This window comes from Pelodiscus sinensis, unplaced genomic scaffold, assembly GCF_049634645.1.
Source record: "Pelodiscus sinensis isolate JC-2024 unplaced genomic scaffold, ASM4963464v1 ctg205, whole genome shotgun sequence".
Taxonomy (NCBI): Eukaryota; Metazoa; Chordata; order Testudines; family Trionychidae; genus Pelodiscus; species Pelodiscus sinensis.
The window spans coordinates 1-115,968 of record NW_027465833.1 but is presented as its reverse complement, the minus strand read 5'-3'; the positions used below and the strand labels follow the sequence as shown (position 1 = coordinate 115,968).

Below are 115,968 nucleotides of genomic sequence, written 5' to 3'. Positions count from 1 at the left end.
CTGCAAGGTTGGGGGAGCTGCAGGGCCAGGGGAGCCGCGGGGAAGCTGCAAGGTTGGGGGAGCTGCGGGGAGCTGCAAGGTTGGGGGAGCTGCGGGGGAGCTGCAAGGTTGGGGGAGCTGCAGGGCCAGGGGAGCCGCGGGGAAGCTGCAAGGTTGGGGGCCGGGGAGCTGCAGGGCCAGGGGAGCCGCGGGGAAGCTGCAAGGTTGGGGAGCTGCGGGGGAGCTGCAGGGCCAGGGGAGCCACGGGGAAGCTGCAAGGTTGGGGGAGCTGCGGGGGAGCTGCAAGGTTGGGGGAGCTGCGGGGGAGCTGCAAGGTTGGGGGAGCTGCAGGGCCAGGGGAGCCGCGGGGAAGCTGCAAGGTTGGGGGCCGGGGGAGCTGCAGGGCCAGGGGAGCCGCGGGGAAGCTGCAAGGTTGGGGGAGCTGCGGGGGAGCTGCAGGGCCAGGGGAGCTGCGGGGAAGCTGCAAGGTTGGGGGAGCTGCGGGGGAGCTGCAATGTTGGGGGAGCTGCGGGGGAGCTGCAAGGTTGGGGGAGCTGCAGGGCCAGGGGAGCCGCGGGGAAGCTGCAAGGTTGGGGGCCGGGGGAGCCGCTGCCCCCGGAGCGCAGAGCAGGGCAGAGGGGCCAAGCGGGCTGTGCTCACCTGGAACTGGACGGTCTCCTGCATGGCTCCCAGGTGCACGGGGATGTGGGGCGCGTTGGACACCAGCCCCCCGTCCGGCCCAAAGAGGGCGCAGGAGAAGTCCAGCCGCTCCTTGATGTTGGTGGAGATGGCCGTTCTCTGCAGGATCCGGCCCATCTGCTCTGCGGGGCGAGGACGCAACTGGTCCTGAGCCCAACTGCTCCCCAGGGCCCCAGCCCCACAACCAGCTCCCCAGAGCGCCTCCCCCCCAGCTGGCTTCAGGCCCATCTCTCCCCCAGGGCCCCAGCCCAGCCTGTCTGCACACGCCCGTTGAGCAAGAGCCTCCGTCCCTGCAGCTCCCGCCCGTGCATCTCGGGCCAGGCAGCTCTCCCCGAACCCGTCAGCACCCCCTGCCGCTGAGCCAGGGGCGGTACAAAATGCAGCTGCCTCTGGGGTCGGGCCCCGAGCCGCTGGTAGGAGCCACGGCCAGGCGGACCGGCAGCCAGGGGCGTCTGTCACGGTCACGGGGGGTGGGGACTAAGGCGTTCGCTGCTCCGAGCCAGGGAGCAGTCAGCCAATAGCAAGGCAGGTGGGGTAGCAAGGCTAGTCCGAACTAGGGGGGTTAATGTAGGCAATCGAAGTTGCAAATGAAGCCCGGGATTTAAATATCCCAGGCTTCATTTGCATGTTGCCGGGCGGCGCCATTTTTAAATCCCCGCTAGTGCGGACTCCGTGCCCGCGGCTCCACGCGGCCGGACTAGGTAGTTCGGACTAGGCTTCCTGTTCCGAACGACCGGTACTGCTCGCTCCACGAGGACAAAGGAATTCGGGGTTTTCCCTCCTTTGTCTCTGGCCAGTTTTGCTCTAGGTAGGGAGGAGACTGAAGACACGTCTGCCCCGAGACAGAGACGTGTCAGGAAAGCCTAGACCCAGCCGTCAGCTTTGGCCGGTTTGCGGGGGGCCGTGGGATCGGACGCCTGCGCGGCCACAAGTGGGTTTTCCTCCCTTCCCTGGGAGCGCCCGCGAGCACAGGCAGCGGCGACTCTCCCCGTCTCACGTGCGACAGGACGACGGTTTGATCCTAAACGTTCCTTTTCTCTTAACCTGGGAGGGTTCCGGTCTGCGCCTGGGGCAGCCTGGCAGGATCTGCAGCCTCGGCCCAGGGCAGAGACGCCGGCTTGGATCTTCTCTTTCGGCTTTAAGCTCTTTGGGGAAAGGAGCTCGGGGTGCCCTGGGCTTGGGTTCAAGTGTCCACCCCGTTGGGGCTCAAAGCACTTGGTGGTGGCGGCGGCTTTTTAGCCCCAAAATCGAGGTTTTTAGGGTTTGGGGGGAGCTTTCTACCAAAGCTGGTAGAGAAGGTTTTGGGGCCCTTTCGCGGGCCCCACTTCTGCATTTATCGTACCAGAGTGGGGAATGGGCCTTGAGAGCATGGGGCCAGGGCAGCGGGGTTCACAGCCCGGCTCCGGGGAACGCGCCACCCGACAGGCACACGCAGTGCAGGCCGGCGTCAGCGCCCGGGGAACGTCGTTCAACCGGCCTCTCCGGCCTGCGCGAGAGCCGGAACCTGGCTCTGGGCTCCCCCGTGGAGCCAGGGACCCAGGGCAGAAAGGCCTGTGGCACCAGGGGGCTTCCGACAAAGCCGGCAACACAGGCTCAGCCCACGCAAACACGAGCCAGAGCCACGGCTCCGCCAGCCTAAGGGGCTGAGACAGACGCCCCTGCCGCTGGAAGCCAAGTGCTCCTGCCGGCGCGGACAGTCGGGCACAGGAGCCCAGGCCAAACCGGAATCTGCAGGCACAGCCGCATGCAGCACGTGCGTGGGTGGGGACTGGTGATACGCCTGGACGTGCGATGCACGAGGACGTGCTGCAGTGATTTGCTTGCACGTTCTGTGGTTTGTTTCCCCGTCTCACGCTGGGACAGCGGTGCCTATGGAGGGGGGTAGGGTCTGGGAGGGAGGTGTGACCTGGGGGCGTGGGATGCAGAGGGCTTGGGTGGTGACTTGGGCAGGGAGTTGGGCTGTGGGAGGCGCTTACCCAGGTGGCTGCTGGCCAACAGCCCTGCAGGACCCCAGGCAGGCTCCCTGCCTGCCAGCAGCCCAGGCTGCTCAAAGCGGCTGGCTGCTCCCTGTGCTCTCTGCTCTGGGGGGAAGGGGGCTTCACACCCACTGTCCTGACCCCTCCGCCATTTCTCTGCTCCTATTGGCTGGAACCCATGCGGGGGCGGGGGCAGCACGTAAGCCCCCTTCCCTGGTGCCCAGAGCAGAGCATCCCCAGCAGCAGCCCACTGCATAAAGCGCCGTGGGGCTGCTCCCTGCCCAAGGGCCCCGGCGGGGCAGCATGCCCCCCTGCGGCAGCAATGGGCCTGGCTCAGGGCAGCAGCCTCACCTGCAATGCTCATGAAGCGGTGGGAGAAGATGGAGAGCTGGATGGCGTCGCGCTGGGTGCTGGGGGGTCGCGGCCGCTCGGAGCCCACAGCAATGCTGACGTCCCCGTGGGGCGTGATGGAGGCCGTGCAGCCCGGCTCGATGAGGATGGTGCTGGGGGACGGGGATGCGTTACTGCCAGCCCCCAGGGAGGGCCCCCACGGCACCCCCCCGCACCCATCATTGCTCGCCCCAGCCTGCCCTGCCGTGCCCCCCGCCCATCCCCCAGCGCCGGTGCGGGACCGGGCGGCTGAGCCCCACCTGTTCTGATCGATGATGATGCTGGGGCCGGGGACGCAGTGGTCGGAGCGCAGGTCCTCCAGCAGGTACACGCGGGTGTCCAGGTAGCCGTCCGTGAAATAGCAGCGGGTTACCTGCCCCGGAGAAGAGGAGATACCCTGAGAACACCAGGGCCCAGCCCCCCCCAGTCCCCGATACTGGTCCTGCCCTAGAGCAGCCGTCCCGACCCACAGGGCAGGATCAGCAGAGTCAGACCACGCCTGGCCCCAGCCTGCCCTGCACACGGCACCCGCGGCCGAGGAGAGGAGACCGGCAGGCCCCTGCGTGCCCTGGGCAGCCCCGTCAGGGCAGAGCCGAGCCACCAGGTGGGGCCTGGGAGTGAAGCACGGTCTCTGGCTGGGGGGCCAGGCACCAGGCTCTGGGAACAGCCCTGGGGAGGGGGGGGGACGAGCTCAGCTGCCTGGCTCTCACCGTCTCCACGCGCGGGGGCCTCCCGCTGGCTGCGACCGGCTCGTCCCGGCCAATCCCGGTGCTGCCTGTGGCTCGCACCCGCACGTCGTCCACCAGCACCGGACGCCCCGGGATGGTGAAGCCAAACTCCTTCAGGTACCTGCAGGGCCAGGGAGCCGTGAGCCCAGACGCTGCGCTGGAGACGCCGCCAGGCAGGGCAGGGCAGGGCCAGGCAGCCGTTAGCCTGGAGACGCTGTGCCGGAGACACAGGCAGGGCAGGGCAGGACAGGGCCAGGCAGCCGTTAGCCCAGAGACGCGGCGCCGGAGACATGGGCAGGGCAGGGCAGGGCAGGGCCAGGCAGCCGTTAGCCTGGAGACACTGTGCCGGAGACACAGGCAGGGCAGGGCAGGGCCAGGCAGCCGTTAGCCCAGAGACGCGGCGCCGGAGACACGGGCAGGGCAGGGCGGGGCAGGGCCAGGCAGCCGTTAGCCCAGAGACGCGGCGCCGGAGACATGGGCAGGGCAGGGCAGGGCAGGGCCAGGCAGCTGTTAGCCTGGAGACACTGTGCCGGAGACACAGGCAGGGCAGGGCAGGGCCAGGCAGCCGTTAGCCCAGAGACGCGGCGCCGGAGACACGGGCAGGGCAGGGCGGGGCGGGGCAGGGCCAGGCAGCCGTTAGCCCAGAGACGCGGCGCCGGAGACACGGGCAGGGCAGGGCGGGGCGGGGCAGGGCCAGGCAGCCGTTAGCCCAGAGACGCGGCGCCGGAGACACGGGCAGGGCAGGGCGGGGCGGGGCCAGGCAGCCGTTAGCGCGGAGACGCTGCGCTGGAGACGCCGCCGGGCAGGGCAGGGCGGGACAGGCGGGGCGGGGCGGGGCGGGGCGGGGCAGGGCAGCCGTTAGCCCGGAGACGCTGCGCTGGAGACGCCGCCGGGCAGGGCAGGGCGGGGCAGGCGGGGCAGGCGGGGCGGGGCAGGGCATGTCATGTCTCCAGCGGGCCTACGGCGGTTGCTTCCCACTAAGCCTGGGCCCTCGGGACCGTCCCACAGTGCACGTCAGTCATTCTGGGAGCAGCCCTGGGCACAGCACCCCCAGGCCAGCCCCTGATTGGGGGGGGCAGCCCCAGCCCCAGGGAGCGAGCCCCACCTCCTGGAGAAGGCAGAGCCGAAGTCCCCGGCTCGGCAGGAGTCGGGAGTGGCCGGGTGCCCCTTGGCGGAGCACATGAGGGCACAGTCCGTGTGGTCATAGCGCAGGTGCAGGAAGGGCTCTGTGCTGATCTGAGACCTGCGCGGGAAGGGCGGCTTAGCCGGGGGCTACGCAACGAGCCTGCCGGCCACCAAGGGCCCCACGAACCTGCCCGCCCCCCCGAACCCCCCACGACCGCCCGCACGCCGGCCCCCAGCTTCCCCCCGAACCCCCCACGACCGCCCGCACGCCGGCCCCCAGCTTCCCCCCGAACCCCCCACGACCGGCCGCACGCCGGCCCCCAGCTTCCCCCCGAACCCCCCACGACCGCCCGCACGCCGGCCCCCAGCTTCCCCCCGAACCCCCCACGACCGCCCGCACGCCGGCCCCCAGCTTCCCCCCGAACCCCCCACGACCGCCCGCACGCCGGCCCCCAGCTTCCCCCCGAACCCCCCCACGACCGCCCGCACGCCGGCCCCCAGCTTCCCCCCGAACCCCCCCACGACCGCCCGCACGCCGGCCCCCAGCTTCCCCCCGAACCCCCCCACGACCGCCCGCACGCCAGCCCCCAGCTTCCCCCCGAACCCCCCCACGACCGCCCGCACGCCGGCCCCCAGCTTCCCCCCGAACCCCCCACGACCGCCCGCACGCCGGCCCCCAGCTTCCCCCCGAACCCCCCACGACCGCCCGCACGCCGGCCCCCAGCTTCCCCCCGAACCCCCCACGACCGCCCGCACGCCGGCCCCCAGCTTCCCCCCGAACCCCCCCACGACCGCCCGCACGCCGGCCCCCAGCTTCCCCCCGAACCCCCCCACGACCGCCCGCACGCCGGCCCCCAGCTTCCCCCCGAACCCCCCCACGACCGCCCGCACGCCGGCCCCCAGCTTCCCCCCGAACCCCCCCACGACCGCCCGCACGCCGGCCCCCAGCTTCCCCCCGAACCCCCCCACGACCGCCCGCACGCCGGCCCCCAGCTTCCCCCCGAACCCCCCCACGACCGCCCGCACGCCGGCCCCCAGCTTCCCCCCGAACCCCCCACGACCGCCCGCACGCCGGCCCCCAGCTTCCCCCCGAACCCCCCACGACCGCCCGCACGCCGGCCCCCAGCTTCCCCCCGAACCCCCCACGACCGCCCGCACGCCGGCCCCCAGCTTCCCCCCGAACCCCCCACGACCGCCCGCACGCCGGCCCCCAGCTTCCCCCCAAACAAACACCCCACGACCGCCCGCACGCCGGCCCCCAGCTTCCCCCCAAACAAACACCCCACGACCGCCCACACGCCGGCCCCCAGCTTCCCCCCAAACAAACACCCCACGACCGCCCACACGCCGGCCCCCAGCTTCCCCCCAAACACCCCACGACCGCCCGCATGCCAGCCCCTGAAAACCCCCACACGCCGGCCCCCAGCTTCCCCCCAAACAAACACCCCACGACCGCCCGCACGCCGGCCCCCAGCTTCCTCCCAAACACCCCACGACCGCCCGCACGCCGGCCCCCAGCTTCCCCCCAAACACCCCACGACCGCCCGCATGCCAGCCCCCGTGAATCCCCCCAAGCTCACCCCCCAGCTTCCCCCAAACACCCCACAACCACCTGCATGCCAGCCCCCGAGAACCCCCCCAAGATCACCCCCCAGCTTCCCCCAAACACCCCACGACCGCCTGCATGCCAGCCCCCGAGAACCCCCCCAAGCTCACCCCCCAGCTTCCCCCCAAACACCCCATGACAGCCTGCCAGAGCGCCCCCCCACCGCTCCCGAGCCTGCCCCCCCAAACACTCCATGACCACCAGCGTGCTGGCAGTGTGCCAGAACCGCCCCCCCCAAACACCCGCCAACCGCCCGCATGCCGGCTGTGTGCCACGAGGCCCCCCAGCCGCCCGGTGGGGCGAGGAGCCCATCCGCCCACAGCCCGCCCACGCCCCGCTGTTTCCAACAGGACAAAACCTCCTTTTCTCCCATTCAGACCCCCGGGCGGTCCCTGCGGGCCCAGCGGTACCCGCGGCTCCGGGCACGCGGCGCCGTACCTGGCAAAGCCCTGGGCCTGCAGGGCCCGCACGCACTCGGCCTCCAGCGCCGCGATGCGCTGGTCCAGCTGGCCGAAGGCCCCGGGCTCGTAGCGCAGGGAGCAGGGCTCCTGGGCCTCGTGCACCACGTCCGCCAGGGCCAGCCCGTAGGCCGACAGGATCCCGCTGTGCCTGCAAGGGCCCCGCGTCAGCAGCTCCCGCCGGCCCCGGCTCCGCCCCAGGGTCTGCCCGCCCGCGCCGGAGCATAGCAGCCACCCGTCTCCTGCCTCCCGCGGTGCCCCGTCCCGGGGCCCGGCCCTGCTCCCCACGGCCCCCTGCGCCCCGTCCTGGGCCCCCCCCGTTCCCCACGGCCCCCTGCCCCCCGCGGTGCCCCGTCCTGGGGCCCAGCCCTGCTCCCCACGGCCCCCTGCGCCCCGTCCTGGGCCCCCCCATTCTCCACGGCCCCCCCACTCTCCATGGGCCCCTGCCCCCAGTGGTGCCCCGTCCTGGGGCCCAGCCCTGCTCCCCACGGCCCCCCACTCTCCATGGCCCCCTACGTCCCGTCCTGGGCCCCCCCGTTCCCCACGGCCCCCTGCCCCCCGCGGTGCCCTGTCCTGGGGCCCAACCCTGCTCCCCAAGGCCCCCCACTCTCCATGGGCCCCTGCCCCCCGTGGTGCCCCGTCCTGGGGCCCAGCCCTGCTCCCCAAGGCCCCCCACTCTCCATGGCCCCATGCGCCCCGTCCTGGGCCCCCCCATTCCCCAAGGCCCCCCCATTCCTCACGGCCCCCTGCCCCCCGCGGTGCCCCTTCCTGGGGCCCGGCCCCGCTCCCCACGGCCCCTGACCCCGCGGTGCCCCGTGCTGGGGCCCGGCCCCGCTCCCCACGGCCCCTGACCCCGCGGTGCCCCGTGCTGGGGCCCGGCCCCACTCCCCACGGCCCCTGACCCCGCAGTGCCCCGTGCTGGGGCCCGGCCCTGCTCCCCACGGCCCCTGACCCCGCGGTGCCCCGTGCTGGGGCCCGGCCCTGCTCCCCACGGCCCCTGACCCCGCGGTGCCCCGTGCTGGGGCCCGGCCCTGCTCCCCGCGGCCCCTGACCCCGCGGTGCCCCGTGCTGGGGCCCGGCCCCGCTCCCCACGGCCCCTGACCCCGCGGTGCCCCGTGCTGGGGCCCGGCCCCGCTCCCCACGGCCCCTGACCCCGCGGTGCCCCGTGCTGGGGCCCGGCCCCGCTCCCCACGGCCCCTGACCCCGCGGTGCCCCGTGCTGGGGCCCGGCCCCGCTCCCCACGGCCCCTGACCCCGCGGTGCCCCGTGCTGGGGCCCGGCCCCGCTCCCCACGGCCCCTGACCCCGCGGTGCCCCATGCTGGGGCCCGGCCCCGCTCCCCACGGCCCCTGACCCCGCGGTGCCCCGTGCTGGGGCCCGGCCCTGCTCCCCACGGCCCCTGACCCCGCGGTGCCCCGTGCTGGGGCCCGGCCCTGCTCCCCACGGCCCCTGACCCCGCGGTGCCCCATGCTGGGGCCCGGCCCTGCTCCCCACGGCCCCTGACCCCGCGGTGCCCCGTGCTGGGGCCCGGCCCTGCTCCCCACGGCCCCTGACCCCGCGGTGCCCCGTGCTGGGGCCCGGCCCTGCTCCCCACGGCCCCTGACCCCGCGGTGCCCCATGCTGGGGCCCGGCCCTGCTCCCCGCGGCTCCTGACCCCGCGGTGCCCCGTGCTGGGGCCCGGCCCTGCTCCCCACGGCCCCTGACCCCGCGGTGCCCCATGCTGGGGCCCGGCCCTGCTCCCCGCGGCTCCTGACCCCGCGGTGCCCCGTGCTGGGGCCCGGCCCTGCTCCCCACGGCCCCTGACCCCGCGGTGCCCCGTGCTGGGGCCCGGCCCTGCTCCCCGCGGCTCCTGACCCCGCGGTGCCCCGTGCTGGGGCCCGGCCCTGCTCCCCACCGCCCCTGACCCCGCGGTGCCCCGTGCTGGGGCCCGGCCCTGCTCCCCACGGCCCCTGACCCCGCGGTGCCCCGTGCTGGGGCCCGGCCCTGCTCCCCACGGCCTCTGACCCCGCGGTGCCCCGTGCTGGGGCCCGGCCCCGCTCCCCGCGGCTCCTGACCCCGCGGTGCCCCGTGCTGGGGCCCGGCCCCGCTCCCCACGGCTCCTGACCCCGCGGTGCCCCGTGCTGGGGCCCGGCCCCGCTCCCCACGGCTCCTGACCCCGCGGTGCCCCGTGCTGGGGCCCGGCCCCGCTCCCCACGGCCCCTGACCCCGCGGTGCCCCATGCTGGGGCCCGGCCCCGCTCCCCACGGCCCCTGACCCCGCGGTGCCCCGTGCTGGGGCCCGGCCCCGCTCCCCACGGCCCCTGACCCCGCGGTGCCCCGTGCTGGGGCCCGGCCCTGCTCCCCACGGCCCCTGACCCCGCGGTGCCCCGTGCTGGGGCCCGGCCCTGCTCCCCGCGGCTCCTGACCCCGCGGTGCCCCGTGCTGGGGCCCGGCCCTGCTCCCCACGGCCCCTGACCCCGCGGTGCCCCGTGCTGGGGCCCGGCCCTGCTCCCCACGGCCCCTGACCCCGCGGTGCCCCGTGCTGGGGCCCGGCCCTGCTCCCCACGGCTCCTGACCCCGCGGTGCCCCGTGCTGGGGCCCGGCCCTGCTCCCCGCGGCTCCTGACCCCGCGGTGCCCCGTGCTGGGGCCCGGCCCTGCTCCCCACGGCCCCTGACCCCGCGGTGCCCCATGCTGGGGCCCGGCCCTGCTCCCCACGGCCCCTGACCCCGCGGTGCCCCTTCCTGGGGCCCGGCCCTGCTCCCCACGGCCCCTGACCCCGCGGTGCCCCGTCCCGGCACCTGGCTCTGCTCCCTCTTAGCCTCTAACACCTGCACTGCTGCAGCAGGGACCCTAAAATCAGCCCCCTACCAAAAGGAGCCTGGCCCCTGCGCAGCCAGTGGGCTCCCCAGAGAACCACCGGGCTGGTATTCCCAGCCCTGCCCAGCCCTGGGGGGCCTCGTACCTGCCCCGACAGGCCCCTGGGGGAGCAGTGATCTCTGCTTCCCCCTCCCCCCCACTGCCCGGTACCTACTTGTGGATGAACACCCGCCTCATGCCCAGCGCCCGGGCGATGGCACAGGCATGCTGCCCCCCGGCGCCCCCGAAACAGGCCAGCACATGGTGCGAGGTGTCGTGGCCCCTGGCCTGCCGGAACCAAAGCGAGCATCACCCACGGGGCCAGCACGCCCCGCCCCCACCCCACCGGGGAGACCCAGGGACCCCCACCCCCTGCAGTGAGCCGAGCCCCGACTTGTCCCCCCTCCCCTGGGGTAGAGTCCCTGGCGTGGCCTGCGCAGAACTGGGGGCGCTCGGGCCCAGGCCTGGCCCTGCCCCCGTGCAGGCAGGGCAGCGGGGGCGGGGGGGGCCAGCCCTACCTGGGTCAGGGAGCGGATGGGCCGGCACATGCTCTCGTTGGCCACGCGGATGAAGCCCATGGCCACCTGCTCCACGGTGAGCGGGGAGGGGGGGCCCGGGGCCTGGCCGGCCAGGGAGGCGTTCACGCGGGCCGTCAGCGCCTGGAAGGCCTCCCAGCTGGCCTCCCGCGCCAGCGGCTGGTCCTCGCCCGGCCCGAAGATGCGGGGGAAGTAGTGGGGCAGCAGGCGGCCCAGGCACAGGTTGGCGTCAGTCACCGTCAGGGGTCCCCCTGCAAGGACCCGGGGTCAGTCGCTACCTCGCCCCCTCCCTGCCCCCCCCCCACGCCGCGCCACGCCACGGCCTCACCCTTCCTGTAGCAGGCCGGGCCGGGATGGGCCCCTGCGGACTCAGGACCAACCACAAACAGCCTGGACCTGGGAAAGACGGGGGGACATGTTACTGCAGCACGCGCCAGCCCCAGACACGCCGTCACCCCCTTCCGGGCAGGACGAGGTACGGCCCCATGCCCAGGACATACCGTCACCCCCTTCCGGGCAGGAAGAGGTACGGCCCCGTGACTGGGATGCGGCGTCACCCCCGTGGCCGGGCAGGACGTGGTACGGCCCCGTGGCCGGGCAGGACGTGGTACGGCCCCGTGGCCGGGCAGGACGTGGTACGGCCCCGTGGCCGGGCAGGACGTGGTACGGCCCCGTGGCCGGGCAGGACGTGGTACGGCCCCGTGCCTGGCCAGTGAGCCAAACCGGGCAGGGGCACGCGCCAGCCCCAGGAGATCAATGAACTCAAAGGGCCAGGAGCCCCGTGACCAGCTCCTAGGGCCAGGCTGGGGTTTGGGGCACAGAGCCCCCAAAGGCCAGGCCGGGACACTCCACCCGACTGCCAGGAAAGGGCGGCACAGCCGAGGGCCCAGGGCGGCCGGGGATGGGGCTGGTGTGACGCAGAGGGGACTGTATTCGCTCGGTTTCCTATTCACTCTCGTGGTGCTGTGTGTGACTCCACTGTGCTGCAGTAACTCTGTGTGTGCCTCAGTTTCCCGGGCACTGCAGCACTATCTGCAGGAGGGGGAGGCCAGGCGGGACAGCAGATCGCACAAAGGCGGGGGTGGGGCAGCCTGGGGGCTGGGACCAGTTGCTGGGGGGTGAGTTTAGTTTTCTGCTGGCTCAGGGAGAGGGGAGCTGGGCTTCCTGGGGAGCTCGGCGGGGGCCCAGAGACCTGATTCTGGCCCCCTTCCCCCTGGGCTGGGCTGGGCTGGGGGCTCCTGTACCAACAAGTCTGAGCCACGCCGTGTCCTTGGGACCCACAGACCTTCTCTTCTACCTGCCGCCTGAGAGTCCCGCCTGGCTGTGGGTGGGGTGCCGGCCCGGTGACCCCCCCACTCCGTGACACCCGGCGACCCGGGCAGACACCCACCGGAAGAAGAGCATGGAGCCGCCGCCGGCCGCCACAGTGTTGATGTCCAGCTGCGGGGCCTGGATGCTGACCCCAGCCATGGTGGCCTCGAAGACGTGCTCGTACTCGCCGGCGTAGCGGCTGACGTCCGTCGAGGTGCCTGCGGGGGACCCAGTCAGCACCTTCCCCACAGCCCGGCCAGGCCGGGAGCCCCGGCTCCATCCCCAGGCAGACCCTGGGGGCAGCACCCACCTCCCATGTCGAAGCCGATCACAGGCTGCCCCTCCTCCCGGCTGTAGGTGGTGAGCGCGTAGCCCACGACGCCGCCGGCGGGCCCCGACAGGACGGCCCGGGAGCCACAGAACTGCTCCATGGGGGTCAGGCCCCCGTCAGAGCGCATGAAGAGCACCTGGCTGTCCTGCAGGGGGAGCCAGAGGGAGCAGGTGAGCCTGGCGCCAGGTGGGACCTGGCATGGACTGGGGGGGCAGATGAGTCCATGTGGGGGGGCGAGAAGGCCCAGGTCTGTCTGGCTCAGGGGGGCAGTTTGGGGCGCTGCCCCCCAGCCGCTGGGGCACCGGGCTCACCTGCAGCTGCTGGGCGAAGCTGGCGCGGAAGCTGTCCAGGTAGCGCCGGATGCAGGGGGTGAGGTAGGCGTCGGCGCAGGCGGTGAAACCACGCGGCACCACCCGCACCATGGGCATCACGGCCGAGGAGAGCGACACCTGCTGGAAGCCCAGCTCGCGGGCCAGCGCCTCCACCTGCCGCTCGTGGGCCGGCCAGCTGCCAGGGAGAGAGTCAGGCTGCCCAGCACGGCCCAGGCACCCAGCTGAAGTGCCCGGGGGTGGCACTGACTTCGGAGCGACAGGCTCCAGCCCCGACTGGCTGCGACCACAGCGCGGGGGGGGGCGGCCCCCACGGGGCTCAGCTCAGCCCCCACCTGCAGGGCGAAGGGCTCCCGCCCGCACCCAGGGCCCCCAGGGACTCACGTGTAGGAATGCAGCAGCACCACAGCCAGGCTCTGGATCCCCCGCGCCAGCAGCCGCTGCAGGTCCCTGCGCAGCAAGGCCAGGTCCACGGGGCGCTGCACCACCAGCGAGTCCCCCGTCACGCCTGGGGAGGGACGGAGCTGAGGGCCCCGGCGCAGGGCAGACACCAATGCTACTGCCAGCTCTGGGCCCCAGCCGGAAGGGTTACAGGCACGGGGGCCGAGGAAGGCCCAGACAAGGGAAGCCCCCGGCCGCACCCCAAGCCCAGATGGGCAGGGAGCCCGAATGGAGACCAGCGAGTCCACGGCAGGAGCAGCCTGACAGGGGGCACAGGAAGCGCCACTCCCCGTGCCAAGGGCCAAGCCACCCACCCCCGGCTCAGCCATCACCAGGCCAATAAACCCAGCGCCGGTCCCCAAAGTACTGAGGCCTCCAAACCACGCTGGGAGCTGCCGGGAAGGGGCCCAGGTCTGAGCCAGGGATGAGCAGCCACCCGCCCCCGTCCACCTTGAGCACTTGAGGGTGCACCCAGGAGCCAGCCATCTACCCATAAACAAACTTAGCACCCCCCAACCTCTGCTGTCCCTACAAACGCGCCCAGGCAAAGCCCTCTGGCGCTGCGCTCTAACTTCCCCAGAATTCATTTAACTTGTTTGAATGCTGTCAAAGTCCTGGTCTTCACAACATCCTGCAGCAAGGAGTTCCACAGGTCGACTGCGCACTGGGGCTACCTCTACACTGCAGGCTTTTTGCGCAAGAAGGCAGCGTGCACGGGCAACAGAATGGCCCTCCGAGCGTCCTTGCGCAAGACAGCGTCCATGCTGCCGTGGATGCTCGTGCGCAAAGCGCATGGCAGCGTGGCCGTGCTCTCGCACAAAGCCTGCAGCGTAGACGCAGCCTGAGTGAAGGAAACTTCCTTTTGTTTGCTTTAAACCTGCCACCCGTTCACTTCATTTCGTGCTCTGGGAACAAGTCGATCACTTTCCCTTAGTCACCCCACACCCGCCATTATTTTATAGACCTGTCTCCTAGCCCCCCCAGGCTATGTCTACACTGCAAATGCGGTGAAGTGTGGACTATCGCCATCTCATTTGCATAATTCATGTGTCGACATGGCCTTAGCCGCCTCGCTTGGAAGCGGAGAGGTCCCCGTCTTTTTAATCTCTTCACATGGCACCTGTTCCTGTGACTAAGTGGGGTGTGTATTTGTTCTGTTCACTTTGTTATGTGGCATGAGTTCTGCTGTCTTGTAGTAACCCCCGGTGTGTGCCTCAGTTTCCCTGAGCACGGCATCGCTGCCCGGCTGGGGATGGGTGCGTTGGGTGTGACTCAGCGAGGGAGGCTGCCCCAGTCCAGCACGTACACAATGGCCCCGACTTTCTGTAATCTGAGCCTCGGTGGGGGGGTGCAACCAGGTGACCGCTTTTTGCTGGGAAGGGACAAGGGCAGGGCTGGGACCAGGTGCTGAGGGTGAGAATGCAGGAGGGGCCCAGGGCCTGGGTCCCCCTCCCCAAGACGGGCCGGGCTGGCGGCTTCTGGTCCCTGTGCTGACAGGTCTGAGCTACGCCGTGTCCCTGGGAGCCAACAGACCTTCTGTTCTCCCTGGCGCCTGAGTGTCCTGCCTGGCTGAGGACGGGGCTGCAGGGCCCAGGGGCTCCCACCCCGGTCACAGCTCCAACCTCCCCCCCCATCGTGTCTGTGGCCCGTTTTGAACCTTCTCCAATGCTGAGATCCCTCAGGGGAGGGGCGAGCCCCGGGCGCAGGATTGCAGCTGTGAGCGTGCCAGGGTTTAGGAGAGGCAACGAGGGATCGTCTCACCCGCTAGCCCCTCTCGCAGGATTCCCGACACGCTGCAGAGAACCGCCCACAGCGACCCCAGGGGCTCCGGCGCAGCCCAGCCAAAGGAGTCCCCATCACTTTGCACGTGTAGCTGGGATCACGTTTCCCAACGTGCACGACTCAGCAACGGGACGTTTCATCTCCCGCTCGCTCAGGGTGGTGGGACCCTTCGGACGCTCTGCCCAGTCTGCTGTGGCCCCAGCTACCTTGAGCTGTTAGTGTCATCTGCAAGCGTTGCCACCTCCCTGCCCCCCCCAGATCACGGCCTAGGGTGAGCCCCAGGTGTGGCCTATGGGGGTGATGTAACCCCGGCTTCGTTCTGCGCCGTGGGGGTTCCTGAGGTCTCCCTCCGGATGTGCACTGGGCCCAGAAACAGATCACAACTCCGGCCCAGGAAGGGAGACAAAGGAGAGGCGGGCTGGGGCCTGAGGAGGAGGAGAGATGAGGCTTGGAGCAGGGAAGGGGCCTGGAAGACCTGGGAGCCCTTCCCCCGAGAGGAATCAGGCTGCGGCTCTCGGAGCCTGCGGAACATGGATCCTGTCCCTGGGAACCAATAAAACCTTCCACTCGACTGGCCGCCCGAGAGTCACGTCTGGCTGCAGAGGGGGTGCAGGGTCGGGGACCCCCCAACACACCAGGACAGACCCTTGGGGGACCCCACTAGTTACCCCTCCATTCCGAAAACTGACCTTTCATTCCTACCCCCGGCTTCCTGGCTTTTAACCAGCTCTCAGTCCATGAAGGGGCCTTCCCTCTCACCCACGGCAGCGTAAGAGCCTGTGGGGAGGCACCTTGCCTCTCTGACAATCTAAGTGCACGACAGCCACCGGATCCCCCTGGTGCACGTTTACTGACCCCCCCAAGGAATTCTAGCAGAGTGAACTTAAAACAACAAACTAGCCGGCTAGCACCGCACAGACTAACAGAGCACCCTGAGCTTTCCTGGGCACGGCCCCTTCTGCAGATTAGCGAGGCAGCATTTCCCTGGACACAAACCATGCCGACTTCCCCCAACAAACTATGTTCATCCAGGTGTCTGATTTGATTCTTACTATCGTTTCAACTAATTGCCAGGTACTGACGTTCGCCTTACCGGCCTGGAATCGCCAGGATCGCCTCTAGAGCCCTTCTTAAAGACTGGGGTCACGTTAGCTCTCTTCCCGTCATTGCTACAGTGGCTGGTTTAAAGGAGGTTCCACACCACCGCTGAGCGCCGGCTGGGCCCGGTGGCTTGTTACTGGGAAGTTTCTCAGTTTGTTCCAAAACCTCCTCTAATGACCCCGTGTGACGTAGTGGGGGGACCTGGCTGGTTTCTATGCTGCTGGCTCTGGGGGAACCCCCACTGGCTGCCGTGGGTACCAGGACCCAGCAGAACAGGATGAGTCACTATGCAAACCAGTGGCCAGACACCCCCCATGGAGAGGAACAAAGGAAGGGGGATGCTGCCCTGGCTGGGGGGCAGGGCTGGAAGAGGGTTAGTTAGTTGTTGTCTGGGAGCATGGAGGGGACAGCCTAGGGACAGGGGCTGGAGTTTAGGGGCCCAGTCTCCCCCATCTCAAGGGGGCCTGAGGCATCCTAGCCCAGCTCTGTGACCAGACTACATCTGTGCTGTGCTGTATCCTGGAGAGGCAATAAACTTCCTCTATTCCCCCGGCTGGTGCAGCCTGTTTGTGCCATTTCGGGGTGCAGGAGACGGGGGACCCCAACGCGCCGTCTCACCCTCAATCAGAGTTCCTGAGATGTCAGTACAAAGGACGGCTCGGGTGCGGGGGTCTCCCCGAATCCTCGGCCGTGAAGGCTGAAGCAAAGAATCATTTGGTGTCTCTGACTGAATATTGGGGTGGTTGGCCCCCCTTGCCTGGGCACTGCCTAGGAGTAAATACCTGGGCTGGTGGCTTCTCTCCCGCCCCCTTGGGGTTTGCTGGCCTTGGCTTCCATGCTCCTCGCACCCAAGCTACAGACCCTGGGGGGCCCAAGGCCCCGTGAGGTTCCCTCACCACGTGGGTTCCCAGCAGGGCGGCCGTGGCGTGACAGCGGGGCTGGGGGGCGCAGGAGCTTGAAGTGCTGTAACCCGCCCCCGGGTCCAAGGGCACCAGCCCGCAGAGGCCATGGCCACCTAGGGGTCAGCGTCAGGGTGCCCTCGGACGAGCTCGGGGGGAGCAGGGAGGACCCACCCCCTATGGGAACACAAGCAGCCACTGAGAATTACTCCCCCCCCCCCCGGAGAGTAACCCTAGCTCCCCAAGGACCAGGCAAAGCTGGGAGCCCCGAAGGGTCAGGGTGGGACCCTCCATGGCACTGCCCGGGGCCGCCCCAGGAGCGGGCCAGCCGGCCCCCCGCCCTGACAGCCCCCACTCTGCCCCGGCTCCGAACACCAACCTGTGACCACCGGGCCGAGCTCGGCCCCGGGGAGCTGGCAGCCGGCTTGGTGCAGGATCAGCCGCTCGTCCACCTCCACCACCTCCTCGTAGAGCATGTCGGGCACCGCCACCGCCTGGCGACCCCGGGGAGAGCGGCCCGTCACTCCAGCGGCAGCCCCCGGCCCGCCCAGGGATCCCCCCCCCGCCGGTCAGGCACCAGCGTGAAGATGCTGGGGCCCCTCCTGGACCATCACTGTCTTTGGCTGCCCCCCCCGGCGCATTCCTCGGGGGCTGGGGCGTGTGCCCTGGGGCCCCGTGCTCCGGGTGTGAGCCCCCCAGGCCTTGCCTCACCCCCTCCCTACAGGGTGAGTCCCAGGCTCCCACCTGCTCCCCAGCTCCGCACGCAAGGGCCCCGGGGCCCTCTTTCTACCCCCGCCCACATCGCCCTGGAGGCAGCTCCTGCCCCCCAGAAATGGCTGCCCAGGGCTCCGACCTCCCTCTGCCCCTCCCCCAGCATCCCACCCCGCTCGCCCCAGGCCACAGGCCCGGGATCAAAGGGCTTTGCAAGAGGCAGATGCTGGGAAGGGGGTGGGGTCCAGGAGCAACCGGGAGGATTAAAGGCTCAGCCCAGGCCACGTGCAAACAGGCAGGGCAGCCCCAGGGCTGGGGGGCCTGTGCCTGGCAGGGCCCAGCACCAGCCAAGGGCAGATAAAGGGAGGCCCCGGCAGCGGGGAGATTAGCTGGGGAACGTGGTCCAGGCTCCTTGCACCGAGCTCCCCAGCCATTGGCTCTGGGTCGGTGGACAGGGGCTGCCTGGGCAGGGGTCCAGAGAGCGCCCCGCCCGGCGCCCCAGCCAATCCCCAGCCACCGGCCTGCCCCGCCTCGGAGCTCCTTGGCCCGGGCAGCTGAGGCCCCGCCAAGCCGGAGCCGGCGTCGCAGCCTGGCTGGCCGGGAGGCGCGGGGCCGGGGACTCACCAGGTCAAAGAGCTGGGGCCGGGCCTGGTTGCCGATGTACAGAAGGTCCCGGAAGCCCTTGGTGACGAGCAGGGCGATGCGCTCGCCCTTGCGCTCCAGCAGGGCGTTGGTGGCCACCGTCGTCCCCATGCGGATCCACTCGATCTGGGACGCGTCCAGGGGCCGGTCGCCGGGCAGGGGGCTGCCACATTCCTGGGGGGGGCTGTGGGTCACGGCGAGCAACCCCCTCCGGGCAGCTCCCAGCACCTCATGCCCATGGATGGGGGAGTGCTGGCCCTGGTGTGCCAATGGGGAAACCGAGGCACAGAGCGGCAGGGAGTGGGCCAATGCGAACCAGTGAAGTGTGGGTCCCAGCCCAGGGCTCTGACCTGGGGGCCCCTCATACACCAGGACCCAGCATGACCACGGCCATGGGAACAGCAGGGGGTGCTGCACCCCGGCCCGGCACCTAGCGCCCCGGGGGAGGGGCAAAGCCTGAGGCTGCGGCAACCCGGGACTGGGGCCTGCCCGGGGCTGCCAGGCTGCGGTGCTGGGGCCAGCTTGGTGCAGCCCAGGAAGGACCCAGGGCAACCTGCAGAGCCATGTGCCTGGGCTGTGGGGCAAACGGGGAGCCAAGCCCAGGAAGTGAGGGTGGCCCAGCGCAGTACGCGCCCTCCACGCCCCAGGCACGCCCCCCCCCGGACCCCTTACCCCCCGCGCCGGGAACGCCCCCCCCAGGGGCCCCTTACCCCCCCCGGGCCCCTTACCCCCCGCGCCGGGAACGCCCCCCCCAGGGGCCCCTTACCCCCCCCGGGCACACCCCCCCCGAGGGGCCCCTTACTCCCCCCCGGGCACCCCCCCAGGGGCCCCTTACCCCCCGCGCCGGGAACGCCCCCCCCAGGGGCCCCTTACCCCCCCCCGGGCACACCCCCCCCGAGGGGCCCCTTACTCCCCCCCGGGCACCCCCCCAGGGGCCCCTTACCCCCCGCGCCGGGAACGCCCCCCCCCCGGGCCCCTTACCCCCCGGGCACACACCCCCCGGGCCCCTTACCCCCCGCGCCGGGAACGCCCCCCCCCCAGGGGTCCCTTACCCCCCCGGCACACCCCCCCCGGGCCCCTCACCCCCCCGGCAGGCGGCCCGGCGCGCACCTCCCGCAGCACGCGGCGGATGCCCTCGGTGGGCGCGTCGCGGTACCGCGCCGGGTCCTCCGAGAGCAGCTTGAGGACGCGGACGCGGCCGCCGGGGCAGCGCGCGAAGATGTCGGTGAAGGTGCCGCCGCGGTCGATGGCGAACTGGAAGCGGCCGGGGCCGGGCGGGGCCATGGCGGGGCCGGGCGGGACGGGAGCCGCCGCCAGCGCGCACCGCTCCGCGCCCTGCTCCGGGGAGGGGAGGGGCGGGGCGGGGCGGATTGGGGCGGGGGCAGCCTGGCGGAGCCGCCCCCGCCCCGCCCTTGGGACCCACCTGGGCCCGGGGGGGGGGGGGCTGCGTTGATCTCGGGGTGTCACGTAGCGATTCGTTTGCTAGTCGGGGCCTCCACCCGCTGGGGACTCCAGCCTGGCACCAGCGTCCGCCCCCACCGCAGGGTCCCCGGCTGAGCCGGCTCCGAGCACCAATGCCTCCCAAAAGCAGGGGGTGAAGGGGTTAACGGGAGTGACAGGGTCGGCGATCGGGGCGGGGGTTGGCAGGAGTGAAGGAGGGGGGCCATCGGGGCAGGGGGATGGCGGGAGTGAAGGGGTTAACAGGAGTGACGGGGTCGGCGATTGGGGCAGGGGGATGGTGGGAGTGAAGGGGTTAACAGGAGTGACGGGGTCGGCGATCGGGGTGGGGGGTTAACGGGAGTGAAGGGGTTAACAGGAGTGACGGGGTCGGCGATCGGGGCAGGGGGATGGTGGGAGTGAAGGGGTTAACAGGAGTGACTGGGTCGGCGATCGGGGCGGGGGGATGGTGGGAATGAAGGGGTTAACAGGAGTGACGGGGTCGGCGATCGGGGTGGGGGGTTAACGGGAGTGAAGGGGTTAACAGGAGTGACGGGGTCGGCGATCGGGGCAGGGGGATGGTGGGAGTGAAGGGGTTAACAGGAGTGACTGGGTCGGCGATCGGGGCGGGGGGATGGTGGGAATGAAGGGGTTAACAGGAGTGACTGGGTCGGCGATCGGGGCGGAGGGATGGTGGGAATGAAGGGGTTAACAGGAGTGACTGGGTCGGCGATCGGGGCAGGGGGTTAATGGGAGTGACGGGGTCGGCGATCGGGTCGGGGGGTTAATGGGAGTGACGGGGTCGGCGATCGGGCGGGGGGTTAATGGGAGTGACGGGGTTGGCGATCAGGGCAGGAGGATGGCGGGAGTGACGGGGTTAACGGGAGTGACGGGGTCAGCAATCGGGGCGGGGGGTTAACAGGAGTGACGGGGTCAGCGATCAGGGCAGAGGGATGGCGGGAGTGAAGGGGTTAACAGAAGTGAAGGGGTCAGCGATCGGGGCGGAGGGATGGTGGGAATGAAGGGGTTAACAGGAGTGACTGGGTCGGCGATCGGGGCGGGGGTTAATGGGAGTGACGGGGTCGGCGATCGGGGCGGGGGGTTAATGGGAGTGACGGGGTCGGCGATCGGGGCAGGGGGATGGCGGGAGTGAAGGGGTTAACAGGAGTGACTGGGTCGGCGATCGGGGCGGGGGGTTAACGGGAGTGACGGGGTTAACGGGAGTGACGGGGTCGGCGATCGGGGCGGGGGGTTGACAAATCGGGGCAGGAGGCAGGGAGACGGGCACATGCCAGGAAGCTCCCGCAGCCCAGGACCCCGCGCAGCCAGAGTGGGACGATCGCTCCAGAGGCAGGTTCCTGGCCAGCGCTGGGCAGCCCCGGCTGTGGTGACGAGGACGTCGTCCCAGGCTCCGGGCTGTGGCGACTGACCCGGCGCGGTGCTGGGCTTGGCCGTGGAGGGTGCGCCTGGCTCCCCCTCGCCAGTCCGCTCGCACCCGCCCCGGTCCCATGTCACTTCAGCAAGAGCGACGGAGAAGCGACCTGGACGGGACGCAGCGGCATCCAGCAGCCCAGGAACCGAACTTCTCGCAGGCTGCTCCCCCGCACCAGGGCCACGCTGGGCCCCACTGGCGGCTGAGCACCGAGGCAGCGGGGGCCTGGCTCCCCGACCATGCGTTGGAAGCTCAGAGCTGGAGGCGAGAGGGACAGAGCAGCAGGGGCTGGATGCCCCCCAAGGGAGCAAGCTGACCGGGAGAAGCAGCAAGGGCTGACCTGGTGATGAAGTAGCAGAGGAGTCCAAGTGGGAGGGGCCTGGGCCCCACTTGTACAGGAGCGGGAGGTCCTAACCCTGCTGCCTTTGAGAAGACCTAGCTTGCTGCCCTGCTCAGCCCTGGAGGCGGCTCCGACAAGCTGACTACTCGGGGGGGGGGGGGGGGCAACAGGAAGAGGGCTCAGGGGCCTGCGTGGAAGCCAGCTGAGCAAATCTCCCCACCACTGGGATGGGGCGCTGGGGCGATGGTGCTGGAGGGTTTCTGTCACCTGGTGGGGGTGGTGGGTCTCTGAGACCCCCCCCCCCCCACAAGCTGAGAACCCGCTCGGTGGCCAGGAAAGCAAGAGGCTGCCTGGTGCAGCCGGGTGGCTGATGAACTGTGACGGACCGGACCATGTCTGGGCACCGCTGAGGGCGTCCGCTCAGGGCGAATTGCTCAAATCCGGGGCTCCTTACAGCCCCCAGACTGGTGACCTCTCCCAACAGGCCACAAACCAGTCCCACAGAGCGCTTCAGCAGCCTGCCTGAAGCCTCCCGAGCAAAACCCCTCTGACGCCCCAGCAATATCCGTGCCCCAGATGGCCCCGGGCCTCATACACCGGTGGGGGGTCCTAGCACCCAATCCCACCTACCCCGAACAAGTTCTGTCCGGTTCCAAGAAACCAGCCACAGATCCCTGGTCAATTTACCCTCTGGACCTTACCCACAATCACGCTGGGCCAATCCTTTAGCATCTAACATCTAAAGGTTTATTACCACGAGAAAGAAAAGCCTGAGAGTGAGGTTGTTAAAGTATCATATGTTACATGCACCGAATCTCCCAGTTCTCGATGCAGGCTCTAGCAGAGATGTTGCAGCTGCTGGTTTAAAAGTTCTTGTTGCACATCCTACGATCAGGATGGGTTCACAGGTCTTCCAGGCTCTTCGATCCCTGCAGTGCTGCCTCTGGGATGAAGTGCTGAGCTGAAGACAAAATGGCATCGACCACATGGCCTCTTTATACTCCTTCCTGGCCTCTTCTAGTATGCAGCAAGTCACCTGGTCAGAGGCCAATCTCTGTGTTTCCTGCTGGCAGCTCTCAGGTGACAGCCCCCATTCTTTGGGTGTGTCCATAGCCCATTGAGAGCCATTGTTCCACAGGGCCTCGGTAATTAGCATGTCCACAGGCCCGGCCCTGCCCAATGCTCAGCCACATGCAGGGAAATCTTCAGTGTCCATACAAGTACATGCTCATAACTGCACACACAGACTTTCTACAAACACATGAACAGCGTACACAGGATCAGCAGACAGTGAGCTCCTATTCAACACCCCACATGGCCCCCTCCTATACCATTTTTGGGGCCAACACCCCCACCTATGGGTGCATCAGTGATCTGGCTGCTCCCCTCAAGATCCAGCAACGTGACATGAACTAAGGATGGAAAGTCCGGGTATGAGCCGGTGTAGGGGGAGAGGGGCCCGGGCTGGCGTAGGGGAAAGGGGCCCGGGCCGGCGTAGGGGAAAGGGGCCCGGGCCGGCGTAGGGGGAAAGGGGCCCGGGCCGGTGTAGGGGGAAAGGGGCCCGGGCCGGCGCAGGGGGAAAGGGGCCCGGGCCGGCGTAGGGGAAAGGGGCCCGGGCCGGCGTAGGGGGAAAGGGGCCGGGCCGGCGTAAGGGGAAAGGGGCCGGGCCGGCGTAGGGGAAAGGGGCCCGGGCCGGCGTGAGGGGAAAGGGGCCCGGGCCGGCGTGAGGGGAAAGGGGCCCGGGCCGGCGTAGGGGGAAAGGGGCCAGGCCGGCGCAGGGGAAAGGGGCCAGGCCGGCGTAGGGGGAAAGGTGCCAGGCCGGCGTAGGGGGAGAGGGGCCCGGGCCGGCGTAGGGGGAAAGGGGCCCGGGCCGCCGTAGGGGGAAAGGGGCCCGGGCCGCCGTAGGGGGAAAGGGGCCCGGGCCGCCGTAGGGGGAAAGGGGCCCGGGCCGCCGTAGGGGGAAAGGGGCCCGGGCCGGCGTGAGGGGGAAAGGGGCCAGGCCGGCGTGAGGGGGAAAGGGGCCAGGCCGGCGCAGGGGGAAAGGGGCCCGGGCCGGCGTAGGGGAAAGGGGCCAGGCCGGCGTAGGGGGAAAGGGGCCCTGGCCGGCGTAGGGGGAAAGGGGCCCGGGCCGGCGTAGGGGGAAAGGGGCCCGGGCCGGCGTAGGGGGAGAGGGGCCCGGGCCGGCGTAGGGGGAAAGGGGCCCGGGCCGGCGTAGGGGGAAAGGGGCCCGGGCCGGCGTAGGGGGAGAGGGGCCTGGGCCGGCGTAGGGAGAAAGGGGCCCGGGCCGGCGTGAGGGGAAAGGGGCCCGGGCCGGCGTAGGGGGAAAGGGGCCAGGCCGGCGTAGGGGGAAAGGGGCCAGGCCGGCGTAGGGGGAAAGGGGCCAGGCCGGCGTAGGGGGAGAGGGGCCCGGGCCGGCGTAGGGGGAAAGGGGCCCGGGCCGGCGTAGGGGAAAGGGGCCCGGGCCGGCGTGAGGGGAAAGGGGCCAGGCCGGCGTAGGGAGAAAGGGGCCCGGGCCGGCGTGAGGGGAAAGGGGCCCGGGCCGGCGTAGGGGGAAAGGGGCCGGGCCGGCGTAGGGGAAAGGGGCCCGGGCTGGCGTAAGGGGAAAGGGGCCAGGCCGGCGTAGGGAGAAAGGAGCCCGGGCCGGCGTGAGGGGAAAGGGGCCCGGGCTGGCGTAAGGGGAAAGGGGCCAGGCCGGCGTAGGGGAAAGGGGCCCGGGCCGGCGTAGGGAGAAAGGGGCCAGGCCGGCGTAGGGGAAAGGGGCCCGGGCCGGCGTAGGGGGAAAGGGGCCGGGCCGGCGTAGGGGAAAGGGGCCCGGGCTGGCGTAGGGAGAAAGGGGCCAGGCCGGCGTAGGGGAAAGGGGCCCGGGCCGGCGTAGGGAGAAAGGGGCCAGGCCGGCGTAGGGGAAAGGGGCCCGGGCTGGCGTAAGGGGAAAGGGGCCAGGCCGGCGTAGGGGGAAAGGGGCCAGGCCGGCGTAGGGGAAAGGGGCCCGGGCTGGCGTAAGGGGAAAGGGGCCAGGCCGGCGCAGGGGGAAAGGGGCCCGGGCTGGCGTAAGGGGAAAGGGGCCAGGCCGGCGTAGGGGGAAAGGGGCCAGGCCGGCGTAGGGGAAAGGGGCCCGGGCCGGCGTAGGGGGAAAGGGGCCGGGCCGGCGTAGGGGAAAGGGGCCCGGGCCGGCGTAGGGAGAAAGGGGCCCGGGCCGGCGTAGGGGGAAAGGGGCCCGGGCCGGCGTAGGGGGAAAGGGGCCCGGGCCGGCGTAGGGGAAAGGGGCCCGGGCTGGCGTAAGGGGAAAGGGGCCAGGCCGGCGTAGGGGAAAGGGGCCCGGGCCGGCGTAGGGGAAAGGGGCCCGGGCCGGCGTGAGGGGAAAGGGGCCCGGGCCGGCGTGAGGGGAAAGGGGCCCGGGCCGGCGTGAGGGGAAAGGGGCCCGGGCCGGCGCAGGGGGAAAGGGGCCCGGGCCGGCGTAGGGGGAAAGGGGCCCGGGCCGGCGTAGGGGGAAAGGGGCCCGGGCCGGCGCAGGGGGAAAGGGGCCCGGGCCGGCGTAGGGGAAAGGGGCCCGGGCCGGCGTAGGGGGAAAGGGGCCGGGCCGGCGTAAGGGGAAAGGGGCCGGGCCGGCGTAGGGGAAAGGGGCCCGGGCCGGCGTGAGGGGAAAGGGGCCCGGGCCAGCGTAGGGGGAAAGGGGCCCGGGCCGGCGTAGGGGGAAAGGGGCCCGGGCCGGCGTGAGGGGAAAGGGGCCCGGGCCAGCGTAGGGGGAAAGGGGCCCGGGCCGGCGTAGGGGAAAGGGGCCCGGGCCGGCGTAGGGGAAAGGGGCCCGGGCCGGCGTGAGGGGAAAGGGGCCCGGGCCGGCGTAGGGGGAAAGGGGCCCGGGCCGGCGCAGGGGGAAAGGGGCCCGGGCCGGCGTGAGGGGAAAGGGGCCCGGGCCGGCGCAGGGGGAAAGGGGCCCGGGCCGGCGCAGGGGGAAAGGGGCCCGGGCCGGTGTAGGGGGAAAGGGGCCCGGGCCGGCGTAGGGGAAAGGGGCCCGGGCTGGCGTAGGGGGAAAGGGGCCGGGCCGGCGTGAGGGGAAAGGGGCCCGGGCCGGCGTAGGGGGAAAGGGGCCAGTCCGGCGTAGGGGGAAAGGGGCCAGTCCGGCGTAGGGGGAAAGGGGCCAGTCCGGCGTAGGGGGAAAGGGGCCAGTCCGGCGTGAGGGGAAAGGGGCCAGGCCAGCGTAGGGGGAAAGGGGCCAGTCCGGCGTAGGGGGAAAGGGGCCAGTCCGGCGTAGGGGGAAAGGGGCCAGTCCGGCGTAGGGGGAAAGGGGCCAGTCCGGCGTGAGGGGAAAGGGGCCAGGCCGGCGTAGGGGGAAAGGGGCCAGTCCGGCGTAGGGGGAAAGGGGCCAGTCCGGCGTAGGGGGAAAGGGGCCCGGGCCGGCGTAGGGGGAAAGGGGCCCGGGCCGGCGTAGGGGGAAAGGGGCCCGGGCCGGCGTGAGGGGAAAGGGGCCCGGGCCGGCGTAGGGGGAAAGGGGCCAGTCCGGCGTAGGGGGAGAGGGGCCCGGGCCGGCGTAGGGGGAAAGGGGCCCGGGCTGGCGTAGGGGGAGAGGGGCCCGGGCCGGCGTAAGGGGAAAGGGGCCCGGGCCGGCGTAGGGGGAAAGGGGCCAGGCCGGCGTAGGGGAAAGGGGCCCGGGCCGGCGTAGGGAGAAAGGGGCCCGGGCCGGCGTGAGGGGAAAGGGGCCCGGGCCGGCGTAGGGGGAAAGGGGCCGGGCCGGCGTAGGGGAAAGGGGCCCGGGCTGGCGTAAGGGGAAAGGGGCCAGGCCGGCGTAGGGAGAAAGGAGCCCGGGCCGGCGTGAGGGGAAAGGGGCCCGGGCTGGCGTAAGGGGAAAGGGGCCAGGCCAGCGTAGGGGAAAGGGGCCCGGGCCGGCGTAGGGAGAAATGGGCCAGGCCGGCGTAGGGGAAAGGGGCCCGGGCCGGCGTAGGGGGAAAGGGGCCGGGCCGGCGTAGGGGAAAGGGGCCCGGGCTGGCGTAAGGGGAAAGGGGCCAGGCCGGCGTAGGGGAAAGGGGCCCGGGCCGGCGTAGGGAGAAAGGGGCCAGGCCGGCGTAGGGGAAAGGGGCCCGGGCCGGCGTAGGGGGAAAGGGGCCGGGCCGGCGTAGGGGAAAGGGGCCCGGGCTGGCGTAAGGGGAAAGGGGCCAGGCCGGCGTAGGGGAAAGGGGCCCGGGCCGGCGTAGGGGAAAGGGGCCCGGGCCGGCGTGAGGGGAAAGGGGCCAGGCCGGCGCAGGGGGAAAGGGGCCCGGGCCGGCGTAGGGGGAAAGGGGCCCGGGCCGGCGTAGGGGAAAGGGGCCCGGGCCGGCGTAGGGGGAAAGGGGCCCGGGCCGGCGTAGGGGGAAAGGGGCCCGGGCTGGCGTAAGGGGAAAGGGGCCCGGGCCGGCGTAGGGGGAAAGGGGCCCGGGCCGGCGTAGGGGGAAAGGGGCCAGGCCGGCGTAGGGGAAAGGGGCCCGGGCTGGCGTAAGGGGAAAGGGGCCCGGGCCGGCGTAGGGGAAAGGGGCCAGGCCGGCGTAGGGGGAAAGGGGCCAGGCCGGCGTAGGGGAAAGGGGCCCGGGCCGGCGTAGGGAGAAAGGGGCCAGGCCGGCGTAGGGGAAAGTGGCCCGGGCCGGCGTAGGGGGAAAGGGGCCGGGCCGGCGTAGGGGAAAGGGGCCCGGGCTGGCGTAAGGGGAAAGGGGCCAGGCCGGCGTAGGGGAAAGGGGCCCGGGCCGGCGTAGGGAGAAAGGGGCCCGGGCCGGCGTAAGGGGAAAGGGGCCCGGGCCGGCGTAGGGGGAAAGGGGCCCGGGCCGGCGTGAGGGGAAAGGGGCCCGGGCCGGCGTAGGGGGAAAGGGGCCCGGGCCGGCGTAGGGAAAAGGGGCCCGGGCCGGCGTAGGGGAAAGGGGCCCGGGCCGGCGCAGGGGGAAAGGGGCCCGGGCCGGCGTAGGGGAAAGGGGCCCGGGCCGGCGTAGGGGGAAAGGGGCCGGGCCGGCGTAAGGGGAAAGGGGCCGGGCCGGCGTAGGGGAAAGGGGCCCGGGCCGGCGTGAGGGGAAAGGGGCCCGGGCCGGCGTGAGGGGAAAGGGGCCCGGGCCGGCGTAGGGGGAAAGGGGCCAGGCCGGCCCAGGGGGAAAGGGGCCCGGGCCGGCGCAGGGGGAAAGGGGCCCGGGCCGGTGTAGGGGGAAAGGGGCCCGGGCCGGCGTAGGGGAAAGGGGCCCGGGCTGGCGTAGGGGGAAAGGGGCCGGGCCGGCGTGAGGGGAAAGGGGCCCGGGCCGGCGTAGGGGAAAGGGGCCCGGGCAGGCGTGAGGGGAAAGGGGCCAGGCCAGCGTAGGGGGAAAGGGGCCAGTCCGGCGTAGGGGCAAAGGGGCCAGTCCGGCGTAGGGGGAAAGGGGCCCGGGCCGGCGTAGGGGGAAAGGGGCCCGGGCCGGCGTAGGGGAAAGGGGCCCGGGCCGGCGTAGGGGGAAAGGGGCCGGGCCGGCGTAGGGGAAAGGGGCCCGGGCCGGCGTAGGGGGAAAGGGGCCCGGGCCGGCGTAGGGGAAAGGGGCCCGGGCTGGCGTAAGGGGAAAGGGGCCAGGCCGGCGTAGGGGAAAGGGGCCCGGGCCGGCGAAGGGAGAAAGGAGCCCGGGCCGGCGTGAGGGGAAAGGGGCCCGGGCCGGCGTAGGGGAAAGGGGGCAGGCCGGCGTAGGGGAAAGGGGCCCGGGCCGGCGTAGGGAGAAAGGGGCCCGGGCTGGCGTAAGGGGAAAGGGGCCAGGCCGGCGTAGGGGAAAGGGGCCAGGCCGGCGTAGGGGAAAGGGGCCCGGGCCGGCGTTGGGAGAAAGGGGCCAGGCCGGCGTAGGGGAAAGGGGCCCGGGCCGGCGTAGGGGGAAAGGGGCCGGGCTGGCGTAGGGGAAAGGGGCCCGGGCTGGCGTAAGGGGAAAGGGGCCAGGCCGGCGTAGGGGAAAGGGGCCCGGGCCGGCGTAGGGGAAAGGGGCCCGGGCCGGCGTGAGGGGAAAGGGGCCAGGCCGGCGCAGGGGGAAAGGGGCCCGGGCCGGCGTAGGGGGAAAGGGGCCCGGGCCGGCGTAGGGGGAAAGGGGCCCGTGCCGGCGCAGGGGGAAAGGGGCCCGGGCCGGCGTAGGGGAAAGGGGCCCGGGCCGGCGTAGGGGGAAAGGGGCCGGGCCGGCGTAGGGGAAAGGGGCCGGGCCGGCGTAGGGGAAAGGGGCCCGGGCCGGCGTGAGGGGAAAGGGGCCAGGCCGGCGCAGGGGGAAAGGGGCCCGGGCCGGCGTAGGGGGAAAGGGGCCCGGGCCGGCGTGAGGGGAAAGGGGCCCGGGCCGGCGTAGGGGGAAAGGGGCCAGTCCGGCGTAGGGGAAAGGGGCCCGGGCCGGCGTAAGGGGAAAGGGGCCAGGCCGGCGTAGGGGAAAGGGGCCCGGGCCGGCGTAGGGAGAAAGGGGCCAGGCCGGCGTAGGGGAAAGGGGCCCGGGCCGGCGTAGGGGGAAAGGGGCCGGGCCGGCGTGAGGGGAAAGGGGCCCGGGCCGGCGTAGGGGGAAAGGGGCCAGGCCGGCGTAGGGGAAAGGGGCCCGGGCCGGCGTAGGGAGAAAGGGGCCCGGGCCGGCGTGAGGGGAAAGGGGCCCGGGCCGGCGTAGGGGGAAAGGGGCCAGTCCGGCGTAGGGGGAGAGGGGCCCGGGCCGGCGTAGGGGGAAAGGGGCCCGGGCCGGCGTAGGGGGAAAGGGGCCCGGGCCGCCGTAGGGGGAAAGGGGCCCGGGCCGGCGTAGGGGGAAAGGGGCCCGGGCCGCCGTAGGGGGAGAGGGGCCCGGGCCGGCGTAGGGGGAGAGGGGCCTGGGCCGGCGTAGGGGGAGAGGGGCCTGGGCCGGCGTAGGGGGAAAGGGGCCCGGGCCGGCGTAGGGGGAAAGGGGCCCGGGCCGCCGTAGGGGGAAAGGGGCCCGGGCCGCCGTAGGGGGAAAGGGGCCCGGGCCGGCTGTGACGTAGTGGGGGTACCTGGCTGGTTTCTATGCTGCTGGCTCTGGGGGATCCCCCACTGGCTGCCGTGGGTACCACGACCCAGCAAAACAGGATGAGTCACTATGCAAACCACTGGCCAGACACCCCCCATGGAGAGGAACTAAGGAAGATGGAATGCTGCCTTGGCTTGGGGGCAGGGCTGGAAGTTAGTGAGTTGGTTGCTGGCTGTCGGAGGGCATGGAGGAGAGCCTAGGGGAAGGGGCTGGAGTTTAGGGGCCCAGTCTCCCCCATCTCAAGGGGGCCTGAGGCATCCTAGCCCAGTTCCTGTAACCAGATTACATCTGTGCTGCGCTGTGCTGGAGGAGCAATAAACCACCCTCAATTCCACTGGCTGGTGCAGTCTGTTTGTGCCATTTCGGGGTGCAGGAGACGGGGAACCCCCAACGCGCCGTCACACGAAAGGGGCCAGGCCGGCGCAGGGGGAAAGGGGCCAGGCCGGCGCAGGGGGAAAGGGGCCCGGGCCGGCGTAGGGGAAAGGGGCCAGGCCGGCGTAGGGGGAAAGGGGCCCGGGCCGGCGTGAGGGGAAAGGGGCCCGGGCCGGCGTAGGGGGAAAGGGGCCAGTCCGGCGTAGGGGGAGAGGGGCCCGGGCCGGCGTAGGGGGAAAGGGGCCCGGGCCGGCGTAGGGGGAAAGGGGCCCGGGCCGGCGTAGGGGGAAAGGGGCCCGGGCCGCCGTAGGGGGAGAGGGGCCCGGGCCGGCGTAGGGGGAGAGGGGCCTGGGCCGGCGTAGGGGGAGAGGGGCCTGGGACGGCGTAGGGGGAAAGGGGCCCGGGCCGGCGTAGGGGGAAAGGGGCCCGGGCCGCCGTAGGGGGAAAGGGGCCCGGGCCGCCGTAGGGGGAAAGGGGCCCGGGCCGGCGTGAGGGGGAAAGGGGCCAGGCCGGCGCAGGGGGAAAGGGGCCAGGCCGGCGCAGGGGGAAAGGGGCCCGGGCCGGCGTAGGGGAAAGGGGCCAGGCCGGCGTAGGGGGAAAGGGGCCCTGGCCGGCGTAGGGGGAAAGGGGCCCGGGCCGGCGTAGGGGAAAGGGGCCCTGGCCGGCGTAGGGGGAAAGGGGCCCGGGCCGGCGTAGGGGGAAAGGGGCCCGGGCCAGTGTAGGGGGAGAGGGGCCTGGGCTGGCGTAGGGGGAAAGGGGCCCGGGCCGGCGTAGGGGGAAAGGGGCCCGGGCCGGCGTAGGGGGAGAGGGGCCTGGGCCGGCGTAGGGGGAAAGGGGCCCGGGCCGGCGTAGGGGGAAAGGGGCCCGAGCCGGCGTAGGGGGAGAGGGGCCCGGGCCGGCGTAGGGGGAAAGGGGCCCGGGCTGGCGTAGGTGGAGAGGGGCCTGGGCCGGCGTAAGGGGAAAGGGGCCCGGGCCGGCGTAGGGGGAAAGGGGCCAGGCCGGCGTAGGGGAAAGGGGCCCGGGCCGGCGTAGGGAGAAAGGGGCCCGGGCCGGCGTGAGGGGAAAGGGGCCCGGGCCGGCGTAGGGGGAAAGGGGCCAGGCCGGCGTAGGGGAAAGGGGCCCGGGCTGGCGTAGGGGAAAGGGGCCAGGCCGGCGTAGGGGAAAGGGGCCCGGGCCGGCGTGAGGGGAAAGGGGCCCGGGCCGGCGTAGGGGGAAAGGGGCCGGGCCGGCGTAGGGGAAAGGGGCCCGGGCTGGCGTAGGGGAAAGGGGCCAGGCCGGCGTAGGGGAAAGGGGCCCGGGCCGGCGTGAGGGGAAAGGGGCCGGGCCGGCGTAGGGGAAAGGGGCCCGGGCTGGCGTAAGGGGAAAGGGGCCAGGCCGGCGTAGGGAGAAAGGAGCCCGGGCCGGCGTGAGGGGAAAGGGGCCCGGGCTGGCGTAAGGGGAAAGGGGCCCGGGCTGGCGTAAGGGGAAAGGGGCCCGGGCCGGCGTAGGGGGAAAGGGGCCAGGCCGGCGTAGGGGAAAGGGGCCCGGGCCGGCGTAGGGAGAAAGGGGCCCGGGCCGGCGTGAGGGGAAAGGGGCCCGGGCCGGCGTAGGGGGAAAGGGGCCGGGCCGGCGTAGGGGAAAGGGGCCCGGGCTGGCGTAAGGGGAAAGGGGCCAGGCCGGCGTAGGGGAAAGGGGCCCGGGCCGGCGTAGGGAGAAAGGAGCCCGGGCCGGCGTGAGGGGAAAGGGGCCCGGGCTGGCGTAAGGGGAAAGGGGCCAGGCCGGCGTAGGGGAAAGGGGCCAGGCCGGCGTAGGGGAAAGGGGCCCGGGCCGGCGTAGGGAGAAAGGGGCCAGGCCGGCGTAGGGGAAAGGGGCCCGGGCCGGCGTAGGGGGAAAGGGGCCGGGCCGGCGTAGGGGAAAGGGGCCCGGGCTGGCGTAAGGGGAAAGGGGCCAGGCCGGCGTAGGGGAAAGGGGCCCGGGCCGGCGTGAGGGGAAAGGGGCCCGGGCCGGCGTGAGGGGAAAGGGGCCAGGCCGGCGCAGGGGGAAAGGGGCCCGGGCCGGTGTAGGGGGAAAGGGGCCCGGGCCGGCGCAGGGGGAAAGGGGCCCGGGCCGGCGTAGGGGAAAGGGGCCCGGGCCGGCGTAGGGGGAAAGGGGCCGGGCCGGCGTAAGGGGAAAGGGGCCGGGCCGGCGTAGGGGAAAGGGGCCCGGGCCGGCGTGAGGGGAAAGGGGCCCGGGCCGGCGTGAGGGGAAAGGGGCCCGGGCCGGCGCAGGGGGAAAGGGGCCCGGGCCGGCGTAGGGGGAAAGGGGCCCGGGCCGGCGTGAGGGGAAAGGGGCCTGGGCCGGCGTAGGGGGAACGGGGCCAGTCCGGCGTAGGGGAAAGGGGCCCGGGCCGGCGTAAGGGGAAAGGGGCCAGGCCGGCGTAGGGGAAAGGGGCCCGGGCCGGCGTAGGGAGAAAGGGGCCAGGCCGGCGTAGGGGAAAGGGGCCCGGGCCGGCGTAGGGGGAAAGGGGCCGGGCCGGCGTGAGGGGAAAGGGGCCCGGGCCGGCGTAGGGGGAAAGGGGCCAGGCCGGCGTAGGGGATAGGGGCCCGGGCCGGCGTAGGGAGAAAGGGGCCCGGGCCGGCGTGAGGGGAAAGGGGCCCGGGCCGGCGTAGGGGGAAAGGGGCCAGTCCGGCGTAGGGGGAGAGGGGCCCGGGCCGGCGTAGGGGGAAAGGGGCCCGGGCCGGCGTAGGGGGAAAGGGGCCCGGGCCGGCGTAGGGGAAAGGGGCCCGGGCCGGCGTAGGGGGAAAGGGGCCCGGGCCGGCGTAGGGGGAAAGGGGCCCGGGCCGGCGTAGGGGGAAAGGGGCCCGGGCCGCCGTAGGGGAAAGGGGCCCGGGCCGGCGTAGGGGGAGAGGGGCCCGGGCCGGCGTAGGGGGAAAGGGGCCCGGGCCGGCGTAGGGGAAAGGGGCCCGGGCCGGCGTAGGGGTAGAGGGGCCTGGGCCGGCGTAGGGGGAGAGGGGCCTGGGCCGGCGTAGGGGGAAAGGGGCCCGGGCCGGCGTAGGGGGAAAGGGGCCCGGGCCGCCGTAGGGGGAAAGGGGCCCGGGCCGCCGTAGGGGGAAAGGGGCCCGGGCCGGCGTGAGGGGGAAAGGGGCTGTTGCATAAATTGCAAGGTTTCGTCCCCTTGGAGGCTAGTCTGATTTACCCCAAGAAGAGAGTCACACTTTCAGGCTGGGTCCAACTCAAGTTTATTGGTTGCAACCACGGTACGGCTAAGGAACTCAATGTTCAAATCAGAGCCGACCCCCAACATCTCATATGCAGGGGTTTTTATAGGGTTCACATCCTTCCTGGTTTAGGTGCCTTAACATGATAGGTTACTTCATTTTTGACGTTTAGCATTCCTATAGGTCAGGTTAATTTTCCCAATGAGGTTAAATACAATGCCTACTTGCTGACTTTGTGGTTACAGCTGTGTTACATTCATTCATTTTTGCTGAACAATGGGCAAGCCATACTTCCCTTTTTCCTTTCCTGCTTGAGCCGGTCACAAGTTTAAAGGATGTGGAATCTATCCATATCTCTACTTAACAGAAGACTGGTTTCACCTCCCCTCGTCTCCTTATTATAAGTTATTACCTGTGACAGGCCTTGACCTTTGTCATGTCTTACTCCTATACAAATAGCAAATATATCTAAGCATTAGCAATGTATGTATATTGTACGTGCCCCTCATAGGGGAATCAATGGCTCCGGGGGATTTGACTTCCCTTTTACACATCAATTCCCCCCTCAAGAGGCTTTCTCTTTCTTATACCTCATCAGTTTCTTCTTTGGCTAATCTTTGGTAATGTACAAGCATTTCACGGTTGACAGTAGTCAATACAGTGCGACATATAGAGGCAATTATACAAGGTATAAAACAGGGCATTAAGCATAATATAATCACAACAAAACAAAACTAAACAGGAATGTGTACCAACATAGCACAACAAGAGTTTTCCTCTTTTTCTTTGAAACAGTCGTGGTTCAGCATCATGCAGGGGAGAGGTTACTAGCACATCACCCTGTAATATTTCGATTCTTCTGGTGTCCAACAGGTGGGAAAGCAGGACCAGAAGGGAGAGAGGCTTATCAGCAGTCGGGGTAGGATCATTTTGCAATGGGAAGCATTGGCTAACAGTCAGTTCTTGGCACTTCACAGCGCTGATGGACATAAGAGTCTTTATTCTCTGAGCCAAAAGCCAGCTAGCTCTTTTGGAACCAAGGTTATTTCCTAGGAATAAAGCAAACCATAAAAACAATCCCACGCGGTTGCTTGATACCGGCCTTATCAAAGTGAGGCCTTTTTGGCATGTGGTTGCCAGGGGAACCAGGGTCGCAGTTACTGCTGTAGCATACGCTTCTCAGGCTGACTTAATTATTTGAGTTTGTCAGTCCTTAGCAAGATACCATGGACTGCCTCAGTTTACTCCTATAGTTCTTTTCTCTTGACTTTGGGGTTCTTCTTAATCTACTAGGTTAAATACAACAATTTAAGGGATTTTAATTTACTCTGGAAGTGCTGGTACAGCACTATCATTATTATAAATGTTAAAATCAAAACTCTCTACATAATTTGGCAAACACTATTCAAATCTATCCCCAAGATATTTCGTCGCCTTACTGGCACTGCCCATGATTATAGGTTTGACCTCTACTGCCTGGTTGAGTGCTGCAGAGATAGGTGTTTGGCATGGTCCACGGTGTTTCCCTATCTGTGTGTACCTCAGACGGCCAGCCCCGATATATCTTTGGGCATTGGCCACCAACTTCTTGATCTTTGCCTGCAGGGCCAGTAAACCCTCCTCTTGGTACTTACTTCCGCCATGCCACTCAGCATCTCATGTGTAGTTATCTCCACTACCAAAGTGCGATATGTCCACATTCTATTGACGGTTAGGCCGCTTGATGAGGGACTGTTATGCACACAGACGGATATACAGAGGGGCAGGATGGAGTGATCTGTCTGGGTAGTCAAACACCAGTAGGTACCGTTCATTTGGACCAGCTCGATGTTCATTTGTTTTTCTATGACAACCACATCAAGCCTAGGCAGATTCGTCATGATGTTAAATGGGCAGGTACATAAAATTTCCTTATCAAAGTGGGTGCAACAATCCCTGGGTATAGGGAGGCTCCCACACCTTCAGAATAAGCAATGCCTTCTATTCTATCTATATGCCCTTGCTTTGGTACAAGCAGGGAGGTTACCATTCTGATCTGATCTGAGTGAGGAATCCTCAGAGGGACCAAAAACAAATGGTTGTACTATGCCCTGTCCAGGTGGGCCTTTGGGTCCTCATGGATTCTCTCTTTCCCTACTCCCATGGGTAGGCACAGGGGAGATTGGGGACTCACCACCTTAAGAACTAAGTGGTAGTGGCTAAAGCTTACCTTATTCTTCAATACTGGCCTTCTAATTTCTTTATTTTACTTCCAATCCAATTAGCTTCTGGTCCAAACATCAGGTTAGGTCTAGTGAAGTAGACACAGAGCTGGACAGATCCTTCAAACTATTTAGGATCAATTGATTAGCTTGGCTGGTGTGTAGGCCTTTACGGGCACTGGATATTACTGCATTTACAAGTCTGGATTCTCATACAATTTCTGGGCTATGACATAAGTGTTGCTGATAGGGTTACCAGGCTCAAACCAATCTGCGATGGTATCTGCTAAGCCTTGTCATTGCCTAATCAGGCATTTGCCAATTTGATTAACCAGTCTAGCACACAACTGGTCTGTACCAGTGTGGAACATCATCAAGGTAAGGACCAGTGACAGTTGTCCTTGTTCTGGAACAGGGGCCTGTTCAGGGCATGGTGCACAACTGGGAGGCTCCATTTTGTCCTTAAAGTCCTGGTTGATGATATCCAAATGAGGGCAAGTTAGCAATGGCCATTAAAGCAAAACTAGTCTGGTGGGAAGGAGCTAGTCCTGTCTCCCATCCTTCTGTTCACGTGATGTACTCCTTGCTTCCTTCCAGTTCTTTTTGTTCACCTGTGGAGACATTGTTAACATTCTCCTAGCCTAAACAATTTTCTATTCACAACATTTGCAATACGTATTACAATTAAGACACACAAGACAAACTTGGACAGAACACAAACACATGTCATGACACAGAACCATGGCATTTTGTTGTTGTTTTTCTTCAACTGGCGCCAGCGCTTTCTGATGATCTGAAAGACAAGAAAACATTTCTCCCCCCCCATCGGGGTGGCCTATTATAACTTAAAATACTGCCTAAGATCTGCTAGGGGAACAGGTTACAGCTAGATCCTTACCATTTTCATGTGCGAGTGAGCTGCAACTTTCTGAGAACAAGAGCGCTTCATCGGTACTCGTGACCTTCCACTCCCTTGAATTACCTTAGAGTTGCTAGCCCTCCCCAACAGTGGCATGGTTCAGTTTCCCTCTCGTATTGCAGACCGGGCTCCTTTTTTTTCCTCTTATGATCTGTCTTGATCCTGCTAAATTACTTTTCTTAATTACACAGATTTGTCTAGCATTAATTTGGTAAGGAGAGTGGGCTTTCTAATTAGCCCCCACACTTCCTAATTCTTTTCAGTATATGATTTTCATAACATCCAGGCTGCAGCAGTTGAGTTATGCTGCTGGCTCTGGGGTGAATCACTTGCTCATGTTCTGTAAGGAGATTTATGTTGCAGAATGTGTCTCCTTGTTAAGGCAGATTTAGTTTTTAGTGATTACATCTTCACATTCAATTTCTACTGGTTGACATCTGGGTGGCTTTTAAGTTACCTTCCCCCACGCCCTCAAGCCAATTATAACAGCGTGTGAGGGAAAGGTTTTAACTGTTTGTTATGTTTTTTTCCTCTGGATGGCCCCCACTCATATGTTGTGAAACATCTTTGGGTTGCCTGCGTTTCTAGCCGTAGAGGCTGTCGTTATCTATTTGCTAAGAAGGGCTTGAGAATTTCCTGAAGTTGCTTGGATTCGATCCTTGCTCAAAGCCCGCATTCCCTTTTCAATCTCATAGCTTAGGAAGGTGCATATTTGGGCCTTCTCTTGTGAAACTTTATATCCCTTCTTCCCTAGGGCATTCAACAGGGGTTCCGTTGCCCTTTTTCCCTTTTGCATATCAGGACTGGTAATCAACAAATCATCAATATACTGGAGGAGAGCTACCTCAGGGTGCTGCCCCCTCCAGTCTTCTAAGTCTTTTTGCAATGTCGTCCCAAAAATATGGGGGGATGACACAAAACCCTGGGGCAACACAGTCCACAACAGCTGGGTTTTGTGATGGGTGTCTGGGTCTTCCCATTCAAAAGCAAATAATTTCCAACTACTTTTGTGTAAAGGTATAGAAAAGAAAGCATCTTTCAAGTCTAATACCGTAAACACTGTTGTGTCTGCTGGAATTTGTGTTAAGATAGTGTGTGGGTTGGGGACCATAGGATGGTCTACAAGAACTTTCTTATTTATTGCCCGTAAGTCTTGCACGAGTCTATAAGAGATGCTATCCGGTTTTGGCATCCCTAAAATAGGGGTGTTGAAGGGAGAGGAACTTTCTACTACCTAGCCATATCTTTTGAATTGTTCGATTAATGGCTTTAAGCCTATCCAGGTGGCTCTTTTTTCTCTCAGGGGATATGGCTTTACACCCACAGAGCCTTCTCCTTCAATGAGAGGAATTCTTACTGGAGTCACAAACTTTGCTCGGGCAGGGGTCTCATCTGCCCATACACATGGATTGACTCCTTCTAAGACCTCAGTCCCTTTTGTCTCTAACAGCATTTCAGCTGCACAGAGGGCCATCTGGTAATTTGAGCCCTGTTTCACCGGCAGCTGCACTACATTCTGATCACTACGGAAGAAAATTTTAGCTTGCAGCTTAATTAGCATATCTCACCCTAGCAGGGCAACTGGGCATGCAGATGAAACAACAAAGGCATGCTCTAGCATAATTTTTTTTTTTTCTAATCTTCGTGAGGAGGGGTCTACATACGGGTAGCCTGCCTGCTTCTCTTTCCCTCAATTCCTTCCACTATCACATGCTTTCCACTTTCCTTAGCTGAGGGGGGTTTTACGGGAATCATAGAAAATGTGGCTCCAGTATCCACCAAAGCCTCATAGTCCCTGCCACCCACCCTTATTTTTACCATGGGATCCTTTCGAGCTTTAGCTCGTAGGGTAGTGGCCTTAGATTCCCGTCCCCTTCAACTAGATTCTTCTCCGGAGGATTCTGCCCGCATCTGGCGGTTCTCCGGTTGTCTTTTCTTCCCCTTTGCCTTCAATTTTTGGGCAGTCTCTCTTCCAATGTCCTTTTTCCCCATCAGTGCACACATCCATCAACTGCTACCCATCCCTTTCCTTTCTGAGGGGGCCCCTTATGGTCCGGCCTCTGGTTGCTGGAGAGTGCTGCAGCCAGCACTGCCATCTGCTTCTGCGCTCTCTTATCTTCCCTCCTCTATTACTTCTCTAAGGGGGTACTGATGGTATGATGATCCCGGATCTGATGGGCCTTTTCGCAAGAAGTATTTTTTTTGCCTGAATTGAGTAGTCCACCCTGTTGGCTCAGCCCCCCTCACTTCAGCCTCTGCAGGGGGGGCTGAAGTGAATCCAGGACCAGCAGGAGTCTGATAAGGGGGGGGTAACTTTTCAGATGTAAGTTCACTTATGATTTCAGAGTTACTGTTTCCTCCTGAAGTGGCAGGAGAGGAACAATTCTCATTCTCTCTAATAGGGCCAGACCCTCCTGAAGAAGAAGGGGGTTTCCTCTTTTTTCCATAGGACTCAAATTCCTCATCACTAGAGGGAGCCAGTATTTCAGGGCTTTTACCTCCCAAGGTCTTTGCCTTTGCAGCCATGACCTTACACACACCCATACTACATTTTAATATCCATTTTGGTCGATCTGGACGTGGAATAACCAACAATCAATATATGGAAGTGATCCCACTGTCCGTCCCGCGTCACAACGCTATGTGTTAGGGATACCAGGTTTACATCAAAGGAGCCCGTATCTGGCCATCCGACACCAAAAGTAGGCCACTCAAGTTGACAAAATTTAATTAACTCATCTTTTGCCATTTTTACTCTATAGTCACTTTTAAAATTACTAAAATTCTGTAACATGCATCCCAATGGGGTTGCGGAGTTTTCTATCCGGGAACTTCCCGAACCCATATCTATCTATTTATATATATTGCGCGCACACACACATACACAGTCAACAAGCTTTTATCGCGGCTCCGTGTGTCGATGGAATGACACCACACCAGCTTTTAGCGTCCGAACTCAGAGAGGGTCCAGCGCTTGGCTGCCTCACTAGAGACACCGGTGTGCCCTTGTGGAGCCGTGACACTTAAGACGGGCCTATTAGACAGCAACAAATATAGACAAACAGGGGGCTTGGAGACTCGCTGGGTCACGAGGTTCGGCTGACCCCCCTTGCAATCAAGAAATCCTGGTCATCGGGTTTCCCCTTGCAGGATTCTTGGGGCGGCTGGAGTCAGCTTAAGTCTCAGACCTGGTCAGCGACAGTTATGCTTACACACAAACCTGTGGTTTCACAATTTAGGTTTCCAACAAATCATTTAAAACAAAGAACAAGAGTACTCCTACTAAAAACAAAAGCAATCCACTGGAGTTTTCCTAACTCCTCATAACTTCCCCACGCAACCCACGGGTTCATGGTGTTCCTTCTGGGGCTTACAGAGGCTTTTACCATTCGGGTGCGACCCGCCTACCCTATACGTGTTTTCCTACCGGATACACCGTGTTTATTCGAAGTTCCTACTGTCCTCGAAGGACAGTTCTCGAATTACCAACACTACCCAAAACACAGGGAATTATCGGTATACTCACTCTGTCTCTGCCCCGGCGCCTTCTCTTCGGACCTTACAGCCTAGTTGACTCATTCAATAGAGACTCCTTTAACTTTCCGGATGTCCCGACTCACGCTTTCGGTGCCGTGACGGACTCAAACAGTCCGGTGCGCACTTCACGGTCACCTGCAGCGAATCTTGTCGTCCGACTCCGGAGTAGTCCAAGGGAGGTCCCATCTGGGTCGCCAATTTGTTGCATAAATTGCAAGGTTTCGTCCCCTTGGAGGCTAGTCTGATTTACCCCAAGAAGAGAGTCACACTTTCAGGCTGGGTCCAACTCAAGTTTATTGGTTGCAACCACGGTACGGCTAAGGAACTCAATGTTCAAATCAGAGCCGACCCCCAACATCTCATATGCAGGGGTTTTTATAGGGTTCACATCCTTCCTGGTTTAGGTGCCTTAACATGATAGGTTACTTCATTTTTGACGTTTAGCATTCCTATAGGTCAGGTTAATTTTCCCAATGAGGTTAAATACAATGCCTACTTGCTGACTTTGTGGTTACAGCTGTGTTACATTCATTCATTTTTGCTGAACAATGGGCAAGCCATACTTCCCTTTTTCCTTTCCTGCTTGAGCCGGTCACAAGTTTAAAGGATGTGGAATCTATCCATATCTCTACTTAACAGAAGACTGGTTTCACCTCCCCTCGTCTCCTTATTATAAGTTATTACCTGTGACAGGCCTTGACCTTTGTCATGTCTTACTCCTATACAAATAGCAAATATATCTAAGCATTAGCAATGTATGTATATTGTACGTGCCCCTCATAGGGGAATCAATGGCTCCGGGGGATTTGACTTCCCTTTTACACATCAGGGCCAGGCCGGCGCAGGGGGAAAGGGGCCAGGCCGGCGCAGGGGGAAAGGGGCCCGGGCCGGCGTAGGGGAAAGGGGCCAGGCCGGCGTAGGGGAAAGGGGCCCGGGCCGGCGTAGGGAGAAAGGGGCCCGGGCCGGCGTGAGGGGAAAGGGGCCCGGGCCGGCGTAGGGGGAAAGGGGCCGGGCCGGCGTAGGGGAAAGGGGCCCGGGCTGGCGTAAGGGGAAAGGGGCCAGGCCGGCGTAGGGAGAAAGGAGCCCGGGCCGGCGTGAGGGGAAAGGGGCCCGGGCTGGCGTAAGGGGAAAGGGGCCAGGCCGGCGTAGGGGAAAGGGGCCCGGGCCGGCGTAGGGAGAAATGGGCCAGGCCGGCGTAGGGGAAAGGGGCCCGGGCCGGCGTAGGGGGAAAGGGGCCGGGCCGGCGTAGGGGAAAGGGGCCCGGGCTGGCGTAAGGGGAAAGGGGCCAGGCCGGCGTAGGGGAAAGGGGCCCGGGCCGGCGTAGGGAGAAAGGAGCCCGGGCCGGCGTGAGGGGAAAGGGGCCCGGGCTGGCGTAAGGGGAAAGGGGCCAGGCCGGCGTAGGGGAAAGGGGCCAGGCCGGCGTAGGGGAAAGGGGCCCGGGCCGGCGTAGGGAGAAAGGGGCCAGGCCGGCGTAGGGGAAAGGGGCCCGGGCCGGCGTAGGGGGAAAGGGGCCGGGCCGGCGTAGGGGAAAGGGGCCCGGGCTGGCGTAAGGGGAAAGGGGCCAGGCCGGCGTAGGGGAAAGGGGCCCGGGCCGGCGTAGGGGAAAGGGGCCCGGGCCGGCGTGAGGGGAAAGGGGCCAGGCCGGCGCAGGGGGAAAGGGGCCCGGGCCGGCGTAGGGGGAAAGGGGCCCGGGCCGGCGTAGGGAGAAATGGGCCAGGCCGGCGTAGGGGAAAGGGGCCCGGGCCGGCGTAGGGAGAAATGGGCCAGGCCGGCGTAGGGGAAAGGGGCCCGGGCCGGCGTAGGGAGAAATGGGCCAGGCCGGCGTAGGGGAAAGGGGCCCGGGCCGGCGTAGGGGGAAAGGGGCCGGGCCGGCGTAGGGGAAAGGGGCCCGGGCTGGCGTAAGGGGAAAGGGGCCAGGCCGGCGTAGGGGAAAGGGGCCCGGGCCGGCGTAGGGAGAAAGGAGCCCGGGCCGGCGTGAGGGGAAAGGGGCCCGGGCTGGCGTAAGGGGAAAGGGGCCAGGCCGGCGTAGGGGAAAGGGGCCCAGGCCGGCGTAGGGGAAAGGGGCCCGGGCCGGCGTAGGGGGAAAGGGGCCCGGGCCGGCGTGAGGGGAAAGGGGCCAGGCCGGCGCAGGGGGAAAGGGGCCGGGCCGGCGTAGGGGAAAGGGGCCCGGGCTGGCGTAAGGGGAAAGGGGCCAGGCCGGCGTAGGGGAAAGGGGCCCGGGCCGGCGTAGGGGAAAGGGGCCCGGGCCGGCGTGAGGGGAAAGGGGCCCGGGCCGGCGTGAGGGGAAAGGGGCCCGGGCCGGCGCAGGGGGAAAGGGGCCCGGGCCGGCGTAGGGGGAAAGGGGCCCGGGCCGGTGTAGGGGGAAAGGGGCCCGGGCCGGCGCAGGGGGAAAGGGGCCCGGGCCGGCGTAGGGGAAAGGGGCCCGGGCCGGCGTAGGGGGAAAGGGGCCGGGCCGGCGTAGGGGAAAGGGGCCCGGGCCGGCGTGAGGGGAAAGGGGCCCGGGCCGGCGTGAGGGGAAAGGGGCCCGGGCCGGCGTAGGGGGAAAGGGGCCAGGCCGGCGTAGGGGGAAAGGGGCCCGGGCCGGTGTAGGGGGAAAGGGGCCCGGGCCGGTGTAGGGGGAAAGGGGCCCGGGCCGGCGTAGGGGAAAGGGGCCCGGGCCGGCGTAGGGAGAAAGGGGCCCGGGCCGGCGTGAGGGGAAAGGGGCCCGGGCCGGCGTAGGGGGAAAGGGGCCAGTCCGGCGTAGGGGGAGAGGGGCCCGGGCCGGCGTAGGGGGAAAGGGGCCCGGGCCGGCGTAGGGGGAAAGGGGCCCGGGCCGGCGTAGGGGGAAAGGGGCCCGGGCCGCCGTAGGGGGAGAGGGGCCCGGGCCGGCGTAGGGGGAGAGGGGCCTGGGCCGGCGTAGGGGGAGAGGGGCCTGGGCCGGCGTAGGGGGAAAGGGGCCCGGGACGGCGTAGGGGGAAAGGGGCCCGGGCCGCCGTAGGGGGAAAGGGGCCCGGGCCGCCGTAGGGGGAAAGGGGCCCGGGCCGGCGTGAGGGGGAAAGGGGCCAGGCCGGCGCAGGGGGAAAGGGGCCAGGCCGGCGCAGGGGGAAAGGGGCCCGGGCCGGCGTAGGGGAAAGGGGCCAGGCCGGCGTAGGGGGAAAGGGGCCCTGGCCGGCGTAGGGGGAAAGGGGCCCGGGCCGGCGTAGGGGAAAGGGGCCCTGGCCGGCGTAGGGGGAAAGGGGCCCGGGCCGGCGTAGGGGGAAAGGGGCCCGGGCCGGCGTAGGGGGAGAGGGGCCTGGGCTGGCGTAGGGGGAAAGGGGCCCGGGCCGGCGTAGGGGGAAAGGGGCCCGGGCCGGCGTAGGGGGAGAGGGGCCTGGGCCGGCGTAGGGGGAAAGGGGCCCGGGCCGGCGTAGGGGGAAAGGGGCCCGAGCCGGCGTAGGGGGAGAGGGGCCCGGGCCGGCGTAGGGGGAAAGGGGCCCGGGCTGGCGTAGGGGGAGAGGGGCCTGGGCCGGCGTAAGGGGAAAGGGGCCCGGGCCGGCGTAGGGGGAAAGGGGCCAGGCCGGCGTAGGGGAAAGGGGCCCGGGCCGGCGTAGGGAGAAAGGGGCCCGGGCCGGCGTGAGGGGAAAGGGGCCGGGCCGGCGTAGGGGAAAGGGGCCCGGGCTGGCGTAAGGGGAAAGGGGCCAGGCCGGCGTAGGGGAAAGGGGCCCGGGCCGGCGTAGGGAGAAAGGAGCCCGGGCCGGCGTGAGGGGAAAGGGGCCCGGGCTGGCGTAAGGGGAAAGGGGCCCGGGCCGGCGTAGGGGGAAAGGGGCCAGGCCGGCGTAGGGGAAAGGGGCCCGGGCCGGCGTAGGGAGAAAGGGGCCCGGGCCGGCGTGAGGGGAAAGGGGCCCGGGCCGGCGTAGGGGGAAAGGGGCCGGGCCGGCGTAGGGGAAAGGGGCCCGGGCTGGCGTAAGGGGAAAGGGGCCCGGGCCGGCGTAGGGGGAAAGGGGCCCGGGCCGGCGTAGGGGAAAGGGGCCCGGGCCGGCGTAGGGGGAAAGGGGCCAGGCCGGCGTAGGGGAAAGGGGCCCGGGCCGGCGTGAGGGGAAAGGGGCCAGGCCGGCGCAGGGGGAAAGGGGCCCGGGCCGGTGTAGGGGGAAAGGGGCCCGGGCCGGCGCAGGGGGAAAGGGGCCCGGGCCGGCGTAGGGGAAAGGGGCCCGGGCCGGCGTAGGGGGAAAGGGGCCGGGCCGGCGTAAGGGGAAAGGGGCCGGGCCGGCGTAGGGGAAAGGGGCCCGGGCCGGCGTGAGGGGAAAGGGGCCCGGGCCGGCGTGAGGGGAAAGGGGCCCGGGCCGGCGCAGGGGGAAAGGGGCCCGGGCCGGCGTAGGGGGGAAAGGGGCCCGGGCCGGCGTGAGGGGAAAGGGGCCCGGGCCGGCGTAGGGGGAAAGGGGCCAGTCCGGCGTAGGGGAAAGGGGCCCGGGCCGGCGTAAGGGGAAAGGGGCCAGGCCGGCGTAGGGGAAAGGGGCCCGGGCCGGCGTAGGGAGAAAGGGGCCAGGCCGGCGTAGGGGAAAGGGGCCCGGGCCGGCGTAGGGGGAAAGGGGCCGGGCGGCGTGAGGGGAAAGGGGCCCGGGCCGGCGTAGGGGGAAAGGGGCCAGTCCGGCGTAGGGGGGAGAGGGGCCCGGGCCGGCGTAGGGGAAAGGGGCCCGGGCCGGCGTAGGGGGAAAGGGGCCCGGGCCGGCGTAGGGGGAAAGGGGCCCGGCCGCCGTAGGGGGAGAGGGGCCCGGGCCGGCGTAGGGGGAGAGGGGCCTGGGCCGGCGTAGGGGGAGAGGGGCCTGGGCCGGCGTAGGGGGAAAGGGGCCCGGGCGGCGTAGGGGGAAAGGGGCCCGGGCCGCCGTAGGGGGAAAGGGGCCCGGGCGGCGTGAGGGGGAAAGGGGCCAGGCCGGCGCAGGGGGAAAGGGGCCAGGCCGGCGCAGGGGGAAAGGGGCCCGGGCCGGCGTAGGGGAAGGGGCCAGGCCGGCGTAGGGGGAAAGGGGCCCTGGCCGGCGTAGGGGGAAAGGGGCCCGGGCCGGCGTAGGGGAAAGGGGCCCTGGCCGGCGTAGGGGGAAAGGGGCCCGGGCCGGCGTAGGGGGAAAGGGGCCCGGGCCGGCGTAGGGGGAGAGGGGCCTGGGCTGGCGTAGGGGAAAGGGGCCCGGGCCGGCGTAGGGGGAAAGGGGCCCGGGCCGGCGTAGGGGGAGAGGGGCCTGGGCCGGCGTAGGGGGAAAGGGGCCCGGGCCGGCGTAGGGGGAAAGGGGCCCGAGCCGGCGTAGGGGGAGAGGGGCCCGGGCGGCGTAGGGGGAAAGGGGCCCGGGCTGGCGTAGGGGGAGAGGGGCCTGGGCCGGCGTAAGGGGAAAGGGGCCCGGCCGGCGTAGGGGGAAAGGGGCCAGGCCGGCGTAGGGAAAGGGGCCCGGGCCGGCGTAGGGAGAAAGGGGCCCGGGCCGGCGTGAGGGGAAAGGGGCCCGGGCGGCGTAGGGGGAAAGGGGCCGGGCCGGCGTAGGGGAAAGGGGCCCGGGCTGGCGTAAGGGGAAAGGGGCCAGGCCGGCGTAGGGAGAAAGGAGCCCGGGCCGGCGTGAGGGGAAAGGGGCCCGGGCTGGCGTAAGGGGAAAGGGGCCAGGCGGCGTAGGGGAAAGGGGCCCGGGCCGGCGTAGGGAGAAATGGGCCAGGCCGGCGTAGGGGAAAGGGGCCCGGGCCGGCGTAGGGGGAAAGGGGCCGGGCCGGCGTAGGGGAAAGGGGCCCGGGCTGGCGTAAGGGGAAAGGGGCCAGGCCGGCGTAGGGGAAAGGGGCCCGGGCCGGCGTAGGGAGAAAGGAGCCCGGGCCGGCGTGTGGGGAAAGGGGCCCGGGCTGGCGTAAGGGGAAAGGGGCCAGGCCGGCGTAGGGGAAAGGGGCCAGGCCGGCGTAGGGGAAAGGGGCCCGGGCCGGCGTAGGGGGAAAGGGGCCAGGCGGCGTAGGGGAAAGGGGCCCGGGCCGGCGTAGGGGGAAAGGGGCCGGGCCGGCGTAGGGGAAAGGGGCCCGGGCTGGCGTAAGGGGAAAGGGGCCAGGCCGGCGTAGGGGAAAGGGGCCCGGGCCGGCGTGAGGGGAAAGGGGCCAGGCCGGCGCAGGGGGAAAGGGGCCCGGGCCGGCGTAGGGGGAAAGGGGCCCGGGCCGGCGTAGGGGGGAAAGGGGCCCGGGCCGGCGTAGGGGGAAAGGGGCCCGGGCCGGCGTAGGGGAAAGGGGCCCGGGCCGACGTAGGGGGAAAGGGGCCCGGGCCGGCGTAGGGGGAAAGGGGCCCGGGCCGGCGTAGGGGGAAAGGGGCCCGGGCCGGCGTAGGGAGAAAGGGGCCCGGGCCGGCGTAGGGAGAAAGGGGCCCGGGCCGGCGTGAGGGGAAAGGGGCCCGGGCCGGCGTAGGGGGAAAGGGGCCGGGCCGGCGTAGGGGAAAGGGGCCAGGCCGGCGTAGGGGAAAGGGGCCCGGGCCGGCGTAGGGAGAAAGGAGCCCGGGCCGGCGTGAGGGGAAAGGGGCCCGGGCTGGCGTAGGGGAAAGGGGCCTGGGCCGGCGTAGGGGGAAAGGGGCCCGGGCCGGCGTAGGGGGAAAGGGGCCCGGGCCGGCGTAGGGGAAAGGGGCCCGGGCCGGCGTAGGGGGAAAGGGGCCCGGGCCGGCGTAGGGGGAAAGGGGCCCGGGCCGGCGTAGGGGAAAGGGGCCCGGGCCGACGTAGGGGGAAAGGGGCCCGGGCCGGCGTAGGGGGAAAGGGGCCCGGGCCGGCGTAGGGGGAAAGGGGCCCGGGCCGGCGTAGGGAAAGGGGCCCGGGCCGGCGTAGGGAGAAAGGGGCCCGGGCCGGCGTGAGGGGAAAGGGGCCCGGGCCGGCGTAGGGGGAAAGGGGCCGGGCCGGCGTAGGGGAAAGGGGCCAGGCCGGCGTAGGGGAAAGGGGCCCGGGCCGGCGTAGGGAGAAAGGAGCCCGGGCCGGCGTGAGGGGAAAGGGGCCCGGGCTGGCGTAAGGGGAAAGGGGCCAGGCCGGCGTAGGGGAAAGGGGCCCGGGCCGGCGTAGGGAGAAAGGGGCCAGGCCGGCGTAGGGGAAAGTGGCCCGGGCCGGCGTAGGGGGAAAGGGGCCGGGCCGGCGTAGGGGGAAAGGGGCCTGGGCTGGCGTAAGGGGAAAGGGGCCAGGCCGGCGTAGGGGAAAGGGGCCCGGGCCGGCGTAGGGGAAAGGGGCCCGGGCCGGCGTGAGGGGAAAGGGGCCAGGCCGGCGCAGGGGGAAAGGGGCCCGGGCCGGCGTAGGGGGAAAGGGGCCCGGGCCGGTGTAGGGGGAAAGGGGCCCGGGCCGGCGTAGGGGGAAAGGGGCCCGGGCCGGCGTAGGGGGAAAGGGGCCAGGCCGGCGTAGGGGGAAAGGGGCCCGGGCCGGCGTAGGGGGAAAGGGGCCAGGCCGGCGTAGGGGAAAGGGGCCCGGGCCGGCGTAGGGAGAAAGGGGCCCGGGCCGGCGTGAGGGGAAAGGGGCCCGGGCCGGCGTGAGGGGAAAGGGGCCCGGGCCGGCGTAAGGGAAAGGGGCCCGGCCGGCGTAGGGGGAAAGGGGCCCGGGCCGGCGTAGGGGGAAAGGGGCCGGGGCCGGCGTAGGGGAAAGGGGCCCGGGCTGGCGTAAGGGGAAAGGGGCCAGGCCGGCGTAGGGGAAAGGGGCCCGGGCCGGCGTAGGGGAAAGGGGCCAGGCCGGCGTAGGGGAAAGGGGCCCGGGCCGGCGTAGGGAGAAAGGGGCCAGGCCGGCGTAGGGGAAAGGGGCCCGGGCCGGCGTAGGGGGAAAGGGGCCGGGCCGGCGTAGGGGGAAAGGGGCCCGGGCCGGCGTAGGGGGAAAGGGGCCGGGCCGGCGTAGGGGGAAAGGGGCCGGGCCGGCGTAGGGGAAAGGGGCCCGGCCGGCGTAGGGGGAAAGGGGCCCGGGCAGGCGTAGGGGGAAAGGGGCCCGGGCCGGCGTAGGGGAAAGGGGCCCGGGCCGGCGTGAGGGGAAAGGGGCCAGGCCGGCGCAGGGGGAAAGGGGCCCGGGCCGGCGTAGGGGGAAAGGGGCCCGGGCCGGTGTAGGGGGAAAGGGGCCCGGGCCGGCGCAGGGGGAAAGGGGCCCGGGCCGGCGTAGGGGAAAGGGGCCCGGGCCGGCGTAGGGGGGAAAGGGGCCGGGCCGGCGTAAGGGGAAAGGGGCCGGGCCGGTGTAGGGGAAAGGGGCCCGGGCCGGCGTGAGGGGAAAGGGGCCCGGGCCGGCGTGAGGGGAAAGGGGCCAGGCCGGCGCAGGGGGAAAGGGGCCCGGGCCGGTGTAGGGGGAAAGGGGCCCGGGCCGGCGCAGGGGGAAAGGGGCCCGGGCCGGCGTAGGGGAAAGGGGCCCGGGCCGGCGTAGGGGGAAAGGGGCCCGGGCCGGTGTAGGGGGAAAGGGGCCCGGGCCGGCGCAGGGGGAAAGGGGCCCGGCCGGCGTAGGGGAAAGGGGCCCGGGCTGGCGTAGGGGGAAAGGGGCCGGGCCGGCGTGAGGGGAAAGGGGCCCGGCCGGCGTAGGGGGAGAGGGGCCCGGGCCGGCGTAGGGGAAAGGGGCCCGGGCCGGCGTAGGGGGAAAGGGGCCCGGGCCGGCGTAGGGGAAAGGGGCCCGGGCCGGCGTAGGGGGAAAGGGGCCCGGGCAGGCGTAGGGGGAAAGGGGCCCGGGCCGGCGTGAGGGGAAAGGGGCCAGGCCAGCGTAGGGGGAAAGGGGCCAGGCCGGCGTAGGGGGAAAGGGGCCCGGGCCGGCGTAGGGGGAAAGGGGCCCGGGCCGGCGTAGGGGAAAGGGGCCCGGGCCGGCGTAGGGGGAAAGGGGCCCGGGCCGGCGTAGGGGGAAAGGGGCCCGGGCCGGCGTAGGGGGAAAGGGGCCCGGGCCGGCGTAGGGGGAGAGGGGCCTGGGCCGGCGTAGGGGGAAAGGGGCCCGGGCCAGCGTAGGGGGAAAGGGGCCCGGGCCGGCGTAGGGGGAGAGGGGTCTGGGCCGGCGTAGGGGGAAAGGGGCCGGGCCGGCGTAGGGGGAAAGGGGCCCGGGCCAGCGTAGGGGGAAAGGGGCCCAGGCCGGCGTAGGGGGAAGGGCGGGGGGGGTAGAGGTCGGGGCTGGCTGCGGGTGGGGAAGGGGGATGACAGGCCGGGACTGGCTGTGGATGGGGAACGAGAGGCTGGGACTTGCTGCGGGGGGGCGGGTAGGGGCCGGGTGCGGGTGGCGGGGGGGGTAGAGGTCGGGGCTGGCTGTGGTGCTGGGGGGGCGGGTAGGGGCTCATAGACTCATAGACTCATAGACTCTAAGGTCAGAAGGGACCATTATGATCATCTAGTCTGACCCCCTGCACAGCGCAGGCCACAGAATCTCGCCCACCCCTCTTAGAATAACCCTCTCACCTATGTCTCAGATATTGAAGCCTTCAAATACTTTGAAGGCCCCAACATGCAGAAGCAAAATGCAGGACAATGTAGCACTTTAAAGACTAACAAGATGGTTTATTAGATGATGAGCTTTCGTGGGCCAGACTACATTGTCCTGCATTTTGCTTCAACTACCCCAGACTAACACGGCTACATTTCTATCACTATCCAACATGCAGAGAGTCCTCCAGCTGTGATCTGCGCCCATGCTACAGAGGAAGGCGAAAAACCTCCAGGGCCTCTGCCAATCTACCTGGAGGAAAATTCCTTCCCGACCCCAAATATGGCGATCAGCTAAACCCTGAGCATGTGGGCAAGACTCACCAGCCAGACACCCAGACAGTTCCCTATAATGAATGGTCAATTAGTTACCAAGATCATGTTATTTCATCCAACCATCCCCTTTTCATAGAACCATAGAACTGGAAGAGACCTCAGGAGTCGTCAGGTCCAGCCCCCTGCTCTAGGCAGGACCAATCCCAACTAAATCAACCCGGCCAGGGCTTTGTCAAGCCAGGACTTAAACACCCCTAGGGATGGAGACTCCACTACTTCCCTAGGGAACCCATTCCAATGCTTCACTACCCTCCTAGGGAAATAGTTTTTTCCTAATATCCAACCTGGACCTCTCCCACCACAACTTGAGACCATTGCTCCTTGTTCTGCCATCTGTCACTACTGAGAACAGCCTCTCGCCAGCCTCTTTGGAACCTCCCTTCAGGAAGTTGAAGGCTGCATCAAATCCCCCCTCACTCTTCTCTTCTGCAGACTAAACAGACCCAAGTCCCTCAGCCTCTCCTCACAGGTCATGTGCTCCAGCCCCCTAATCATTTTGGTTGCCCTCCGCTGGACCCTCTCCAATGCGTCCGCATCCTTTTTGTAGTGGGGGGCCCAGAACTGGACACAATACTCCAGATGTGGCCTCACCAAAGCTGAATAAAGGGGAATAATCACTTCTCTGGATCTGCTGGCAATGCTCCTCTGAATGCATCCCAATATGCCATTAGCCTTCTTGGCTACAGGGGCACACGGTTGACTCATATCTAGCTTCTCATCCACTGTAACCCCCAGGTCCTTTTCTGCAGAACTACTACTTAACTGGTTGGTCCCCAGCCTGTAACTATGCTTGGGATTCTTCCGTCCCAAGTGCAGGACTCTGCACTTGTCTTTGTTGAATCTCATGAGATTTCTAGTGGCCCAATCCTCCAATTTGTCTAAGTCACTCTGGACCCTATCTCTGCCCTTAAGCGTATCTACCTCTCCCCCCAGCTTAGTGTCATCTGCAAACTTGCTGAGGGTGCAATCCATCCCCTCAGCCAGGTCATTAATAAAGATATTGAACAAAACCGGTCCTAGAACCGAACCTTGGGGCACTCCACTAGAAACCGACCACCATCCTGACATCGAGCCATTGATCACTACCCGCTGGGCCCGGCCTTCTAGCCTCTTTCTATCCATCTTACCATCCATTTATCCAGTCCACATTCCCTTAACTTGCTGGCAAGAATATTGTGGGAGACCGTATCAAAAGCCTTGCTAAAGTCAAGGTCTATCACATCCACTGACTTCCCCATGTCCACTGAGCCAGTTACCTCATCATAGAAGCTAATCAGATTGGTCAGGTACGACTTGCTCTTTGTGAATCCATGCTGACTATTCCTGATCACTTTCCTCTCATTCAAGTGTCTCAAAATGGATTCCTTTAGGATCCCTTCCATGATTTTTCCAGGAACTGAGGTAAGACTGACCGGCCTATAGTTCCCTGGATCGTCCTTCTTCCCTTTTTTGAAGATGGGCACTACATTTGCCTTTTTCCAGTCATCCGGGATTTCTCCCTATCTCCACGACTTTTCAAAGATAATGGCCAAAGGCTCCTCAATGACATTTGCCAACTCCTTCAGTACCCTTGGGTGCATTAAGTCTGGACCCATGGATTTGTGTACGTTTAGTTTTTCTAAATAGTTCCTAACCTGTTCTTTACCCACCAAGGGCTGTCCATCTTCTTCCCATCTTGCGTCGCTTAGCACAGAAGTCCAGGAGCCGACCTTGTCCGTGAATACAGAGGCAAAGAAAGCATTGAGTACTTCAGCTTTCCCCACATCATCTGTCACTAGGTTACCTCCTTCATCCATTAGGGGCCGCACACCCTCTCTGATCACCTTCTTCTTGTTGACATGCCTGTGTGACGTAGTGGGGGTACCTGGCTGGTTTCTATGCTGCTGGCTCTGGGGGAACCCCCACTGGCTGCCGTGGGTACCACGACCCAGCAAAACAGGATGAGTCACTATGCAAACCAGTGGCCAGACACCCCCCATGGAGAGGAACAAAGGAAGGTGGAATGCTGCCTTGGCTGGGGGGCAGGGCTGGAAGTGAGGGAGTTGGTTGCTGGCTGTCGGAGGGCATGGAGGAGAGCCTAGGGGAAGGGGCTGGAGTTTAGGGGCCCAGTCTCCCCCATCTCAAGGGGGCCTGAGGCATCCTAGCCCAGTTCCTGTAACCAGATTACATCTGTGCTGCGCTGTGCTGGAGGAGCAATAAACCACCCTCAATTCCACTGGCTGGTGCAGTCTGTTTGTGCCATTTCGGGGTGCAGGAGACGGGGAACCCCCAACGCGCCGTCACACTGGTGTCAGGGGTGGGATGCACTGCACCCCGTGGATGAAGCTCCCAGCGGCAAGCGACAAGGCGCAGTAGAAGCAAGAGCCCTGGAGCCAGGCGTGCTGGAGACAGAGCGAAGCGGTTCCTGGGAATCGTGGGGCGCTGCAGCACTAGACTGGTGAGTCTGCACCGAGGGGCCCAGCGGGCAGATGGCCTACGCCCGACTCTTGAAGGCAGAGCTGGTGGGGCTGTGCAGAGAGAGGGGCTTGCCTGTGCAGAAAGCAACCAAGGCCCAGCTGATTGCCCAGCTGGAAGAGAATGACCAGCCACAGGGCCAGGATCTTGTCCCCAGGGGAAGCAGCCAGACCCCCCCTGAGAGTGTGTCAGGCTCAGAGAGGGGGAGGAGCGCTGGAACCCAACGGAGAGATGAGACAGCGTCTCCCGGGAGGCCTGCAAGCCGTAGCCCATCTAGGGCAGGGGACAGCCCAGCGGAGCTGCGGCGCCTGGAGATCCAGCTGCGGATCAGGGAATTGGAAGTAGAGGACCGAGAGAAGGACCGCCAGGATCGAGAGAGGCAGCGGCAGCATGAGCTGGCCATGGCAGAGCGGAGAACCGGCGGGGCACCGGCTGCGCCAAGTGCAGATGGGCCCCAGGGTCCCAGGACTGCCAGACGCTTGGAGAGGCTCGTGGTGGCCCAATTGAAGGACGTGGGCGACATAGACGGGTTCCTCAGCTCCTTTGAGAGGGCCTGTGGACTGCAACGGGTTCCCCCAGCTGACTGGCTGCAGGAGCTCATCCCCGCACTGAACCAGGAGGCGGCCGGAGTGCTCAGTCAGCTGGAGGACCTACAGCCAGGGGATTACAACCGAGTCAAGGAGGCCCTGCTGCACAAGTTCGGGCTGACCCCCGAGATGTACAGGAAGAAGTTCCGGGGGGTACAGAAAGGGCCACGGGAGACCTATGTGGATCTGGCCTCCCGCCTGGCGCAATACTGCCGCAAGTGGGTGTCTGGAGTCGGAGCCCAGACCGCAGAGGAGCTGCTCAAGCTGGTCATGATGGAGCAGTTCTATGAAGCGTGCCCACCCAAACTGAGGCTGTGGCTCAAGGACCGGAGACCAGAGAACCCCCAGGAGGCCGGGAGACTGGCGGATGAGTTCACGGAGAGCCGGTCCGGGTGTGAACGGGAGTCCCGGAGAGAGAGGGAACCGCGCAGAGATCGGATCTCGGCTGAGCGACGGAGGGAGTCAACTACGGGGCGAGACCAAGGAACAGGTCGTCTGCGCCCCAGAGAACCAGCCAGGGCCTGGACAGAGACAGCCCAAAGCCTAACTTGCCATCGCTGTGGGCAAAAAGGCCACAAGAGGGCTCAGTGCACCAGGTCCCAGGACCGGGGACTTTCCAGGGTTAACTGGCTGGGGCGGGAGGAAGGGCAGGCTGCCCCAGAGGCAGGGGCTGGCAGGCAAACCTCAGCTCAGAGAGAGGGGAAGGATGCTCAGTGCACCTCCCCTGGGAGGTCTGATTCTCAGGAGGCGGATTTCTCCGTGTACCGGGTGGGGGCAGGACGGCCCCTGCGGAGCGAGTGCCTCATACCCCTGGAGGTGGATGGTAGGAAGGTGACGGGCTTCTGGGACACGGGGGCGGAGGTGACTCTGGCCCGATCCGACATAGTGGCCCCGGAGCGGATACTACCCCACGCGCAGCTGACCCTGAAGGGCATAGATGGGTCCCCGTTTAAGGTGCCTGTAGCCCGGGTGCATCTGAAATGGGGGGCGAAGGAAGGCCTCAAGGAAGTGGGGGTGCACCCGCACTTGCCCACCGAGGTGCTGATGGGGAATGACCTAGAGGAGTGGCCCCATGAATCCCAGCGGGCTCTAGTCACTACCCGGAGCCAGAGCCAGCGGGGGGCTGACAACGTGGGTCCAGGGAAGGACTCCTGGCAGCATCCTCAGGGTCCCATCCCAGTGGACACGGGGTCCAGCCAGGCTGGGACTCCGGACCTAGGCAGAGGTGGGGGACAGGTCCCGATCCCTGCCTCAGCAGCTGAATTCCAGGCTGAGGTGCAGGCAGACCCCTCCTTGCAGAGGCTGAGGGACCAGGCTGGCCTCCGTGCAGCTCAGCCCCGGGGGAGAGGTGGCCAGGAGAGATTCCTGCGGGAGCGTGGGCTCCTGTTCCGTGAGTGGCTCCCCCCCAGGAAGGCGAGGGCATGGAGGGTAGAGCGGCAGCTGGTCGTCCCCCGAAAGTATCGCCTCAAGCTGCTGTATTTGGCCCACGATTCCCCCGTTGGGGGCCACCGGGGGATCCGGAGCACCCGGCTGAAGCTGCTCCAGCACTTCTATTGGCCGGGAATCTTTACAGCCGTGCAGCGGTACTGCCGGTCCTGTGACTCCTGCCAGAGGGGCGGGAAGGCCCAAGACAGGAGGAAAGCGGCTTGGGGGTCTCTACCCCAGATAGACCCTCTGGGCTTGCTGAGAGAGTTATGGGAGGGGAAGTCCTCCCTGGATGGAGCATCGGGGGTGGAAGCCGCCCTGGCTGTCCAGAGAAGGCTCGCTGGGCTCATGGCCCCAGCCCGAGAGACCCTGGCCAGAGATCAAGGCCAGTGGAAGGGTGGGTGTGACCCCCGAGGACAGGCCTGTGCCAGTCGCCCTGGAGCGGGGCGGCGAGTGGACGGAGGAAACCAACTCATGTGGGGCCTTGCCATGGCCGGCCTGAGTCAAGGGGAGCACCCATGTCCCCGGGGCGGGTTCCCACGCAGAGGACCCGAACTTCCCTAGGTCACGAGCGGAGTGACCCTGCTCAGTTCGCTCTCGGAGGGGGGAGAACTGTGACGTAGTGGGGGTACCTGGCTGGTTTCTATGCTGCTGGCTCTGGGGGAACCCCCACTGGCTGCCGTGGGTACCACGACCCAGCAAAACAGGATGAGTCACTATGCAAACCAGTGGCCAGACACCCCCCATGGAGAGGAACAAAGGAAGGTGGAATGCTGCCTTGGCTGGGGGGCAGGGCTGGAAGTGAGGGAGTTGGTTGCTGGCTGTCGGAGGGCATGGAGGAGAGCCTAGGGGAAGGGGCTGGAGTTTAGGGGCCCAGTCTCCCCCATCTCAAGGGGGCCTGAGGCATCCTAGCCCAGTTCCTGTAACCAGATTACATCTGTGCTGCGCTGTGCTGGAGGAGCAATAAACCACCCTCAATTCCACTGGCTGGTGCAGTCTGTTTGTGCCATTTCGGGGTGCAGGAGACGGGGAACCCCCAACGCGCCGTCACAGCCTGTAGAAACCTTTCTTGTTATCCTTTACATCCTTAGCCAGTCGCAATTCCATTTGCGCTTTCGCCTTCCTGATAACCCCCCGGCATTCTCGAGCTAGACCTTTAAACTCCTCCCTGGTCATTTGTCCACGTTTCCACTCTTTGGGTGTGTCTAGACTACATGCCTCCTTCGACGGAGGCATGTAGATTAGCCAGATCGGAAGAGGGAAATGAAGCCGCGATTAAAATAATCGCGGCTTCATTTAAATTTAAATGGCTGCCCCGATCTGCCGATCAGCTGTTTGTCGGCAGATCGGGGGAGTCTGGACGCGATGCCCCGACAAAGAAGCCTTTCTTCATCGACACAGGTAAGCCTCATGAAACCAGGCTTACCTGTGTCGATGAAGAAAGGCTTCTTTGTCGGGGCATCGCGTCCAGACTCCCCCGATCTGCCGACAAACAGCTGATCGGCAGATCGGGGCAGCCATTTAAATTTAAATGAAGCCGCGATTATTTTAATCGCGGCTTCATTTCCCTCTTCCGATCTGGCTAATCTACATGCCTCCGTCGAAGGAGGCATGTAGTCTAGACACACCCTGAGGGAGTCAAAATCTGCTTTTTCGAAGTCCAAGGTGTGTATTTTACTACTCTCTTTCCTTCCTTTGGTCAGGATCCTGAAATCTACCATCTCACGATCACTGCTTCCCAGGTTGTCACTCACCTCCACTTCCCCTATTAGTTCCTCCCTGTTTGTGAGCAGAAGGTCAAGCTGCGCACGTCCCCTGGTCGGATCCTTCAGCACTTGTACCAAGAAGTTATCCCCAACATTCTCCAAAAACTTCCTGGATTGCCTGTGTACTGCCGTATTGGTTTCCCAACAGATGTCAGGGTGATTAAAGTCCCCCATTAGAACCAGGGCCTGTGATCTGGAAGCTTCTCTCAGTTGTCCGAAGAAAGCCTCATCTACCTCATCCACCTGATTCGGTGGCCTGTAGCAGACACCAACCACAACATCACTGCTGTTGTTTGCTCCTTTAAACCTGACCCATAGACTCTCAACAGGTTTTTCTCCCTCTTTATACTGGAGTTCAGAGCAATCGTAGTGCTCTCTTACATACAGTGCAACTCCTCCTCCTTTTCTCCCCTGCCTATTCTTCCTGAACAATCTATACCCTTCCATGACAGCGCTCCAGTCATGCGAGTCATCCCACCAAGTCTCTGTTATCCCAATTAAATCATATTTCTTGGTCTGGGCCAGGGCCTCCAGTTCTTCCTGCTTGTTGCCCAGGCTTCTCGCATTAGTGTACGAGGGTGGGCCCGGGTGGCAGGGGGTAGCTAGGGGCAGGGGCTGGATGCATGTGGCGATGGGTGGCGGGGGGTGGGAGGTGGGGGGGTAGAGGTCGGGGCTGGCTGCAGGTGGCGGGGGGGTAGAGGTCGCGGCTGGCTGCGGGGGGATAGAGGTCGCGGCTGGCTGTGGGGGGGTAGAGGTCGGGGCTGGCTGCGGAGGGGGTAGACGTCGGGGCTGGCTGCAGGTGGCGGGGGGGTAGAGGTCGGGGCTGGCTGCGGGGGGGGTAGAGGTAGGGACTGGCTGCGGGTGGCGGGGGGGTAGAGGTTGGGGCTGGCTGCGGGGGGGTAGAGGTACGGGTTGGCTGCAGGTGGCTGGGGGGTAGAGGTTGGGGCTAGCTGTGGGGGGGGTAGAGGTAGGGGCTGGCTGTGGGGGGGTAGAGGTTGGGGCTGGCTGCGGGGGGGTAGAGGTAGGGGCTGGCTGCGGGTGGCGGGGGGGTAGTGGTCGGGGCTGGCTGCAGGGGGGGTAGAGGTTGGGGCTGGCTGCGGGTGGCGGGGGGGTAGAGGTCGGGGCTGGCTGCGGGGGGGGTAGAGGTCGGGGCTGGCTGCAGGGGGGGGTAGAGGTCGGGGCTGGCTGCGGGGGGGGGTAGAGGTCGGGGCTGGCTGCAGGGGGGGGTAGAGGTCGGGGCTGGCTGCGGGTGGCGGGGGGGTAGAGGTCGGGGCCGGTTGCGGGGGGGTAGAGGTCGGGGCTGGCTGCGGGTGGCGGGGGGGTAGAGGTCGGGGCTGGCTGCGGGTGGCGGGGGGGGTAGAGGTTGGGGCTGGCTGCAGGGGGGTAGAGGTCGGGGCTGGCTGCGGGGGGGTAGAGGTACGGGCTGGCTGCGGGTGGCGGGGGGGTAGAGGTCAGGGCTGGCTGTGGGGGGGTAAAGGTTGGGGCTGGCTGCGGGGGGGTAGAGGTCGGGACTGGCTGCGGGGGGGGTAGAGGTAGGGGCTGGCTGCGGGTGGCGGGGGGGTAGTGGTCGGGGCTGGCTGCGGGGGGGGTAGAGGTCGGGGCTGGCTGCGGGGGGGGGTAGAGGTACGGGCTGGCTGCCGGTGGCGGGGGGGTAGAGGTCGGGGCTGGCTGCGGGTGGCGGGGGGGTAGAGGTCGGGGCTGGCTGCGGGTGGCGGGGGGGGTATAGGTCGGGGCTGGCTGCAGGGGGGTAGCGGTCGGGGCTGGCTGCGGGTGGCGGCGGGTAGAGGTCGGGGCTGGCTGCAGGGGGGGTAGAGGTCGGGGCTGGCTGCGGGGGGGGTAGAGGTACGGGCTGGCTGCGGGTTGCGGGGGGGGTAGAGGTCGGGGCTGGCTGCGGGGGGGTAGAGGTACGGGCTGGCTGCGGGTTGCGGGGGGGGTAGAGGTCGGGGCTGGCTGCGGGTGGCGGGGGGGTAGAAGTCGGGGCTGGCTGCGGGGGGGGTAGAGGTCGGGGCTGGCTGCGGGGGGGTAGAGGTACGGGCTGGCTGCGGGTGGCGGAGGGGTAGAGGTCGGGGCTGGCTGCGGGGGGGTAGAGGTACGGGCTGGCTGTGGGTGGCGGGGGGGTAGAGGTCGGGGCTGGCTGCGGGTAGCGGGGGGGGTAGAGGTCGGGGCTGGCTGCGGGGGGGTAGAGGTCGGGGCTGGCTGCGGGGGGGTAAAGGTACGGGCTGGCTGCAGGTGGCGGGGGGGGTCGAGGTCAGGGCTGGCTGCGGCTGGCTGCGGGGGGGTAGAGGTCGGGGCTGGCTGCGGGGGGGTAGAGGTCGGGGCTGGCTGCGGGGGGGTAGAGGTATGGGCTGGCTGCGGGTGGCGGGGAGGGTAGAGGTTGGGGCTGGCTGTGGGGGGGTAGAGGTCGGGGCTGGCTGCGGGGGGGTAGAGGTACGGGCTGGCTGCAGGTGGCGGGGGGGGTCGAGGTCAGGGCTGGCTGCGGCTGGCTGCGGGGGGGTAGAGGTCGGGGCTGGCTGCGGGGGGGTAGAGGTCGGGACTGGCTGCGGGGGGGTAGAGGTATGGGCTGGCTGCGGGTGGCGGGGAGGGTAGAGGTCGGGGCTGGCTGTGGGGGGGTAGAGGTCGGGGCTGGCTGCGGGGGGGTAGAGGTCGGGGCTGGCTGCGGGGGGGGTAGAGGTACGGGCTGGCTGCGGGTGGCGGGGGGGTAGAGGTCGGGGCTGGCTGCGGGTAGCGGGGGGGGTAGAGGTCGGGGCTGGCTGCGGGTAGCGGGGGGGTAGAGGTCGGGGCTGGCTGCGGGGGGGTAGAGGTCGGGGCTGGCTGCGGGGGGGGTAGAGGTACGGGCTGGCTGCGGGTGGCGGGGGGGTAGAGGTCTGGGCTTGCTGCGGGGGGGTAGAGGTACGGGCTGGCTGCGGGTGGCGGGGGGGGTAGAGGTCGGGGCTGGCTGCAGGGGGGAGGAGGGGGATGACTGGCCGGGACTGGCTGTGGGTGGGGGGAACGAGAGGCTGTACCTGGCAAAGCAGCCCAGCCCGGGAAGAGGTACTTTGTGGCGGGGTGACCCGGGGGGGACTCCGTGCTCCCTCACAGCGGCACCGTGGGCCATTCTCAGGGCAACGGGGTTCCCCAGGAGTCCAGTTTCAGGTCCACCAGCTCTGGGACTTGGGGGGGGTGTGGGGTCTGGCACACCTGAGCGGAGGAGGGAGCCCTCCTGTGCGGTGCTCCCTGGGCAGTCGCCGGGAAAGTCGCCCAGACCCTGGAGAGAGAGGTCAGGGACATGCCACTTTAGGGGTGACCCAGCCACACAGGCCCCTCCCAGGCCTCTCCCGCGGTGCTGATGGATGGGGTGGACTCTTGGAAGCTCACGGCCATCTCCGTGCCTGATGCCCGCCTGTGCCTCGGACTGAGGGGGTTCTAGACCAGTTGGGGGCCCATGGTTTGAGGGTTTCCCCTGTCACCGAAGGGTGGGCGCCACCGGGCCCTGCACCCCCATCCGCCCCTCTCGGCCGGCAGGGAGCACAGACGGGTTCCTGGTTCCTCTAAATTTGAGACAGGCCTGGGAACACACAGCACAGGCAGCTAACATGACTCTGGTTGCCCTGGCAGACACATTCTGAGAGGGCCTCACACCGATAAGCAGTGCTCGCCAAACCACGGCAAGCCCCGCTTGCCAGCCGCGCTGTCCGGCGTTCTGCGCGTGCGCAGATCACCCGAACCCGGCTCTTCCAGGTTGCAATCTACTCGCCATGGGCAAGCAGATTGCATTATTTGTCGAGCCCTGCTTGTTAGGAATCACTGCCTGTATTATTGATAAGCTGTTTAATTGGGGATGGGCGGAGATGCTATGTAACCTTCATAGTTTATTGGCTTACGTCCTTTTCGTCTTGCCGCCAGACCCTATCAAATTGCTTCTCCTCCGTCCATCTGCCGCCTATAAAATCTACTGTAATGTTTTGATTAACTAGTGCTCACCAGGCTAACCCTTGGTTGGTGCTCCACCAGCGCTGGGTGTGTAATAAATCCTCTGACTTGTTTTCACCTGCATCCAGAGTGTCCAGAATTATTCCCTGCGCTGGTCCTGCCCTTCGGCCTCCAGGGGGCGGCGGCCTCCTTCCAGCACCTAGTGGCCCAGCTGCTGCGGGGGATGGGAGCTTCGCCCTGGCGTACATCGATGATATTTGTGTCTTCAGCCAGACCTGGGACGACCAGTGTCCCCGGTCAGCCAAGTGCGTTGCAGTCGTACCAGACCTTCTGCTTTCCCGTGGGCCCTGCCCAGGCTCTCTCTGGCCAGGTCCATGGGCTCAACAAGCCTTTCCCGGAAAGCCAGGGTATCCTCCACCCGGTTCTCCATCCAGGGAGGCCTCCCCCTCCCAGTCATCTCTCAGCAAGCCCGGGGGTCCACCCCCTCCAGCTCCTGGCTCAAATGGGGAGAACCTGGTGGACCTTTGGGGCACCTCCCTGTGTGCAAACAGCCGCTGGGGCAGGTTCTCGTTCTAGTCCTGCGGGTGCTGGTGCATAAAGGTCTTTAGTATCTGCCTTAGTGTCCCATGGAACCTCCCCACCAGCCCATGGGAACAGGCGAGCGGATCCCACACTTGTGCCACAAGCACTGGAGCAGGGCTGCGAAGCAAAAGCCTCACTCAGATTACGCAGCTAAACAGACAGTTTTATTGGCCAATAGAAGCCAAGTGAGCCAAACGTGGCCCCAGCAGAGCCGGGCCCAGTGAGGCTGCTAATACAATCAGTCCTAGTATTTTAACCAAACAAGTCTGACGTCAGGGCAAGAAACCAAAGCAAACTTCAGAGAGGAATTATTATCAGCAGGGAAAGAGACAGGTTAGAGGGAGTTCGAGCTTCAGCCCAAAATAATTCATTAACACATCCCAGCAGCGCCTCCCTCTGGCCTCTCCCACCTCGGCAAAGGCCCGTCCCCTCCCTCTAGCGAACGCGCAGACACAAGAAACTGAAATGGCTTGTTATACAGAACGGCTTCCAGCTAAATCGGAAATGGTTTCTACAGGGCCGACATGAAGTTGGTCCGTGAGGACCTTCTGGGGGAACCCCACCCTGCTGAAAATGGCCAGCAGGGCGCCTGCTACAGTGCTTACCTTGATAGAGGGCAGAGCCAGGAGTGGGACGTCATGGGCCGGGTACAGCAGCCTGTGGCAACACTTTTGGGGAACTGGACCCCCCATGACTCCACTTTCCCTGGGGGGAGCCATTCCCGGTACAGGAATCTGGGAACCTCTCCTGGCAGCCTCCCCCCAGGGACTGAGCTGCACCAAGGCCAGCCTGGTCCCTCAGCTTCTCCAAGGAGGGGTCTGCCTGCACCTTAGCCTGGAATTCAGCCACTGAGGCAGGGACGGGGACCTGTCCCCCCACTGCCTGTGTCTGGGGTCCCAGCCCTGTTGAGCTCGGCCCCCTGAAGCCTCTTGTCTGCTGAGTTAGGGCCTGGTGTCTCCTGCAGGGTGCCCTTGTCACGAATCACGGGCAGTGTGAATGGTCACATGAGTGAAACAACAGTAAGGGTGTATCTAGACTACATGCCTCCGTCGATGGAGGCATGTAGATTAGACAGATCGGCAGAGGGAAATGAAGCCGCGATTAAAATAATCGCGGCTTCATTTAAATTTAAATGGCTGCCCCGCTCTGCCGATCAGCTGTTTGTCGGCAGATCGGGGCAGTCTGGACACGCCGCGTCGACAAAGAAGCCTTTCTTGATCGGCACAGGTATGCCTCGTGAAACCAAACAGCTGATCGGCAGAGCGGGGCAGCCATTTAAATTTAAATGAAGCCGCGATTATTTTAATCGCGGCTTCATTTCCCTCTGCCGATCTGGCTAATCTACATGGCTCCGTCGACGGAGGCATGTAGTCTAGATGTACCCTAAGCGAGCTGAAGGGAGGCCATGCTGAGGTCCAGGCAAGAGCCCCAGAGGATTGTGAACGTGTTTACAACTTGAAGAAAAAGGGCTGTGTGAAATAACCGGTGTGTGCGGCCGAGGCAGCGTTCCCGGCACTGCCAGGTAAGAACAAGTAACAAGGGAGGAATCTAGCCAAGGACAGACTCGTGGTAGGCAAGCAGCATTGGGTGGTGCAAAGACAGGGTGTTTCTGGGTCAGTCGGGGACACGCCAGTAAGAAGAAGGGGGTGTCACTAACGGACATCACCCCACCTGGACTGTGTGCATCCAGTGGATGGCGTCCCACCAGACTGGCCCCTGCCGAGGGGTATATACTACACCATTTTGCCCCACGAGTGGGAGTCCATTGATTCGGAGTATTGGAGTGACGTGCATGTCGGACTTTCGCCTCAACCAAATTAATCAACATTACCTGGGGGCTGGCCAGCCCCAGAGAGTGAGTGAGTGTGTGCATGTGTGTGTGTGCGTGTGTGCGTGTGCGTGTGCGTGTGTGTGTGTGTGTGCGTGTGTGTGTGTGTTAAATTGAATTAAGAATTAGGCTGCTAAATTGGGTTACAGATTAGATGTAGCTGGTTAATTATTCCATTTAAATATTGCTTTTAATGCCTTTTCATACTTATGATGCTTTATAATGCCTTTTAATGCTGTTTTAATTGCTTAGTACTAAATATACATATACATATAGTGCTTTTAAAACTGCTCCTGAATTGCTTGCAATAAAACTTGTTAAAGGTTTGATTGAGATTTGTTTAAGATTCCTGTTCATCCAGAAATATAATTTATGCCATCATGTGCCAACAGTGTCCTTCTGCAATGTACATTGGACAGACTTCTCAGACACTTTGCCAAAGAATTAATGCCCACAGATCAGACATCAAACTTCTTCACAAGGAGAAACCAGTTGGTTTTTATTTCAACCTACCAGGACATAGTCTTAACAACCTTACTTCATGCATCTTACTTCAAAGAGACTTTAACACCAGATTACAGAGGGAAACTTGAGAACTTTCATTCATGCTTAAATTTGACACTTTAGGAATGGGTCTTAACAAAGATGCTAATTACCTTACACATTATAAAGACAGCTTCCCACTTATCACCCCTGATTAGCCATTCATTGACTCCCTCTCCCTCACCCCACCTTCTGTACTAAATCTGATTTGTCAGTTTAATGATGTGTTCACTTTTTTCATTGTATTCCTTTGGTATATATGGTCCTGCCAATTCTCTTCCAGAATATGATCTGAGGTCTGGCCCACAAACTCTCATCACCTATTAAACCATCCCGTTAGTCTTTAAAGTGCTACATAGTTTTTCCTTTTGTTCTGTGAATGCTGAACCAAATGCGTATTGTGATATGGCTTGATCAGCTGGATCATAGCGCCCTCTTGTGATACCCTCCCCAGGGTCAGGGCTGAGGGCCCCTCACTGGCTCTGGCTACGGGAGGGCCCTGTGGGGTCCTTCTGGCCAATCCTCTAGCTCACCCCCCATCAGAACCCCAGTAGGCAAGTGCCGGTGCACCCTCACTTCCTTGGGGCCCTCCTTAGCCCCCCATTTCAGATGCATTCGGGCCACGGGCACCTTGAACGGGCTCCCATCCATGCCCCTCAGGGTCAGCTGGGCGCTGGGCACCATGCGGTCTGGGGTACGACCTCGGGCCGGGCCAGCGTCACCTCCGCCCCCGTGTCCCAGTGGCCCGTCACCGCCCTGCCACCCACCTGCAGGGGCACGAGGCTCTCGCTCTGCCCTGCCCCTCCCCACCCCCCAAAGGAGCTGGCTTGAGGGACTTTCCTCTTCCTGAGCTGAGGGCAGCCTGCCCCACCCAGTTAACCCTGGGAGGCCTGTGCTGAAGTTTGTGACCTGAGCCCTCTTGTGGCCCCTTTGCCCGCAAACGGTGGCCGGGCAGGTCCCCTTCAGCTGGCTGGTCCGCCCAGGTACTGACTGTCCCTTTAAGGGGAGGTTGCTGGATCCTCCCTTCTGGGGACCTACAATGGGCACCTCCCCCCACTGCACAGCCGGATCCGGGATTTCCCTGCACACCTGGACCAGCTGTGTGTGACCTCATCAGGCGGCTGGCCTGCGCTATGCTGGTCCTCTGGCTTCCTGCCCTTTAGCCACATTTCCCAGAGCTGCTCCAGGACCATCAGCTTAACCAGGTCCTCTGTGGCCTGGGCCCCACCCCAAACACCCACGTGCGGACGAATCGCGCCGTCCGGGAGCCTCGCTCCACGCAGGTCTCCTCAGGGCCCCACTGCGCACTCCGGAACGTCTCCGGTACCTCTCGGGTTCAGCCCGAACTTGTGCAGCAGAGCCTGTCTGACCCGTTTTAGTACCCCTGCTGCAGCCCCTCCGGCTGGCTGAGCACCCCTGCAGCCTTCTGATCTAGTAAAGGGGTGAGCTGCCGGAGTCGTCAGCTGGGGGACCTGGTGCAGCTACGTCCCCCCCCCTCCTTACCCTGGGAGAACAGGAACTTCTCAAAGTTCCATGCAGTCCTGGACCCCCTGGGCCCTTCCCCACTCACCGCAGCCAGGGCCTCTCAGCTTCTCAGCTCCGCCTTGGCCTGCTCATGCTGCCCCTGTCTCCCCTGATCCTCCGATTCCTTTAGCCGCAGCTCGATCTCCAGCCATCGCCAATCTGCCAAGGGGGACCCTGGCCAGCATGAACTGCTGCCGGCTGAGTGTGTCCTGCTGGGTGCCGTGTTTGGCAGCCTTCAGCCCTCTCTCCTTCCTCAGGCTCTGAAACGCTGCCAGGGCTATCTGGCTGCTCCCAGCCGGGACAGGATCCAGCTCCCTGGAATGACTGTTCTCTTGCAGCCGGATGAGTAGTTGTGCTTCACTGAACTTCCCAATTTGCAGCCCTCTCTCCTTGCGTAAATCTACAACGTCCTTCTGACGGAGATGGTTACAGGCCATCTTCCTGCTGTTCTCAAGGGGTTGCAGATTCACAGGCTGGTGCTTACAGCTCCCCATGATTCCCAGGGAGAACCCCTTGAGGGTGCCAGCCTCTTGGAGGGTCACAACCCCTGGGGCTAGACGGTAGGCCCCTCCGCCTTCTTGGGCCACTTCCCAGGGTCCGCAGGAGGAGCCCCTCCTTGGGGTGATGCCCCTTCTCAAGGACCACACTTGAGGTAGACTGTAGGCCCCTCCAGCTTCCTGGGATTATTCCTCACTGGCCTTCAGCACACTTGACTCTTGCTAGCCCCCTTCTTTCTCCTGCACCCCAGTGACTTACTGCTGGATGCTTCCTCCACGGGGTGCAGTGTATCCCACCGCTGCCACCAGTGTCACCAAGGAGTGGGGACCCACCAGGCCCTGCACCCCCATCTGCAGCCAGACGGGCCTCTTGGCCGGCAGGGAGAACAGAAGGGATCCTGGTTCCCAGGGACACAGAGTAGAGTAGACACTCGTCGCACACGGACAAGGAGCCGTCAGCACAACCCAGCTTGGGGAGGGGGGGCTGTGGGCCCCGGCCCCCCATCCTGCCCCAAGCCAGCCAGACTCCCCCACCCCCAGCAGCCCAGCTAAGTCCCTCCAGCCCCACCTCTGCCCACTTTCCTGGGCCAAAGGTGTCTCTTGGGCGCACCTCCCTCCCAGGCCCAGGCTAGTGAGCCTGCCTATTATCTGTGTGATGGGCTGCACATCCTGCCTCAGTGGGCCACACCCCAAATCCCCCATCCCCATCTAAATAGTAATGCAGGGCCCAGGGAAACCGAGGCACACACACAGGGTTACTCCGGGACAGCAGAAGTCACATGCAACACAACAAGCAAACAGAGCGAATACAAGCCCCACCCCATGCTGTATGAAACTGTCCTGTGTACACAAATGTGCATAACTCGGGGATGCATTGGACAAAACAGCTCATGTAACCGATCAATGTTAATGTCAGTCTGCTGGCTCTGTGTGTCTTATTCTGGTGTACGTGTGGTTCTCGTACTAACATCACAACTGCGAGGTGTGAAAGCAAGTGGCAACTCAGCTCCAGAAACCTTGGGTCCTTGGAAACAGCCTTGTTTTGTCTCAAGCTAGATCAAGGATGTTAAGTAATAGTTCATTTACTAGTCGAGTAGTGTCATGTTACTGGATTGTGAGGGGAGCGGCCAGGTCACTGGTACACCCATGGGGTGGGGGTGTTTGCCCCAAAAAGTGATACAAAGGGGGCCATGCGAGGCGTCAAATGAAAGCTCATCTTCTACTGATTCCATAGATGCTATTCATGTGATTGTATAATGTCTGTGTGTGATGTTATAAGCATGGACTTTGTGTGGATACCGAACGTTTCTCTGTATGTGGCTGAGCAATGGGCAAAGCAGCTCAGCCTAGGGACCTGCTAATGAGCAAGTCTCCGTGGAACAATAGCCCTCCACAGGCCAAGGACACACCCCAAGAATGCTCAACTCTTCATCCTAGATGCAGCATTGCAGGGATCAACGAGCTGGAAAGAACTGTGGACCCGTCTGCACAGAGGATGTGCACCAAGGACTTTTAAGCCAGCAGTTATAACATCTCTGCTAGAGCCTGCATCGAGAACTGGGAGATTCGATGCATGGAATGTAGGATACTTTAACAACCTCACTCTCGGGCTTTTCTTTCTCTTAGTAATAAACCTTTAGGGTGCATCTAGACTGGCAAGATTTTGCACAAAATCATGCCAGTCTAGACGCAGCCTTAGATTTTAGATTCTAAAGGATTGGCTCAGCTTCTAGACTGGCTGTGTCTAGACTGGCATGAGTTTGCGCAAATACCTTTAATGGAAAAGTTTTTCCATTAAAAGTATTTGCGCAAGAGAGCGTCTACACTGGTATGTGCCTTTGCGCAAAAGATTTGCTTTTGCGCAAAAGCATCCGTGCTAGTGTAGACGCTCTCTTGCGCAAGAAAGTTCTGATGGCCATTTTAGCCATCGGGCTTTCTTGCACAAGAAATTAATGTGGCTGTCTACACTGGCCTCTTACGCAAGAGGGCTTATCCCTGAGCAGGAGCATCGGAGTATTTGCACAAGAACCACTGATTTTATACATTACAAAGTCAGTGTTCTTGCGCAAATACTTGTGGCCAGTGTAGCCGCACCCAGAATGTAAATTGACCAGGGATCTGCGGCTGGTTTCTTGGAACTGGACAGAACTTGTTTGGGGTAGGTGGGATTGGGTCCTAAACCCCCTCACCTGTGAATGAGGGCGGGGCCATCTAGGGCATGGATATTGCTGGGGTATTGGAGGGGTTTTGTTCGTGAGGCTTCTGACTGGCCAGGCAAGCAACTGAAGTGCTCTATGCAACTGGTTTGGGAAGGTCTCCAGGCTGGGGGCAATAGAGGGCCCCAAATTTGAGCAATTCGCCCTGAGCGGATGCCCTCAGCGGTGCCCAGACACGGCCTGGTCCGTCACAAGTAGTCAATGGAATTTCCTTAACTACTTGACTAGTTGATAGGAACTTCCGGATTCCTCCTTTGAAATGTACAGGAGGCTCCACCCCCGGGACCTCTTGTATATGTCAGAGGCCTGTGGAATCCGTGTGCAGCCTATGGCCAGTGGGAGTCCTGTTGACTCTGGGCTGCCCAGGGGTGCCAGCTTTGAAATGTACAAGAGTCCCCAGCAGGGGATGCAGAGTCCTGAGCTGGCCCCGGCTCCATGCGCCACTGCCACTTTGAAATGCTACGGGGAGCGGGGGTCAGCTGACCCCGGGCGCTGCTCTTTGAAGCACCCGCCTCCCACCCTTTGCTGCCAGGCTACGGCTACATTGGCAAGATTTTGCACAAATACTTTTAATGCAAGAGTTCTTGTGCAAGAGCGTGTCTACGCTGGCACGTGCCTTTGCACAAGAGACGTGCTTTTGTGCAAGAGCATCCGTGCCAGTGCCGACGCTCTCGTCCGCAAGAACGCTCCAGGGGCCGTTTCAGCCACCGGGCTTCCTGCCCCAAGGAATTCCTGTTGCCTCCTGCGCCAGAGCAGCGGGGCCGGGGCCGGATCCCTGAGCGGGGCCGGGGCCGGATCCCTGAGCGGGGCAGGGGCCTGATCCCTGAGCGGGGCAGGGGCCTGATCCCTGAGCGGGGCCGGGGCCTGATCCCTGAGCGGGGGCAGGGGCCTGATCCCTGAGCGGGGCCGGGGCCTGATCCCTGAGCGGGGGCAGGGGCCGGATCCCTGAGCGGGGCAGGGGCCTGATCCCTGAGCGGGGGCAGGGGCCTGATCCCTGAGCGGGGGCAGGGGCCTGATCCCTGAGCGGGGCAGGGGCCGGATCCCTGAGCGGGGCAGGGGCCTGATCCCTGAGCGGGGGCAGGGGCCGGATCCCTGAGCGGGGGCAGGGGCCGGATCCCTGAGCGGGGCCGGGGCCTGATCCCTGAGCGGGGCCGGGGCCTGATCCCTGAGCGGGGCAGGGGCCGGATCCCTGAGCGGGGCAGGGGCCGGATCCCTGAGCGGGGCAGGGGCCGGATCCCTGAGCGGGGGCAGGGGCCGGATCCCTGAGCGGGGGCAGGGGCCGGATCCCTGAGCGGGGGCAGGGGCCGGATCCCTGAGCGGGGCCGGGGCCGGATCCCTGAGCGGGGCCGGGGCCGGATCCCTGAGCGGGGCCGGGGCCGGATCCCTGAGCGGGGCAGGGGCCTGATCCCTGAGCGGGGGCAGGGGCCTGATCCCTGAGCGGGGCAGGGGCCTGATCCCTGAGCGGGGGCAGGGGCCGGATCCCTGAGCGGGGCCGGGGCCGGATCCCTGAGCGGGGCCGGGGCCGGATCCCTGAGCGGGGCCGGGGCCTGATCCCTGAGCGGGGCCGGGGCCTGATCCCTGAGCGGGGCCGGGGCCTGATCCCTGAGCGGGGCAGGGGCCGGATCCCTGAGCGGGGGCAGGGGCCGGATCCCTGAGCGGGGCAGGGGCCGGATCCCTGAGCGGGGGCAGGGGCCGGATCCCTGAGCGGGGCAGGGGCCGGATCCCTGAGCGGGGCCGGGGCCTGATCCCTGAGCGGGGCCGGGGCCGGATCCCTGAGCGGGGGCAGGGGCCGGATCCCTGAGCGGGGGCAGGGGCCGGATCCCTGAGCGGGGCAGGGGCCGGATCCCTGAGCGGGGCCGGGGCCGGATCCCTGAGCGGGGGCAGGGGCCTGATCCCTGAGCGGGGCAGGGGCCTGATCCCTGAGCGGGGGCAGGGGCCGGATCCCTGAGCGGGGCAGGGGCCTGATCCCTGAGCGGGGGCAGGGGCCTGATCCCTGAGCGGGGCAGGGGCCGGATCCCTGAGCGGGGGCAGGGGCCGGATCCCTGAGCGGGGCCGGGGCCTGATCCCTGAGCGGGGGCAGGGGCCGGATCCCTGAGCGGGGCAGGGCTTGATCCCTGAGCGGGGGCAGGGGCCGGATCCCTGAGCGGGGCCGGGGCCTGATCCCTGAGCGGGGGCAGGGGCCGGATCCCTGAGCGGGGCAGGGGCCTGATCCCTGAGCGGGGGCAGGGGCCGGATCCCTGAGCGGGGCAGGGGCCTGATCCCTGAGCGGGGGCAGGGGCCTGATCCCTGAGCGGGGCCGGGGCCTGATCCCTGAGCGGGGGCAGGGGCCGGATCCCTGAGCGGGGCAGGGCTTGATCCCTGAGCGGGGGCAGGGGCCGGATCCCTGAGCGGGGCCGGGGCCTGATCCCTGAGCGGGGGCAGGGGCCGGATCCCTGAGCGGGGGCAGGGGCCTGATCCCTGAGCGGGGGCAGGGGCCTGATCCCTGAGCGGGGCAGGGGCCTGATCCCTTAGCGGGGGCAGGGGCCGGATCCCTGAGCGGGGCAGGGGCCTGATCCCTGAGCGGGGGCAGGGGCCTGATCCCTGAGCGGGGCAGGGGCCGGATCCCTGAGCGGGGGCAGGGGCCGGATCCCTGAGCGGGGCAGGGGCCTGATCCCTGAGCGGGGGCAGGGGCCGGATCCCTGAGCGGGGCAGGGGCCTGATCCCTGAGCGGGGGCAGGGGCCTGATCCCTGAGCGGGGCCGGGGCCTGATCCCTGAGCGGGGGCAGGGGCCGGATCCCTGAGCGGGGCAGGGCTTGATCCCTGAGCGGGGGCAGGGGCCGGATCCCTGAGCGGGGCCGGGGCCTGATCCCTGAGCGGGGGCAGGGGCCGGATCCCTGAGCGGGGGCAGGGGCCTGATCCCTGAGCGGGGGCAGGGGCCTGATCCCTGAGCGGGGCAGGGGCCTGATCCCTTAGCGGGGGCAGGGGCCGGATCCCTGAGCGGGGCAGGGGCCTGATCCCTGAGCGGGGGCAGGGGCCTGATCCCTGAGCGGGGCAGGGGCCGGATCCCTGAGCGGGGGCAGGGGCCGGATCCCTGAGCGGGGCAGGGGCCTGATCCCTGAGCGGGGGCAGGGGCCTGATCCCTGAGCGGGGCAGGGGCCGGATCCCTGAGCGGGGCAGGGGCCTGATCCCTGAGCGGGGGCAGGGGCCTGATCCCTGAGCGGGGCAGGGGCCGGATCCCTGAGCGGGGCAGGGGCCGGATCCCTGAGCGGGGGCAGGGGCCGGATCCCTGAGCGGGGCAGGGCTTGATCCCTGAGCGGGGGCAGGGCCGCCCTGCGCGAGGAGCCCGGTCCGAGTTCCCGCGCTGGGGCTCCCGCCAGCGCCCACTCGGGCTGAACCTGCCCGTGCAGCCACCCCCCCCCCGTCTGACTGGGGCACCGGCCCCTCCCCCCCCTGCGCGGGGAAACTGAGGCACCAGCAGGCAGGGCCGGGTGGGAAGGCGGAGCGGCACAGACCGGAACACTCGCCCGCCCGCCTGACGGGGCCAGCCGCGAAGGGGGGCGGGAAGGGGCGGGGCCGGGGGCAGGGCAGGGCGCGGGGCAGGCCGGGAAGGGGCGGGGCCGGGGGCCGGGCGCGGGGCAGGCCGGGAAGGGGGCGGGGGCGGGCGCGGGGCAGGCCGGGAAGGGGACGGGCGCGGGGCCGGCCGGGAAGGGGGCGGGGGCGGGCGCGGGGCAGGCCGGGAAGGGGCGGTGCGGGGCCGGGGGCGGTGCAGGCCGGGAAGGGGGCGGGGCCGGGCGCGGGGCAGGCCGGGAAGGGGGCGGTGCGGGGTCGGGCGCGGGGCAGGCCGGGAAGGGGGCGGTGCGGGGCCGGGGGCGGGGCAGGCCGGGAAGGGGGCGGGGCTAGGCGCGGGGCAGGCCGGGAAGGGGGCGGGGCCGGGCGCCGGGCCGGCCGGGAAGGGGGCGGGGCCGGGCGCGGGGCCGGCCGGGAAGGGGCGGAGCCGGGGCCGGGCGCGGGGCAGGCCGGGAAGGGGGCGGGGCCGGGCGCGGGGCAGGCCGGGAAGGGGGCGGGGCCGGGGCCATGGCGGGGCTGGAGCTGCTGTCGGACCAGGGCTACCGCGTGGACGGGCGCCGGGCCGGGGAGCTGCGCAAGGTGCGCGCGCGCATGGGGGTCTTCGCGCAGGCCGACGGCTCCGCCTACATCGAGCAGGGCAACACCAAGGCGCTGGCCGTCGTGTACGGGCCGCACGAGGTGAGCCGGGCCCCCGCCGGAAGCGGCCCCTCCCCCCCCGGGCCTCCCCGCCGGAAGCGGCCCCTCCCCCCGTGTCCCCTCCCCCGCCGGAAGCGGCCCCTGCCCCCCGCGGGCCCCCCCGCCGGAAGCGGCCCCTGCCCCCCGCGACCCCCCGCCGGAAGCGGCCCCCCTTCGGAAACGGGCCCTCCCCCCGCGGGCCCCCCCCTTCGGAAACGGGCCCTCCCCTCGCGGGCTCCTCCCGCCGGAAGCGGCCCCTCCCCCCAGCCCCTTCCTTGCGGAGCCCCGCAGCTCTGCCCGGCGGGGGCGGGGGCGGGGTGACCCCCCCGCGAGCCGCCTCCCCGCCGGGCTTTGGCCCGTGTTCGGGACGAGCGAGTCCGGCCGGGAGCCCCCCCCCGCCCGGCGCTGCAGCCCGCGTGTCCCGCCGTTGCAGATGCGCGGCGCCCGCAGCAAGGCGCTGCACGACCGGGCGCTGGTGAACTGCCAGTACAGCATGGCCACCTTCAGCACGGGCGAGCGCAAGCGCCGGCCCCACGGCGACCGCAAGTCCAGCGAGATGACCCTGCACCTCAAGCAGACCTTCGAGGCGGCCATCCTCACGCGGCTCTACCCCCGCTCCCAGATCGACATCTACGTGCAGGTAGGGGTCACCTAGCGCCCCCCGGCCAGAGGCCTGAACCCCCCCCCGGCCAGGGGCCTGAACCCCCCCCGGCCAGGGGCCTGAACCCCCCCCGGCCAGGGGCCTGTACCCGTAACCCCCCGGCCAGGGGCCTGTACCCGCAACCCCCCGGCCAGGGGCCTGTACCCGCACCCCCCCCACCCCCCGGCCAGGGGCCTGTACCCGCACCCCCCCCACCCCCCGGCCAGGGGCCTGAACCCCCCCCGGCCAGGGGCCTGTACCCGCACCCCCCCCCCCCCCCGGCCAGGGGCCTGCACCCGCACCCCCCCCCCCCGGCCAGGGGCCTGTACCCGCACCCCCCCCCCCCCCCCCGGCCAGGGGCCTGTACCCGCACCCCCCCCCCCCCCCCCGAGCCATGGGCCTGTAGCCGTGGGCTGCTGGCTCTGTGGTTTACCCAGCTCCCCATACGGAGCTGGCAGCTTCCTGGTTTCTGCTGTGCCTGACCCCAGTTGCCTGGAGTAGCTCCCTGGAGTATGGGGGAAGGGGTTTCAAGCCTTGCTCAGTGCTGTGTGGGCCTCACCATGGGGTGACCATGGGACATGAGGAATCATCTGGGCCTTCAGCCAGCTGAGCCATTGGGGAAGGAGGTGGTGACCTGTGTGGGGCGCTTGCTGGCTCCTGCACTAGTGTGGGGAGGTTGTTTGTGTAGCATTCCGGAAGGGATCAGCCATGTGCGTTCTGCTCACTCCCCCACTGGTTCCCTGGGCTGCCTAGACAGCAGTGCCAGGTGAAGGGGCGTCTGCCCAGGGCTTATGTTGTTTCACAAGCCAGTGATGCTGCTTTCTAAGGAGGGTTGTGGGCATGAAAGGTCTAGTCCTGAGCTTTGTGGGGCCAGATGCAGAGTCGCTCAGGTGCAGCCTCCTCTGCTCCCTTTGCTGAGTGCTCTGTCTCCCCAGATCCTGCAGGCAGACGGTGGGAATTACTGTGCTTGTGTGAACGCGGCCACGCTGGCCACCATAGACGCAGGCATCCCCATGCGAGACTATGTGTGCGCCAGCTCTGCCGGCTTCATCGAGGACACGCCCCTGGCTGACCTCAACTACGTGGAGGAGGCAGCTGGGGGCCCCCAAGTGGCTCTGGCCCTGCTGCCTAAGTCGGACCAGATCGCCCTGCTGGAGATGAACTCGCGGCTGCACGAGGACCACCTGGAACAGGTCATCGAGGCTGCCAGCAAGGCCTGCAAGGATGTCTACGCTGTGCTGGACCAGGTGGTGCGTGAGCACGTGCACGAGGTCACCACGCTGCTGGGGGAGTGAGCGCACAGGCCTGTGTGCCTAGAACCAGTGCTGCACGTGACTGTGGGTGGGGACAGGGAGCGCTGCCGTGGCCGCCGCAGGGATCGATTCAGCCAAAGCCCATGCCAACACTGCCCCTTTGTCCAGCTGCTTTGTTCTCCGATGTGCACACTGGGCCCAGGTTGAGCACCTCTGCTGGGCGCTAATATCACATTGGTACATGTGAATGCCCCGCGGCGTCTGTCAAGCCTGGTGTTCCTCGCTGGGTGATGGGCCCTGACATGGCTTCCTGGATCTGTAGCCATGGCTGCTGACTCCTGGGCTGTTGGCCTCTCCCATTCTCCTAGGCGCTGCGAGAGGCTGGGGCGCGTGGCCCGGTGGATAGCTGCTCGATCCGTAGATATCAGTGTCTGTTCCTTTGTAGGGGACTGCTGTAAATAAAACATTGTTTTGGTGGAAATTGTATTGTGTGGGCTACCCCCTGGCTGAGTGCAGGGCAGCAGAGAACCAGTGCTGCTGAAGATACGGCCCATGCGAAGTCTGGCGCGTCCCCAGTGCTGGAGGAGAGATGGGGGCTCTGCTGTACCCGTCTCTATTGTGGCTTGGTCCCTGCCTATGACAGCTCCTAGGAAGACTCCAGCTCACACAGGATTAATCGGGGAACCTCCCCTCCCAGACGTCCCCTCTGCTTGCTCACGCTGCTCCCGGGGCTGGTAGGACGGCTCCCTAGGCACCACAGCCTGCCTGCTGTCACCATCACTCCCTGGCCTGCCAGGCTTCGTGCCAGCAAAGCTGCCAGTGCTTGCTGATTTAGAGGAGATGCTTCTGGTGCAAGGCCAGTGGCCTAAGCTGGTCTGGGAAAGCCATTCCCAGGTGACCAGTAGCCTAAGCCCCGAGCTTCCCCAGCACCCATCTGCCCAGAGGAGCAAGGCCAGGGGAAATCCTGATCCAGAGAGGTCGCTCAAAAGCTTCTCTTCCACCAGCAGCAGCGGGTCTGACATGAGAGATTTCCTCTTCCATCTTCTCTTTGCGAGACCTGAAGTATCGATGCCCCAGCTGCTGGCACCCTTTAATACGGCGTTCCTCTGGAAATGGCTGCTAGGTGGTACCAGGCCGAGCCGTCATGATCCCTCACTGTACCATGAGCAGGGTGAGCCTCTGCCTGGTTCCCTGCCCTTGGGCATGGCAGCGCTAAAAGCATTCAGGCAGGTCATGGGGACTGGCGTTTCCATCCTGGCACAGCCTGGCTGGTGCAGTAGCTTAGGGGGGAACTTACCCACCACGCTCTCAGTACATGGAACAGGCTGCAGGGCAGGGAGCTTAGCCCCACTTTGGGCATCCTGGGGGGGACAGACCCGCCACCACAATTTGTCACTTGAGGCCCATGCCTCCTCGCATCAGTTACCACCCACGCTTGCCTTCCTGTGGGGTCCCCTCTCCACAGTGAGAGCAACCTGGGCCCTGCAGCGGACGCTTCACACCAGCTGGGCATGGGGGGGGGCTGAGCAGTGGGGCTCCCTGTCCATTGGTCTGGCCCAACTCTGGCTTTATTCTTGGAGCACTAGCAGCTTGGGGGGCAAGAGCTGTCTGCGTTCTGATTGGTCCTCTGCCTCACCCAGTGGGGGCCAGGCACATGGTGGGATCTTGGCTGCTGCTTCAAAGCTAACAATGGGGAGCCTAGGCACGCGGTGAGTAGCTGGGCTGGTCCCGCCTGGCCTCTAGCCTTGGGAAGGGAGGGAGGGAGGGCTAGTGGTTACAAGGGTGGGAGTGTGAGGGGACAGGGTGGGAGCCAGGACTCAGGGTGTGCTCAGTGGTGGGCCTGTTTGTAATGAGACTTATCGTTATTTGTACGGTAACATCGGGGGGGCCTGGTCAGGCTCAGGACCATAGTGTGTTTAGCACCGCCTGGCCTGCTCCTGTGGTGTCTTGGCTGAAGGTCCTTTCCTCTCGCTGGCTGCGGCCCCTCTCGCAGTGGGGCCAAGAAGCCTGTGCCCCTTGGCCAAGGGATGTGGGGACAGGAAGCACCGACAGGTGGCTGGGTGGGAGTGCGCACCACAGGTGTGAGCCCTCCCCCCCACATGCCCCTCCCTGCACACACCCCGCTCCCTGGGTGCACCCTGCCCCCTGCCTGCACCCCCACCCTCCTCCCTGCACACACCCCGCCCCCTCCCTGCACACACCCCGCCCCCTGCCTGCACCCCCACCTTCCTCCCTGCACACACCCCGCCTCCTCCCTGCACACACCCCGCCCCCTGCCTGCACCCCCACCTTCCTCCCTGCACACACCCTGCCCCCTGCCTGCACCCCCACCTTCCTCCCTGCACACACCCCGCCTCCTCCCTGCACACACCCCGCCCCCTGCCTGCACCCCCACCTTCCTCCCTGCACACACCCTGCCCCCTGCCTGCACCCCCACCTTCCTCCCTGCACACACCCTCCTCCCTGCCTGCACCCCTGCCCCCCTCCCTGCACGCACCCCGCCCCCTGCCTGCACACCCCTCGCCCCCTGCCTGCACCCCCACCCTCCTCCCTGCCTGCACACACCCCGCCCCCTGCCTGCACACACCCCACCCTCCTGCCTGCACCCCTGCCCTCCTCCCTGCACACACCCCGCCCCCTGCCTGCACACACCCCGCCCCCTGCCTGCACCCCCACCCTCCTCCCTGCACACACCCCGCCCCCTGCCTGCACCCCCACCCTCCTCCCTGCACCCACCCCGCCCCTCCTCCCTGCACACACCCCGCCCCCTGCCTGCACCCCCGCCCTCCTCCCTGCACACGCCCCGCCCCCTGCCTGCACCCCCACCCTCCTCCCTGCACCCACCCCGCCCCTCCTCCCTGCACACACCCCGCCCCCTGCCTGCACCCCCGCCCTCCTCCCTGCACACGCCCCGCCCCCTGCCTGCACCCCCACCCTCCTCCCTGCACACGCCCCGCCCCCTGCCTGCACCCCCGCCCTCCTCCCTGCACCCACCCCGCCCCCTCGCCTGCACCCCCGCCCTCCTCCCTGCACCCACCCCGCCCCCTCCCTCTCTGCACGCGCGCTCCCTGCTGCCCTGCCGGACGGGGTGGCCCCGCCCCGGGCCGAGCCGTGGGACGAGGCACGTGCGCTGCGCGCGCACCCTACGCCCCGGCCCATCGGCGGCTCTGGGCTCGATTGCTCTGCCGGGCGGCCTGGGCCCTGCGCGCCAGGTAAGAGCGGGGGGGGGGGGGGGGCTCGACCCCCCCCCCCGCGAGCCCGGCCGGGGGGGTCAACCTGCGCCCCCCCCCGTAGAGCGCGAGCCCGGCCGGGGGGGTCAACCTGCGCCCCCCCCCGTAGAGCGCGAGCCCGGCCGGGGGGGTCAACCTGCGCCCCCCCCCGTAGAGCGCGAGCCTCGTGGACGGGCGGTCCTTGGCACGTCGGGGGGGTGCCCCATGGCCAGGGGGGCGGGGCTGGGGGGTGCCCCTTGGGCGGGGCCGGGGGTGCCCCATGGCCAGGGGGGCGGGGCTGGGGGGTGCCCCTTGGGCGGGGCCGGGGGTGCCCCATGGCCAGGGGGGCGGGGCTGGGGGGTGCCCCTTGGGCGGGGCCGGGGGTGCCCCATGGCCAGGGGGGCGGGGCTGGGGGGTGCCCCTTGGGCGGGGGGCGGGGCTGGGGGTGCCCCATGGCCGGGGGGGTTGGGGCTGGGGGGTGCCCCTTGGGCGGGGCCGGGGGTGCCCCATGGCCAGGGGGGCGGGGCTGGGGGGTGCCCCTTGGGCGGGGGGCGGGGCTGGGGGTGCCCCATGGCCGGGGGGGCGGGGTTGGGGGGGTGCCCCATGGCCGGGGCCGGGGGTGCCCCTTGAGCGGGGGGCGGGGCTGGGGGGTGCCCCTTGAGCGGGGGGCGGGGCTGGGGGTGCCCCATGGCCGGGGGGGCGGGGTTGGGGGGGTGCCCCTTGGGCGGGGCCGGGGGGGCGGGGTTGGGGGGGTGCCCCTTGGGCGGGGCCGGGGGTGCCCCATGGCCGGGGGGGCGGGGCTGGGGGGGTGCCCCTTGGGCGGGGCCGGGGGTGCCCCATGGCCGGGGATCGTGCCCGGGCGGCAGGGGGAGGCGGGGCCGCACCGTCCGCTACCAAGGCCCTTCTCTCCGCAGCGACCCGGCCCCGCCATGGGGCTCCTGTCGGACCCGTACCGCCGGCGGGCGCTGTCCCGGCTCGTCCTGCGCCTCAACACCCCGCTCTGGTGAGTGCGCCCCCCCGCCGGGCCCCGTGGGCAGGTGTCTGCTGCTCCCCCCTTGTCCCCAGGGAGCACTGCTGGGGGTAGAGCCATGACCCCCCAGTTCTCTGCTCCTGGCCCCCCCGTGCGACCTGGCCCCTTGTCTCGTGGGGTTTCACCCTGGTGTCTCCTGTCTGCAGCATCCTCAGCTACCTGGCGGGGCTGGGCTGGTTCCTGGGCCTGGCCTCGTCGCCCTTCACCCTGCGCACCTACATGTCGGAGAACGCCATGGGCTCCACCATGGTGGAGGAGCAGTTTGTGTTCGGCGAGAGGGCGCTCTCCTACGCCCGCGAGTTCGCTGGCCACAAGAAGAAGGTGGGGTGAGTGGAAGCCTGTCGCCCCAGCCAGCAGGCCACAGGCCAAGCACTGCTCTGAGGGGGGCCCCTCATCACCAGGTGCCTTTCTAATCATGGACTCTCAGAATCCTAGACCGGGAAGGGACCTCGTGAGGCATCAAGTCCAGGCCCGGCCCTCACGGCAGGACCATCTAGACCATCCCTGACGGGTCTGTCCAGCCTGCTCTTACATATCTCCAGAGATGGAGACTCCACAACCTGCCTGGGCAATTTATTCCCGTGTTTCACCACCCCGGCAGGAAGTTTTTCCTAATATCCGACCTAAACCTCCCTGGCTGCAGTTTAAGCCCATTGCTGCTTGTCCTGTCCTCAGAAGCCAAGATGAACAAGTTTTCTCCCTCCTCCTTGTAACACCCTTTTAGGTACTTGAGCGCTGCTCTCATGTCCCCTCTGTCGTCTCTTTTCCAAGCTAAGCAGGCCCAGTTCCTTCAGTCTTCCCTCATCGCTCATGTTCTCTAGATCTTTCGTCATTTGTATTGCTCTTTGGACCTTCTCCAGTTTCTCTGCATCTTCTTGAAATGTGGTGCCCAGAACTGGACACAGCGCTCCAACTGAGGCCTAAGTAGTGCAGTACAGAGTAGAATGGAAGAATGACTTCTCCTGTCTGGCGCACAACACTCCTGTTAATGTGTAACCCACACACCTAGTGTGTTACTGAGCAGTGCAAGTGGTGCCTAGCCCACAGCAGCAGTTAAGACCAAGAGACCTCTACAGCACAGGCTGGGAGCCAGCTGGCTTTCAGCTCAGAAGGTAGAGGCTCCTATACTCTGCTTCAGAGGTCCCAGGTTCCATTCCGCCTGTTGGTGGTTACAGATGCATCCCAGAATCATGTTTGCTGTTTTTGCCACAGTATCACATTGTCGACTCATCTTTAGCTTGTGGTCCGCTCGGACTTCTAAATCCCTTTGTGCAGGACTCCTTCCTAGACGGTCGTTGCCCATTCTGTGCGTGAGAAACTGCTTGTTCCTCCCTAAGTGGAGCACTTTGCATTTGTCCTTATTAAACTTCATCCTGGTCACCTCAGACCGTTTCTCCAGTTTGTCCAGGTCATTTTGAATTCTGACCCATCCTCCAGAGCACTCACAACCCCTCCCAGCTTGGGATCATCTGCAAACTTAAAAAGCGTCCTCTCTGTGCCAACATCTAAATCGTTGATGAAGATACTGAACAGAACCGGGTCCAAAACGGACCCTGCAGAGCCCCGCTTGTTCTGCCCTGAACCGTTAATAGCTATTCTCTGTAGCTAGACCATAACAACACAGGGGTGTCCGGCCAGCGCCCAGCATTCAGTGTTCTAGGCAGTGCACTGCATGCTGGGACTTGTTGTTTCTAGGTCAGGGCTACTCAACTTTGGAAGCCCCGGGGGCCACCGTGATAGTCACAACACATGCCGAAGGCTGCAACTTAAGTGTGGTTGCATAGACATGCAAATATATGCAAATAGCTTCTTTCACACTGAGGGGCATGAGTACACAGATTAAGGCGGGACTGCACAACACGCAGGCCCCATTTGAGTCAGCTCTGCAATGCAACATCAACCCGATTCCCAGGCACAGGGCAGCACTTTCAGCGAGCAATGGCAGCCCGGCAATGGAACTACTAACGCGCAGCTCAGCGGGAGACCTTTACGCTGACTCAGCGCTGTGCTCCCAGTGGAGGCCGCGTTCAGAGGGTCCCACTCCCGGGCCACGTGATGAGCCCCGCGTAAACCCAAAGTGCCCATGGGCCGCGTGCTGAGTTGCCCGGCTCTAGGTGCTAATGGAGGAGCCTCCTTGCGGCTCTGCTGGGGTATCTGAGTGCGGAAGGCAGGGCAGTGGCACTGCGGGGAGGCTCCGGGCGTGTCTGGCCCATGGTGTGAGAAGCAGGCACCGCATGGGCCCGGGATCTGGGCTTTGCTGGGCTCTAGTGCAGCCAGTCCCCTTCCGGGCAAGAGGGCTCCATTCCAGCCCCTCACTCTTCCTGTCTCCTTTTCCAGGGGCATCCCTGTGGCCTGGCTGGAGAAGACCATGTGGAACCTGGGCCTGGAGGTCTATAAGCAGCCGTTCTCCCGCACGCTGCCCTTCCCCGACGAGACACGCGAGAGATACGTACGTGTTGGAGCGGCCAGGCCTGCGGTCCCTGGGAGCTGCCCCATCCCCGCCCCGGGGGGAGGGCCCAGCCAGTGCAGCACGGAGAGCTGTGGATCGAGGTCCGTGACCCCTGCACTCAACAGGCCGGCACCCCCCACAGCCATGGAGCTGCTCAGGGCTCTGGCCGCTCATTAGCTCCGCAGGTCTGCTCACAGAAAAGGGTGACCTGAGCCGAGCAGCTGACAGCAGGCGGGGCAGTGTTCTCTTCCATCCAGGGGCGGAATAATGTTGCTATTTGCACCGAGGCCTGTGGGGATGTGCACCGCCAGGAGAAACACGAACCTAGCTATGGGCACCCTGCTGATGAGCAGCATGGAATCCCCTGAGCAGCCGCCCACGTGCCCAGCCCCCAGGGAAGCCTGCTTGAGGGCCCTGGCTGGTCACAGGGCAGAAGGCGGGAGCCAAGCAAGCCCAGCCCAGCCCCACCCCCTCGGCTATCCCAGCGCAGGGCTCCCCACAGCCCTTCAGCCCGCCATGCAGCCACCTGCCAGGGCTGCCCCAGCGCAGAGCGGCCCCGCCATGGCACCCATCCCAGCGCTTCCCCAGAGCAGCTGCTGCTGGGGGCCTGGTTCCCTCCCCCGGCCCCGCCTTGCCTGGCCCTGCCCGGCTGGGGGGCTGGCGCCCTCCCCCCGGCCCCGCCTTGCCTGGCCCTGCCCGGCTGGGGGGCTGGCGCCCTCCCCCCGGCCCCGCCTTGCCTGGCCCTGCCCGGCTGGGGGGCTGGCGCCCTCCCCCGGCCCCGCCTTGCCTGGCCCTGCCCGGCTGGGGGGCTGGCGCCCTCCCCCTGGCCCCGCCTTGCCTGGCCCTGCCCGGCTGGGGGGCTGGCGCCCTCCCCCGGCCCTGCCTTGCCTGGCCCTGCCCGGCTGGGGGGCTGGCGCCCTCCCCCGGCCCCGCCTTGCCTGGCCCTGCCCGGCTGGGGGGCTGGCGCCCTCCCCCTGGCCCCGCCTTGCCTGGCCCTGCCCGGCTGGGGGGCTGGCGCCCTCCCCCCGGCCCCGCCTTGCCTGGCCCTGCCCGGCTGGGGGGCTGGCGCCCTCCCTGGCTGTGCCCGCTGGAGCTGCAGCAGCCGTGATGAAGCGCCTCTCACCTGGCCCCTCATCTCACCCCACCCGGGAGCCCACAGCCGGAGCCCTCACCCACCAGCCCCCACACAGACTGGTGCGTGACCAAAGCCGTTCTGCACACAGACACTGGCCCCCTGCTGCCCCCAGCCTTGACCCCCTCCTCCCCCCTGCTCTGCCCCCTGCCCTGGCCTCCTGGCAGGCACCAGGGGGCTGGGTTTGGCCCCTGCCAAGCCCCGGCTCGTGTGGCTGGGCTGGGTCCCACTGAGTCCCAGCTCCCTCCTGCAGATGGTGAAGGGCACGAACGTGTATGGGATCCTGCGGGCCCCGCGGGCGGCCAGCACGGAGTCCTTGGTCCTGAGCGTGCCCTGCGGCCCCGGGCAGCACAACAGCCAAGCGGTGGGGCTCATGCTGGCCCTGGCCTCCTACTTCCGCGGTGAGTGGGGCCGTGGGAGGGGCAGGGAGCTGCCGGGGCAGGTACACCTGTGTGGAGCGTGCAGGCCTCTGCCAGGCCCAATGAGGGGGTCCCCGGGGCTGTGTCAGGTCCCCTGTGGCTGGGTGAGGGGGTCCCTGGGGCTGTGTCAGGTCCCCCGTGGCCGGGTGGGGGGGGGTGCCCGGGGCTGTGTCAGGTCCCCCGTGGCCGGGTGAGGGGGTCCCCGGGGCTGTGTCAGGTCCCCCGTGGCCGGGTGAGGGGGTCCCCGGGGCTGTGTCAGGTCCCCCGTGGCCGGGTGAGGGGGTCCCCGGGGCTGTGTCAGGTCCCCCGTGGCCGGGTGGGGGGGTGCCCGGGGCCGTGTCAGGTCCCCCGTGGCCGGGTGAGGGGGTCCCCGGGGCCGTGTCAGGTCCCCCGTGGCCGGGTGGGGGGGGGGGGTCCCCGGGGCCGTGTCAGGTCCCCCGTGGCCGGGTGGGGGGGTGCCCGGGGCCGTGTCAGTTCCCCCGTGGCCGGGTGGGGGGGGGGTGCCCGGGGCCGTGTCAGTTCCCCCCGTGGCCGGGTGGGGGGGGGGGTGCCCGGGGCCGTGTCAGTTCCCCCGTGGCCGGGTGGGGGGGGGGTGCCCGGGGCCGTGTCAGTTCCCCCGTGGCCGGGTGGGGGGGGGTGCCCGGGGCCGTGTCAGGTCCCCCGTGGCGGGGTGGGGGGGGGGTGGCCGGGGCCGTGTCAGGTCCCCCGTGGCCGGGTGGGGGGGTCCCCGGGGCCGTGTCAGGTCCCCCGTGGCCGGGTGGGGGGGGGGTGCCCGGGGCCGTGTCAGTTCCCCCGTGGCCGGGTGGGGGGGGGGGTGCCCGGGGCCGTGTCAGTTCCCCCGTGGCCGGGTGGGGGGGTCCCCGGGGCCGTGTCAGTTCCCCCGTGGCCGGGTGGGGGGGGGTGCCCGGGGCCGTGTCAGTTCCCCCGTGGCCGGGTGGGGGGGGGGTGCCCGGGGCCGTGTCAGTTCCCCCGTGGCCGGGTGGGGGGGGTCCCCGGGGCCGTGTCAGGTCCCCCGTGGCCGGGTGGGGGGGGTCCCCGGGGCCGTGTCAGGTCCCCCGTGGCCGGGTGGGGGGGGTCCCCGGGGCCGTGTCAGGTCCCCCGTGGCCGGGTGGGGGGTTCCTAGGCTGTTGGGCTGGGTGATTGGTCAGATCAGACACCTCTGAGTCAGCTGCCCCCCTTGGAGATCCTGGGGTGCGGCTGACCCGGCTGGCCTGGGCCCCCAGGGCTGTGCTGCTCCTCGGGGCCTGGCCCTCGCTGACCGGGCCGCGCTCTGCCTGCAGGTCAGATTTACTGGGCCAAGGACATCATCTTCCTGGTGAACGAGCACGACCTGATTGGCATGGAGGCCTGGCTGGAGGCCTACCACGACGTGAACATCACCGGTGAGGGCGGGGCCCGGGGAGGGGAGGGGCGGGCCTGGCTGTCCCCGGAGGGCCCGGGCGTGTGGTGCCCGCGCTGCGGCTCTGAGCTGCCCTGTGCCCGCAGAGGTGCGCTCCTCGGGCTCGCTGGGCCGGGCCGGGGCCATCCAGGCAGCCGTCTCGCTGGAGCTGAGCAGCGACGTGGTCACCAGCTTCGACGTGGCCGTGGAGGGGCTGAACGGGCAGCTGCCCAACCTGGACCTGGTCAACCTCTTCTACGCCTTCTGCCAGAAGAACGGGCTGCTGTGCACCGTCCAGGGCAAGGTGAGCCGGGGGCGGGGCGGGGCTGGCTCTGTCCAAGGTGGGGGGAAGCGGGGGGGGGGGGGGGGACAGGGCTGGCTCCGCCAGGGCAGGTGGGGGGGGGAGGGCTGGGCTGGCTCCAGCCGGGGCGGGAGGGGGGGGAGGGCCAGGCTGGCTCCAGCCAGGGCGGGGGGGGCGGGCAGGGCTGGCTCCAGCCAGGGCGGGCGGAGGGGGGAGGGGGGGGGCGGGCAGGGCTGGCTCCAGCCAGGGCGGGGCGGAGGGGGGAGGGGGGGGGGCGGGCAGGGCTGGCTCCCGGCCAGGGCGGGGGGCGCAGGTTTCTTTTCTCCCCCAGTGTTGCATTCCCACCCCGCTGCCTCCTTGCTCTCGCCCCCCTGGGCTCCGGGAGGGCAGGGCCTGACTCTCTGCCCTGCAGCTGCAGCGCACGGACTGGGACACGGTGCCGGCCTACGTGCACAGCCTGCAGACCCTGCTGCTCATGGTGCTGAAGCAGGGCTCCGGCCGGCCCCAGGGCGACCACGGCCTCTTCCTGCGCTACCACATCGAGGCCATCACCCTGCGCGGCATCAACAGCTTCCGGCAGTACAAGTACGACATGGGCACCGTGGGCAAGTGAGTAGCGCCCTGCGGGGCCGGGACCCAGCGAGCCGGGGCTGGTGGGGCAGTGGGGGCAGCGTCAGGACTGGGAGCACCAGCTGAGCTCGGGGCGGGGCAGGCTGCGGGTCAGGACTGAGGGGCATGGGGTGGCAGTGTGGGGGCCACAGGGTATGGAGGACCCCGGGGGGAGGGCTGAGGAGCATGGGGGAGCCTGGGGTGGCACTGAGGGGGCCACAGGGTATGGAGGATGCCGGGGGGAGGGCTGAGGGGCATGGGGGAGCCTGGGGTGGCAGTGTGGGGGCCACAGGGTATGGAGGACCCCGGGGGGAGGGCTGAGGGGCATGGGGGAGCCTGGGGTGGCACTGGGGGGGCCGCGGGGTATGGAGGACCCCGGGGGGAGGGCTGAGGGGCATGGGGGAGCCTGGGGTGGCACTGAGGGGGCCGCGGGGTATGGAGGACCCCGGGGGGAGGGCTGAGGGGCATGGGGGAGCCTGGGGTGGCACTGGGGAGGCCGCGGGGTATGGAGGACCCAGGGGGGAGGGCTGAGGGGCATGGGGGAGCCTGGGGTGGCACTGGGAGGCCGCGGGGTATGGAGGACCCAGGGGGGAGGGCTGAGGGGCATGGGGGAGCCTGGAGGGGCACTGAGGGGGCCGCGGGGTATGGAGGACCCCGGGGGGAGGGCTGAGGGGCATGGGGGAGCCTGGGGTGGCACTGGGGAGGCCAGAGGGTATGGAGGACCCCGGGGGGAGGGCTGAGGGGCATGGGGGAGCCTGGGGTGGCACTGGGGGGGGCCGCGGGGTATGGAGGACCCCGGGGGGAGGGCTGAGGGGCATGGGGGAGCCTGGGGTGGCACTGAGGAGGCTGCGGGGTATGGAGGACCCCGGGGGGAGGGCTGAGGGGCATGGGGGAGCCTGGGGTGGCACTGGGGAGGCCGCGGGGTATGGAGGACCCCGGGGGGAGGGCTGAGGGGCATGGGGGAGCCTGGGGTGGCACTGGGGAGGCCAGAGGGTGTGGAGGACCCCGGGGGGAGGGCAGCGGGTCAGGACTGAGGGGCTTAGGGGATGCTGCGCTAGCTCAGTGTGGGGCTGGGCGGCTGCCCCCTTCTCGGGCGCTGCCACCCCGGGGGGAGGCTGGTGCCCCCCCTGCCCGGCTGAGGCCACTGCCCCGCAGGACGCTGGAGGGGATGTTCCGCCTGGAGCGGCTGCACCAGTCCTACTTCTTCTACCTGCTGCCCTCGCTCGCCCGCTTCGTCTCCATCGGCGTCTACATGCCGGCCTTCGGCTTCCTCATCCTCGTCCTCGTCCTCAAGATATCCGGGCCCGCTGGGGGGGCGGTGTTTCCCGGCAGGGCCCTGGACTGCGCCACCCTGCCCCACTGGGGTAGCGGTGCGCTAACCAGGCTGGCAGGAGGGGACCCCTCCCCGCTGTGCAACGCCACCACTGCCCTCTGCCCAGCCTGGGTCCTCATGAGGGGCTGGCTTGCTCAGGGGGGTCAGTGCAGGGGGCCCGAGAGGGGCTCGCTCGCTCGGGGGGTCTGTCCGTGGCCGGGGGGGTCCGTGTGGGGGTCTGTGAAGGGCTCGCTCGCTCGGGGGGTCTGTCCGTGGCCAGGGGGGTCCGTGTGGGGGTCTGTGAAGGGCTCGCTTGCTCGGGGGGTCTGTCCGTGGCCAGGGGGGTCAGTGCAGGGGCCCGAGAGGGGCTCGCTCGCTCGGGGGGTCAGTCCGTGGCCAGGTGGGTCCATGCAGGGGCCCGAGAGGGGCTCGTTCGCTCAGGGGTTCTGTCCATGGCCAGGGGGGTCCGTGTGGGGGCCTGTGAAGGACTCGCTCGCTCGGGGGGGGGTCTGTCCATGGCCAGGGGGGGTCTGTGTGGGGGCCTGTGAAGGGCTCGCTCGCTCGGGGGGTCTGTCCGTGGCCAGGGGGGTCCGTGTGGGGGCCTGTGAAGGGCTCGCTCGCTCGGGGGGTCTGTCCGTGGCCAGGGGGGTCAGTGCCGGGGCCCGAGAGGGGCTCGCTCGCTCGGGGGGTCTGTCCGTGGCCAGGGGGGTCAGTGCAGGGGCCCGAGAGGGGCTCGCTCGCTCGGGGGGTCTGTCCGTGGCCAGGGGGGTCAGTGCAGGGGCCCGAGAGGGGCTCGCTCGCTCGGGGGGTCTGTCCGTGGCCAGGGGGGTCAGTGCAGGGGCCCGAGAGGGGCTCGCTCGCTTCGGGGGGTCTGTCCGTGGCCAGGGGGGTCAGTGCAGGGGCCCGAGAGGGGCTCGCTCGCTCGGGGGGTCTGTCCGTGGCCAGGGGGGTCAGTGCAGGGGCCCGAGAGGGGCTCGCTCGCTCGGGGGGTCTGTCCGTGGCCAGGGGGGTCAGTGCAGGGGCCCGAGAGGGGCTCGCTCGCTCGGGGGGTCTGTCCGTGGCCAGGGGGGTCCGTGTGGGGGCCTGTGAAGGGCTCGCTTGCTCGGGGGGTCTGTCCGTGGCCAGGGGGGTCAGTGCAGGGGCCTGAGAGGGGCTCGCTCGCTCGGGGGGTCTGTCCGTGGCCAGGGGGGTCAGTGCAGGGACCCGAGAGGGGCTCGCTCACTCAGGGGGGTCTCTCCGTGGCCAGGGGGATCTGTGTGGGGGCCTGTGAAGGGCTCGCTCGCTCGGGGGGTCTGTCCGTGGCCAGGGGGGTCAGTGCAGGGGCCCGAGAGGGGCTCGCTCGCTCGGGGGGTCTGTCCGTGGCCAGGGGGGTCAGTGTGGGGGCCTGTGAAGGGCTCGCTCGCTCGGGGGGTCTGTCCGTGGCCAGGGGGGTCAGTGCAGGGGACCGAGAGGGGCTCGCTCGCTCGGGGGGTCTGTCCGTGGCCAGGGGGGGTCAGTGCAGGGGCCCGAGAGGGGCTCACTCGCTCGGGGGGTCTGTCCGTGGCCAGGGGGGTCCGTGTGGGGGCCTGTGAAGGGCTCGCTTGCTCGGGGGGTCTGTCCGTGGCCAGGGGGGTCAGTGCAGGGGCCTGAGAGGGGCTCGTGAGAGGGGCTCGCTCGCTCGGGGGGTCTGTCCGTGGCCAGGGGGGTCAGTGCAGGGGCCCGAGAGGGGCTCGCTCGCTCGGGGGGTCTGTCCGTGGCCAGGGGGGTCAGTGCAGGGGCCCGAGAGGGGCTCGCTCGCTTGGGGGGTCTGTCCGTGGCCAGGGGGGTCAGTGCAGGGGCCCGAGAGGGGCTCGCTTGCTCGGGGGGGTCTGTCCGTGGCCAGGGGGGTCAGTGCAGGGGCCTGAGAGGGGCTCGCTCGCTTCGGGGGGTCTGTCCGTGGCCAGGGGGGTCAGTGCAGGGGCCCGAGAGGGGCTCGCTCGCTCGGGGGGTCTGTCCGTGGCCAGGGGGGTCAGTGCAGGGGCCCGAGAGGGGCTCGCTCGCTCGGGGGGTCTGTCCGTGGCCAGGGGGGTCAGTGCAGGGACCCGAGAGGGGCTCGCTCACTCAGGGGGGTCTCTCCGTGGCCAGGGGGATCTGTGTGGGGGCCTGTGAAGGGGCTCGCTCGCTCGGGGGGGTCTGTCCGTGGCCAGGGGGGTCAGTGCGGGGGCCCGAGAGGGGCTCGCTCGCCTCGGGGGGGTCTGTCCGTGGCCAGGGGGGTCAGTGCAGGGGCCCGAGAGGGGCTCGCTCGCTCGGGGGGGTCTGTCCGTGGCCAGGGGGATCTGTGTGGGGGCCTGTGAAGGGCTCGCTCGCATCGGGGGGTCTGTCCGTGGCCAGGGGGGTCAGTGCAGGGGCCCGAGAGGGGCTCGCTCGCTCGGGGGGTCTGTCCGTGGCCAGGGGGGTCCGTGGGGGGGCCCGAGAGGGGCTCGCTCGCTCGGGGGGGTCTGTCCGTGGCCAGGGGGGGTCAGTGCGGGGGCCCGAGAGGGGCTCGCTCGCTCGGGGGGGTCTGTCCGTGGCCAGGGGGGTCAGTGCAGGGGCCCGAGAGGGGCTCGCTCGCTCGGGGGGTCTGTCCGTGGCCAGGGGGGTCAGTGCGGGGGCCCGAGAGGGGCTCGCTCGCATCGGGGGGGTCTGTCCGTGGCCAGGGGGGTCAGTGCGGGGGGCCCGAGAGGGGCTCGCTCGCTTCGGGGGGTCTGTCCGTGGCCAGGGGGGTCCGTGGGGGGGCCCGAGAGGGGCTCGCTCGCTCGGGGGGTCTGTCCGTGGCCAGGGGGGTCAGTGCTGGGGCCCGAGAGGGGCTCGCTCGCTCGGGGGGTCTGTCCGTGGCCAGGGGGGTCCGTGGGGGGGCCCGAGAGGGGCTCGCTCGCTCGGGGGGTCTGTCCGTGGCCAGGGGGGTCCGTGTGGGGGCCCGAGAGGGGCTCGCTCGCTCGGGGGGTCTGTCCGTGGCCAGGGGGGTCAGTGCAGGGGCCCGAGAGGGGCTCGCTCGCTCGGGGGGTCTGTCCGTGGCCAGGGGGGTCCGTGGGGGGGCCCGAGAGGGGCTCGCTCGCTTGGGGGGTCTGTCCGTGGCCAGGGGGGTCCGTGGGGGGGCCCGAGAGGGGCTCGCTCGCTCGGGGGGTCTGTCCGTGGCCAGGGGGGTCCGTGGGGGGGCCCGAGAGGGGCTCGCTCGCTCGGGGGGTCTGTCCGTGGCCAGGGGGGTCCGTGGGGGGGGCCCGAGAGGGGCTCGCTCGCTCGGGGGGGTCTGTCCGTGGCCAGGGGGGTCCGTGGGGGGGCCCGAGAGGGGCTCGCTCGCTCGGGGGGTCTGTCCGTGGCCAGGGGGGTCCGTGGGGGGGCCCGAGAGGGGCTCGCTCGCTCGGGGGGTCTGTCCGTGGCCAGGGGGGTCAGTGCGGGGGCCCGAGAGGGGCTCGCTCGCTCGGGGGGGTCTGTCCGTGGCCAGGGGGGTCTGTGGGGGGGCCCGAGAGGGGCTCGCTCGCTCGCTCGGGGGGTCTGTCCGTGGCCAGGGGGGTCAGTGCAGGGGCCCGAGAGGGGCTCGCTCGCTCGGGGGGTCTGTCCGTGGCCAGGGGGGTCCGTGGGGGGGCCCCGAGAGGGGCTCGCTCGCTCGGGGGGTCTGTCCGTGGCCAGGGGGGTCCGTGGGGGGGCCCGAGAGGGGCTCGCTCGCTCGGGGGGTCTGTCCGTGGCCAGGCCAGCGCAAGGGTCCCGTAGGGAAGGGGGTGCCGTGTGGCCAGCGACGTGGGCGTCTCCTGTTGGTGTCCTTGACTGCCCCACGCCCTCGACCTGTGGATGAAGCTGGGTAAATGCGCCGCAGGCCCCGAGGAGCAGCTCTGCGATGGAGACCCGGGCGCTGCCCCCGCCGCCACAGAGGTGAGGGGCCCCTGGCCCTGCTGGCGCCAGCTCACAGCTCCCCAGGCCTGAGAGCGGCTGCTGCCTCCTTCCCACCCGGCCACGCTCTGGGGCCCCGGCAGGTTCCCGTGGCTCCGCCTGTGCCAGAACGTGCCACGCCCGGTGCACCTGGGCCCGGGACCTCCCACGGTGCTGGCCTGGTCAGTGGGAGGGAGGCAGATTTGGGGTCCCCCGCCCCCAACAGCTGGGATTCCCCCTGGGTGAGGCTTGTTGGGCTGGGCTCTGGCCCTGCTTCAGCGGCCCCGCTTAGCACCCCCTGCCCCTCCCCGTTCCCACAGGCATCGCGGCCCAGCCTGCTCGTCCTCATGCCGCCCCTGCTGATCTGCCACGCCACGGGCCTCACCCTCTACTTCCTGCCCGTGCTGAGCCAGCACGTGGCCACCCAGCACTTCCCCGTCTCCGAGGCAGAGGCCGTGGTGCTGACGGTCATTGCCATCTACGTGGCCGGCCTGGCGCTGCCGCACAACACACACAGGTACGTGCCACCCGGGCGGCAGGACTAGATCTATCCCCTGGGGGGCCAGAGCCCAGTAAGTCAGTGGGCAGCCGGAACACCGGCTCGATGACTCTGGAGCCCTCTCTCCCAGCAGGGGGCGCTGTGGGGGGCCAGACGGGGCTGGCATAGAGGAACCTCTGGCCCCTGCCTCTCCCAGCAGGGGGCGCTGTGGGGGGCCAGACAGGGGGCTGGCATAGAGGAACCTCTGGCCCCTGCCTCTCCCAGCAGGAGGTGTTGTGGGGGGCGGGGCAGGGCTCTGGCTGGGGTTAGCCCCTGTCAATTCCAGCCCCTGCCTCTCCCAGCAGGAGGCGCTCTGACAATCCCCACGGTACAATCTGGACGGCTGAAGAAGCTGTGTCCCTCAGTTCCCCAGCCTGGGGCACCTTTGACACCGGAGAACCCCACTCCTGGTCTGCCTGCACGTGGCTCCAGCATGTAACAATCCCTCGTGAATTGTCTAACAGAGCGACCCCAGCAATTCCCAGTCCCCGACTTCCCCTGCATACGTGGGTCTTGCATTGCCCAGCCCTTTCCTGCAGGACAACACGAGCCCACAGAAAGGCCGGCGTGGCATTAATGGAATATGCTGCGCACAAGCCTTGTTATCGCAAATGGCATTCCCCGAACACCGGGCCAGACGCGCTGGGTTAGAGAAAACAGTAACACACAGGAATTCGCTGCAGGAAGGGGTCAGGTCATTACGAGGAAGGAAGGGTGAAAACCACAAGCGGTCACAAAGAACTAAGAGGCTGACTGAGCCGGAGGATTCTTCGGCACATGGGCTGGCCGTCTGGCTGGCGAAGTCCACACCTGCTGCCTTGGCTTCCACGTGCTCTGCTGGGAGGAGAGAGGGCCTGGGAGTTTGCTCCCTTTATGGCAGTTCTCTTTGAAAACCATCTGCAGCTGGCGTTTCAGGTGGCAGAGTCTGCAGGGCAGGAGCTTTCAGCTGTGTCTGCCCCAGTGTACGTTTCCTGCTGCACCTTTTCCCTGACACAGCGTGGTGCTCAGCCAGGCCAGAGCCCAGTTGATGTCTTGAGGCAACACTTGGCCTGTCTTGGAGGAACTGGGTTGTGCTCTTTTAAATCGAGTGTGTTTCAGCAATGTCATACCAAGGACTTTTATAATGGACTTCTTACAAGTGGCTGTCTAGGAAGGAGTACCGCAGAAAGCAAGCCGACGGTCACAGTGGATCACAAACAAAATACAGGAAACCCCCCGCTTGTGACCGCCCGAGTTCCAACCCCCCGCACTTACAACCATTTTTGTAAGTGTGAAAGAGGCCAAAAACCCCCGACTTACGTCCTCGGTCCCGCATTTATGACGGCGCACGACACCTATCGTAAATGAGGGTTCAACTTGTGATGCTTCCCCTGGAACTAATCGCATCACAAGTCAGGGGCCGCCTGTATGAGTCAACAGTGTGCTGCTGTTGCAATAAAGCAAACATGATTCTGGGTTGGATTAACAGGAGTGCTGTGAGCAAGACAGGAGAAGTCATTCTGCTCTGCTCTGCCCAGCCCTCAGCTGCAGTGCTCTCTGGCTTTGTCTACACTGCAGGGATTTTGTGCAAGAAGCTTTTTACAGAAGAGATCTTCCGCAAAAACTTCTTGCGCAAGAGCGTGCCCACACCTTAAAAGCGCATGCAAAAGTGATGTGCTTTTGCGTAAGAAAGCGTCCACACTGCACGGACACTCTTGCGCAAGAAAGCTCTGATGGCCATTCACAGAACAGCCATCAAAGTCCCTGTGCTTTCTCTGATACTCTTTTTTGCGCAAGAAACCCCTGTTGAGCAAGAATTCTTGCACAAAAAGGAGTTCTTCCTCATAGAAAGAGGTAACCCTACACCGCAAAAAGCCCTCTGTTCTGCTGTTCTACTGTTCATTTTCTTGCGCAAAATCGCACTTGAGGTGGGGACGCTCTGTGGGGTTTAGGGCAAAAATGACTTTTTGTGCAAAACCCCTGTAGTGTAGACATAACCTCTGAGTGACACGTTTCAGGACAGATGTGGAGAATTTGGAGATGGTCCAAAGAAGAGCAACAAAAACGATGAAAGGTCTAGAGAACGTGAGCTATGAGGGAAGGCTGAAAGAACTGGGCTTCTTTAGTCTGGAGAAGAGAAGACTGAGAGGGGACATGACAGTTTTCAAGAACAAAGGCGGCTGTTCCAAGGAAGAGAGAGGGGAAAAAAAGCTTTCTAGAACATAAGAACGGCCATACTGGGTCAGACCTCTGATGACAGGACAAGCAGCAGTGGGCTTAAATGGCAGGTAGAGGGGTTTAGTTTGGACATTAGGAAAAAATTCCTACTGTTAGGGTATTCAAACACTGGATAAATTGCTCAGGGAGGTTGTGGTTTTTCTATCAGTGGGGTGTTTAGAGCAGGTTGGACAGACCGTTGTCAGGGATACTTAGTCCTGCCTTGAGTGCAAAGGGCTGGACTCATGACCTCTTGCGCTCCTTCCATGCCCATGATTCTATTAACTTTACATAGTGTTGCCACACGTTTTACGAGGACACTAATGATCAGCATATTATGAATTTTCACATGACGCCTCATGACTTTGTACAGAACCAAATACCGTGTAGGAAGGGTGAATGGAGAAGGTCACAGGGTGCTGTAGAAGATGGTCCCATTGTTTTTCTCCTGTGTCTTAAGTCCTTGTCATGGGGCTAGCAGCAGCTGGAGGGCTGATAGCCATGTCCTCTGCTCTGCAGGGTGCTGACCGGCTGTGGGAGTGAACGTGGCTGGATGACCCTTAAGCTGCTGTCCCTGCTGTACTTGGCCATGCAGCTGGGCTGCATCGCTCTCATTAACTTCTCCCTGGGCTTCCTGCTGGCTGTCACCATGGTGCCTGTTGCAGCCATCGTCCAGCCCAAAGGCCCCAAGTAAGTGACACCTGCCCACCTCCCCGTGAGGCACCATGGCCACCTGATCCGGGCCTGGCCATGGAGTGGCAGGGGCTCTGTGGCCAGTCCCATCCAAGCGGGGTGTCGCTCTGCCCCGGGATGGGTCCTGGCTTGGGCACAGGCAGGATCTCTGGGAGGCTTTCACAGCCAGTTCAGGGCCGACTGGCAATCCCTTCCCTACCAGGGACCATGCCACAGGGCTCCTTAGAGCAGTGTTTCTCAACCTTGGTTAATGAAGTACCCCTTAAAAATAAGTACCCCCCAGTATCTAGTTTTCAGACACACACGACTTTTTTCTACCTTTGCAACACATTTGTTTAAACAGCTTCATCGTGGCTGGGCGGGCGATGCCATTTTGGGTGTAAAAAGTACAAAAATAATAAAGCGCCGTGAGGCTTAAAACAAAACCTCAGTTTTCTCCAAATTTCAGTGGTGGTGACCCCCCCCCCCCCAGACTTCTCGAGTACCCCATAGCGTACCTGTACCACTGGGTGAGAAACACTGCACTAGGGGATGTCACGTTCCTGCTGCCTTTGTCATGTCTCTGCAACCAGCCTCTCCAGCAGGGGGTGCTGTAGGGAGCTCCTGTCCCCTCCAGCCTCTCATAACACCCCCTGCTGGGGGAGTAGGGCGGGAGTCCTGGAGCTCTGTGTGTGTGTGGGGGGGGGGGGGGTCCTGGCTGCTCTAGTCCCAGCCTCTCCCAGCAGGGGGTGCTGTAGGGAGCTCCTGTCCCCCTCCAGCCTCTCATAACACCCCCTGCTGGGGGAGTAGGGCCGGAGTCCTGGAGCTGTGTGTGGGGGGGGGGGTCCTGGCTGCTCTAGTTCCAGGCTCTGCCAGCAGGGGTGCTGGAGGGGAGCTCCTGTCCCCTCCAGCCTCTCATAACACCCCCTGCTGGGGGAGTAGGGCGGGAGTCCTGGGAGCTGTGTGTGTGTGTGGGGGGGGGGGGGTCCTGGCTGCTCTAGTCCCAGGCTCTGCCAGCAGGGGGTGCTGGAGGGAGCTCCTGTCCCCTCCAGCCTCTCATAACACCCCCTGCTGGGGGAGTAGGGCCGGAGTCCTGGGAGCTGTGTGTGTGTGTGGGGGGGGGGGGGTCCTGGCTGCTCTAGTCCCAGGCTCTGCCAGCAGGGGGTGCTGGAGGGAGCTCCTGTCCCCTCCAGCCTCTCATAACACCCCCTGCTGGGGGAGTAGGGCGGGAGTCCTGGGAGCTGTGTGTGTGTGTGTGGGGGGGGGGTCCTGGCTGCTCTAGTCCCAGCCTCTCCCAGCAGGGGTGCTGTAGGAGCTCCTGTCCCCTCCAGCCTCTCATAACACCCCCTGCTGGGGGAGTAGGGCCGGAGTCCTGGGAGCTGTGTGTGTGTGTGGGGGGGGGGGGGGGTCCTGGCTGCTCTAGTCCCAGGCTCTGCCAGCAGGGGGTGCTGGAGGGAGCTAGCAGCAGCACTGGGAGTTGCCTAGCCTGCTGGCTGCTTTGACCCCTGCTTGTGTCTGTCTCCCAGGTATCTCTATGCAGTGCTCTTGGTCCTGGTCACACCAGCTGTCACCCTCCTGCTCAGCATTGCCCTGTACCAGGACTGATCGAGTACCCGGTCTCAGCGCTGGAGTGCTGGCAGCTCTTCCTGCAGGCGGTGGCCGAGGGCCTGCTGGACCACTACCTCTACGGCTCCATCGTCTTCCCCTTCATCGCCCTCTTCGTCTACCCCTGCTGGCTGCTGCTCTGGAACGTTCTCTTCTGGAAGTAGCCAGGCCCCGCAGCTCCTGGGAGCAGAGGGGCTGCTGACTGGACCCCCACCTGGCCACTGGATCCCAGGATCCGGGACTGGCCCTGGAGCCTCACTGGAGTCTGGGGCCTTTATTCTGGAGAGGGAGCCCTGTGCTGTCCTGGGTGCTGCAGCAGGGGTCCGTTCCCTGGCCTTGTGCTCAGTGGCTGGAAAAGTGGCGCCTGGGCCTTGGGGCCTGGGCTGCCTGCTCTGAGCTGGGCGTGGCCCTTGCACGCTGGGGCCTGGGCCTGAGGGTGGCAGCTGCCGGGCAGGGCAGGAGCCGGGTGTTCCCATGGCCGGGGCAGCTGGACGGCCTGATGCTGGGGGGGGGGCCCGGCCCCGGGGCAGCCTGGCGGGTCGGTGCGAAGGCTCCTTGAAATAAAGTGAAAACCTTCAGCCGCGTGGGGTGGTGCGGGGCTGGGGTGGGGGGGCTGCAGGCGCCTGCCTGGGGGGGGGGGAGGGGGGCGGGGCAGCCAGTTCACACTGGAGGGGGGGCCACAGGCTGGGGAGGAAGGGAGTAGCGGGGGGGGGGGGGCGTCGCGGGGGGGGCGGGGGTGGAGTAGCCCGGGGGGGCGGGGGGGAGTAGCGGGGGGGGCGGGGGTGGAGTAGCCCGGGGGGGCGGGGGGGAGTAGCGGGGGGGGGGCGGGGGTGGAGTAGCCCGGGGGGGCGGGGGGGGGTCTCCCGTTTCCGGCCTGGGGCTGGTTCAGGAGCTGGGGGCGGGCCCAGGGGCGGGATTATCTTCCGCGGCGCTCCCGGCTGTGGTGACGTCAGAGGATATCCGGTGGGCGCGAGCTCCGCCCCTTCCCCTCTCGGCCGCCGTAGGCCGGGGCCGCGCGGTGCACGCTGGGAGTCAGGCGGACCCGGCTGCTCTCCAAGATGGCGGCGCTGTCGGCGGCGCGGTGCCTGGTGCTGCGGGTCCGGGGCGGCCCCCTCCTGCCGCCGCCGCCCGGGCCCCGCCTGCGGCCCCCCCAGGTGAGCCCCCCCCGCCGCGAGCCCCCCCTCGGCCCCGCGCCGCGGCCCCGCCCCCCCGGCCCTGAAGGTCACCGGGGCGCGGCGTCCGCGGGGTGGATCTGGCGGCCCCGCCCCCCCGGCCGGCTCCTTTCCCGGGAGCGGGGGGGTCAGCGGGGAGCGGCTGCCGAGGGCCCGCGGGGCCGGGGCCGATTCGCCCCCCGCAATGGGCCGGGCTCAGGCGACGGGCGCGATCGCACAACCTGCGGAACTCCTCGCCGCGGCGCCGCGACAGCCACGTTCAGCCTCGGGCTGCGCGAAGCTGGGATCGGACACTGGGCAGCGCCCCACGAACTGCCCCGCCCGCCCCGCCCCGCCGGGCTCCGGCCTTGGGGCGCGGGGGGGTCGGGCCTTGGGGCGCGGGGGGGCCGGGCCTTGGGGCGGGGGGCCGGGCTCCCCAGGGCCGCCGCTGGGCGCTGAGGGGCGGGGGCTGGAGCCGAGCAGCCGGCTGCGGGCGCCCCGCTGGGTCGGACCCAGGCCCGCGGGTTCTCCACCCCCGCTGTGCTGGGGAAATGGCCGGTGCGCCCGCCGGGGGGCTGCTGGGACCCCTGGGGCATCAGGATCCTTCCTGCCCTCAAGCTCGGTGAAGCAGCGGCCTGGGGAGCGGCCATGACTGGGCCTGGGCCCCTGCTTAGCTCCGCACCCGCCGGGTGTGCCTGGCTCCAGGCCCTGCGCTCAGCCCAGGGCTTTCAGGGGCGCTGGTGGCTGCAGCAGGGTCCGTGGGTACTGGATGGGGCCGCGCTCTGCTCTGCTCTGTTGTGTCGGCCTGGCTGTGTCCCCGCCTTGTCAGTGACAAGCTGCCACCCCAAGCTCTGTGGGGCTTGTTGAAACGGGCTCCTGTGTCCATATGATGCTCCCAGCACTGGCCTCTGGGCCCCCTTGCCCTGCAGTGACTGAAGACCACCCAGCATGTGATCGAAATTAAAGACCCTTATTTTAAAACATTTTAAATTCGAGTTGAAATTGACGATCTCTGCTAAGGCCCAAACTAGCTGTGACCTATTAAGATGGTGTAAGTCGGGGGGAGGGATAGCTCAGTGGTTTGAGCATTGGCCTGCTAAACCCAGGGTTGTGAGTTCAATCCTTGCGGAGGCTAATTAGGGATTTGGGGCAAAAATTTGTCAGGGATGGTGCTTGGTCCTGCTGTGAAGGCAGGAGACTGGACTCAATGACCTTGCAAGGTCCCTTCCAGTTCTAGGAGATAGGCATCTCCAATACTTTAATTTAAGTGTGACTGTGTAGTCGGAGTTCCCCCGATCCTGAACCCCGTAGCAGCCAGAACAGCCTCCACCAGCCAGTAGAATAGGGAGGGGTGTATTGATTTTCCAGAATACAGCACAGATGTGATGTGGAATAGGAGGGGGGCTAGGATGCTCCAGGCCCCTCCAAGCCCCTTCCCCCCAGGCTGCCTCCATCATGTTTCCAGCCCCAGACTCCCTCCTCCTACCCCATGTCCTTACTTTGTTCCAACCTCCTTCCCTCTCCTCAGTCAGAACCAGGCAGGCCAGTGTCTGGCCCCCCTCCTGGGCCGTGCTCACAGACAGGGCCCGTAGGGGACAGCCCCAGCCTAGCGCCCAGCAAAGTGCCCCCCTACATCACAGTAAGTGATAGAAAACAGCGTTGCGCTGTGCATGTCCACCAGGGAAGTTTAGGGAGAGCCAGGCTTTTGAATGGAGTCGCTGGCAAAGCACCAGGGTCCTAAGCCTCTGGGCGTCTCGTGCTAGCTCAGGGCAGCCTTCCCCCGTGAATCACACCCAGGCGAGAGGCTGAGGCCTGCCTGCTCTAGAACCCTGACTAGCCACCGGCAGCGGTTCCTTCGTTATCCTCGTTTGCCCGGGACTCGGTTTCAAATGCAGCATGTACGTGGGGGAATCCGCCATGCTCCAGGCAGCGAGTCCGAAAGGGCCGGCGCTCCTCAATTCCCAATCCATCCCGATGGCAGCGCAGCGGAGAACCCCGTAAAGCGCCAGTCGCAGCGCGGCGAGCCGGGGCCTCTGGCTACAGACCGTCTAGCCCAGCGGTTCCAAACTTTCTGGCATCACGCCCCCCTTCTTGATTTTTGAAAAATCCTCATCTCCCCTCCCCCTCTGCCCCCATAGCAGCAAAACTTGTTAAGCAAAAAAAAAAGGAAAAAAGGAACTGAACAGGGCAGCAGAATTTGATGGGGGGGGGGGGGGGGATGAGGTTGCATTGCCTCGTGCCCCCCCTGGAATTTCTTCACTCCCCCGTTTGGGAACCCAGGCAGCTGCACTGGGGGCGTGGTGCCTCCGTTGGGTAGAGCCCGGCCCGTGCCGGTCACTGCTCCCACTCGTCCCCTTCTCCTGCCGGGGTGCAGAGCTGTGCTGTGCTGCGGGGGGTCACATCTCACCGAGGAGGCCCTCTAGGATGGGGCTGGTGACTGGCCTGTGCCCCCTGCTCGCCCACCGGCTGCAGGGGAGATCAGTGGGCCTGGGCTTTCCACAGTGCTGGGAAGGAGCGCTGGGGGGCCCGGGGCCCACATGGAGGTCTCACTCCACGGGCCTGGTGCTGGCCGGCTTAAAGGGAACCCACCCAGCAGGGAGCTCACCCCCCGCTAGCATTCCAGGGCACCCAGCCAGCTCCCCTCACGCAGCAGGGGCCCCCTAGGTGGGCGCAGGCCAGTGTCTCCGGCCTGTCGGGGGGCCCGGCCTGTGCACCCACAGCCTGCTTGCCCCCCCTTTCCCGGGCAGAGGCAGGTTCCAAAGGTGGGCCGCTGATGGGGCTCGTCTGTTCCAGGCCAGCCTGTCGTCGCTGTCGGGTCTGTCCCGCGGCAGGAAGGTGGCGCTGTCTGCGCTGGGCGTGCTGGCCGCCGGCGGCGCGGGGCTGGCCCTGGCCCTGCACACGGCCGTGAGCGCTGGGGACCTGCTGCTTCACCCTCCCAACTACGCCTGGAGCCACAGCGGCCTGCTGTCCTCCCTGGACCACAGCAGGTACGGGGCGTCCGGCCGGGTTCACTGCGTCCCCAGCCCCCCAGCGCAGGCCTCCCGGGTAACGGGGCCCCCCAGCTCTGGGCTCCCGTGGGGCCTGCTGTGACTCCGCTGCCCCACCGGGCCCTTTCCTTCCTCCCAGCGCCCGGCGCGGCTACCAGGTCTACAAGCAGGTGTGCGCCGCCTGCCACAGCATGGAGTACGTGGCCTTCCGCAACCTCATCGGCGTCACCCACACCGAGGAGGAGGCCAAGGCCTTGGCCATGGAGGTGAGTGGCTGGGGGCTCCCGCTGGCTGCTGGCCGCTGCCCCCCAGGCCTGGGCATGCGGCACTGGGGGCGGGAGTTGGCCCCTCACCTGTGGCGAGGGCACGTGGGAGAGGGAGAGCTCAGTGCTCGTGGGGGAGGGGGGCTGAGTGCCGGCTCTGGGGCGTGATGCCCTCCACAGGGTTCAGAGGCCCATGAGTCTCTGCTCAGTGCCCTTGACAGGGTCTAAGCACCCTTGGGGGGCGGAGGCCTGTGGGCCCTGGCTCAGTGCTCAGGGGAGGGGGCTCGGCACGCTTGGGGGGGCAGAGGACTGTGGGTCCTGGCTCAGTGCTCTCCACAGGGGCCCGGGGGGTGGGGGGAAGAGGCCTGCGGGGAGGCTCAGTGCGCTCAGGGAGGGGGTGAGGGGGGCTCAGCGCACCGGGGGGCCAGAGGCTCTCTGGGGGGGCTCAGCGCACTTGGGGGAGCAGAGGCCCATGGGGAGGCTCAGCGCGCCGGGGGGGGGGCAGAGGCCCTCTGGGGGGGCTCAGCGCACTGGGAGGGGCTCAGCACCCCGGGGGGGGGCAGAGGCCCTCTGGGGAGGCTCAGTGCACCGGGGGGACAGAGGCCCTCTGGGGGGGGGCTCAGCGCATTTGGGGGGGGCAGAGGCCCGTGGGGGGGCTCAGTGCGCTGGGGGGGGCAGAGGCCCTGGGGGGGCTCAGCATGCCGGGGGGGGCAGAGGCCCGCGGCCCCAGCTCAGTGCACCGGGGGGAGGCTCAGTGCGCTGGGGGGCAGAGGCCCTCTGGGGGGGGCTCAGCGCGCCGGGGGGAGCGCCGGGGGGGCCAGAGGCCCGCGGCCCCAGCTCAGTGCGGTCTGGCGCAGGTGGAGGTGGTCGACGGCCCTGACGACAATGGCGAGATGTTCACGCGCCCGGGCAAGCTGTCCGATTACTTCCCCAATCCCTACCCCAACCCCGAGGCGGCGCGAGCGGCCAACAATGGGGCACTGCCCCCCGACCTGAGCTACATCGTCAACGCCAGGTGAGGCTTCCTGCGGCTGCTGTGGGGGGCCCAGGGCTGGAGCAGTGCATGCTGGGACAGGCTGAGCCCGGGCTGCTCTCTCTCCCCGGCCTTGTCTTCCAGGCACGGGGGTGAGGACTACGTGTTCTCCCTCCTCACCGGCTACTGCGACCCGCCCACCGGGGTGGAGGTCAGGGAGGAGCTGCACTACAACCCTTACTTCACCGGGCAGGCCATCGCCATGGCGCCCCCCATCTACAACGAGATCCTGGAGTTCGAGGACGGTAAGAGGCGCTAGGGCCTGGCTGGCTCCCTCGTGCCCCCCCCGGGCCCCTGGGCCCCATTGACTCTTCTCTCTGCCAGGGACCCCGGCCACCATGTCCCAGATCGCCAAAGACGTCTGCACGTTCCTGCGGTGGGCGGCGGAGCCGGAGCACGACGACCGCAAACGCATGGGCATGAAGGTCGGTGCCTGCCCGGGCGCTGGGGGCGGGGGGGCCTGGCCCGGGCGTCTCGGTGATTCCTGCTGCCCCTGGGACTCTTGGGGTGGGGGTGGGGCCTGGCCTGGCCTGGGTGTCTCCTGCTGGCCCCAGGGCGCTTGGGATGGGGCCTGGCCTGGCCTGGGCGTCTCCTGCTGGCCCCAGGGCGCTTGGGGTGGGGGTGGGGCCTGGCCTGGGCTGGGCGTCTCCTGCTGGCCCCAGGGCGCTTGGGATGGGCGGGGGGGCCTGGGCTGGGCGTCTCCTGCTGGCCCCAGGGCGCTTGGGATGGGCGGGGGGGCCTGGCCTGGGCGTCTCCTGCTGGCCCCAGGGTGCTTGGGATGGGGCGGGGGGGCCTGGGCTGGCCTGGGCGTCTCCTGCTGGCCCCAGGGTGCTTGGGATGGGGCGGGGGGGCCTGGGCTGGCCTGGGCGTCTCCTGCTGGCCCCAGGGCGCTTGGGATGGGCGGGGGGGCCTGGGCTGGGCGTCTCCTGCTGGCCCCAGGGCGCTTGGGATGGGCGGGGGGGCCTGGCCTGGGCGTCTCCTGCTGGCCCCAGGGCGCTTGGGATGGGGCGGGGGGGCCTGGCCTGGGCGTCTCCTGCTGGCCCCAGGGCGCTTGGGATGGGGCGGGGGGGCCTGGCCTGGGGGTCTCCTGCTGGCCCCAGGGCACTTGGGATGGGGCGGGGGGGCCTGGCCTGGGCGTCTCCTGCTGGCCCCAGGGCGCTTGGGATGGGGCGGGGGGCCTGGCCTGGGCGTCTCCTGCTGGCCCCAGGGCGCTTGGGATGGGCGGGGGGGCCTGGCCTGGGCGTCTCCTGCTGGCCCCAGGGCGCTTGGGATGGGGCGGGGGGGCCTGGCCTGGGCGTCTCCTGCTGGCCCCAGGGCGCTTGGGATGGGGCGGGGGGGCCTGGCCTGGGCGTCTCCTGCTGGCCCCAGGGCACTTGGGATGGGGCGGGGGGGCCTGGCCTGGGGGTCTCCTGCTGGCCCCAGGGCGCTTGGGATGGGGCGGGGGGGCCTGGCCTGGGCGTCTCCTGCTGGCCCCAGGGCGCTTGGGATGGGCGGGGGGCCTGGCCTGGGCGTCTCCTGCTGGCCCCAGGGCGCTTGGGATGGGGCGGGGGGGCCTGGCCTGGGCGTCTCCTGCTGGCCCCAGGGCACTTGGGATGGGGCGGGGGGGCCTGGCCTGGGGGTCTCCTGCTGGCCCCAGGGCGCTTGGGATGGGCGGGGGGGCCTGGCCTGGGCGTCTCCTGCTGGCCCCAGGGCGCTTGGGATGGGCGGGGGGGCCTGGCCTGGGCGTCTCCTGCTGGCCCCAGGGCGCTTGGGATGGGGCGGGGGGCCTGGCCTGGGCGTCTCCTGCTGGCCCCAGGGCGCTTGGGATGGGCGGGGGGGCCTGGCCTGGGCTGGGCGTCTCCTGCTGGCCCCAGGGCGCTTGGGATGGGGCGGGGGGGCCTGGCCTGGGCGTCTCCTGCTGGCCCCAGGGCGCTTGGGATGGGGCGGGGGGGCCTGGCCTGGGCGTCTCCTGCTGGCCCCAGGGCGCTTGGGATGGGCGGGGGGGCCTGGCCTGGGCGTCTCCTGCTGGCCCCAGGGCGCTTGGGATGGGGCGGGGGGGCCTGGCCTGGGCGTCTCCTGCTGGCCCCAGGGCGCTTGGGATGGGGCGGGGGGGCCTGGCCTGGGGGTCTCCTGCTGGCCCCAGGGCACTTGGGATGGGGCGGGGGGGCCTGGCCTGGGCGTCTCCTGCTGGCCCCAGGGCGCTTGGGATGGGGCGGGGGGGCCTGGCCAGGGTGTCTCCTGCTGGCCCCAGGGCGCTTGGGATGGGCGGGGGGCCTGGCCTGGGCGTCTCCTGCTGGCCCCAGGGCGCTTGGGATGGGGCGGGGGGGCCTGGCCTGGGCGTCTCCTGCTGGCCCCAGGGCACTTGGGATGGGGCGGGGGGGCCTGGCCTGGGGGTCTCCTGCTGGCCCCAGGGCGCTTGGGATGGGCGGGGGGGCCTGGCCTGGGCGTCTCCTGCTGGCCCCAGGGCGCTTGGGATGGGCGGGGGGGCCTGGCCTGGGCGTCTCCTGCTGGCCCCAGGGCGCTTGGGATGGGGCGGGGGGGCCTGGCCTGGGCGTCTCCTGCTGGCCCCAGGGCGCTTGGGATGGGCGGGGGGGCCTGGCCTGGGCGTCTCCTGCTGGCCCCAGGGCGCTTGGGATGGGGCGGGGGGCCTGGCCTGGGCGTCTCCTGCTGGCCCCAGGGCGCTTGGGATGGGCGGGGGGGCCTGGCCTGGGCTGGGCGTCTCCTGCTGGCCCCAGGGCGCTTGGGATGGGGCGGGGGGGCCTGGCCTGGGCGTCTCCTGCTGGCCCCAGGGCGCTTGGGATGGGCGGGGGGGCCTGGCCTGGGCGTCTCCTGCTGGCCCCAGGGCGCTTGGGATGGGGCGGGGGGGCCTGGCCTGGGCGTCTCCTGCTGGCCCCAGGGCGCTTGGGATGGGCGGGGGGGCCTGGCCTGGGCGTCTCCTGCTGGCCCCAGGGCGCTTGGGATGGGCGGGGGGGCCTGGCCTGGGGGTCTCGGCACGCGGGGCTCAGGGCAGGGCCTGCCGCCTCCTGTTTCCTCCCCAGACGCTGATGATCCTGGGTCTCCTGCTGCCCCTCGTCTATTACCTGAAGCGCCACAAGTGGTCGGTACTGAAGAGCAGGAAGGTCGCCTACCGGCCCCCCAAGTAAGCGCAGGCGGCTGGACAGACGGACGGCACCGCCCACTCCTCATGCCACGTTACTCGTATTTAATCCCTCTCCTCGGACAGCCGCTCGCTAGGCCTGGGGAAGGGCTGGCGCCGCTGTCCGAGCGCCCGCGGGGGAAATAAACCTTGGCTCTTCCACGGGGCGTGTGCTGTGCTGTGTGGGCGCAGGCCCTGGGCCTCTGCGTGCCGGGGATGCTAAGGCCGTCGCAACAGGCCCTGCTGGGAGCAGGGAGGGGCCACAGGTGGGGGGGGTGTCTGTGAGCAGCCCCCTCCCCCCTCTTGGGATAGAACCCCCACCCCCGCACGCAGGCCCATGCCGGTGAACGCTTCCTGGCCGGGTGGGGGGCAGCCTGGGGTGGGCTCACCCAGGGTCCATTGCAGGCAGCTGGGCAGATCAACCCCCCCAACTAGTATGGCCCCAGCCCAGGGTGTGGGCCCAGTGAGAGCAGGACGTGGGGGGTGGGCCGGGGGGGGCGCCCTTGGGCAATGCTGGCGGGAGGAGGACGTCGGCGGGAGGGGGCGAAGACCCAGGCGTGCCCACGGCGCAGGCCCCTCAGTGGCAGTTCTGGCAGTGCGGGTGACACCTCTGCCCATCCACGTTGCAGCGGCAGCCTCCGCTAGTGTCGCCTGGGCCCTGGGGGGAAAGGGGGCAGCGGTCAGACGGGCCTGGGGGGGAAAGGGGGCAGCGGTCAGACGGGCAGGGGGAGGCAGCGGTCAGACGGGCCTGGGGGGGAAAGGGGGCAGCGGTCAGACAGGCCTGGGGGGCGGGGGGGGCAGCGGTCAGACGGGCCTGGGGGGGAAAGGGGGCAGCGGTCAGACGGGCCTGGGGGGCAGGGGGAGGCAGTGGTCAGACGGGCCTGGGGGGGAAAGGGGGCAGCGGTCAGACGGGCCTGGGGGGGAAAAGGGGCAGCAGTCAGACGGGCCTGGGGGGGGAAAGGGGCAGCAGTCAGACGGGTCTGGGGGGCAGGGGGAGGCAGCGGTCAGACGGGCCTGGGGGGCAGGGGGAGGCAGCGGTCAGACGGGCCTGGGGGGCAGGGGGAGGCAGTGGTCAGACAGGCCTGGGGGGCAGGGGGAGGCAGCGGTCAGATGGGCCTGGGGGGCAGGGGGAGGCAGCGGTCAGACGGGCCTGGGGGGGAAAAGGGGCAGCGGTCAGACGGGCCTGGGGGGCAGCGGTCAGACGGGCCTGGGGGGGAAAAGGGGCAGCAGTCAGACGGGCCTGGGGGGGAAAAGGGGCAGCGGTCAGACGGGCCTGGGGGGCAGCGGTCAGACGGGCCTGGGGGGGAAAAGGGGCAGCAGTCAGACGGGCCTGGGGGGCAGGGGGAGGCAGTGGTCAGACGGGCCTGGGGGGGAAAAGGGGCAGCGGTCAGACGGGCCTGGGGGGCAGCGGTCAGACGGGCCTGGGGGGGAAAAGGGGCAGCAGTCAGACGGGCCTGGGGGGCAGGGGGAGGCAGTGGTCAGACGGGCCTGGGGGGGAAAGGGGGCAGCGGTCAGACGGGCCTGGGGGGCAGCGGTCAGACGGGCCTGGGGGGGAAAAGGGGCAGCAGTCAGACGGGCCTGGGGGGCAGCGGTCAGACGGGCCTGGGGGGGAAAAGGGGCAGTGGTCAGACGGGCCTGGGGGGCAGGGGGAGGCAGCGGTCAGACGGGCCTGGGGGACAGGGGGAGGCAGCGGTCAGACGGGCCTGGGGGCAGGGGGAGGCAGCGGTCAGACGGGCCTGGGGGGCAGGGGGAGGCAGCGGTCAGACGGGCCTGGGGGGGAAAGGGGGCAGCGGTCAGACGGGCCTGGGGGCAGGGGGGGGCAGCGGTCAGACGGGCCTGGGGGACAGGGGGAGGCAGCGGTCAGACGGGCCTGGGGGCAGGGGGAGGCAGGGGTCAGACGGGCCTGGGGGCAGGGGGAGGCAGCGGTCAGACGGGCCTGGGGGGCAGGGGGAGGCAGGGGTCAGACGGGCCTGGGGGGCAGGGGGAGGCAGGGGTCAGACGGGCCTGGGGGCAGGGGGAGGCAGCGGTCAGACGGGCCGGGGGGGCAGGGGGGGTAGGGGTCAGACGGGCCTGGGGGGGGCAAGGGTCAGATAGATGGGCCCAGCAGGGGCTGCTTGGAAGGGGCCTTCAGGCACATCCCTGGGATTGGCGGGGGGGGGGGGAGGAAGAGGCCACTGGGCCAGGCTGGTGGCAGGGCTGGGGAGGAAGTGTGGGAAGGGGCCTGCTGTTCAAGGCCCCCCCCCCCCCCCCCCCGGGAGCCCAGCTGCCCCCTGGGAACTGCTGGAGGCAGCAGGGGGTGGCAGTGGGGGCCGCCCCCCCCCCGGGAGGCGCTTTGGAGCCAGGGCTGCGTGCCCGGTGCCAGCTCACCGCAGGTCCCCAGCGCGGCCCCTTGGTCACCCAGCAGATCTCCGTCTGGCACAGGGGGCAGCGGAGCCAGTCGCAGCCGGCTGCCTTCTGCACCGTGACCCGGCACACGGGGCAGGGCATGGCCTCGCCCGCCTGCACCAGCCTCTGCAGGGAGAGGCAGCTCTGTCAGGCCGTGCCCCGGAGTGCCGCAGCGCCCCCCCTGCACTCGGCACGGCCAGCCCCCTAGCATGGAGGCCAGAGCTGGGCTGGCAGGGGCTGCGGGGTAGGAGTGGGGGGCACTGGCGGGGCTAGGGAGGCGGGGCTGCAGGGCGGGACTGGGGGGCACAGGAGGGGCGGCGGGGATAGGGAGGCGGGGCTATGGGGCGGGAGTGGGGGGCACTGGCAGGGCTAGGGAGGCGGGGCTGTGGGGCGGGAGTGGGGGGCACTGGCGGGGCTAGGGAGGCGGGGCTGTGGGGCAGGAGTGGGGGGCACTGGCGGGGCTAGGGAGGCGGGGCTGTGGGGCGGGAGTGGGGGGCACTGGTGGGGCTAGGGAGGCGGGGCTGCAGGGCGGGACTGGGGGGCACAGGAGGGGCGGCGGGGCTAGGGAGGCGGGGCTATGGGGCGGGAGTGGGGGGCACTGGCGGGGCTAGGGAGGCGGGGCTGTGGGGCGGGAGTGGGGGGCACTGGCGGGGCTAGGGAGGCCGGGCTGTGGGGCGGGAGTGGGGGGCACTGGTGGGGCTAGGGAGGCGGGGCTGTGGGGCAGGAGCGGGGGGCACTGGCGGGGCTAGGGAGGCGGGGCTGTGGGGCGGGAGTGGGGGGCACTGGCAGGGCTAGGGAGGCGGGGCTGTGGGGCGGGAGCGGGGGGCACAGGAGGGGCGGCGGGGCTAGGGAGGCGTGGCTATGGGGCGGGAGTGGGGGGCACTGGTGGGGCTAGGGAGGCGGGGCTGTGGGGCGGGAGCGGGGGGCACAGGTGGGGCGGCGGGGCTACGGAGGCGGGGCTGTGGGGTGGGACAGGTGGGGCTAGGGAGGCGGGGCTGTGGGGCGGGAGTGGGGGGCACTGGCGGGGCTAGGGAGGCGGGGCTGTGGGGCGGGAGTGGGGGGCACTGGCGGGGCTAGGGAGGCGGGGCTGTGGGGCGGGACTGGGGGGCACAGGAGGGGTGGCAGGGCTAGGGAGGCGGGGCTGCGGGGCGGGAGCGAATCACAGGACCCAGGCGCACCAGCAGGGCTGGACTGGCAGGGGCTGCAGAATGGGAGTGAGGGGCACTGGCAGGCTGGGCTGTGGGGCAGGCTGGGGGGGCCGGGGGGCAGGGATCAGGGCTGGGACCGAGGCTGGCAACAGCTCAGCCCCATTGCGCCTGCGGGGCAGAGGCTTTCCCGAAGCCCAGGCCACAGAACCTGTCCCCCCCCCCCCCAGGGCCTGGATCTGCCTCCCTCCCCCTCCCCGCGGGGGGCCGGGGGCTGGCCGGGGCGCCCACCTGCAGCATGTCCTGGGTCTGCCGGGCCGCAGCCTCGTTCTCAGCCTGGAGCTGCAGGTCGGCCTGGTGCTGCTGGCAGCTCTTCCCCTCGTGGCTGGCCTGGGGCGGGCACAGGACGGGCAGGGCTCAGCCTCCTCCCCCCCCCACAGGGCTCAGCCCCCCCCCCCCCCACAGGGCACAGGACGGGCAGGGCTCAGCCCCCCCCCCCACAGGGCACAGGACGGGCAGGGCTCAGCCCCCCCCCCCCCCACAGGGCACAGGACGGGCAGGGCTCAGCCTCCTCCCCCCCCCACAGGGCTCAGCCCCCCCCCCCCCACAGGGCACAGGACGGGCAGGGCTCAGCCCCCCCCCCCCCACAGGGCACAGGACGGGCAGGGCTCAGCCCCCCCCCCCCCCACAGGGCACAGGACGGGCAGGGCTCAGCCCCCCCCCCCACAGGGCACAGGACGGGCAGGGCTCAGCCCCCCCCCCCACAGGGCGGGCAGGGCTCAACCCCCCCCCCCACAGGGCACAGGACGGGCAGGGCTCAGCCCCCCCCGCTGCAGGGCACAGGGCACAGGACGGGCAGGGCTCAGCCCCCCCCCCCCCCGCAGGGCACAGGACGGGCAGGGCTCAGCCCCCCCCCCCACAGGGCACAGGACGGGCAGAGCTCAGCCCCCCCCCCCACAGGGCACAGGACGGGCAGAGCTCAGCCCCCCCCCGCAGGGCAGGACATGCCTGGGGAGGGAAGGACTGGCTCCGCCCAGCCCTTGGCTCTCCTCCACGCCTGCCTCCATCTCCTCAGCCCCCCCCCCCCCGCAGGGCACAGGATGGGCAGAGCTCAGCCCCCCCCCCCCCCCCCGCAGGGCAGGCCGTGCCTGGGGAGGGAAGGACTGGCTCCACCCAGCCCTTGGCTCTCCTCCACGCCTGCCTCCATCTCCTCAGCCCCCCCCTCCCCCCCCCGCGCTGCCGTCCTGCCTGGGCCGAAGTAGGACTTGTGCGCGAGTGGCGGGGTGTGTGGCTGGGGGGGGGGGGGGATGAACATGCCTGTTTCCCTCTGGCCTTGGATGCTCCCAGTGGTGGAAGACGGTAGCACAGCAGCCGGGGGGGGGGACCGAGCAGCCCTAGGCCTGCAGGAAGAGGCCCCAGGAGGGGAGCCTGGAGCCCGGGGCCCTGAGCTGGGCGCTGCAGGGGCTGGTGGCGCTGGCTTGGCCAGCCGGACCCTGCGCTAACCTGCGTGGCTCCGCCCGTGGCCGCTGCTCCCTCTGCTGTTTCCATCCATGTGCAGAATAAATCTGTGCACCAAGCCAGGGCTGATGTGCACCACCAGCAGCGAGCTGTGCTGCATGGGCCTGTCCCGGTGGCCCCCGAGGGCCCCCCCCGGGTCTCACCTGGCAGAGCAGGCAGTTGTGGCGCCCGCAGACGGGGCAGGCGAACGTGGTGGCCGCGTCCTCGCGGAGACACCAGCCCCTGCAGTCGGGCGTGCTGCAGTGGTAGCTGTTCTGCGCCCGGCTCTCGGCCGCCACCAGGCCCCGGTCCAGGAACTGCCGGTACTCCTCCGCCGACACCAGCTGGGGCAGAGTCAGGCCTCAGGCCGGAGCCGTGCCCTGGGGGCAGGTGTCAACCCTTACCCCCTCCCCCAGCCCTGGCTGCGGCCGGCCCCCGTGCCCAAGCCGAGGTCCCTGACCTGCCGCTGGGCCTGTTGGCCGGCCCGACCCCCGGCCTGCAGGGACTCACCGCCCGGACCTCTCGCTCCTGGAGCTTGCGGCTGCAGGCGTAGGCGTTGTCACGGAAGGGGCAGGACACCTGGGGCTCCCGGCTGTAGCTGATCACCTGCCGCAGACAGTCTCTGGGGGGACAGGCGCGGTCACCCGGAGCCCCCCGCCAGAGCTCTGACCCCACAGCCCCAGGAGGGCCTTGGGCACCGCGGGCGAGCGCTGCAGGGCGGGGCCCCGGGCCGGCTCCAGCTCCCCCGTCCCGCGCTGCCGGGCGGGGCCCCGGGCCGGCTCCAGCTCCCCCGTCCCGCGCTGCCAGGCGGGGCCCCGGGCCGGCTCCAGCTCCCCCGTCCCGCGCTGCAGGGTAGGGCCCCGGGCCGGCTCCAGCTCCCCCGTCCCGCGCTGCCGGGCGGGGCCCCGGGCCGGCTCCAGCTCCCCCGTCCCGCGCTGCAGGGTAGGGCCCCGGGCCGACTCCAGCTCCCCCGTCCCGCGCTGCAGGGTAGGGCCCCGGGCCGGCTCCAGCTCCCCCGTCCCGCGCTGCCGGGCGGGGCCCCGGGCCGGCTCCAGCTCCCCCGTCCCGCGCTGCAGGGTAGGGCCCTGGGCCGGCTCCAGCTCCCCCGTCCCGCGCTGCAGGGTAGGGCCCCGGGCCGGCTCCAGCTCCCCCGTCCCGCGCTGCAGGGTAGGGCCCCGGGCCGGCTCCAGGTCCCCCGTCCCGCGCTGCAGGGTAGGGCCCCGGGCCGACTCCAGCTCCCCCTTCCCACGCTGCAGGGTAGGGCCCCGGGCCGGCTCCAGCTCCCCCGTCCCGCACTGCAGGGTAGGGCCCCGGGCCGGCTCCAGCTCCCCCGTCCCGCGCTGCAGGGCGGGGCCCCGGGCCGGCTCCAGCTCCCCCGTCCCGCGCTGCTGGGCGGGGCCCCGGGCCGGCTCCAGCTCCCCCGTCCCGCGCTGCTGGGCGGGGCCCCGGGCCGGCTCCAGCTCCCCCGTCCCGCGCTGCAGGGTGGGGCCCTGGGCCGGCTCCAGCTCCCCCGTCCCGCGCTGCAGGGTGGGGCCCCGGGCCGGCGCCAGCTCCCCCGTCCCGTGCTGCAGGGTGGGGCCCCGGGCCGGCGCCAGCTCCCCCGTCCCGTGCTGCAGGCCTGGGGCCGTACCTGCAGAAGCTGTGCAGACACTCCCGGAGCAGCACCCCCTCGCCCCGCGCCACCGGCAGGCAGCAGATGGGGCAGTCCATGGCCTCTGGGCTGGGCACCAGCCCCTCCTCCTCCAGCTGCAGCAGCCGCTGGAAGTTCTGGCGCCGCTCCACCGCCAGGGCCTGCGCAGCAGACAGGGAGGGGTCAGGGCATGGCCGGGGCAGAGTCCCCCCCCCGCGGGGCCAGGCGGTGACCTCAGTCCATCCCCCCCGTCAGTACCTGCCCCGGCATGGGGTGCGCTGCTGGGAGCCCAGGGAAGGGCCCGGAGCCGGCCAGGGCCTGGCCCATGAGCACGGAGCTCCAGCCCCACCTCCCTGCGAGTCACAGGCCTGGGGGTCCCCTGCCGGGCTGTATGGCCCCCCCCCCCCGATGTGGCCCCCCGGTCAATGAAAGCCTGTGGTGAAACCACCCCTTGGTCCCCGGCTGCCTCCCTCCAGCCGCCTCCCCCAGTCCCGGGGCCCCTGCCTCAGACCGGGCGCCCTGGGCGCAGGAGCCCGACTCTCCAGCCTCCGCCCCCTCCCGCGCTGGTGTCCCCACTGGGCCCCACGGCACCGGCTGCCTCGCCTCAGCGCTGCCTCGGAGTCCTGAGCCGAGCAGCCTGCGGCGGCCACCCCGGCGGGTTCCCAGGCTCCAGGCAGGGCTCAGCTGCAAACCTTCCCTGCGCAACGGCCACTAGGCCTGCCCGCAGCCGCCCCCACCTGCGGCTCAGCCAGGCCCACGGGCAGACCAGAGCCCCAGGGACAGGCCCCCCGCTCGCGGCTGCTGGCAGAGGGCTGGGCTGGGCGCTCAGCCCGACTCGGAGCACTGCAGGGCGCGAGCGGGGCCGGGGAACAGCTCCAGGGGGGCCCAGAGCTGAGCGGGAGGAAGCAGGGCCCAGCAGCCGCCCTCCCCGAGAGCCTGCGCCCGGCCGGGGGGGGGGGGGGGTTGCAGGCCCACGGCGCCACGGGCCCTCGAAGAAACCCGCCTGCTGGGGGTGGGGCTCAGCTCTTCAGCCTTGGGGGCAGCCCTCGCCGGAGCGCCAGTTGCCAACAGGGAGCCGGCCGGACTTCCACACCAACCTGCGGCAGGGAGAGCCGGGCTCGGAGCAGGCCGCCGGGGACAGTGAATTAAATGGGCCCAGCAAGGGCCCCCCACAGGCCTCTGGCTCCACCCCGCACCCCCCAGGGCTCCTGCTGCGTCTCCGGCTGGGCCGGGCCAGGTGAGCATCCGGCCGCGGGCAGCACGTCCCTGCTACGCCAAGGAGCCTGCCCCCGGGGCTGCTGCCAAGGCCCAACGGGGACAGGAGAGTCACTGGGGGGAGGGAAGCGCCCCGGGGTCCTTCCCACCTGCTCCCAGGCCTGTTCTGGCCTCCACGCCCTGCCCCCCCCCGCGCCCTTCATGCAGCCCAGGGTCGTAGCCCAGGGCTTGACACTTTCTCCCCAGCACCCCGGGCCAGGGCACCCCGGTGGGGATTAATGAACCAGCTTGTGGACAGGGCCCCCCGGCCGGCAGGTGCTACGAGACGAGCTCTGAGCGCCCGGACCCTGGGGCTCGCGGGGAGAAGCCAGGAGCCGGGCCGGGGGCGAATTGTCCCGTCTCCTCTGGCACCTTCCTCGGCCGCGCCCTGGCCTGGGCTGTTCCTGCGCCGGCCTCAGGCCCGCGGGAGTCAGAGCCGGAGGAGCCCCGGGACGCTGCAGGGACCTTGCTCCAGGCCTGGCCGGAAGCGACGCCCGAGCCCGGCCCGGCCAAGGAGCGAGTCCCCCCCTGGCTGCAGCCCAGGGCGCGGCGGGCGGGCCAGGAGCTGCCCCCGCTGGGCGGCTCGAAGGCTGCGGCGGAGCAGAGCCGCGTGCTGGAAGGATCAGACAGCGCCGCGTTCACAGCAATTTATTCCTGACCCCGCCCCCCGGCTTTGGGGGGCAGAGGCCCGGGGTGACCCTGCCAGCCCAGACCCCGGGCGAGCCGCACCTGCTGCTGATCCCAGCTGGCGGCGCCTGGGGATCTGGCATAATCCCGTTTCACAACCCCAGAGCCGGCCGGGCTGGCCAGCCACGCTTGGCCCGGTGCCGCTGGCGGTGCAGAGCGGGCCCCCGGCGTGGTTCCTGGGCCGGGCGGGGCTGCGGGCAGATTCCAGCCCAGGAGGTACAGGGAGGGCGGAGCAGCTCACGCCCAGCTAGCACAAAGACCCCCTGGCCACGCTCCCTCCTCAGGGCGGCAGAGCAGACACCCAGCTGCCTGAGAAGCTGCCCTGGGCCAGATCTAGCACCGCAGATCCTCAGCCCTCCTGGGAAGAGGCCTCCATGCAGGGGGAGCCCTGGTGGGCACTGCCTCCGCCCACGGCGTGGCACCCCACGCGCAGCGAGATCCTGGCTCTGCGGGGGAGCCCTGGTGGGCACTGGCTCCGCCCACGGCGTGGCACCCCACGCGCAGCGAGATCCAGGCTCTGCGGGGGAGCCCTGGTGGGCACTGGCTCCGCCCACGGCGTGGCACCCCACGCGCAGTGAGATCCAGGCTCTGCGGGGCACTGGCTCCGCCCACGGCGTGGCACCCCACGCGCAGCGAGATCCAGGCTCTGCGGGGGAGCCCTGGTGGGCACTGCCTCCGCCCACGGCGTGGCAGCCCCACGCGCAGCGAGATCCTGGCTCTGCGGGGGAGCCCTGGTGGGCACTGCCTCCGCCCACAGCGTGGCAGCGCCCCACGCGCAGCGAGATCCTGGCTCTGCGGGGGGAGCCCTGGTGGGCACTGGCTCCGCCCACGGCGTGGCACCCCACGCGCAGCGAGATCCTGGCTCTGCAGGGGAGCCCTGGTGGGCACTGGCTCCGCCCACGGCGTGGCACCCCACGCGCAGCGAGATCCTGGCTCTGCAGGGGAGCCCTGGTGGGCACTGCCCCCCGCCCACGGCGTGGCACCCCACGCGCAGCGAGATCCTGGCTCTGCGGGGGAGCCCTGGTGGGCACTGCCTCCGCCCATGGCGTGGCAGCCCCACGCGCAGCGAGATCCTGGCTCTGCGCGGGAGCCCTGGTGGGCACTGCCTCCGCCCACGGCGTGGCAGCCCCACGCGCAGCGAGATCCTGGCTCTGCAGGGGAGCCCTGGTGGGCACTGCCCCCGCCCACGGCGTGGCACCCCACGCGCAGCGAGATCCTGGCTCTGCGGGGGGAGCCCTGGTGGGCACTGGCTCCGCCCACGGCGTGGCAGCCCCTCTGGGCAGGAGCAGTTACCCGACTGGCTCTACAGTCTGAGATGGCGCCAGGCCCCAGGGGCAGCGCAGGGCCGGGCGGGGCAGTCCAGGGGGGCCGTGCCGGGGGCGGGGCTAGCCGAATTCCGAGGAGAGGTGGATGAAGTCATCCAGGGAGCCCGAGCTCCGGGGGCAGAGTGCAGCCGAGCCAGCGTCTCTCCTTCCCTTCTCCGCCGGAGTCCAGCACGAGGGGAGAAAGCAGAGAGGTTGCGTCAGTCGCCGGGCCTGGGCCTGGGCCGGGCGAGCGGGGGAATCGCGGTTCCCAACGGGGCAGCGCCCGGCAGAGGCCACAGCCCACGAGCGGCCCGACTGCGGGAGCCACCTCTGCCGGTGCCCCCCCAGGGAAGGGGCAGCTCTGACCCTCCAGCCCAGCCTCAGCCCCTTCCCTCACCGCTCGGGCACAGGACGCTGCCGCCTGGAGCAGGAAGGGAAGGAGCCGCCAGCCTGGAGCCTGTGCCACGCCCAGGCCCCCACAGCAGGCTGAAAGCCCCGGGCCCGGCCCGGGCCCCCCACGGCCCTGCTGCCCCGCTGCAGAGGCAGGCCCGACCGGGGGTCACCGGGGGGAGGGGAGCGTGGCCCACGCCCAGGCGGAGCCGGCGGCTCTTGGCTCTCCCCCCGCCGCTGGCCAGGTACCTGCTGGTACTGCACGATCCCCTCTTCCTCCTGCTGCATCCGCCACAGCTCGCTGGTGTCCGGGCGGTGGCTGCCGGGCACCACGTACGCGGCCGGCCGGGCCGTGCTGCACATCTCGCAGCCCGGCCGCGTGGGCTTGTTGATGAAGGTGCACGTGGGACACGGCCAGCCCGCCTGCAGGGAGCAGGACAAAGCCGTCAGCCGGCCTGGAGGGGGGCGCTCTCCACTGGGACCAGCCCCCGCCACGGCCACGGCGGGTGTTACACCTCTCAGCGCCAAGGGGGGGCGCAGCCAGACAGGCACAACCCTGCACAGTGAGAGCGGGGGCAGATGGGGTATTGGTGCCCCGGGGAGGGGGGCAGAAGGGTGAGTATCTGCGCGGGGGCACGCGGAGTCGGGCGCCTACCTGCGCGGGGATGGGCCAGGGGCGAGGGCCAGGCGGGCTCTTACCTGCGCGGGGCGGGGGGGGCAGGGGCCAGGGCCAGGCGGGCTCTTACCTGCGCGGGGCGGGGGGGGCAGGGGTGAGGGCCAGGCGGGCTCTTACCTGTGCGGGGCGGGGGGCAGGGGCGGGGGCCGGCGGGCTCTTACCTGCGCGGGGGCCGGCGGGGCGGCGTTGGGGGGTGCTGCTTTGGGCTGGCTGGGGGCAGGGCGGGGGCCGGCGGCTCTTACCTGCGCGGGGGCCGGCGGGGCGGCGTTGGGGGTGCTGCTTTGGGCTGGCTGGGGCAGGGCGGGGGCCGGAAGGCTCTTACCTGCGCGGGGGCCGGCGGGGCGGCGTTGGGGGGTGCTGCTTTGGGCTGGCTGGGGGCAGGGCGGGGGCCGGCGGGGCGGCGTTGGGGGTGCTGCTTTGGGCTGGCTGGGGGCAGGGCGGGGGCCAGCGGAGCGCTTACCTGCGCGGGGGCGGCGGGGCGGCGTTGGGGGGGTGCTGCTTTGGGCTGGCTGGGGGCAGGGCGGGGGGCGGCGGGGCGGCGTTGGGGGGTGCTGCTTTGGGCTGGCTGGGGGCAGGGCGGGGGCCAGCGGGCTCTTACCTGCGCGGGGGGCCGGCGGGGCGGCGTTGGGGGGTGCTGCTTTGGCTGGCTGGGGGCAGGGCGGGGGCCAGCGGGCTCTTACCTGCGCGGGGGCCGGCGGGGCGGCGTTGGGGGGTGCTGCTTGTGGGGCTGGCTGGGGGCAGGGCGGGGGCCGGCGGGCTCTTACCTGCCGACGGGGCCGGTGGGGGCGGCGTTGGGGGTGCTGCTTTGGGCTGGCTGGGGGCAGGGCGGGGGCCGGAAGGCTCTTACCTGCGCGGGGGGCCGGTGGGGCGGCGTTGGGGGTGCTGCTTTGGGCTGGCTGGGGGCAGGGGCGGGGGCCGGAAGGCTCTTACCTGCGCGGTGGGGCCGGCGGGGCAGCGTTGGGGGGTGCTGCTTTGGGCTGGCTGGGGGCAGGGCGGGGGCCGGCGGGGCGGCGTTGGGGGGTGCTGCTTTGGGCTGGCTGGGGGCAGGGCGGGGGGGCGGCGGGGCGGCGTTGGGGGGTGCTGCTTTGGGCTGGCTGGGGGCAGGGCGGGGGCCAGCGGGCGCTTACCTGCGCGGGGGGCCGGCGGGGCGGCGTTGGGGGGTGCTGCTTTGGGCTGGCTGGGGGCAGGGCGGGGGCCGGCGGCTCTTACCTGCGCGGGGGCCGGCGGGGCGGCGTTGGGGGGTGCTGCTTTGGGCTGGCTGGGGGCAGTACTGCAGAGCTGCAGCATGCCCAGGTGCTGGCTGATTTCCCCGATGTCCATCTTCCCACCGGTGCCCGGGAGCCAGGCTGGAGGGGAGACAGCAGCAAAGAGCCGCCTTACGCAGGGGGCTCGGCGCAGCCGTTGTGTGGAACGTGGGGGTCGGGTGCAGGGAGCCCCCAGCCTGCCCCTCGTGTCCCTGGCAGCACGGGGGAGGGGAGCTGGGACCTTACCCCCTGGCGCCAGGCTGGCCATGCTCAGGCAATTTGCCTCACCACTGCTCGAGACCACCCCCCGCCCTGTCACTTTTGCCTGCCTTCAGCGGGGCACTGTGTGTTTGACATGGGCGCGCAGTTAGCCTGAGCCTCCAGGAGCATGCAGTTTGCAGGCATCTCACCCGGCGACTCCGTCCAGCTTCCTCCCGCGCAGGGACTAACTGATCTCACAGCAGCGGGCGCTAGGCCCCTTGGGCAAATCAGGAACTGCCCTTGCCCTGTGGGCCCCGGGGAGCCACAATCCTGGGCGGCGTCTCCCTTCGGGAAGCCACGTGCCCAGTGGGGAGCGCGGGCCCCCAGGGTCACTTCCTGCCTCTGCAGCCTCGCTAGGGCCACTGAGCACGGCCTGGTCCCGGCCTCCCGATGTTCTACCCAGTGGATTCATTCCCGGTGTGCGCTTCACGGGCTCCCCTAGCGCCGCTCCCCCCAGCCTCTGCAATGCAGCCACGACACCCCGCCCCCACCGCCAGGCCACACCCCCGGCTTCTGCCTAGCCCCGCCCATGGGGGCTCCCTGTAAGGGAATTCCCTTCCGCCCACTTGGCACGGCAGCGTGGGGTGAGCAGGGCTGCCTGGGGAGGGAGAGGGAGCAAGGCCACAGCCCTGCAGTAGCGGGTGGGACCTGCGCCACAGGGTGAGTAGCTGGGCCCTGCTCGGGAGAGGGGATGGGCCTGCCGTGGCTGCGTGGCGGGGGGGCCGGGGCCCTGCTCGGGAGAGGGGATGGGCCTGCCGTGGCTGCGTGGCGGGGGGCCGGGGCCCTGCTCGGGAGAGGGGATGGGCCTGCCGTGGCTGCGAGGCGGGGGGGGCCGGGGCCCTGCTCGAGAGAGGGGATGGGCCTGCCGTGGCTGCGTGGCAGGGGGGCCGGGGCCCTGCTCGGGAGAGGGGATGGGCCTGCCGTGGCTGCGAGGCGGGGGGCCGGGGCCCTGCTCGGGAGAGGGGATGGGCCTGCCGTGGCTGCGTGGCGGGGGGGGCCGGGGCCCTGCTCGGGAGAGGGGATGGGCCTGCCGTGGCTGCGAGGCGGGGGGGGGCCGGGGCCCTGCTCGAGAGAGGGGATGGGCCTGCCGTGGCTGCGTGGCGGGGGGGCCGGGGCCCTGCTCGGGAGAGGGGATGGGCCTGCCGTGGCTGCGAGGCGGGGGGGGCCGGGGCCCTGCTCGAGAGAGGGGATGGGCCTGCCGTGGCTGCGAGGCGGGGGGGGCCGGGGCCCTGCTCGGGAGAGGGGATGGGCCTGCCGTGGCTGCGTGGCGGGGGGGGGGCCGGGGCCCTGCTCGGGAGAGGGGATGGGCCTGCCGTGGCTGCGTGGCGGGGGGGGCCGGGGCCCTGCTCGGGAGAGGGGATGGGCCTGCCATGGCTGCGAGGGCGGGGGGGGCCGGGGCCCTGCTCGGGAGAGGGGATGGGCCTGCCGTGGCTGCGTGGCGGGGGGGGCCGGGGCCCCTGCTCGGGAGAGGGGATGGGCCTGCCGTGGCTGCGTGGCGGGGGGGCCGGGGCCCTGCTCGGGAGAGGGGATGGGCCTGCCGTGGCTGCGTGGCGGGGCGACCGGGGCCCTGCTCGGGAGAGGGGATGGGCCTGCCGTGGCTGCGTGGCGGGGGGCCGGGGGCCCTGCTCGGGAGAGGGGATGGGCCTGCCGTGGGCTGCGTGGCGGGGGGGCCGGGGCCCCTGCTCGGGAGAGGGGATGGGCCTGCCGTGGCTGCGTGGCGGGGGGGCCGGGGCCCTGCTCGGGAGAGGGGATGGGCCTGCCGTGGCTGCGTGGCGGGGGGGCCGGGGCCTGCTCGGGAGAGGGGGATGGGCCTGCGTGGCTGCGTGGCGGGCGACCGGGGCCCTGCTCGGGAG

The 115,968-nt window shown here is 68.6% G+C and overlaps 5 protein-coding genes across 7 annotated transcripts; 3 read left to right on the top strand and 2 right to left on the bottom strand.

The window, feature by feature from the left end:
* Positions 1-385: 385 nt before the first annotated feature.
* On the bottom strand, positions 386-19,220 carry OPLAH (5-oxoprolinase, ATP-hydrolysing; the record flags this gene model as incomplete). The annotated part of the gene is made up of 16 exons (XM_075914714.1): positions 18,988-19,220; positions 17,860-18,051; positions 16,904-17,018; positions 12,686-12,809; positions 12,284-12,479; positions 11,952-12,117; positions 11,721-11,859; positions 10,659-10,726; positions 10,313-10,581; positions 9,970-10,082; positions 6,942-7,112; positions 4,878-5,015; positions 3,755-3,893; positions 3,305-3,417; positions 3,006-3,157; positions 386-800 (listed from the first exon to the last, which is right to left on the bottom strand). Coding segments are annotated over exons 1-16 (2,684 nt in total), but the record flags the coding sequence as incomplete, so codon positions are not given.
* A 51,051-nt stretch (positions 19,221-70,271) lies between these two features.
* Positions 70,272-72,863, top strand: EXOSC4 (exosome component 4). Its single transcript, XM_075914713.1, has 3 exons — positions 70,272-70,492; positions 70,923-71,129; positions 72,065-72,863. Exons 1-3 carry the CDS (start codon positions 70,322-70,324, stop codon positions 72,422-72,424), a joined length of 738 nt encoding a protein of 245 aa, XP_075770828.1. The 5' UTR covers positions 70,272-70,321; the 3' UTR covers positions 72,425-72,863.
* Positions 72,864-75,458: 2,595 nt separating this feature from the next.
* Positions 75,459-93,630, top strand: LOC102453640 (GPI-anchor transamidase component GPAA1-like). The gene is given in 14 exon segments (XM_075914712.1): positions 75,459-75,594; positions 76,506-76,594; positions 76,768-76,947; positions 78,959-79,070; positions 80,456-80,603; positions 81,902-82,003; positions 82,107-82,303; positions 82,713-82,909; positions 84,065-84,203; positions 87,990-88,085; positions 88,403-88,599; positions 91,336-91,506; positions 93,015-93,085; positions 93,088-93,630. Coding segments are annotated over 13 exon segments (1,854 nt in total). The 5' UTR covers positions 75,459-75,594; positions 76,506-76,520; the 3' UTR covers positions 93,258-93,630.
* A 351-nt stretch (positions 93,631-93,981) lies between these two features.
* Positions 93,982-101,804, top strand: CYC1 (cytochrome c1). Its single transcript, XM_075914711.1, has 7 exons — positions 93,982-94,247; positions 97,038-97,231; positions 97,371-97,497; positions 98,352-98,509; positions 98,612-98,772; positions 98,852-98,952; positions 101,545-101,804. Exons 1-7 carry the CDS (start codon positions 94,152-94,154, stop codon positions 101,647-101,649), a joined length of 942 nt encoding a protein of 313 aa, XP_075770826.1. The 5' UTR covers positions 93,982-94,151; the 3' UTR covers positions 101,650-101,804.
* Positions 101,694-114,270, bottom strand: LOC142823544 (ranBP-type and C3HC4-type zinc finger-containing protein 1-like). 3 transcript variants are annotated; one of them, XM_075914707.1, is made up of 8 exons: positions 113,820-114,270; positions 112,184-112,357; positions 108,300-108,460; positions 107,180-107,291; positions 106,834-107,013; positions 105,464-105,562; positions 104,010-104,153; positions 101,694-102,300 (listed from the first exon to the last, which is right to left on the bottom strand). In XM_075914707.1, exons 1-8 carry the CDS (start codon positions 114,120-114,122, stop codon positions 102,220-102,222), a joined length of 1,254 nt encoding a protein of 417 aa, XP_075770822.1. In that variant the 5' UTR covers positions 114,123-114,270; the 3' UTR covers positions 101,694-102,219. The 3 variants fall into 3 exon arrangements, with proteins under 3 accessions (XP_075770822.1, XP_075770823.1, XP_075770824.1); XM_075914708.1 differs by lacking the exon at positions 104,010-104,153; XM_075914709.1 differs by lacking the exons at positions 112,184-112,357; positions 113,820-114,270 and adding an exon at positions 108,558-108,950.
* Between the last annotated feature and the right edge of the window lie 1,698 nt (positions 114,271-115,968).

Coding starts and splice junctions, on each gene's coding strand:
- EXOSC4 (XM_075914713.1), top strand. CDS start 70,322: ATGGCGGGGCTGGAGCTGCTGTCGGACCAGGGCTACCGCGTGGACGGG. Junction 70,493..70,922: donor TCGTGTACGGGCCGCACGAG/GTGAGCCGGGCC, acceptor CCGCCGTTGCAG/ATGCGCGGCGCCCGCAGCAA. Junction 71,130..72,064: donor AGATCGACATCTACGTGCAG/GTAGGGGTCACC, acceptor CTGTCTCCCCAG/ATCCTGCAGGCAGACGGTGG.
- CYC1 (XM_075914711.1), top strand. CDS start 94,152: ATGGCGGCGCTGTCGGCGGCGCGGTGCCTGGTGCTGCGGGTCCGGGGC. Junction 94,248..97,037: donor CCCGCCTGCGGCCCCCCCAG/GTGAGCCCCCCC, acceptor CGTCTGTTCCAG/GCCAGCCTGTCGTCGCTGTC. Junction 97,232..97,370: donor TCCTCCCTGGACCACAGCAG/GTACGGGGCGTC, acceptor CCTTCCTCCCAG/CGCCCGGCGCGGCTACCAGG.
- LOC142823544 (XM_075914707.1), bottom strand. CDS start 114,122: ATGGCCAGCCTGGCGCCAGGGGGTAAGGTCCCAGCTCCCCTCCCCCGT. Junction 112,358..113,819: donor CCCCGCCGGCCCCCGCGCAG/GTAAGAGCCGCC, acceptor TGCTCCCTGCAG/GCGGGCTGGCCGTGTCCCAC. Junction 107,014..107,179: donor AGGAGCGAGAGGTCCGGGCG/GTGAGTCCCTGC, acceptor ACTCTGCCCCAG/CTGGTGTCGGCGGAGGAGTA.